Source organism: Miscanthus floridulus, chromosome 10 (assembly GCF_019320115.1).
Source record: "Miscanthus floridulus cultivar M001 chromosome 10, ASM1932011v1, whole genome shotgun sequence".
In the NCBI taxonomy this organism is placed as follows: Eukaryota; Viridiplantae; Streptophyta; class Magnoliopsida; order Poales; family Poaceae; genus Miscanthus; species Miscanthus floridulus.
The window spans coordinates 4,838,013-4,971,459 of NC_089589.1; the positions used below are offsets into that span (position 1 = coordinate 4,838,013).

Consider the following 133,447-nt stretch of genomic DNA (forward strand, 5'->3'; position numbering starts at 1 on the left):
GTGGTAAAGACTTTCAGGATGTGGGGACATAGGAGCCCATCTTGATCAAACATGTTGCAAGAGCATGTGTATGTTTTAGACCCCTGATTTGCAGCAACATTGTATGTTTTCAATGTCGCCTCACCTTCCTTGTATACTCATTTCACCACCTGGAACACAAAGGAAATATTGTATGTTTTCAGAATTAGAAACTATAAAATAGGGGTATCATGGAACACAAAGGCACCCAAAATTCTTGTTGCAGTGGACTCTGGATAGTGTTTCAGTAGTAATGTCACACATGTTTTAGTATTGGTAAAACCGAGCATTTAGTCATGGTATACATAGGCACCCAGAATTCTTGTTTCAGTAGTAATGTAGCACATGTTTTAGTAGTAATGTAATGCTTGTTTCAGTAGTAAAACAGAGCATCCACTGCAAAAAGTATGCTACAACAGAGGTGTAGTCTGAAACAAGACAATTCAAGGAAATTGAGGCATGAATGTACACCTTACCTACACTATCATTTGGCTGCCCTCTTTAGCAATCGAACCTATAGTTAATGACGTCGAATCACGTAGGAGCTCTTGGAACTTGAAGAAAACACTTCTGGTGTAGAACTTAGATGCTTGCCTCTCAATTTCAGACCTCCCCCATAGCGGTAGATTTGTCGTTTCACCTTTGGCCGCTTCTTGATACTCCTTCTCAATCCTTGTTTCCATTATGTACTCATACTGGGTAAGGAACTACAACACCGAGTCCTGTGTGTGCACCATTTTCTTGAATAATGCATTCATACTCTCAGATCTCCCTGTTGTGCTTGTGAAGGGAAACAAGCATTTCCTAAAATATGTAGGTGCCCACATAGACTTGGTCAAAGACATCTTCTGGAAGTGTTCGTTGCCATGCATATCATACTTCACCTCTATGTTATGCCACAACATTTCGAACTCTTCAGGTGACTCGGTGAAGTTGATGCAATAGTCAAACTTGTCTACAAAATCTAGGTTGTTCCTGATTAACCAACCAAACTTCTCACAAGCTTTGCTTACCACATGAAACTTGCAGCACCTGTGTGTTGCACAAGGGAATACCTGTGCTATTGCAGCTTTCATGGCCCTGTCCTAGTCAGTCATGATGTTGGTTGGTGCCATCCCGCCCATTGTAGCCTTGAGTGTTTGCAGCACCCACACAAAGGTTTTAGTAGTCTCATCTGGAAGCAAAGGACAACCCAGTAGGATGCTTTGGGTGTGATTGTTGATCCCAACAATCGACGCAAAGGGCATGTTGTACCTGTTAGTGTAGAATGTCGTGTCAAAGAATATGTAATCCCTAAAGCACTTGTACAACTCCCTTGATCTACCATCAACCCAAAACAACCCCTCACAACATTCTCAGCATCTAGCTTGACAGCATAGAAGAAGCTAGGGCTCTCGGCTTGCAACTTCTGGAAGTACTCTAGGACAGCATCCATGTCTCCATACCGTCATCCTACCCTCAAGTTTGTCCTCATGTTGGAGACATCTTTACTATTGAATGTTAGGTTTCCCACACCTCCATGAAAGTCTCCTAGCACTAACATGATCTGCATGGTGGATATGTTTCAATGGTGCAGTGTCTTCAACAGCTCATAATCTACCCATGATATCCGTCTGTGGGACCGCAACTGCTTTACCCTACCCTTTATCTTTACTATAGGGTGTTTGTACTCTGCTTGAAACACCATGACCCTCCACCTTCCCTTACACAGACCCACATCCATGTGTGCCTTACAATCTGCCTTCTTCAGTGTGCTCTGCTTCCTTGTTGAAGTAGTCATCATGGCTATTGCACTTTTCTTCTTGGATGCGGTCATTGCTGATGATGATGATGCATTACTTGATGCATTGTCTTCCTTCTCACCAGGTGTAATCCTTGCATGCGAACACTCAAACTCCTTCCTTATCAACTGCTTACTCACACGACTATTTCTCAACGAGCCTACCCTGATACTGAATCCCATCTTGAATGCATAAGCATTGCACACCCTCCTCGCTTCATCTAGTGTATCAAACTCCATTCCTTCAAATGGAACCACCGTCTGGGAGCTTACAACGTCCTCTTCTTCTTCATACACCACATCGTCATCAGTTATATCCACCTCAACAACCTCAAATGGCTGATTTTCTGCCCCATGAGAAAGACTAATCAAGATTAGGGCCAACGGAACCCTGCGTTACAAATGTGTTGTCAAATTACACATGCAATCAACAGTAAATAATTATTTTGAACGAAATAAACAAATTCAGTTAGAGTGTGCCTAGAAACATACTTCTGAAACATAGGTAGCCATGTTAGTGCTTGAAGTTGCAGCAATCTGATGATGTCCAGTGACGGTATTTCTCCCATCAATCATGCCCTCCTACACGTTTCAAAGTGTTGCAAATTTGGTTTAGTTCACATTTTGTTACAGATGTGATACACATTATCAAAAACTACAAAATAGTGGTATCATAGAACACACAGGCACCTAGAATTCTTGTTGTAGTTCAATCTAGTTTAGTGTTTTAGGAGTAATGTAACACATGTTTTAGTAGTGGTAAAATAGAGCATCTAGTCATGGTGTACACATGCACCCATAATTCTTGTTGTAGTGGACTCTGGCAAGTGTTTCAGTAGTATTGTAACACACATTTCAGTACTAAAATAGAGAATCTAGGCATGGTGTACACAGGCACCCAAAATTCTTGTTGTAGCTCAATCTGGTTTAGTGTTTTAGGAGTAATGTAACACAAGTTTCAGTAGTGGTAAAACAGAGCATCTAGTCATGGTGTACATACGCACCCATAATTTTTGTTGTAGAGGACTCTAGTAAGTGTTTCAGTAGTATTGTAACACATGTTTCAGTACTAAAACAAAGCATCTACTGCAAAAGTATGGTTCCAAATTGCCAATGTTCAGAGATTTGTAGTCTGAAACAACACAACTCAAGCAAATTGCGACATGGGGTCATAGATGTACATCTTACATGCTATTTTGAAGAAGAAGGGTTCGTCTCCACCACCTCCTTGCCCCTATCAATTGCAACATGAGACTCCAATCCACCATAGACGAAGCTTGAGCCCTCCTTGCGTCCCTCTAACCATAGACCTGCCTCATGGCCCTCAACAATTAGCGAGGGATGACACCCCATGGGGAACTCCACGTTGGAGAAGAGATGAGACATCTAGGCATAGTGACTATTGTGGAGAGGAACAGGGCAATGAGGATGGTGGCGCGGATAGGAGCGTGGTGAGGATGAGGGCACGATGGGATGGCTAGGGGACAGGCAGCGTGGTAGGGGACCGACCATCCACGAGCGTGGGATGCCATGACTGGCGAGTGAAGCTCTATTCAGATTGGTGGGATCAACCCGAATTGAAACGTTATTTGGTGCTTCCGACTCGAATCGAAATGGGACAATCGGTCGGACCCGAGGTGCATCCGGATGCCGCATTGAAGCTGGGCGTCCAAGCACTAGGTGCTCTGAAACACCTATGATCCCTATGATCGCTATCACTAGATCTCGTGATCTGATTGGCGCTCATGAAGAAGCGCAACACGTAGTATGACCAAAGGTTAACTTCGAGTGTACGAAAGAAAAAAAAACCTCATGGTGGAGCAACGCTGAACATCGAGCAAAGGCGCTGCCGAGACATGCATGATCATAGATGGAGCATGCGAATGAAGGGGGAGTCATAAGAGAGAAGCACCAGTTCTTTTAGAAATCTATGTAGTGTCTCTGTATTCATTTGTTTCTTGCACTAGCAGCTCATTTGAAAATTTTATGTTTTTTGGGGTTATTCATAAGGGCGTTATTAGCATCCAGACACCCACGGCTGTTTGTTTCCCGCGCATAGCGAGCTTATGGCATGGACCTCAGCTTGCTTCAGGGCCACTACGCAAGCATCTCGCCACTGTCGGTCCACCCAGGGCTGCCACCTCCATAGTCGTTTTTGTGCTCGTCGGGCTGGGTTTCCCACCGAGCTCGAACTACTGCGGTGAAATGGAGGGAAAGAAAGAGAGGGGAGGGAGAGGAGAGGGCGAGGCACGCCATGCGAGGTAGGAGCCGAAGCGCTGCGGCAAGCTATTGTACGTCTGCCAGCCACCGACGCAATTGTAACATGTGCAACACATGATCTACTTTTGAAACATCCAGATGCAACATTTGCATCATACGTCTAAAGACAGATGAAACATTTGAAACATGCGTCTGAAACACTTGCAAAAAACACATGAAACACTTAAAAACCTTTGCAACACGTACGCAATATCCAGATAAAACATTTGCAACATATGCGTGAAACATATGCAACTTTTAGATAAACACACTTACAACATACGTTTGAAAAATAGATGAAACATTAGCGACAGATGTTTGTAACATAAAGTGTGCAACCATTGCAACATATGCAACATCCCAATCTACTTTTGTAGCATCCATACGAAACCCTTGCAACATACCTCCAAAACAACTGAAACACTCAAAACATACTGTCGACATGGAAATTCATCTCGTGCCGGGCACACGAGCAAGCCAGAAGGGTCTGCTCGATGGAGCTAGAGATCTGCCTAGCTTCAACGCAGGGATGGTCGATCCTGCGTACTCCTCCCAAGACGTGCCAGTTAATTTGACCCTGCAATTGACAAGGAGAGAAAATTTATCAGTAATTTAAGGTGGAACATACTGGTTTATGCCCAGATAGTTCCAAGTGTGCCGCTTTGGGAGCAGCCAGACGCAAAAGGCTACTAAATAGTCGATTCGCACAAAAATTGTCTGTTACGGACTATAAAGCTTATGAGTAGCAATTAATTTCAAATTGACAGGTACAGTACACATATATGTAAATAAGATCATCAGCTATGAAGGGACCGTGACGCCTAAGAGGGGGGGTGAATTAGGCAACTTAAAATTCTAACTCTAAACTATGGCCTCTTTTTTTAAGTCTAGCAAAACCTATGCAATAGATGAACTATCTAAATGTGCAACTACGGTTTTGCTAGTGAGTTGCTATCTCTACCGCAAAACAAGTAATGTAAACAATGTAAATGCGGAAGCTAAAGAGTAGGGTAGAGATATGCAAACTCCCATCGACGACTCTGGTATTTTTATCGAGGTATCAAGAAGCGCGCAAGCTTCCCCCTAGTCCTCGTTAGAGCCCCTTGCAAGGAATCCCTCGCAAGGGCCAAGCTCCCAGTTGGGTAACTCCGTGGATAGCCTCGGGCCTTCCCCACGCACAAGTGGGTCTCTGATGTGCCTCTTGGCAAGCCTCTCCCGGATGCTCCTCGCCGTCTTCACTATCAAGCTTCCGGCCGAAACGCCACGGGCCTTGTTCCCTCCGGTACACGGTGGCGGCCACACCACAAACGCGGTTAGTGTGATCTCATAAGACTTCAAGCCCCTCCGATGTACATCACTTGTGCTCGCAAGCACAGGGTGGCAAGAGGTATGCAAACCTCACTAAACACTAGGCATAAACCTAGAGCAAGCGCATAAGCGGTGGTCTAATCAACCTAAGCACTTCGCAAAGCACTTATGCTAATCACCTGATGAATCACTAAGCACTATGCAAGTGGAGATCACTAAAATGATGTATCAACACCCTTGGTATGATTCCTCAGCTCCACTCCTCTCAAATGGCCGGTTGGGGGGGTCTATTTATAAGCCCCATTGAGAAAGTAGCCCTTGGGGTCGAATTCCCATGAAACTGCTACTGATCGGACGCTAAATCGTCCTGACTGGACGCGTCCGGTCGTCCCGACCGTTGAACCGGCAAAACACTGATCGGACGCTGTCTAGCATCCGGTCGCCTACCACCGAACACGTCCGGTCGCAGATATGCCGCTCTGGAACCTTTCTATACTCAATCAGACGCTGTGTTCCTACGTCCGGTTGGTTGCCGCCAGCGTCTGGTCCTTGCGTCCGGTCGCCTGTCTGCCGAGCCATCGGTTCAGCGTCCGGTCCTTGCGTCCGGTCGCATTTGCAAGCTCATTTCTTCGTGATCTTGCATACGGCTTGGTTCCTATCTTCATGCTTGGACTTTGTCTGATATCTTGGGTCTTTTATTGTGCTCCTAAGGTCTTGCTTAAGGTGTTGATCATCGGATCATCATGTCGTCTTCATCCAAGTCACGTCTTGCACCCTATTGGACTACAAAACGAACACTTGCAAATTCATTAGTCCAATTTGGTTGTGTTAGTCATCAAACACCAAAATCCAAAGTAAATGGGCTTAGGGTCCATTTTCCTTACAATCTCCCCCTTTTTGGTGATTGACGACAACACGACCAAAGCAAGCAAAAGATAGAGATTTTGAAATTTAAAAACTACCTTACTTGCTAGGATGCAATGCAAAGGGCAAGGTTATATGATGCTAGAAAATCCTACTTAGATACCACTTGAAGACCATCTTGCCCTTACAGAAGTCCCTTTGTGTCATTATGGATTCCTACAAATTTTACCATTACTTAGTCTAATCCATAATTCACTTTCCTCCCTTTCTTGGACCATTACCACTTGTAGACATCAACTTGATGCTTGCCTTTGGTCCTTCAAATTCTCCTCCTTTGGCATCAAACACCGAAAAGGAAGACATTAGTAGCACAAGGGAGGGTCAAATTTCATGATCCTTTGTGTAGAGAGTGAAATGGATCACAAAATTTGACTCTCATATTATATAGACTAAGCTCCCCCTAAATGTATACATATGGTAGAAAGCAAAGCATATGCATAATTAGCAATTTATTGCACAAGAGAGTTTAATCTATATAATGCATGGAGAAAGCATATAAATATGAAAAGAAATCAATCATGATGATGCCAATTGAAGAATGATGCTTAACTTCGGGGACTTCAATTTCCTTACAATGAGACTACTACACATGTGATAAGTTTGAAAAAAAGATACCATTTGAAAAAGTGTTAGTCTCAAAGCATCCAAGTTGTAGAGATACTCCCCCTACATATGTGCACACAAATGTAGAATACTTTATAGAAATCATGCACATTGATTTTAGAATAAAAAATACCACTTGAAAGATGACATCTCATGAATGTGAGAATCATTTTCAAAATAGATATTCGGGAGAGATTATCTACAATTTGGACTTTGGCACATATTAGATGAACAATAGTAAGACAAGCTATGTGTCGTGCTTCTAAACAATTTTAAACCATGTAGGATCGCTCCAAGGAATACGAATGTAACCGAGCAAACCTACCATATGAAATACCTAGTGTATGCATGACAAAAGATATAAGCATGCAAATGCAAACCTAGGCATGAAGAGTAACTAGATGCTTAAAGATACCAATTGTAGGAAAAACCAATTGCAAGATGTACCAATTAAAAAGTAATAACATCTAGTTACCTAACATGGGAAGGGGAATTTAGGTCCATAGTATTCACTAACCCACTTGGCAATGATTTTGTCCATCATGATGCACCCATACTTTGCCAAGTCTCCAAATTTCCCGAAGTCCGACGAACTTCTCACTTCCCTTTCAGGATCCAAACCTTCTTAGTGCTCTTCATGTTGGAAATGATTTCCTTTAGCACCCAAAAGCGTTTGACCCCATTGTTGGCTTGCTTGTTCACCTTGATGGCCACCACCTTGTCATTTTTCTTCTTCTTCAAGAGATAAGGTGTGGAGGCCTTCTTGTCCACCTTGTTGGTGTAGATGTTGGAGAGCTTGCTTGTTTGCTTTTTCTCCTTCTTCTTTGCTCCTCCCCCATTCTTCACCTTGCACTCATAGGACTTGTGACCTTCCTTGTGGCACACGTAACAAACCACGGTTTGTCCTTCATCAAGCTTCTTCACTCCCTTGACGGTGTTATCTTGATGAAGTTGGATTTGCTTTGCCTTGCCTTTTACTTGAGTCAAGTCCTTGGTGAGGCAAGCTACTTCTTGCTTGAGTTGCTCATTCTCCTTTGCAACCTCTTGTGTGCATGTATCTACAATAACTTTCTCAACACAAACTTGGTTGCACAAAGGTGAGTCTAAACATAAATCATTACAAGAAGTAGAGGCATCCTTTTTAGACATGTTAAAGATAGAACTTTTCCTTTTAGATGCCTTGGTGGGAGTTGTGCTAACGGCTTCAAGATTAGCAACTTTATTAGTTAGCTCATCACAATGTTTGCACATGATTTCCATTTTAGCAAGCAAACTATTATAAGCTTCTTGTGAGCTAGCTAACTTTTCTTTTAATTCTTCGTTTTTCTTTAAAAGTTGCTCATCATTGATTGTGCATGCATTTGTTGTTGCACTAGTCTCAAGTTTCTCAATTTTAGTAGATAGTTCAACATTAAGATTTGCAAAGTTTTCATATTGTTCAAGCAAATTTTTGTATGCTTCTTGTGAACTACCTAGCTCTTCTTTTAAATTTTTGAGCTTATTTTGTTGACTAGTGCAAACTTTAGCATATTTAAGATTTTGTTGCGCAATTTTATCATAAGAAGGTAAATCATCATCACTATCACTCTCACTTGAGGATGAGCTTTTGTTACCTCGTGCCATAAGGCACACACGTGAAGAGCTTGATGATGAGTGCTTGCGGCCTCGCCTCTTGTGATGATGTTCTTCTTCACTTGAAGAATCATCCCATGACCTTATTGATGTGAGGGCTTGGTTCTTGCACGCCTTCTTCTTTGTCTTGGGTGTGGGCTTGTTTGGACAAACTTCCACAAAGTGTCTCGACTCACCGCATCCGTAGCATCCTCTCTTTCTTTGCTCATTTCTTTGATTGGTGAAAATGAGATCTTGAATTTGGATGGGCACACCCTTGACATTGAGCCTTTGGATCATCTTCTCCACTTTGTTAATTAATTTGATTGATTCTTCATCAAGGTCAGAGGTGGAGAAGGAAGATTGATCATCATCACTTGAATCTTCATCATCATCATCATCATCCTCATCTTCTTCTTCACTTGAGGAGCTTGAGCTTGAGCTTGACTCAACTTTCTTGCCCTTCATCTTTTTCTTCTCGCTACAAGCGAGAGCTTTGCCTTTGCTTGATGAAGATGCTTCTCCTTGACCCATCTTACGTGACATTTCAAATGCCACTAGCTTTCCAATGACAATGTCCGGGGTCATGGTGCTCAAGTTCTCCATGTTGTAAAGGATGGTGATGATGCTTGCATATTTCTTTTGTGGTAGAACGGAGATGATCTTCCTCACGATGTCCGCATCATCTAGCTTTAATAATCCTATTGAATGGAGCTCATTGATGATTAGATTTAATCGAGACTACATATCACGAACAAGCTCATCATCATTCATAGCAAAGGAATCATAATTTTGCTTGGCTAGACAATGTTTTTGCTCACGGACATTACTTGTGCCGTCATGGAGCTCTTGGAGTTTTAACCAAATTTCATGTGCCGTATTTAAGGTGAACACTTGGTTAAACACATCCATGCTAAAGGATTCAAACAAGCAATTCTTAGCTCTAGCATTGAAATGCATTTCTTTTTCGTCACTCTTTGTGGGTTTTTCGGGATTCTTGATGGGTTTCATCCTGTCATAAGTGACTCTCTATACACCCAAATCAACAGCCTCAAGGTGGCAAGCCATTCTAGCTTTATAGTATGGGAAGTTAGTGCCATCAAATTTTGGAGACCTAGCGGTATCTATCCCAACCACTCTACAATAGCGTCGGCTCAATGGCGGTTAAGCCAAAGGTCCAAATATGAGCCAACCGGCTCTGATACCAATTGAAGGGACCATGACGCCTAAGAGGGGGGGTGAATTAGGCAACTTAAAATTCTAACTCTAAACTATGGCCTCTTTTTTTTAAGTCTAGCAAAACCTATGCAATAGATGAACTATCTAAATGTGCAACTACGGTTTTGCTAATGAGTTGCTATCTCTACCGCAAAACAAGTAATGTAAACAATGTAAATGCGGAAGCTAAAGAGCAGGGTAGAGATATGCAAACTCCCGTCGATGACTCCGGTATTTTTACCGAGGTATCGAGAAGCGCGTAAGCTTCCCCCTAGTCCTCGTTGGAGCCCCTTGCAAGGAATCCCTCACAAGGGCCAAGCTCCCGGTCGGGTAACTCCGTGGATAGCCTCGGGCCTTTCCCACACGCAAGTGGGTCTCCGATGTGCCTCTCGGCAAGCCTCTCCCGGATGCTCCCCGCTGTCTTCACTATCAAGCTTCCGGCCAAAACGCCACGGGCCTTGTTCCCTCTGGTACACGGTGGCGGCCACACCACAAACGCGGTTGGTGTGATCTCGCAAGACTTTAAGACCCTCCGATGTAAATCACTTGTGCTCGCAAGCACGGGGTGGCAAGAGGTATGCAAACCTCACTAAACACTAGGCATAAACCTAGAGCAAGCGCATAAGCGGTGGTCTAATCAACCTAAGCACTTCGCAAAGCACTTATGCTAATCACCTGATGAATCACTAAGCACTATGCAAGTGGAGATCACTAAAATGATGTATCAACACCCTTGGTATGTTTTCTCAGCTCCACTCCTCTCAAATGGCCGGTTGGGGGTCTATTTATAAGCCCCACTGAGAAAGTAGCCGTTGGGGTTGAATTCCCACGAAACTGCTACTGATCGGACGCTGAATCGTCCTGACCGGACGCGTCTGGTTGTCTCGACCGTTGAGCCGGCAAAACACTGATTGGACGCTGTCTAGCGTCTGATCGCCTGCCACCAGACGTGTTCGGTCGCAGATATGCTGCTCTGGAACCTTTCTGTACTCGATCGGACGCTGTGTTCCTACGTCCGGTCAGTTGCCGCCAGCGTCCGGTCCTTGTGTCTGGTCGCCTATCTACCGAGCCACCGGTTCAACGTACGATCATGCTTCCAGCGTCCGGTCCTTGCGTCCGGTCGCATCTGCAAGCTCGTTTCTTTGTGATCTTGCGTATGGCTTGGTTCCTATCTTCATGCTTAGACTTTGCTTGATATCTTGGGTCTTTTATTGTGCTCCTAAGGTCTTGCTTAAGGTGTTGATCATCAGATCATCACGTCGCCTTTGTACAAGTCTCGTCTTGCACCCTATTGGACTACAAAACAAACACTTGCAAATTCATTAGTCCAATTTGGTTGTGTTAGTCATCAAACACCAAAATCCAAAGTAAATGGGCTTAGGGTCCATTTTCCTTACAAGCTAGATAGATATTACTAGTGTAAACCATTAGGCCGATGAATCTAATTAGGAAAAGATATAGCACATGAACGAATCGACTATCTGATACGAACGAATCTATAAACGCTCTAAATCTAATATGTTACCACCAACAGTGAGGTTCGACCGGATCGATGGTAGCTATGATAATAGTAACAAACTAAAACCGAGGAATCCATAAACACATCCATACTTCGACAGGCTTTCCGAAAGACATGCTATACGTGAAGGCTCGGATGAATCAGCTAAAATAGCTGATTCAGGTGAAAAGGACTACGGCATGTGAATAATCGACTATTTTACACGAACAAACCCATGGACTCCTTAGACTCAACCCGCTATCACTAACAGTGGGGTTCGACCAGATCGATGTAGCTGTGAAAAAGACGACAAATCGAGCCCTCAAAGCACACAAATCTATTCACGCTTAACAGAATCATGGACTCACACCATAGGCGTTAATGCATAGGCGATCGGCTATTTAGCTGATGCGTGCATAGCAAACAGCTAAGGTCACGCCTAACCAGGAACAGATCTACTAACTAGCATCCCTCAATCTACAGTGCCATCTAAAGCGACCTAATTTCCACGATGGGAAATCCACAGAGTCAAAGTGTAATAAGACCGTTGTAGATCATATTACCCAAATTCTAGTCGAATACCACATCCATACAACAATAATATCAGAGTACAAATAGTGCAGAATTACATAATTTATTACATCGCCGCATTGGCGGAATAAAAAAGTAGCAGTCATTCAGAACAGCTTGAAGATAAGATCGCCAAACTCGAGCGTAGGCACAAACCCCTCAACCGTCAAACTCCTCGGAGCTATACTCCTCAGCAGAACCTGTGTGCCAAAATTTATTAGTACAATTTGTACTGGCCACTCCCACCCTATGAGCATTGCTTTGTGGAAATTAGATGCAAGTTGGATATAATCAAAAGGAATCTATAAGGCTAGGGTTTCCTAAGCAATAGCATATCGAGTATATAATAATAGTTGGTCAAGTTTTAACACCATTCCCACACACATTCCACCCCATTCCCTTCCCAGAGCCAGGTTTTGATCCTAGGATCGATTTACCACCATCCACACCATCACCATACCATCTCTTAGTCAACAGGCCAACTCCCTCTCGGCACTGTCTCAAGGCCCGTAGCCCCTGGCTACGTCCGACTCTCTCTCACGGGGGAAGAAGAGAAGGACTCATCTCACTATCTAGTTTAAACAAAACCCAGGAAAGGTCCATAGCCGACAAGTCGGCACATGTATCGATCGATCAACCATACACTCTACAGAGGTTTTACATAACCACAAGATCTGCCTTCCTTGCTGACCGTCGTCAACTAGGCTGATTCCGGTCGCTTGCTAGCCTAGGATAATGCCACTATACCATTCAGCCCTGGTACACCCCAATTCTCGTCTGGGGTGGCTGAAACTGTGAGTCATAAGCCGAGTCCACAAGGTCTCCATGAAGTCTCAAAAGGGTGTGGGGGAAATCCTCCGTGCCCCGTACCTCCTTACACTATCCGCTATCAACCTAGCAGTAGTGGCAATATCCTACCAAGTAGTTTGGCCATCCCGCACCATATAGGGCGAGTGGTACGTAAGGCTTCCTGGTGAATCTAAGTACTAGTAAGTCCTTAGGGATGACCAAGCCAGAATGTCTTCATTAGAGTTTCCATTTATCGTGCCACCATAGCACCTCCACCCCGGGCTCCTCCCATCACAGGTTCACACCCAGGGCCACCTCATATACCGTTTACCCACCATAGGTATCCATCCCAGGGGTGCTCAGGTAGCACCACGTGGCATGACTTGCCCCAAGCTTGTCGTATACTCTAACTTGGTCGACACAACCCTTACCATCCACGCACCCAAGTCACACACGCAGCACTCTCCCCATAGTCCAGTTAACACCAATTTCCACCACGCATCAATGTAGTACAAGCGTAGTAGAAGTAATAAGCAATATAGCAGCAAGCATGTGTCTAGCCTAATAGCAGGGTGAGCAGGGGTAGGGTTGCGTCAAGGTAAAGGCCATCAAGAAAACATACTACCATACAAGTCCTATCACAGTGTGATTACAACAACAAAGTAAAGCAATAGTAGTTCTATATTAGCCATGCATAATAGGTGCTACGAGATTGGGTGGGATGTGGCACCTTTAGTGTAGTCATCTTCGTACTCCTCATGGTACTCACGATCCTTGTCTATCTGATTCTCCTCTAAGTCTGCAAACGATCGCATTACAGTCACGTTAGCGACGTCTATAGAGCAGCACAAAGAAGCAATAGAAATTCAAAAGAGCCAAATGCACACAAACATGGGTTCATAGCATAGAGCTCGATTTTAGATGAATTTTGGTTCTGGTTTCATATTTTTCTGAGGTCGTATGAATTAGTTATGAATTTCTGAAGTTTAAATTATTTCTGAAATGGAAAAGGCCGAATTAATCCTGGGCTGACACGTGTCACGTTGTGACTGGTCCATGTGGCATGCTTACATCAGCATGACGTCAGCATGACATCATCAACGTCATCAGTTCCGACAGGTGGGACCAGGGGCTCTTGGGTCACTAACATGTTGGTCCGGTCAAAGTCGACGTCAAGTCAATGGTCAACGGGTAGGGTCACTGCTGTGTGGGGCCAGTGCTGCTGACGTTAGCAGCTGACATCATTATGACATTAGCATGATGTCACCTTGGCTGTGTTGATACTGATAGGTGGGACCCGCGTGACGTCGTCATGACATCAGCATGATGTCATTCACCGACGAGTGGGTCCGAAGTCTTTGTGACACTGACATGTGGGGCCAGGTCAACTGTCAATGTTGACCGGTCAATGGTCAACCAGATTGGGCCTCGATCGGGTTTTGGTGGGGCTGGACTGGGCTAGTTTTGGGCCGGGCCGGCCCGAATACGTGGCAAGCTATGGCGCTGCCATGTCGTAGCCGTGGGCCTCCACTGGGCTTGGTTCATAGGCATGGTCCACGGTGGGCGCAAGCGCTGGTCTACGGTGGACTGCGTCTCCTTCTGGTGAACCACATCACCCTTCCTTTCTCCTCTCTGTGGTCTTCGTGTACCAGGTGTAGGCGCGTGCGGCCGGCGAGGGGAGGACTCTGCTTCCGTCCCTGGCACGCTCCCACCGGTGATGTGCTCACCGGTGTGGTCCTACGGCGGCCCTAGCATCCAATTAAGGTGGGGGGAAGCTTCCCCAGGCCATGGTGGACACGTTGGCGGTGTCTAGGTGGCGGTCGGGGCTTTCCAGGGTGCTGGCCACGGCGGTCGGCAGCTCGGCGGTGCTCGCCGGTGGTGAGGTCGCGCGTGTAGGCTCCCTGGTGGCTTGGATGGGTGGATAAGGCTTCTGTGGGTCCATGGGAGCACGGCAAGGGTGTCTAGGGCTCAAGGCGGGGCTTCGGGTCCTCTTGTGGCCGGTAGGGGCTCCATGGCGTCCATGGCGGCATGGTGGCGACGGCGAGGCACGTAGGAGCACTATGGGGCGCTAGTGGGGTGGTCACGGCATGGTCGTGGACGTGCACGTGAGTGTGTGTGTACCCAGAGGCCGGAGACGGCCTTGACCTATGTGCTCCCAGTGTGGAGCGCCATGGCCGACACAGCGAGGTCCGGCGGCGAGCAGGGGAAGACTAGGGCTCACCTTTGGTGTCGTGGAAGATAGGATGGTGACGCAGTGGCGGGTTGCGGCCATGTAGCTCTAGAAGTAGTGTAGTGCAGTGCAGTGTAGCGTAGTGTCGACGTGCTTAATCGGGGTGACGTCCTCTGCTCCGGCGACACCGGCGATGTCGCGTGGCTTCGGCGCTCTCCCTTCTTCCTCCTCTTCTCCCTCTTCTCTCTTGGCTTGGGTGTGCTGTGGATGGCCACAAAGTGGCGGTGAGGCGATGGGAGAGCTCTAGGGCACCTAGGGCCAGGGCTTTTATAGCTGAAGCTTGGCCATGGAGCTTGGTGAACGGCGGATGGAGACCGAGGGGCGATCGGAGGCGCGTGCATTGCATCCAACGGCCCACGCGTGGTTGCGTGGGTGTGGCGCCAAGGGGACAGGGCCATGCCCCGGGCATGAACCCCTGGCCCGCTCCTGCCAGTGTTGTCGGTCTCCAGTTGCACGGCAGTTGAGGCGTGGGCGGAGAAGATGAACAGGAAGGCTGACGGGTGGGGTCTAGCGGCAGCGGTAGCAAGGGGAGCGGGGAGGCGTGCGGGCGTGGGCGATGCGCTGGGCCACAAGCTGGGCCGCGCGCATGCGCTGGGTGGATGGCGGGCGCTGTTGGGCTGGCTGGGCCGCGAAGCCGAGCAGGCCGAGGCGATTTGCAAGGCCTCCCTCTTCTTTTTCTTATTCTATTTTATTTCTCTTCTCCTTTGTTTGAATTCAAATTTGGTTTGAAATTTGAATTCCAAATTGGTGCACCTTATTCATTGGAGTTTTAGATATGAGGCCCACAACATTCTTTTATAAATATTAGGAATTTATTTTGCTATTTTGTATAACAAAAATAGGTGTGGATTTTGTTATACAAAAATAGAATTAGTTTTCTCTTTAAACCTTTATTCTTTGGTTTGAGTAATAATTACTTTATGGTGTATTTCTTTAAAGGAGTTGTTAAGCATAACATAAAGCAAATGGAAATCCAAATCACAATTTTGAGTTAACAATGTATGCAACACTTTATTTGTTAGAAATTAAATAAACATAATTAACAAATGGCATGCCATGCTTATGTGTTGACTTGGGTTGGGGTTATACCTAATGCATCTCTTAGGTTGGGTTTCTATACATGACACTGATCAACACATGGGAGTTTTAGGAAAAATTTTGTAGTTGGTATTTTTAGTGTATGGATTTTTGGGTTGTTACACCATCAGTGTGGATCGACCGGATCGTTACAGCCATAATGGTGAACTATAAATCAGATTCAACTAGCCAGCAAACCTCTTCAATATTATTCGTGCCTCAACCACATACTATGCACGATCAAGATCAAAGTAAAAATAGCCGATGAAGCATAACTCGTCGTTAAGAGTAAGAAATATCGTGTTGTAACAAAGCAAATGACAAACTAAAAGGATATAAGGCTGATCTAATTCGATCTCGACCGGGTGGATTAATATTGCTGTAAACTAATAATAATGAAAAGCATCAGCAAGATCGGTAACTTAATGAATCAACCCGAAGGACGCCACCCTTAGATAGAGCCCATAACTTGACCTTAATCTAGTTCGAGTAGTGGAGGTCGACCGGATCGATGCAGCCATACTTGAACTAGACAAGAGTCGATAACTAGCTTATACCAGAGTCACAGTGTAGGTCGACCGGATCGATGCAGCCATACGAACAGAAGTATAAGCCATGATGGTACTTATAGACAAGTCAGAGGTCGGTCGAACTGATGCAGCCCTGCTCACTGAAGAACTCCCCGAGATCTACTCTACTCCTACTCCTAAGGGGCGGCCAGAGCCAAAAAAGGAAGTAACTTGTATTTGATTGATTGTGTGTCCTTTACAATTGCCGAGGTCCAATATTTATACCCAGAGCCTAAACATGAATCCTATTCGAGTACAACTCATTACAATCTTTGGTATAAAAGAGAACATTCCTAATCTTAAGATAACTTGGCCCCTAATCTTTTCCTTTTTGTAGAGTCTGATATGCTTCTCCTGACACCAACCGTAGCCCATTATTGTTACTTGCTGACGTCATTCAAAGAGAGCTGGTTCTTGTGTCTCCTCTGAATCAGTTGATATCAATCTTCATGTAATCGAGTCCTTGATCGATAACATTTTGGAAGCTTTGAGTTTCCACGTTCGTCTCTCCAAATTTTGGTGTAAACACATGCTCCCCAATTTTGGGATAAAAATAATTTTATTCCAAAATTCCTATTTACCTGTTTACCACGCCACAACCATTTTGCTCTAAGATATACGCGCGACTCCTGACTTCCCGGACTGAGTCTTATATAATGTCCCAGTAGTATCTTTTCTGACTCACTCGGACTCTTTGCTTTCCCCTTCTTTCTCGAGCAAATCTTAACAGTAGACGCCGCCATCGCAAAAGCCTCAACCCTAGCAAATCTTCCGCCTCGTCAAGCTTTTATTCAAGCGGTCTTCCTCAGATTCAAATCTGTCTCGGCAGTAATGGTGACCTACAACAATGTGCTTGAGGTATGCTTTTAAGTTCTCATTCTCAAAGTGTTGGTCGCTACCCTGTATTTCATTTGTCCTCAAATTTATTTTATCCGATTTCTAGGAAATGAGGAACAAAATCTTGATTCCATCAGCTATTTCTTCCAATGTTTATTTTCTTGGGCCTATGGGTGATCCTCATCCATCTGATTTCATCCATCAAGAAACCAACCAAATCCCCTTCAAACAGTATGTAGTGGATTTATCCTCTTGGAATACCAAAACTTCCTTTAGAAATTGACCCAAAATGCCTAAGGGATGGAGAAATTGGTTCCGTAGGGTGTCTAAGAAAAAGAGTGGAGATTGAGAGCTTTATGATTTGAATCAATGCTTAACACTCTCGTTGTCTGGGATGGAGAGGAATGATTCACTCCTGATTTCTGTATCTTATTTCTTGTCTAATGCCCTGAATACCTTTGTATTTGGTCACGGGCCAATGACCATCACTCTGGCCGATGTTTACATGTTGACCGGCCTTAGAATTACTGGATCAATGCAGCCTTATGAGTACTTGAGTGTTGGATCCAAGAAATTAGCCAAGATATCATACTGCACAAGATGGGCCAGTTACATTCTGAACCATATTAGAAACGAATCAAATGTTAGTGAAAGAGAATATGTAGCCTTTCTAAACATGTGGCTTGAGAGATTCATCTTCTATGGGTCATCTTATGGTCTGACTTACAATCATAAACTCATGGCAGAACATCTAGCAGTAGGCAAGGATATCCCTCTTGGAAAGTATCTGCTAGGAGCCACTTATGATCTAATGTACTAGGTAGCTGCCCAATTACTGAAGAATGAACCAGTGCATACTATCAGTGGCCCCTGGTGGTTGATACAACTATGACTTAACCTATACATGCACAAGATTGTAAGGCTTGATCTCAGAAACTTGAGTTTTCCTTCCTCCAACTTTAATGAGGAATATAGAGGCGAAGAAGAAAGAACCCATTAGTGTACAAGCTATGGTGAGGCTGCATCGACCATAACAATCGATATTGACATTGGCCATCTTTTCAAAAAGTTTTATAGAGGGTTTGATGCAGACATCCTAACTTGGCTGCCATATGATGAGGATGAAAACAATGAGCTAATCTTCCCATTCAAATTTTGATTTGAATCAGGTTGTTCTGATGAGACGACAGCTGCAATCTTCAATTCCTTTATCAAGCCCTGTGTCCTTCCAGCTGAATTTCATCATGGTCGTGGTAAAATGACTATAGGTTCCTTCCTCTCAGGCAACCTTCCAACCTATGAATTTTACAACCCCTCTTTTGTTGCTCGTCAGTTTGGTCTTGGTCAATTGCCTCCTCAACTTTTCTTCAAGGATATACTGATGCCAAGAGAGGATATTAGTGAATTACTGGAAGTCTCTAGAGTTTTCCAACTAGGATTAGATCTTCCTTCCCTTTGCTTGCATGACTGGATCAGAGTCAGCTTATCTTCTACTCTCTTTGACTCCTGGTGGCAAGAATGACACTCTTATCTTTTCTGTGGGTTGGTTCACCCTTTGTGTATAGCTCTGGATGGGAAATTTGCTTCTGACAGAGAGGTAACTTGCCATTTCTTTTCAAGAAAACTGCTCGACGAATTCCTCTACCAACTATTCTAATCAACCTTTTCAGGATACTGAATTTGATCCTCCGAGCTTGGATAGGAAGGGGCATCCTATAGATTACCAGCCACCATGACCAGTTTTAAGAATGGGATCGGCTACGCCTTCACTGAAGAAATTGATGAAAACTCATGCTGCCTCCACCATTGTAACATATCAATCTTCAAAGCGCAAGGCGGCTCAAGGGACAACCTAGAAAACCACTACTGGGAAGAGGCTCCATAAAATGAGACCATCAGCTGCTCAGGTAAACAATTCATTTCCTTCTCAAAATGACATTCAATTTCTGACCCCTTCCTTCACAGTTATCAACCATTGCATCCCAATCGGTTCTGGGTGCAGAGCTATTGTCCCAGGCGTTTGGTTTGGCATCAACTAGACCTTCATCAACCGATCCCCAAGAAGAGCCAATTTTGGTTGAAACAACAGATGGTTCAAAAACGGCAGAAGATGTGAGCCCTCCCATCTCATCCTTGATGTTGTCGAAGTATTTCCTCAAAAATTATTGATTCTATTCAACTTTTATTCCTCATCTGACTTCTTACCATGCTAGGTACTTCCTGAGGAAACACCAACGCAATAGCAGGAATCTGACAATCCCCTCATTGAAAATGATCCTGCCATCGCTGACGTTCAAACTGTCTATTCCCCAATCCAGCACACAACTGATGGTAGGAAAGTCACATGCTCAATTTATTTCTCTACAATAAATATGAACTAAAAATTTTCTCTGATGTTTGCAGATGTCAATGTTGAGAGTCCACAACTAATTTAACCAGATATTACTGGTGCATCATCAGTTGTCCCTCCTCTTCAAACAGAGGCTGCTATAGAAAAGGTACTATATCTTCTTCTTCATCTATTTTGTTATAAACTGATTCAAACCTCCTAACCAAGATTTCCTTATACATAGGCACTCGATCTTGCAGCCCTGAGCTACTCTTTCAATCTTGAAGAGTATCTTGATGAAGATGAAATCAGCTCATCAGCCACCTCCTCTAAGGAAGCTTTGTCAGAAGAGACCAGAAATCAGCTAAGAGATATATTGTCAATGTTTGAGAAGAATATAGCCGATTTGGTCCAAGAAACTAATTCAATCCAGAGAGTCTCCCTGGCTATTAAGGGTAATTCATCCCTAGTTCTCTCTAGAGTCTTGTCACCTTTATCTATTTTCAAAGATCAGGCCCTGAAGGTGAAAAAGGCTTAGAGGAATCTATCCGACCATGCAACTTTATTGGCCAAGGGGAACTCCAACAGGCAAGAGGCCAAAGAGCTGACACAGTTGATTGATCATTTGAAGAACACCTCCCTCAGTATCGACCTAGAGTTGTCTCAACTGGAAGTCAGGCGTGCAGAACTTGAGAAGGAGCTAGAAAACATGAAGGCTACCACTGATCGTCATAAGTCCACCCTAGCTCAAATACTTGATGCCATTAAACAAAAGAAACAGGAACTGCTGGCCAAAGTTAGAGAAGGCAGAGCCATCCGAAGTAGCTTCGAGGGCATTCCTGGATCAGCCGAAGAAGATAAGCAACAAATCATAGAAGTTGATGCTATCTGGCTAGAAGTGTTGAAAGCAATCTAGGATGTTCTAGACTTGTAATTTGTGTATCATATATCTTGTGTGGAATCAATGGTAATCATACTTTCTATTGCCTAATTGTACTTCTTATTTTTTGCTAAAGAGCCAATTTGAAAATAGTCGATTCCAGACTTCCAACCTTAATCCAATTAAGTCTGAAAACACATCATTTATTATTAAGAGAGCCCCTCGATCTTTTGTCCTTAGTCACCCGGTGCCGTATTCTCTTTGGTATTAGTGAGGTGGCGCTTCGCCTTCTATTAATTGCGGTTGCCCTTTGCACGTCCTGAGGCGTCCACCTCTTCGCTCCATGGCTTCAAATACCAGCCAAGGGATCTAGCCTCAAACACATCTACACTTGCAACTGCTCCTATTCCTTTGCACCTCTCCACCCTTACAAACTCTGTTGCAGTTTTCTCCCCTCTTCTTGTAGACCCAAACAAACCCTATGGCCGGTGAGGACAACCGTGGCAAACGTGCAGCGAAGGAGATTCCAGAGGAAGCCATGCCGATGAACCAGCGCCTGCGACGCATGAGGTGAGATTGATATCTTCTATTTGTGATGATGAACTATTCTAATTTGTCTATAGATTTGTTTTGAATGACAGTCTTTGTCCTCTTCCCAGGGCCGGCGAGCCCTTCGATGCTGCATCTTCTACGCCGGCCTCATCATTGGATTCTTCTGACTCCTACAACGGCGATGACGCCCGGTGTTTTCTTCGAGAGTGGAGGGCGGCTTAGAACCACTATTCTGAGGTGACTCGGGAAAATGGCCAGCTCGAGATCCGCCTTGGGGTCTCTCAGGCTGCCCTTCATATCGCTGAAGAAGAAGCAGTACCGTCCGGGCATAGCTGGCCGAGTCCGACACCATGGTGGCAGGTAAGATGAATTCTAGGAATGCTTTTATTCTGATTTCCATTGCTTTTACATTGATAGCTTTCCTATTTCTATGATCGCCAGCGCTGATGGTGCAGTTGGAGTCCCTTCGACTGGTGGCGAACGTGGCCGTGGATGCCGTTAATGCTCGAGGCCCCCTTATCAACACACGCCTCCACGACGTCCTGACCCATGTCTAGGAGATCACTCTCCACGGTGTTCGTCATGGCGCATCGGTGGCGCTGGCCACGGTGCAAGTCCAAACCAGGTATTCACTCCACGCCATGGAGACTGGATTCCCGATGGGTGATGGCCCTGAGGATCTTGAAGATTTGATCGAAGAATTCATCGACACAGCTGAGGCTATTATGGACATCAGATCTACTCAGGATGTAGTGAACAAGGTCTTTGATTAGTTTGTACTTAGGGTGAACTAATGAACAAAATCTCTTGCTCTTCCATGACCGTGTCTCAGTGTAATGCCTTTGTATATGTTATGACTGTCTTTGTTTTTGCTTTTGCTCTATAGGCGATACATATCGTATCGGCTCTTACATCTTCAAGTTTATTTTGAACTAAAGGCGATACCTTTTTGGTACTGGCTATTAGAGCCAATGACTAAATGAATCAGCGGTCAAGTGTTGATCAAACGCTAGGATAATATCCCTTCAAATATTTTTCATCGATCACTATTGATAGGTTGCACCAGAACTTTTCAGACCAAAGGTTAAACGATCGATCGATCCAGTCCAAGCATCTCATTGATCGAAACAAAACTTCCTTTAATAGATCTATTAACTCTAAATTGCACTTATGATTCGACTTAGCGTTGACATACATCAACCTAAGCCTATCTCAAGGACCAATGCTTATTCTTCGTTAATCCAATGGCCGACGTGAAGCCGTGACTATTTACTAAAACAAACTCTCAGAGCCGATTGCTTGGACTAGCTGTTGGCCTCCATTACTGATCTTAATGAAGCCTCCTTTCCATAACTTGCTAGAAAAACACTCAAAGTCTTCTAGCTCCCAAAAGACTAGATAGGTTGTTGCGATACTCATAGATACATCAACACGAACTAGCTCAATATCATCTCTATGCCATTGAATCAAACACTAATGCATGGTCTATGGCACACAACAGTTCGCATGAATCCAATCACGACCAAGGAGTAAACTGTATGACCCTTTTCCATCGATGACGAAGAACGTGGTGTGTAGAGTCTTAATCCCAATTGTTAGTTCAACGTTCATTGCCCCCTGGGTCTTAGACGCATTACCCCTAAAGTCCTTAAGCATCATATCGGTCTCAATCAGATCTCCTGGTCCCTTGCCAAGTTTACGAAAAATGGTGTAAGGCATAAGATTGACAGAAACACCTCCATCCACCAACATCTTGTTCATCGGCTTCCCATCAACAAAACCTTTTACATATAATGCCTTTAAGTGCTGATGCTTAACTGGTTTATCAAATATAGCCTGCTGTATAACTATTAACTTGACAACTATTTCTTCGTACTCTGATTCATCGAAATTTGAATAAACTTCTTGATCCACTAGAGCCCTAAACTCTGATGTCAACAGAAAAGCCATTTGAATATTAGCTGATGGCTGCCTTTTTATCGGCTGTTTGCTTAGCACGCCACACTTGAGGTTTGTCAAATATTTGAGCCTGTTCTAGTTCTCTATTCCTTAGGCGTTGCACTCTTCGTTTCTAGCTTCTCGTCAGACCTCTTGGACACCGTTGACCTTCCTGGCAAACATATTCTTCTTCATTACTTTCATAATCAGCCCAGTTTTGATCGACAACTCGTTTTCCAAGCCGATCATGAACACTTCCATTTTTTAAGCACCGATCCATGTTATTATGATACGCATCTTGAGCATGGATAGACCAGTGGTTGGCTTGAGATTGCCTAAACTCCCAATATTGTTCGCTACACTCTGGACAGTTATTTTTGGTAGGCAATTTCAAACCTTCATTCTAGCAATGTCTAAAGAAAGGATAATTCCAATGTGATTCAGCTTGCTTTCTTTTATACCTCTCTTTTTCCTGTTGACGCTGGAATTCTTGCTCTTCTAACCAACGCTACTAATCCTTTTCTTTCTACCGCTGCCATTTATTCAACAAAATTTGAGATGTAACCCGCGGCTTTGTTGCCCCATCTTTTGACGTTTCTCCCTGCCAGTGTTATGCTAAACGCTAAACGGTAAATAGTCGGTATGGTATGGACATGGGTGTGGGCGTGTGGTCAAGCCAAGCTTCTTGACCAAATCAGAACTCACCAAATTGTTGCAGCTACCTCCATCAATAATGACACGTGCTCGATGGTCGCTGATGACAAAGAAAATCTAGAACAAGTTATAGCGTTGTAGCTTCTTAGGTTGCTAGACTTGTGAGCTGAGCACCCACTGTACAATGATGCTTCTATAGGACGCTATGGCCTCGTCACCAAGGACTTCGCCGTCCTCCTCATCTGCATCTTGGTCTTCTTCATCCTCAATGTCAAAGGTGCTGATGTAACTATCTTCTGTAGCAATATATGCCTGCTGACTTGGGCAGTCCTTCTGTACATGGCCAATGCCATGGCAGCGGTGGCACTGAATACCCGAAGTGTGTCCCGTCGATGCAACGGATGAGAAACTCTTGGTAGGCACCTGCAAAGAATTTTTACCTGAATCTAAAGGTCGTGCAAGAGGTGCCTTAGGTGTAGTGAAAACTCCAGAGGCTGCTAGTCGCTTGCTCGCTGGTGGAGGCGCCCGAAAAGTGGTTGGCTTGGTCAGCCCCGAAGATGGTGCTGAGTGTGGCGTGTATGTGCTGGTGCTGACCTTGCTCTTGCCCTGTTGTTCACGCCCCTGCAATTCCTTTTCTACAAACATAGCAAACCGAAACAACTGGTTGACAGTGTTAAATTCTTTATAATCAACAATGTCCTAAATCTCATGCCTCAAACCCGAATAAAAACGATAAATGGCATCTTTGTTTCCGTCCATAACACTACAGCGCATCAATCCCTTTTGGAGCTCACCATAGTAATCCTGTACAGATTTATCTCCTTGTTCTAAATGCATCAATTTCTTACGCAAGTCTCTATGATAAGGAGGAACAAAACGATCACGCATAGCTACCTTAAGTTCTTCCCACGTACCAGGTAAAGCATTCTGTGCAGCTAGCCCATTCCACCAAATAATAGCAAAATCCTTAAACTCACTAGTAGCTTGTCTAACTCTATGCTGCTTAGGTACAAGGTGGGCACTAAACTTTTGTTCTACCATCATCTCCTAATCAAGATATCCCTCAGCATCATAATGACCTGAAAAAGATGGTATTGTGAACTTAATTTTAGCATAAGGATCATCGGGCACACAATGATTGTTACCTTGACGGTGGTGGTGGACACCACCCATACCTGTCGTGTTGCGGCGAAGACGTTGTCGTAATCTCTCTTGTCAGAAAGCTACTCAACCTATGTTCCCATTGGCATCATACACCCTGTCTTGACCATCGGTGTTGCTACTAGAGACATCGCTGTTGCCTGCCACAAAGGTTTCCAACTCAGTAACCTTGTCGGTTAGCGTGGAAATTCGCTTGTCCAATCTCTCCATGCTATTGCCAATATTGAGTTCAATGAGTGCGTCATTGATGGCCTCATTCATCCTTTTTGGGCATCCTCTACAATAGCTTGTAGTTGCTCTTAGCTGACACACTCGTTGAAACCCTTAGGATTGGTATCTTCAGTCTGATCACCTCCTACCATTGTAAACACAAAAACAGGAACAAACGATGAAAGTTATCCCTACCAAATGACTACGTGGTTGTAGTGGTGTCACTTTTCACAGCAAGTGGAAATGTCTTACCAAGCTCTTACAAAGTTCTTACCAACGCAAGTAGTGGACGGTACAACCGGTGGCTGGTTCGTGATACCTGTGAGGTAGTGGTACCGAGATTGCAAGGCCCTTTTTCTGTACTGATCTGAAGAATTTGTGGAGCTTGAAAGGCAAACAAAGAGTAATATGTATATCTGGCACACAAGTCAGTAACAGAAAGTAATGCTGAATTATAGTCCAAAGTACTTGTTCTCATTGTTGGTCTAAAATGCTCCAAGTACCAGGTGTGTAACAAACAAGCAAGTATGGTGGATAGCAAGGTGATAGGTGTGTGAAAAACAAGTATAGTGGATGGAAACAGCAACACAAACAAGGAACCAGATGGCACACGCAAACACAGCTCACCTTGGTCTTGTCTATGTGCTCCTCTAGATATTGTTCCTCTTTTGTCCCTCTCTTTTTTTCTATTTTTTGGGTTGTTTTTTTTGGGAAATTTCGACTTTTTTATTTTATTTTTTTGTTATTTTTCCTTTACTTAGGAGCACAAAAGAAGTAACCACAGAAAATATGAGCTGAAACAAGTGAAAGACGTGGCCTGTGGAATTTTTAGAAAACTTGCTCAAAATCGACAAAAACCTTGTGACCACGAAAAGAGGATCTTGTGACCACTTTTTGACCAATCTAAAAATTTCCAACCCTAGCAATGTAGGGATGGATGGATCCAAATTTTTTTTCTAATCGATTTTGATATATGGAATGTCAAAATCGGAGTCCGTATGCGAAAATAGACCAGTTTTAAGAATTGGCTCCGAATTAGAGGTCAAAACGGGAACAATATGCGTAAAATTGGTCACAACAGCAAAGATTTGATGAAAACGATGGAGGAAAACACACGAACTAGACTCTAACACAACCTAACCAACAATAAGACCTCGACCAGGACACAAACTCAACATGATGGACTCTGAAACTAAAATATGCAAAGGCTATGGCGCGGAAGGTTCTAGGACAGGAAAAACGAGTATGGCACTGGACTATGGGACGAATGCAAAACACTCAAACTAGGGAATAAATGTGAACCTAACGGTATACCTTAGCTCTGATTACCACTTAATGGAGACGGGGATCCTGATCTTCCGTCAGGTGATGGTATCTATCGTTGTGGCGAAGAATAACACACCGATCTGACTTCAGATCGAAAGATCGAACCCTGCAATCTTAGCACCATAGCTCCTCTGGTTATCAACCAAGTCATAGACCAGGTTGACCTCGTCAAGAAGGCTAATCCCTGCCTATGCAATGAAGAACACAAGCAAGAACAAGAAAGAACGCAATCAAATTGTAGATGAATGATTATCTCACGAAGTTAGGGTCTCACAAACCGATGAACGGCGAAACTGTTCTTGACAGAATAATCTATGCAAAACCCAAACCCTAATGGAGGGGCGGCGGCTGTTTATGAAGACTCTAGGGTCGTGCAATACCCGTAGATGCGCCCCTAATGGGCCCAAACTCAATACATGGTCCAACGGACCAAAAGACGGTGTCGCAGCACCCTAGCAGATTCTGGATGCTGACTTATTTTGATGATTCTTGTTGATTTCGAATAGCTTTTAACGTGAAACCACTTGGATTGGCTTCCTTATCAAATTAGCTTTCCATCCATATGTGGATCATCGAAAACGGAGTCCGGATGTATCCTGGGTGACCAGTTTAAGGTAGACTGGTCCTAGAGGCCGAGGCAGACTCGAATTCTTGTTGGACTAGGACTCCGGCTTGTGTTGGACGTCCTTGCTGGTCATCATCACCTCCACCACTTCCTCTGAGTCCTTCATGACCCTCTCCAATGTTCCTAAGCAAGATAACATCATTAGGTAGTAGTCTATTCTCAAAAGTATGAAAAGTATCGCTTAAGAACGAGCTCACCTCTAAATTGAGTTGTCGCTTTCGAGCCTGGGTCATTGGACCTTGCATGACGGTTGGAGGATCAGTGGTTACCTCTAAAGAAGTGATGTCCTCATCAGGTCCCCTCCTGTTTATCCCATTATTCAGGCAAAACAGGAAAAATAGCCGTTTAAACGGTTAAAATAATCGATTAAACGGAAACGGTGTACCACCGTGTAGCATTTAAACGGTGTGTAAACGGGCTAAATGGTCGTTTAGGTGAACAGTGCTCCCTGCTCATATCGTCTCTTTTGCTTGTCGTGGCATCTTTTAATTTCTCTGTATTCGTTAGCCGATATTTGCATCTTGAGATCAACTGTTCTAGTTTCTCTTGATTTGGTTGATGTCAGGATCTTAGTTTTTACTTTGAACAGCCTAGCATTGACCATGTTTTGATCTCTTAGGAAAGGATTATCATCAAATTTCATCTTCCAAGGCATAACCAATTTGAGCCTCCCTTGCTGAATAGCCCTCTGTATATGCTGCCGAAAAACTCTGCATTCATTAGTAGAATGAGATGTAGCATTGTGAAACTTGTAGAATATCTTATTTTTCAATTGATCAGGGGGCAACATAACATGATTATCAGGCAACTTGATCTGTCCCTTCTTGAGCAAGAAATCGAAGAGCTTGTCTGATTTTGTGACGTCAAAGTCATAGCTCTCCTTGACCCCTCTTTCCCATGGATTTGGCACCATTACTGTTTTCTTACCCCACTTCCATTCGGCCGCGGCAACCTCTTCTTCATCGTCTTCATAGTCGTCATTGACTGAATATGGATTATAAGCTTCGGCCATTGTGGTACTTTTCTAGAATCGGGTATCTCTACGCATATTCTGGAATTGGCTATTGAGTGCTGCCACTCGTTGAGCCAATTGACCCAAGTTATCAAACTCTTATCCCAGCAGCTTCTCTCTCCATGTTGGCAACATTCTCTGAACGACCAAAGCAGCTAGCTGATCATCAGTCAAGTTTAGTGAGAAGCACAGATTTCTAGTCTCTCGGAACCTCTGAAGAAACTCAGTGCCTAATTCATTAGTTCTCTGTCTTATAGTTGTCAAATCGGCAATCTTCTTTTCTCATATCCTAGTGTAAAAATATGTATGAAACTTCTTCTCTAGGTCAACCCAATTGGCAATGGAATTGACTGGCAGTGATGAAAACCAAGTGAAGGCTGGCCCTAAAAGTGATAGGGAGAAGAAACGAACTCGATGGGCCTCTTCAACGGATGCCTCGCCCATTGTGTAAGATATCGACTGATATATTCTATTGTGCTTGTGCTGTCTTGGCCAGTGAACTTGGCAAACTCTAGGACCCTGTAATTTGTAGGAAGAGCGACCAAATCATAGCATTCTAGATATGGGCGTTTGTACGAGAAGGTTAGCCCTTTTGGCTTCAGACCGAACTGATTCTTCATCATCTTGGTCACTCTCAGCAGCAACTCGTCAGCATTTGAATTTGGATTTCTCTGCACCTGCTGACCCATTTGTGGATTAAAATTCTGGGTACCTTGGTATCCTAGATTCAGAATCATGTGAAGGGTATTGTAATCTGTGCCATAATGATATCCTTGTGGAATCTCTATCTGCTGGATCCTCTACTGGTTTGCTGCTTGAAGTCTCTGGTTATAGATATTAGGATCTATATCTCTACGGATCCTTTGAATTGATGGCGTTATTTTTTGAGCTAACGACGGTATGTGGCCTGATGTGCCAAAATTAATCATCTGGTTCTGACCTTGCCCCATCGGCTGTTGCACATGCTGCACTAACGATCCAGGATTATATTGTATCTGATTTGTAGTAGAGCCTTGAACTTGCTCAGATGAACTCTGAACTGCATGGACATCATCATTACCAGCTGGTGCTGTGTCTTGATAGCTGGTACCGGCTTGATTGGTCCCTTTAGTCGATGGATGTGGAATGTTGTAATAAGCCGGTCCAACCGATCAACTGGAAACCCATGAAACACATCTTTCATGGTGTTGTGGAATATGTTCAAGAAAACTTCATTATGGTTTGATATGGCATCAAGAACATATTTGTTTACAACTTCCACGAAGAAACGCCTATCTTTAGCTTCATCTACATCTGTCTGCCCATGCAACAGAACTCTTGGTAGTGAATATTTCTGAACAATTGTATTGTCACATGTCTTGAAGTAGGACAACAAACACTTGTTCTAAAATTCTTCTATAGCTTTGCTGATGACATCTTTATCTCCATCAGGTAGGTCTTCATAAGGTACCATAAGGATGTCGTTGTTGTTGTGAGCCACCATGATAATTGTGGGGTCCCATCGGGCATGCCAAAACGTGTGTTGGCACGGAAATTCATCTCGTGTTGGGAAAACGAGCAAGCTGGAAGGGTCTGCTTGATGGAGCTAGAGATCGGCCTGGCTTCAATGCAGGGATGGTCGATCCTGTGTATTCCTCCCGAGACGTGCTAGTCAATTTGACCCTACAATTGACAAGGAGAGAAAGTTTATCAGTAATTTAAGGTGAAACATGCTGGTTTGTGCCCAGACAGTTCCAAGTGTGCTGCTTCGGGAGCAGCCAGACATGAAATGCGACTAAATAGCCGATCCGCATAGAAATTGGTTGTTACGGACTGTAAAGCTTATGAGTAGCAATTAATTTCATATTGACAGGTACAGTACACATATATGTAAATAAGATCATCAGCTAGACAGATATTACTAGTGTAAACCATTAGGTCAATGAATCTAATCAGGAAAAGACACATGAACAAATCGACTATCTGATACGAATGGATCTACAAACGCTCTGAATATAATTTGTTACCACCAACAGTGAGGTTCGACTGGATCAATGGCAGCTATGATGATAGTAACAAACTAAAACCGAGGAATCTGCAAACACATCCGTACTTCGACAGGTTTTCCGAAAGACATGCTATACGTGAAGGCTCGGATGAATCGGCTAAAATAGCCGATTTAGGTGAAAAGGACTACGGCATGTGAATAATCGACTATTTTACACGAACAAACCCATGGACTCCTTAGACTCAACCCGCTATCACTAACAGTGGGGTTCGATCGGATCGATGCAGTCGTGAAAAAGATGACGAATCGAGCCCTCAAAGCACACAAATCTATTCACGCTTAACAGAATCATGGACTCACACCGTAGGCGTTAATGCACAAGCGATCGGCTATTTAGCTGATGCGTGCATAGCAAATAGCTAAGGTCACACCTAACTAGGAATAGATCTACTAACTAGCATCCCTCAATCTACAGTGACATCAGTAGGGATCGACCGGATCGTTACAGCCATAATGGTGAACTATAAACCAGATTCAACTAGCCAACAAACCTCTTCAATATTATTCGTGCCTCAACCACGTACTATGCATGATCAAGATCAAAGTATAAACAACCGATGAAGCATAACCCGTCGTTAAGAGTAAGAAATATCATGTTGTAACAAAGCAAATAACAGACTAAAAGGATATAAGGCTGATCTAATTCGATCTCGACCGGGTGGATTGATATTGCTGTAAACTAATAATAATAAAAAGCATCAGCAAGATCGGTAACTTAATGAATCTACTCGAAGGACGCCACCCTTAGATAGAGCCGATAACTTGACCTTAATCTAGTTCGAGTAGTGGAGGTCGTCCGGATCGATGCAGCCGTACTTGAACTAGACAAGAGTCGATAACTAGCTTATACCAGAGTCGCAGTGTAGGTCGACCGGATCGATGCAATTAATTTCAAATTGACTGGTACAGTACACGTATATGTAAATAAGATCATCAGCTAGATAGATATTACTAGTGTAAACCATTAGCCCGATGAATCTAATCAGGAAAAGATATAGCACACGAACGAATTGACTATCTGATACAAACGGATCTATAAACGCTCTGAATCTAATCTGTTACCACCAACAGTGAGGTTTGACCGGATCGATGGCAGCTATGATGATAGTAACAAACTAAAACTAAAGAATCCACAAACACATCCGTACTTCGACAGGCTTTCCAAAAGACATGCTATACGTGAAGGCTCGGATGAATCGACTAAAATAGCCGATTCAGGTGAAAAGGACTACGGCATGTAAACAATCGACTATTTCACACGAACAAACCCATGAACTCCTTAGACTCGACCCGCTATCCCTAACAGTGGGGTTCGACCGGATCGATGCAGCCATGAAAAAGACAACGAATCAAGCCCTCAAATCACATAGATCTATTCACTCTTAACAGAATCATGGACGCACACCGTAGGCGTTAATGCACAGGCGATCGGCTATTTAGCCGATGCATGCATAGCAAACAGTTAAGGTCACGCCTAACTAGGAACAGATCTACTAACTAGCATCCCCCAATCTACAGTGCCATCAATAGGGATCGACCAGATCGTTACAGCCATAATGGTAAACTATAAACCAGATTCAACTAGCCAACAAACCTCTTCAATATTATTTGTGCCTCAACCGCGTACTATGTACGATCAAGATCGAAGTAAAAACAGCCGATGAAGCATAGCCCGTCGTTCAGAGTAAGAAATATCTTGTTGTAACAAAGTGAACGACGGACTGAAAGGATATAAGGCCGATCTAATTCGATCTCGACCGGGCGGATTGATATTGCTATAAACTAATAATAATGAAAAGCATCAGCAAGATCGGTAACTTAATGAACCTACCTGAAGGATGCCACCCTTAGATAGAGCCGATAACTTGATCTTAATCTAGTTCGAGCAGTGGAGGTCGACCGGATCCATGCAGCCGTACTTGAACTAGATAAGAGTCGATAACTAGCTTATACCAGAGTCACAGTGGAGGTCGACCAGATCGATGCAGCCGGACGAACAGAAGTATAAGCCATGATGGTACTTACAGACAAGCTGGAGGTCGGTCGGACCAATGCAGCCCCGCTCGCTGAAGAACTCACCGAGATCTACTCTACTCCTACTTCTAAGGGGCGGCCGGAGCCGAAAAAGTAAGTAACTTGTATTTGATTGATTGTGTGTCCTTTATAATAGCCGAAGTCCAATATTTATACCCGGAGCCTAAACATTAATCCTATTTGAGTACAACTTATTACAATCTTTGGTATAAAATAGAACATTCCTAATCTTAAGATAACTTGGACCCTAATCTTTCTCTTTTTGTAGAGTCCGATATGCTTCTCCCGACGCCAACCGTAGCCCATTATCATTACTTGCTAATGTCATTCAAAGAGAGCCGATTCCAGTGTCTCATCTGAATCTTCTGATATCAATCTTCATGCAATCGAGTCCTTGATTGACACAATTTTAGAAGCTTCGAGTTTCCGTGTTCTTCTCTCCAAATTTTGATGTAAACACATACACTTGCAACACGTACTTTCAACACAATGTCACCTTGATGCTTGGATGAATGGAGCTCGTCCTTGTGGAGCTCGACGCCGACACGGAGCTCGATGCCACGGAGTGTTCGGAGGTCGCCGGTGCAGAGCTCGTTGGCGGCACGGACCTTGGAAGTGGCCGCAGCGGGCGGATGGAGCATAGCCACGATGGAAGGCGTGAGTCCGAACGGCAGGGGAGGGGGTGCAGGCAGAGTCCATCCTGCGAGCGGGGGCAGCGCCGACGAGCAGAGTCCGTCCCGCGATGGCGGGCGTCGCGGGCGGGGCAGCGCCGAGCGGAGTCCATCCGAGCGGAGGTGGCATGGGCGAGCGGAATCGTCCTACGAGCGGGGGCGCGCGTTGCAAAGCGGGCGTGCGACACGGGCTAGGTCCGTGAATGAGTGGATAAGGTTCGTCCGGACGGAGTCACGGTACGGACGCACGGATACAAGCATTACAGTATTCATAACCCCACGTGGAGCAATGTGAGGTTATTCATTAGCAATCCATTACAAGTTAGTTCGGAACAATAATTTTGATTAAATAAATATATATATATATATATATATATATATATGTTTTTTGGGTACATTACATAATGTTCCTCTTTGATAAGGCAATGTCAGGTGCTTTCTGCATCACTCAAACCAGTCGAGTTTGTGCATAACACATATTTCGCAGAAGATTATTTTGTACCAGTAGTGACAGTTCTTCATGACACTGTGCTGATAACAATCCAGCGTTCGGCTGGCCCCAAACCCGGCTTAATCCGCTTATTTTTTTTCATTCGGAACAGTGTTTTTCTCAAACAAATTCTAAAAGCGTAAAAGTCTGAAAGCGTAAAAGGTTGACCACAAACCAGTAGTAACTTTTCCGGTCGCTACAGTGTTTTTTATGTCGCTACAGTCGCTACCTGCATACGCTTTGAAGTATTCTGCTAGGTTGCGTTTGACGTTTATATATATGATGAAAGCGTAAAAGTCTGAAATAACAACTCCCTGGTGTAGTGCTGTGGGTGAGTTCTCTAAGGACATTTTTAGAAAGGTGTCCTGTGGAAACGGGATAGGTTACCATTTTTTCCCAAGCTACTTTTTTTTTAACAAATCAGGCAGGAGAGCTGCCGATTATATTAAAAAAAACTAAAAGAAGTCCAGACTAGGCAAAAAATAAACAGATATAACTCCGGTCAGTTGGATTGTGATCTCAACACGCACGGAAACCCCAACTCAAAGAAGGAAAAAACAACTCTGGTCGGTCGCAATGTGACATCAACACGAGCCGCAACTCAACAAAGACACACACCTCACCGTCACCAAACCACCACGAACTGGACACTACACTACACTACACCGCCACCCCCAAAAAACAAAGCCATCAAGATGAAATCGCCCTCATCACCGCTTGCGCCGTCGTTACCGACGATGTCCCACACTAAGTAACCCGCTGCTAAGTAGGGCTAGCCATTGTGTTCCGCTGGAAGCCGTGTAGCCCATCCACAATCAGATCCGCTTGCGCCATCTCTGAAGACGATGTCCCACACCTGAGTTGCCACTATAAAGCTAGCTACTGTTTTTTAGTTGATGTGGGCTTCTTACTATTTGTTTCCCTTAACCTCCTTCAGCCAAACGTAGATTTGTTTAGTATGATACATGAAAACTCTACAGCAAGATCTTCCAAGTGTTGTTTCTTTGTGCTGACGCATTTCAGGTTCTGAGTCAAGTGCTGTTTTGCTTTAATTCTCCATTCAGTTTCTTGTCCATATAACACATTATATTTATCTAGGCAATGAAAAAGGTACGGGGTTCAACCCTCGCTTCTCCAATCGTTATTTTTTTTTATTCTATTCCAAGATTAAATCAATTATAAAATAATATGTAGTGGCAACATGAACAAAATTGGTGATGTAGCTCAACTGATAGAGCGTTTATCTATACATGAAAAAAGCTTTGAGATTCAACTCCTTGCATCTCTAATTATTACTTTTTATTAACCTATCTCCCAAGATTAAATCAAATTTAAAATAATCTGTAGTGGCTAAATGAATAAAATTGGGGATGTAGCTCAATTGGTAGAGCATTTTTTTATCTATGCAGGAAAAGGTATGGGTTCAACACCTTGTATCTCCAATTATTATTTTATTATTAACCTATCTTCCAAGATCAAATAAATTTAAAATAATTTGTAGGGGCAACTTGAACAAAATCGGGGATGTAGCTTAACTGGTAGAGCTTTTGTCTGTGCATGAGAAAAAAAAAGGTATGGGGTTCAACTCTTGGCATCTCTAATTATTTTTTATTAATCTATTTTCCAAGATCAAATAAAATTTAAAATGACCTATAGTGGCAAATAGAACAAAATTGGGGATGTAGCTCAATTGGTAGAGCATTTGTCTATGCATGAAAAAGGTATGGGGTTCAACTTTTTGGGGATGTAGCTCAACTTGTAGAGCATTTCTCTATGCATGAAAAAGGAATGGGGTTCAACTTCTCGATTCTCTAATTATTACTATTTTTATCAATCTATCTTCCAAAATTAAATAAAATTTAAAATAATTTGAAGTGGCAAACTGAACAAATTTGGGGATGTAGCTCAACTGGTCAAGCGTTTGTTTATGCTTGAAAAAGTTATGGGGTTCAACTCCCCACATCTCCAATTGTTATATTTTATTAATCTATCTTACAAGATCAAATAAAATTTAAAATAGGGATGTAGCTCAACTATTCAACTCCTCGCATCTCCAATTTTATTCTTTTATTAATCTATCTTCCAAGATTAAATAAAACTGAAAGTAATTTGTAGTGGCAAATTGAATAAAATTGGGGATGTAGCTCAACTGCTAGAGCGTCTGTCTATGCATGAAAAAGGTACAAGGTCCAACTCCACGCATCTCCAATTATTATTTTTTATTAATTTATCTTCCAAGATCAAATAAAATTTAAAATAATTTGTAGTGGAAATCGATCAAAATTGGGGATGTAGCTCAACTGCTCAAATCCTCGCATCTCCAATTATTTTTTTATTAATCTATCTTCCAAGATCAAATAAAATTTAAAACAATTTGTAGTGGAAACTGATCAAAGTTGGGGATGTAGCTCAACTGGTAGAGCATTTATCTATGCATGAAAAAGGTACGGGGTTCAACTCCTCGCATCTTCAATTATTATCTTTTTTATTATTCTATCTTCCAAGATCAAATAAAATTTAAAATATTTTGTACTGGAAATTGATCAAAGTTGGGCTTGTAGCTCAACTGGTAGAGCGTTTATCTATGCATGAAAAAGGTTCGGGGTTCAACTCCTCGCATCTTCAATTTTTAATTTTTATTAACCTATCTTCCAAGAATAGATAAATTTAAAATAATTTGTAGTGGAAAATTGAACACAAATGGAGATGTAGCTCAACTGGTAGAGCGTTTGTCTATGCATGAAAAAGGTACGGGGTTCAACTCCTCACATCTCTAATTGTTATTTTTATTAATCTATCTTCAAAGATCAAATAAAATTTAAAATAATTTGTAGTGGAAATCGATCAAAATTGTTATTTTTATTAATCTATCTTCAAAGATCAAATAAAATTTAAAATAATTTGTAGTGGAAATCGATCAAAATTGGGGATGTGGCTCAACTGCTCAAATCCTCGCATCTCCAATTTTTTTTATTAATCTATCTTCCAAGATCAAATAAAATTTAAAACAATTTATAGTAGAAATTAAACAAAGCGGGGATGTAGCTCAACTGGTAGAGCGTTTGCCTATGCATGAAAAAGGTAAGGGGTTCAACTCCTCGCATCTCCAATTATTATTTTTTATTAACCTATCTTCCAAGATCAAATAAAATTTAAAATAATTTGTAGTGGAAATCGATCAAAATTGGGGATGTAGCTCAACTGCTCAAATCCTCGCATCTCCAATTTTTTTATTAATCTATCTTCCAAGATCAAATTAAATTTAAAACAATTTGTAGTGGAAATCGATCAAAATTGGGGATGTAGCTCAACTGCTCAAATCCTCGCATTTCCAATTTTTTTATTAATCTATCTTCGAAGATTAAATGTAATTTAAAATAATTTGTAGTAACAAATTGAACAAAATTGGGGTTAAAATAATTTGTAGTGGAAAATTGAACAAAATTGGGATGTATCTCAACTAGTAGTGTTCTCCTGGCATCTCCAATCATTGTATTTTATTAATCTATCTTCGAAGATTAAATCTAATTGAAAATAATTTGTAGTGACAAATTGAACAAAATTGGGGATGTAGCTCCACTAGCTCTGGTAGAGTGTTTGTCTATGCATGAAAATGGTACATGGTTTCAACTCCTCATATCTCTAATTGTTATTATTTTTATTAATCTATCTTCAAGATTAAATAAAATTTAAAACAATTTGTAGTGGCAAAAATGAACAAAATTAGGGATGTAGCTCAACTGGTAGAGCGTTTATTTATGCATAGACAATTGAAAGCCTGGGTGACCTGCCTAGGCCAAGCGTGGTTTCCAGGCTTGTAGCTAATTAAACAAGCCCTTAGTTTGAGATCAGGGTCCATGAAAAATGATGCTCATCGAATTTGAACAAAAATTTAAAATATCCAGATCCTTGAATCTTAAAACTACAACATTGTAACTTTGTAGGGCCTAGCATTCTAGTTTAGAATTTTGGCATGTTATGATATAGAATTATAAGATAATAGGCTCTAAAAGTAGCGTATTAGCTATCATTTGGAACCTTAAACTATTTTTTTTTCTGAGTGTTGATTTAAAGTGTGACCTATAACTGTTTTGTAAATTTATTCTGAAGCTTCAATACTCGTTTTCCCACAACTACAACCTGTTCCAATGAAAGAATATAATATGTCTCAAGCTTCATCTTCCTACATCTCCATTACGTCACATACATGATAGACAACGCCACACTTGCAGCTGCTCTCAGGCACAACGACTGGACAAGAATCCTAGACACTGGACGCTATGGCCCATGATTGCCAACTTCTCCAAACAACACGGGCAACAAGACCTCTCAGTCATGAAGATCCATGATCAAGCAATGGACATGCCAGTCACTTGGCTTGACTTGTCAAAGCAACACAGGCAGCAAGACTTCTGGGTCATCAAGATCCATGATCAACCAATCGACATGCCAATCATTAGCCAAACAGCTAGCCCAACATATACTTGCACGCATTTTCTAGAATTTTGTTGTACAATTTGCTATTTTTGTTTGTTTTTTCCTGGATTGAGTTTGCTTCCTAGCTTTTGAGATAATGTCCATTTTATGAATCCACTAGTGCCTCGTTTCAAATTTTGTGGAAATCTTTTAAGGGTCTGTTTGCATAGCTTTTCTAGAAGTGATTCTCCGAGTAGAAGTGATTACATGGTTAGAAGTGATTATATAGTAATTCTCTAAGATAAGCTATTTTTTCATAACATAGTGATTCTCTAAGTAGAAGTGGGTTACATGGCTAGAAGTGATTCTCTCTAGTAATTCTATAAGACAAACTACTTTTTTTCATAACAGAGAGTCACTTCTCATAATGAAGAAGCTATTTTTTTTAGCTCCCAACTCCTACTCAAGAATCAGGATATAATGAATTAGGAGATTCCTTAAAAAAATTTGCACATTCTCGCCCTTGGAGCCCCACAAGAGGAAAATCTCTCTCATTGGTGGGACCATTCGTAAATGGGCCATTAGATCAGTGAAATGAGCATAAGCATGTATGGATTATGGACCCGATACTGGGCTTTAGTGGACCAGATTTTGGCAAAGGCAAAAGTCCATTTTTCCTCCCTCATCTCTTGCAGTCGTCTGAATTTCCTCCCTGAACCATAAAACCAGGAATCTTTCCTCCTCCATCTATGAAAACCGGTTATTTTTGCACCTTGGTTGGTTTCGCAGACTGTTTGTGCCTACGTGGACTGCCGACACGGCAACCACGCTGACGCCGTTTCAAAGGATGCGGCCAGCGGCCGAGTGAAACCCTAGGCCATTCCCGTCGCTCCTTTCCTCTCTCTCTCTCTCTCTCTCCGCTCTAGTAAGACGGTGACGACAACGGAGAAGAAAGATTCCCAGTAGAGCAGGCGGCACTGAGGTTCCCTGCCGCGGCGACACTGGATCCCGTCAGTGGGCAGGCCACGACGCTGGGATCTAAAGACAGCGGAGAGGTTAAGCCAACTAATCCCCAAATCTTTAGATTTTATATTCTGATACTTTGGAATTGGTGTGTACTGTAAGGTTAAGAATATGTTGGGGGCTTAGTTAGGGGTTTGTTTATTCGATTGCCTAGGGCACACGGTTGATTTGGAGGCTAGTTTATTCAACACAGTTGCTTAGTTTATTACTTGTGCTGCATAGTTGAGATCCAAGTGATTTGAGTGTAGGATGTACTTATGCATCGGGAGTTGGTTATGTCAATGAGTTTTTAAATAAGTAGATGCATGTTCTAAGCACCTGATTGAAGTGCATTCTACTTGCAGTGTGGACATGGATGTTTTAAGCACCCTTGTTGTGAGGTTCCATTTCAATGGTCAATTTGTCGGAATTGGTAACAGATTGGACTATTTTGGTGGATTGGAGGCAATGTCCTACATTGAGAGGGATAAAGTGTCTTTGCCAGAGGTTGTTGGTCATCTAAAAGATCACTGCACTATATCAGAGGGGGCTTTGCTGCACTGGTTATTCCCTGGTAAAGAACTTGATAGTGGACTTCGTGTTCTATTGGACGACAATGCTTGCATTCAAATGTCAGATGCTATCGAAGAAGGAGTGGTGGCTGATATATATGTTGAGGATCCACAGCAAGATGAGGCTGCAAATGAAGAGTACTACTCAGAAAAAGCTAAGAACAAGGCGCATGAGGAAGAAGAGTCAAGTGCAGACAGTGACTACATGCATGGAGACTCCTGCTCTTCTAAAGATGATGATGAAGCTACAGAAAATATCAAAAAGATCAGGGATTTAAAAAAGAAGATGAAGGAGGGACAAAGTGCAACACTAGATGATGTGGTGCTGAAAGGCTCAACTGGTATGCTTGCCGGATTTGAAATTATTGAAGATGGGTATAGTACTCCATATGTAAAGAGCAGTGAAGAAGAAGCCTCTGAAGTGGAAGCTCATAGTGAGGGAGAATTAATAAGAAACAATGATGGCCTACCAAGGTTTAAGAAGAGCCCAGATACTCCAATTTTCTCCTTGGGCATGAAGTTCAGAAGCAAACAACAATTTAAGAAGGCAATAATTAGATATGGCCTTGCTTAGAGGAAATGTATCAAATTCGTAAAGGATGAGCCAACAAGAGTGAGGGCAAAGTGTGAATGGAAGCACTGTCCATGGGTCATTTTGTTATCAACCAACACTAGGACTGAGAGCTAGTAGATTGTCACATTTAATGAATTCCACACATGTCCTCCTAGGAGGGACAACAGGTTGGTTACTGCTAGAAGGATTGCAGAGAGGTATGAGAAGTTCATAATGGCCAATCCTACATGGAATTATGGAAGCATGAAGCAGACTGTGCAAGAAGAGATGTTTGCAGATGTTAACATTGCTAAGCTCAAGAGAGCAAAGGCCATGGTCATGCAGAAGGTACTAGACTCCACAAAAAGACAGTACCAGAGACTGTATGACTACTAGGATGAGCTACTGAGAAGTAATCCTGGCAGCACTGTCATAGTGGTAAAAGAACCACATGTGGAGCCTCCAACTTTTCAAAGAATGTTCATTTGCCTAGATGCCTTGAAGAAAGGTTTCATTGCAGGTTGTAGGAGAGTTGTGGGACTAGATGGATGCTTTTTTAAAGGTGCAACTAATGGTGAATTGTTGTGTGCTATAGGGAGGGATGCCAACAACCAGATGTACCCTATTGCATGGGTTGTGGTTGAAAAAGAAACAAATGAAACTTGGGATTGGTTTTGTGGTCTGTTGTTTAAGGACTTGGGTGTTGGTGATGGCTCTGATTGGGTGTTTATTTCAGATCAGCAAAAGGTATGTGTGCTGCCTTCATCATATTGAGCTTTACTGCATTACATGTGTTACGAAAAAGTATGTAACTCTAGGTTGGTTTATTGTAGGGAATTTTAAATGCAGTGCAAAACTGGGCTCCAAATGCAGAACACAGAAATTGTGCAAGGCATATATATGCTAATTGGAAGAAACATTTCACTGAAAAGGAGTGGCAGAAGAAGTTTTGGGCTTGTGCCAAGGCCCCTTGTCTGATGTTGTTCAACTTGGCTAGAGCAAGGTTAGCTAGGGCAACAGTTCAAGGAGCTCAAGCTATTCTTAACACTCATCCACAACACTGGAGCAGGGCATGGTTCAGGTTAGGATCAAATTGTGATAGTGTGGATAACAATTTGTGTGAGTCATTTAACAAGTGGATTGTCGAAGCTAGATATTTTCCAATAATCACTATGTTAGAAACAATAAGAAGGAAAGTGATGGTTAGGATCCATGACAATGTTACTAAATCACATAGGTGGTCTACCTTCATATGCCCTAACATTTTGAAGAAGTTGAATTCTTACATCACAATGTCAGGCCACTGTCATGCAATATGTAATGGGGCAGAAAAATTTGAAGTGGTGCACTGGGAGAATAGATTTACAGTTGACTTGGATAAAAAGAGTGCTCATGTAGATACTGGCAGCTATCAGGATTGCCATGCCCACATGCCATATCCTGCATATATTTTAAGACTAGCAGCTTAGAGGAGTACATTGCCAACTGCTACTCAGTTGATGATTTTCGGAAGACATATGCCTACTGCCTTAACCCAGTTGAAGGCATGACCAATTGGCCTGTATCAGATAGACCCCCACTTAGAGCTCCAGGATATGTGAGGATGCCAGGTAGGCCCAAAACCGAGAGAAGGAGGGACCCAACTGAGCCACCCAAACATACAAAAATGTCAAAAGTTGGGACTGTCATTAGGTGCTCCAAATGCAAGGTTGTGGGGCATAACAAATCTTCCTGTGACAAAAAACAGCTGCAAGTTCTTCCAATCCTGGGCATACAGGAATAGGTACTGCTGCTTCTTCCAATGATGGCTATGCACAGTCGATGGCTCCTATTCATGGTGCTTCCAAAGCCATTGTGATGATGTAAAACACTGATGAAACCTGCTCCACCTCAAAAAAAAGGAAGAATCCTACAGTGACTACATGCCAAGGCTCCAAATCGAACGTAACAGATGTCTTCCTTTATATTGTTTCTAAATATCTTGCATACTATGTTGCCTAACACTCTTCCTGGTTTCTTGCATTCCAAAAGATGGTCACCAGTAAAGCAAGTGCAAAGGTAACAACTACAACCGGTGGTTCTGCTACTATGCAGCTTTCAGCAAATGCACCAAGACCTCATGCAAGTGCAAGTGTTAGCATCAACATCACCTCTGGGACAGCATCTGCACAAGTATCTGCCACAGCTCCACGTTTGGGGAAGGCTAAAAAAAGTAACCCACGCCCAGGACCTATGCTCATGCTTCCACCATGGGAATCAGCAAATCTGTGATGCTCTAGTTCATGTGCAAGCAGACTTATGTATGGATGTGTGCTATTTGTACCTAAACTTATGTATGTGCAACCAGACATGCACGTGTTTGTGTAACCAGACTTGTGATATTTGTGCTTCAGACATTTGCAGACTTATGTATGGATGTGTGCTTCAGACATTTGGAGACATTTCTTGCTGCCATGTTTTACCGTCTTTTGGTTAAAATTACCATATTTCAGTAAAACACAAACACCATATTCTCTTCACAGATTATAATGTGCCAAATAATACATCAGTACTACACATTACATTAGAGATTAACATTACATTATGGGGTACCCAATCTAGACAGCATTTCTCTTCCTTCTACACTAACCTCATACCAACTACTACCATGACTAGTCCCAATAACACCAGAAACAACACAAGCCTCTGCATCTCTATCTTCACTTTAGCAAGGGAGGCGACAAGTTCTTCGTCCTTGGCTAATAAGCGTGCATTCTCTGTTTTCGCTTGCTCAAGCTGCTTCCCGACAGCAGCAAGTAAGCGTGCATTCTCTATTTTCTCTTGCTCAAGCTAGTTCCCGACAGCAGCAAGATCTTGCTGTAAATTGCCCCTCTCCCTTTTTAGATTCCACACGGCATCACGCAAATCGACTAGAAGATCTCGTACAAAATCATCATGCGGAGGTTCATACCACCCACGGAAGGAACATCCACCACTCTGTGTAGAAAAGTTTCCCCAAATTACCATCCAAAACCAGAAATTGGCAACCAAAATCAAGGATTCAGAACACCATTAATTCAACATTCACTCACCCGAGCACGATAGCACTTGAAATACCTACGGCCTGGATTATCGTCGCTCCATGAGATCCAGCGAGCAGCCTTCTGCCCGCAGTAGCACAGCACCGCTGGCTCGTAGGCGAGAGGACCGACCCGGTAGGGTATCGGCGACTGCCGTACGCCTCCATCGCCGGCCCAGGATGCGCGCGATGAGCTCGTACTGGCCGAGGCCGACATCAATGGTAATGGTGGAGCTTTGGTTACGGTTTAGTGGAGAATAACGGGGGAGAGAGGAAGCGGAGAGAGAGAGAGAGAGAGAGAGAGAGAGAGAGAGAGAGAGAGGAAAGGAGCGACAGGAATGGCCTAGGGTTTCGCTCGGCCGCTGGCCGCATCCTTTGAAACGACGTCAACGTGGTTGCCGTGTCGGCGGTCCACCTAGGCACAAACAGCCTGCGAAACCAACCAAGGTGCAAAAATAACCGGTTTTCATAGATGGAGGAGGAAAGATTCCTGGTTTTATGGTTCAGGGAGGAAATTCAGACGACCGCAAGAGATGAGGGAGGAAAAATGGACTTTTGCCTTTGCCAAAATAGCTTGTGATCTTCGATGGGAAGAAGCCCTATTTTTCTGCCTCAATTATTGGCACTGTTTGCCTAAACGGTCGTTTAGCCCGTTGAAACACCGTGTAAACGCTACACAGTGGTGTGCCGTTTCCGTTTAATCACCCGTTTACCCCGTTTAATTGGTCGTTTAGCCCGTTTAATGGGACGTTTTGCCCGAATAATGGCTAAATGGTAGGTGACCGACTGTTTACCGTTTAGCGTTTAGGAAAACACTGATTATTGGCATAATCTGATTTTCCCCCTCAACTTCCAATACCATTTATTTTACCTCCCTAGCCGATCCAAAGTGGTTTCATCCTACGTGGCGACACGTCATCGATCTACTGTGTCATTACGGCTGACCGTGGCGCCTCTTCATCTCTCATCTCTATCAGCTCCCAAACCGAGTGCATCGGCTGCTGTTCCCGGTGATGGCAGCGGCGGCGGTGCTGGTTGGAGCGACGCGGGCGTCCGGTAGCTTCGGGGACTCGCTAGCGGACACTGGCAACGTGCGCTTCGTCTACGGCGAAGACTGCGGCAACCCAACGCCACAACTTTAACCCACTGCTCATCCATCGATCAATTAGCTAGATAGAAGTAGGAGCTAGCGGCTCTGATTTTGAGATTTAGAATCTGCAGCGCGCGCTGGGGCTCCCGTTTTTGCGGCTGTACTTCGGCGGGCGGCGCGTCGCGAGCTTCGTGCACGGGGCCAACTTCTCTCTAAGGGCGGAGGCTGCGGGCGGGTGAGGGCGGAGGCGCCGACTGCGGGCGAGTGGAGGCGAAGGAGACTGCGTCAGGGCCCGGCAGTGGCGCCCGCCAGGAGGGAGAGCGATGGAGATGCGGAGTGACTGGGCGTCACTCCTCCCGGACCTGACGCAACTCATCGCCGCCCGCGTACGGGCGGCGGACGTGGTGGATTACATGTCCTTGCGCGCCGTGTGCGCGAGCTGGCGTGCTTCCAAGCCCAGTCCGCGCGACCCTAGCCTCCGTGACGCGCGTCTTCGACCGCGCGGCTGGATCGCGCTATGCGACGGCGACGGCGTGCGCCTGGCCGACGCATGCGAGGTCGCCTTCCTCTGCACCGCCACCGGCAGGTGCGTCCGCGTCCGCGTCCGCCTGCCGGAGCTCCGCGGCCACTGCATCGTCGGCTTCACCGACGGCCTCCTCATCCTGCTCAACAAGGGAACCACCGCCGTCCGCGTCCTGCATCCCTTCACCCGCGTTGCCGTCGACCTCCCGCCCATCGCCCCCATCTTGGACTACATGGTCAAGGACCAGCTGTCCCGCGCCTGGGTGAGAGCCGCCGTGTGAATGTCCCAGAACTCCCCCGACTCCATCGCCGTCGTCGCCTGGTTCCTCAACGCAGCGGGGGTAGTCGTCGCCGAGCCTGGCTCCCCGTGCTGGTATACCGTGCACCACAGCCTCCAGCTTGCCTCAGCGCGCCGACTCCTTCCAAGGCCGGCTCTATGGCGTCGTCAGAAACAAGATGGCGGTTCTGCAGATCTATCCTCAATGCCTGGGCCCTTGCATTGCTCTTATCCCAAGATTCGACATGCCTCAAGACTATTCCTTCTTCCTCCTGGCTGGTGCTTGTTATCCGCCACTTTTCCCATGACAATCCCACTAAGGCCTCGTTCGTTTTAGTCGGATTGGATCTCAGCCAGGATTACTTCCAGCCCCGGTTTGAGTGATTCCACCCGTGTCACTCAATCCGGCAAGGATTTAATCCTGCCAATCCACTCAAAACGAACAGGTCGAAAATTGATTCGCACCCCAGATACAAGATGTGTCCGTGCACTAAGAAAAACAAAATCGAAGCACGGGAAACATATTGCCGCCATGCATCAACCGCGAGACGGAATGCTAGCCGCTTGTGGCTACACGGTCGTCGCCGCGCAAGAGAATATCAGTGCTCATCATCATAGAGGAAACACTCCAGCTATGCGCTCTGCGCCTCCAAGAAGGCGTTGAACTCCGCCCTGGCCCTCGCCAGGTGCGGCGTGATGCACGGCGACGTCGGGCACGACGCCGACGCGTCCGCCGCCACCGCCGTCGAGAACCTCACGTGCCGGGCCGAGTCCAGCCGCAACGACGAAGAGTTCTTCAGTATCCCCCTCGTCGCCGACGCGGGCGGCTCGCCGTCGAACACGAACGCCATCTTGACCGGCGCCTCCGCGTCGTCCGCGGTGCAGCTGGTCTTGGCCACCTCCATCGCGAGGCAGTCGGCCGCGTCGTGCCCGCAGCGGCGATGGCGGCGGGCTTCTTCCTGGAGAAGCCCGGGATGAACATGTACAGCGCGCCGCACGTGAAGCCATCCTCGGCCGCGAGCAGCTTGGGATCTCGGTCGGGATCCTCGTCGTCGTGCGGGGACACGGTCCTCCACTCGGCGCGCGACACGGACCTCGACAGCGCGGACGGCGGCGCGGCGACGAGCCTGGCGAGCGCGGCGGAGTGCTGCCGGGCGAGGGAGCGCAGCGCGGAGGTCGGGCTGTGGGTGGTGGCCGGCTGGTCCTGCTCCTCCCACTTCGCGCCGATGCCCAGGCCGGCGCCGTGCACCGGGGAGGAGGCGGCGGCGCACGGCAGGCTGGCGCCGACGAACGTGGGGCGGCGGAGCGGCGGCAGGATCGGGGACGACCGCGCCACCACCTCCGTGAGTACGGACGGCGCCAAGAGCGGCGAGTCCTCGTCCGCCACCATGCCCAGGCGCTTGCTTCGCCATTTTCTTTTCTCCCCGCGCGCCTTCGCGAGAGCGTGGCGCCGGCGGAGCCTTGGCGCGCGCGGCCTGGGGCTCTCCCGCGTGGCCGGGAAGGAGAGGGCGAGGCCGTGGCGGAGCTCGCGCCGGCGAGGTCGTGGGACGGCACCGACGGGAGGTCTCGGTTGAGGGGGCCGCCGGAGAGGGCTGCACGGCGGCGAGAGGGAGGACCGAGAGGAGACCGAGCGAGTGGCCAGGCTCCGTTCCGGAGGGGACGAGGTGGGGAATGAATCCGGCCCGTGAGCAGAGGGGGGAAAACAGAACCGGACCTGTTTCCATTCCGGACCAGATCTAACCGAACAGCGAATCCAAGCCATGCCAGACTCCATTCCGGGCCGTTCCAATCCGCCCGGATTGGGCTGCATTCCGGGCTAAACCGGCCGAACCGAACAAGCCCTAAGGGCCCGTTCGGCAGCAGCCGGACCAGGTTTCGTTCCTGGCCAGTTATACCACCAGTTTTCAATACGGACGGCCCCGTTCCACCCGGAACGACCGCCGGAAACGGCCCGTTCCCAAAGAAACGAACGGAGCCTAAGGGATATCGACCTCGCCGGTTTGCGTTGTTTGAGGTTGGCACGGCTGAGCAGAGGGGGCTTGCTCCGTTGAGCAGCCTTGGTGATCGAGCTCTGTTTCTCGGCCTTGACCGCTGCCTCTGTGTCTGCAAACAACCTGCCTTCCATCAGCGGTGATGCCATTTACTTCTACTCTGAAGATCTCTATCCTCTTCTTATGTACTCTGTCAGCAGCAGCACATGCGAGAAATTATCAACGCTATCCATCATCCATGACGGCAGAAAGAGGATCCGACCCTCTGTGCGGTCCTTCACACTAGCAGATCATATGTTCACCTTTTGCAGCCATTGTTGTTGGTAGGTTCTTGAGCGGTTGAGCCTCAGTAACTGTCACATGAATTGTTTGGGACACTCTAATGTGCTAACTGATCTGTGCTTTCTCATTGTTTATATAACTTTAATGTTCTAATTTCTCTTGCTGTAGGTCAAGGGGACTCATGTTTCATGAATACCACTACATACCTACATCTTGGAAGTATTTGTCCAAGAAACACAAAGCCCAAGACTGCGAAGTTCAGTTTCCAAGCTCAAGAGGTTCTTTCACCGAGAATAACTGCCCTAGCCTGGCACTACCTAGATCTTTGAATAAGTTGTCCAAGAAACAGAAAGCCCAAGACTACGAAGTTCAGGGTCAGGTTCCAAGCTGCATAAGTTTTAGCTGCAGGATTAGGTCTGTTACAAATAAGGGCTCCTTTTGCCGAGAATAACTGCCCTGCCCTTCTGCAGTTGGCACAACTCGGTGATGAATAAAATCCACACTGAAAATGTGGCCTCAGCCCCGCCTCTTCGATTTGTTAGTTCTTTTTCATGTTTATTTATTACTACAATTTATATAAAGATTGAATATAAACAATGATGCACTGATTTCCTCCTGAAGTAGGTTTCAAGCTACTGATGCAATGACATTCTGGCTTTCTGCTATATCTATCTATCAGTTTTAGTCCTTTCAATCATTCAGTTTCAATTATTTGATTTTCTTTAATTCACTTGCTAGTTCTTATATAGTTTCAAGATGTTTCTTAATTTTTTGAGAAACTGTTGTCTTCTCTTACCTGATTTTTCCTTCCCCGTCGATAAAGAGCGGAAGAAATAATTGCGGACCTTCATGGATTCGAAGCTATTAGGCTAAAGAAGATAGGATTTGCGTTTATACGCCACCCAGGTCTTTCCTTATAAGTAAATGTTGTGAATCCCATGAGTTCATTTTGGGGACTGTGTTTTTAGTTTGGTTGTATATGTTCTGTGCGTCCACAGTTATCTTACATGACTCAATCGTATCCACGAAGATATGTGGAGACAGAAAAATCAGGTATGGAGAAATTAGGGCGGAAGAATTGATGATTCATAAAAATTGCTGCTGGTGAAATTTAAACTAGACTTTCACTTTCCATGTTGTTTTGATCCTAGAAATTTAAACTAGATTTTCAAGTCTTCATGGTTTCTCTTCTTTACATTGGCTTTGGGAGATTGATCTGTGTCATGGAAAAAGTTGATGTGCCCAAGGAGTTGGTCACAGCTCATAATGGCAAGATGATGACAGCTTTCTAGAAGGCCTGATGTTGTGTTGCTTTGCCAGTGTACCTTTGTTACAGGTTTACAGCATTTTTTTTTCCTGATGATTTTACGCATGTAGGAGGCTCTTGTACCAAGCTGCTTCGAAATGAACTAGCGGTTTGCCCCTTGAACTGGAGATGCCCTCCAAATTTTGCAGCACAGTTGTGCCGATGCAGTTTCTTGGAGCAATACAAACGGACAAAACAGAGAACGCGTCGGTGTGTCGCACGCACGCGCGTTAGCGGCTTCACGGACGTGGTAATCAGTGTGTCATGTTCCCCAAATATTTGCATGTTGCTATGGAGTACTTGTATCCAAATCTTGAGGGTTTAGTTCCGCAAAACAGAGTAATCCGGCTTGTCTAAATAAAGGGTGAGTTCATGTTAGATTTGTATTGAGCACTTTAAGGCCCTGTTTGGATTCAAGGGTTAAAGATTAGCCCTCCATTTTTAGCAATCTTTTAGCCCTAGGGATCCAAACAGAAGGGCTAAATGGAGGGGCTTATCTTTAGCCCTTCATTAGCCCTTGCAAGGTAGATTAAAGAGGGCTAAAAGTGCTAACATGAGATTTTACTCTCTTTCTTTCTCCTCTCTCTTTCACCTTTTAGGCATCTTTTAGTCATGTATCCAAACAGGTCAAGGGGCTAAACTTTCAAGGGCTAATCTTTAGTCCTAGACTAAAGTTTAGCCTAGGGGATCAAACAGGGCTAAGTAACCACCCAAACAGCCATACGAAGAAGCACCGTTTGTCAAGGACAATTAGGGCTCGGAGAACCTTACTCCCTGCCTGACAAAGACATGCAAAACGCACTACCGAAATCCAAAGCATCAACTGGGGAGGAATCCCACGAATCTTTACACTCAGTTACATTGATACTGACCTGTCTCTGTCTGCGGCGCTGCAAGATGCTAATTGCCCAAGCCATAATGTACTTAGAATGGTAGCAGGAAACCAGCAGCACGCAGTAGAAAAAGCTGACAATTATGAACCATCAATAATAGTTCAATACCAAGTGTTAATGGCCACGGCTAACAAGAGGATGCTAATAGTACATTTCATGAAAGGCTAATAGTACATTTCATGAAAGATCCTTCGCTTACTGAAAACATTGCAGAAGTATCGTCATCATCTTCATCAGTTAGAGTTGATCAGTGCGTGTCTCAACAAGAGAGCCATTAACTGAACATAAAAGGTAAATGAATGTTATGAATAAAACCGCGCCTCTGCCCCACCTGGCGGCAGGGGTCGACGCCACCGCACCTCTACCCCGCCCCCGACGGTAGGGGTCACCGTCACAGATCAATTTTCCTGCCTGGCGGCCGCCGGCCGGGTCACCGTCGCCACACCATTGCCCTGTCCAGCGGAGGACGACTCCCCACGCCCTTTAGGGCAATCTATATTCCAAGATTAAATCAAATTTAAAATAATTTGTAGTGGCAAATTGAATAAAATTGGGGATGTAGTTCAACTAGTAGAGCGTTTGTCTACTACGTATGAAAAAGCTACGGGTTCAACTCCTTGAATCTCCCATTTTTGTTTTTTATTAATCTATCTTTCAAGATTAAATCAAATTTAAAATAACTTGTAGTGGCAATTTGAACAAAATTGGGGATGTAGCTCAACTAGTAGAGCGTTTGTCTATGCATAAAAAGGTACAGGGCTCAAACTCCTTACATCTCTAATTATTTTTTTTTATTAATCTATCTTCCAATTTTAAATAAAATTTAAAATAATTATAGTGGTAAATTGAACAAAATTGGGGATTTAGCCCAACTAGTAGAGTGTTTATCTATGCATGAAAAAGGTATGGGGTTCAACTCCTCTTGTCTCCGATTATTATTATTCTTTACTAATCTATCTTCCAAGATTAAATAAAATTGAAAATAATTTGTAGTGGAAAATTGAATAAAATTAGGGATGTAGTTCAACTAGATAGTACAGCGTTTGTCTATCTCCAATTCTCCAGGTCTGACTGTAATAGGCCCTTTTTTCTCTACTCTAAGCCCATTAAAATCTAGAGACACAAAGTTAATTTTTTTTTTGGATGTTACACAATCTTCTTGCCTGAGCACTATCCACTGACTTTCGTCCGTCGCCGAGCTTTTGACTCTAGCGCTCAAAGGACCCGACTTCTTGAGGGATGGCAACGAATCCTTCGAGTTGGCGCCTTTGTCGTGCAGAAGGATCCCCGCTAGCCTAGAGGGAGGTGAATAGGCCTAGAAAAATCTTCAACAATAACTCAACACGGCAGTTCAGTAACTGTCGGTAGTGTTGACATTAATCGGTAGTACCGATGCCAAGCGTCGGTAGTATTGACCCCAGTAGGAGAGCTACGAAAATTGATATCAATCAACTTCAAATTTAGATCTACGAATTACCCCACTTCCTTATGGATAGATGAAGCTGTCCATGTACCCCCTTGACCTTGGAGCGCCACCAATTTGTAGATCGGGACCAAAACCTAAGAAATAGCTTGAGAAAGAGACAACAAAAAAACAAGTAATTTCAAGTAATCACAACAACCAGCACGCGGAACACAAGGATTTATTCCGAGGTTTAGCTCGCCACTAAGTCTTGCCTATGTCCTCATTATTGAGGTGACCACTAAGGTTGGAGTCTATTTCACCTCATTGCCTCTCTCAAGCAACCACAATGGTAAACTTGAGTTCTTCACTAGAAAATCGAGGGTGATACAAACTTCCCAAGGTTCTCCCATAGATCGAGAGCTCTTGGGCAATGCCTAGCCGGCTAGGGGCAAAGCTCCAAGAGTAACAAACGCAAATCCAACCGGCTTGACGAAGAAATCAAGTGCTCAAGCTTTGAATCGATGTTTCTCTCACCAAATCCCTTCTCTCAACTCAATCTCTTCCAAGATTTGAAGCTAGGAGCAAAGGGGAGAGAAGAGGAGAGCTTTAGGTTGGTCGAGTAGAATGAGTGGAGTAACGGTTAGAATGGGTGCGGGTTGATATTTATACCCCAAGGAAAAATGACCATTCAGAGCAACGTCGGTACTACCGGTTAGCCCTGGTACTACCGATGCTAGCCGTGGCTAAGAACCAAAGTCTGTCGGCACCGGTAGTACCGATGGTGGGCGAGGCTTAGAAACAGGGCTCGTCGTGTAACACCATCAGTGTTACACCGTAAAGCATCTACTAAAACATGCCATGAGCATCATATTTGTGTGTTAATGCATGTGGTGAAATGAGTAGATGAAGTGTCGTAACGTAGAAGGATCAATAGAATGTTAATCGGAAAGTTGTTCCATGATTCGTGTAATTATCAAGTAGGGTTGTAAACCAATTTTTATTGAGCAAAAATATTATAAAACATATGTGTGGCACCTTAATAAAGTTTGAGGTACAAACTTTGTAGATGATAATGCAACTCTTGCTTTAGAAAAATAATACTTCTAGCTAGTATTGGTAATAGTTTGGAAATTGAATTCGAAATTAAATCTAGCTTCAAACTCTAGAATTTCTCTATGTCGAGTAATGTAAAGGCAATGCTATCATTGAGAGTTAATTCATGTTAATTTGGCTAAAAGAGGGTACCATGTTTTGGCATTAGTTGATAGCCCTATAGATCACCTATGTCAGGGTTTGGATGGGGGAAACCTAAATTGAGTTAGGTTAGTTTTTATACACGCTTTAAATTTCATGCGTAGTAGCTTTGGGCCTGCTTGGCTTGGCTTTGGCTGACCTCGGCCAGCTGCTGCCGCTGGCTAGCCGGCCACAGCTGCTAGCTGCTGGCCGGGCTAGCCCTAGTCGCCGCTGCCCTATGCACGCCCCGTCGCCCTCTTCCCTTACTGCGATGCTGCTGCTGCCTCTGCCTTCGCGCCGCCCCCACCGCTGCAGCTCTGGCCGCTGTTGCGCGCATGGCTGCTCACTGCCATCGCGTCCGCCAGTCTATGGGCATTGCTGTGCACGCATGTGCGCATGTGCACTGCAATGGCACATGGCCGTGTTGGTCGCTATTGCGCTTTCGCGTGCACCGTGTCGTCGCCTGGTCATAGCTCCCCCAACCACCTGCCTTAACTCGCATCGTGCCGAGACGAGCTGCCCCCCTCCTTTCCTGTTCCTTTGTCGCACTCACCGTCATGATGCCACGGCCATTCGGTAGGGCGAGGTCACCTTCGCCTATTGCCTGGCGCCTCTGACCCCGCCTTGAAGTCCTCTGTCTGCCCAGTCGCATCTCGCCTTGATTCGGGAAGCCGCCAAGCCGAATTAGAGCTTTCCCTTCGTCGACCATCTTACGGCCAATTTGGGGTCACCCCGAATTACTCCTTCCACGCAACCTCCTTGGTTCTTCTAGTTACGCCACTAGCATCGCCTTAGCATCCCCTTCGCAACGCGCACTCCACCTTAACCCGCGTTGTGCCGAGACGAGCCACCACCACCTTTCCTGTTCCTTTGTCGCACTCGCCGTCGTGACGCCACGGCCATTCAGCAGGGTGAGGTCACCTCCGCCTATTGCTTGGCACCTCTGACCCTGCCTTAAAGTCCTCTATCCACCCAGTCACGTCTCGCCTTGATTTAGGAAGCCGCCAAGCCGAATCAGAGCTTTCCCCTTCGCCGACCATCTTATGGCCGATTTGGGGTCGCCCCGAATTACTCCTTCCATGCAACCTCCTTGGTTCTTCAAGTTACGCCACTAGCACTGCCGTAGCATCCCCTTTGTAGCGCGCATTACCACTCAGCCGCTGCTGCTGCCCCGCGCCACCGTCGCGGGCGTGCTCGTACAGAGCGCCACCATGACTGTCCGGTCATTCATGGTTGTCCTGTCACTGCCTTCTTGCATTTCAACCAACCCTATGGCCAGGTCTATAGTAAGTTCCTGGTGCTCATGCGCCGGACGGTTGATCCCGCAGTGGTCTTGTGTCGCCGGAGTGGTTGCGTCGCCCTCACGGCCGGCTGCATGCCGTGGCTCCACTCGCCTATGAGTCCCACTGCTCCTGTGGCCGCTTAGTGTTGCCGATTAGGTCTAGGGTGGTGGTCGGCCCGCTGGATGGAACGGCGTGCGTCTCTGGTGGTCGGCGTGGCCGCCTGTGCCGCCGTGCACCACGTCACCGCGTGCTCAGTCCCTTTGGACGTGTGCGTGGAAATTCGATTAAGTGTAGGGGGGGTAAGTGAAGAGTGTTAGTGAGGGTAGGGAATAGTGCTAGGACCTGGGTGTGGTTTTGGGAAAATGTAGGGTCTTTTTTGTAAGATTATTGGCGAGCGCGAGCTCCTTCACCGTGGGCCGCTTTCACACACGGGCCGAGCCCGTGTTGGGCCGCACTGGGCTCTTTTGCCCTTTTCTTTTTATGAAAAGAACTAGTTAGTGTTTTTCTAATTTAGATTATGAGCTGAACTTTGAGAAATTATAGTAAATTCTATAGATGTCCAAAAATAGTGAAACAAAATTTGTTAGGTTCATAAAAATGTGATCTATCTATTGATGTAGTTAGTTTACATTTATATGTGAGAATGTTAGGTCCATTAATTTATTTAGGAAAGGTTAGCATTATTTAGATTAATATTTGTAGGAATTTTTATGGTAAATTGGTAATAGCTTTGACCATGAAATTTTTACAGTAGGTTTATTGTATTATTATGAACTCACTATAATTTTTGTAGCCTTAGAATATGTTGAGAAATATGGTAGCTAAGTACTCCTTATTGTAGTATATAGGAAATTATTAATAAGAGTAAGAATATATTTTAGTTGCTAAGTAGCACTTATAGACGAAACTCTGCTGGTTTGATGGGAATGGTGATTAGCTCGGTATCTTAGTCATTAGAGCTAGCTTAGTGGCTTAGTAGATGTATTCTTACTTTAAGAACTGTTGTTGCCTTAATATTGAGTGTTGCATCATTATTGCATGCATGTAGAGAACGCGTTGGTGGAGTTCATGACCGCGGGCAAGCAGGAGTATGAGGAGGTGATTGAAGAGTATGAGGAGGAGATCCTCATGCAGGAGGAGATCCTAGAGCCGCCACTGACTGACTGAGCTGACACCGTGCCTACCTAAGGCAAGCCTCGGTGCATAACCCTTATTTTGAATAATCACTGGAAATATATATATGATGTGTATTTATGTTATAGGAGTTATATTGAAACTACATGCATAGATATATCTACCTATGAGTCCTACTAGCTTAGGTCAAGTAGCTGTTATGCTTAGGTTTTTCGATAGCATGAGTAACCTGTCGTTACTCATAATAGGTGATTATTATTATCACTCTCATGATAAAATGGTGAAAGGAAAAATGGAGACCGGGTAGGGATATGGTACGGGTATTAGTGGGTGTAAGGGGTTTGTCCCGTGGCCAACGGGGCATAGCTTGGTTACACTATTTTTCCTATCTGTGTCGGTTAAGAACCGACCATTGCATTGTGTTCTAGACAAGTCACAGACTTATTATCCTGAGCACGTACTTGTTTATGGTAGCAGGAAATGCTCGTTGCTCTCTTGTCATGGGTTTTGGCTCTTTTCCAGACTGACTGATTGGAGGTGGGGATGGTGGAGGTCTAAGTACCACACTGAGTCTAGAACTTAGGTGTGGGGGCTTGGAGTCCAAGTTTGGACAGGGACCTAGACCCCTTGACCGGAGAGTGGTGGGTTGGTCCTACTTGTGCCTAGGGTATAAGTGGGGCATGTGTTTTGGGGTACCCAGCTAGGCATATTGATTCGTGAATCATCAGGTAATCCGGTATGGCTTGTCTATAGTCTAGCACTATAGTAAGAACTGAAAGATAAAAGATGGTGAAATGGATCTGTTTGCTCAACTCTTGCTTGAAAGTAGAACAGGTGCTTACATAGAATGGCTAGATAATGAACTAACCATGATTGCTAATAAGAAACATACATAAGGATCCACTAGTAGTAATGCTTTTTGCGAAAAGTAAACCCAGCAACCCATAAAGCTTATCATATCCTTTGGAGTCGGAAAATTATTCCCACTAGTCAGATAAGTCTTACGAGCATATCGTGTACTCAGGGTTTATTTACCCCTGTTGCAGGTGCAGTTTGAAGAGTAGCTGTTGTGTGGAGGATTCTTCTTGTGGGCACAGACGGATTCTTGTATTCTATCGTTAGATGTTTATTGTAATTCCGCTGTTTAAATTCCGCACTCTGAACTTAGTACTGTAATAAGGTATTTATAAGAACTTTGGTTGTATAAAATAGACTAAGTATTGTAAACTCGTTCTCATTATTGGATCCTAGAGGAAAAACATGGATTATTCGAGTTCTCCCTTGGGGTGTGCTCGGCGGAATCTGCCCGATGTATCTTGCTTTCGGGATGCTTAGTGTCTGGTGGAAGACGAGCGCCTCCGAAGGTATGTTAATTCAGGCGGTTCTGCCACACGTCAGTACTATCGGTTAGTGCCAGTACTACTGACAATGGGCGCGCTAATCAGAAGACGGCACCGGGTACCGGTACTACCGACTCGAGTCGATACTACCGACAGAGAGGAAAAACTAAGCCCTATTCCTAAATGCTCGTGAGTGATAGAGTGTCTCTCAATTGATTTTAATTTTATACTTGAATACTCTATCTTCTTTAGACTACCTAGATTTGCATCCCTCTTTATAGTGCAGCATATCCTAAACTCAATATCAAATATGAGAGAATTTGAACGCTTTTGAGTCGGTTGCCACGTCCTTTTGTAATTGGGGACTCCACCATCATATGTATTATCCTCCTTTTTATTTTACTTGTTTATCAACTCGATAAATCTCATTAGTTCTCTAATCGTGTGGTCATTATCACCAAAACCCATAATTAAGGCTTGATTGCACTTACACCGTGCCCGGTGGGGGTCCATGCCACCATGCCTCTTCCCCACACGGCGGTAGGGGTCGACGTTACTGCACCTCTTGTAGGGTCGAGATGGCGGACTAGAGGGGGTGAATAGTCTTTCTAAAATTAATCGCGCCGGCTAACCGAAACAAATGCGGAATTAAAACTATCGGTCTAGCCAAGACTACACCCCTCTTTCTATGTTCACAAGCATCTTACAAAGATCCTAATTAGGCAACAAAGGTGCCGGGCTAGCTAGAGCTCACCTAATCAATTTTAGAGTAAGGTCACACAAACATATGCACTAGTACTTTGGTAACCGGGGAGCTCCTACACAAACTAGGGAAGCAAAAGCACAAAGCCACCTAAGCTCACTAGCAATGCTCAATAACAAGGCTACACAAGACAAATTATAGAGCACAAATTACTTAGCTACACAAACTAAGCAATGTGACTAACAATGTTACTCAAACCGAATTAGTCACGCAAGGAAGCTACTTCTATGCTACACAAGCAAGAAGGTAACTAGCAAGCTACACAAGTCAACTAGTTACAAGAGCAACTACACAAGCACAATGTATATGAAAGCAATTGCAAGCTTGTGTAAGGGGATTGCAAACCAACAGGAAGACAAGGATGACACGATGATTTTTATCTCGAGGTTCACATGCTTGCCAACACGCTAGTCCCCGTTGAGACAAGCTCCAAGGTTGCCGTCGGTCCTCTTGCTAGCGGTGACCAGCAAGTCACACTCTCCCATGAGGAGTGCTTACCACAAGCTCTAGCACTTGACCTAGCCGGACCACTTGTCACCCTTCGCGTCTCACTCTACTAGAGTTGCTCTTCGTGGAACCCGCAGGTGAGCACAATACCCCTCACAACCACTTCTCCGGAGCACCGCACAATCTTCTTTACGTGCTTTGACGAAGACCACCACCAAGCCATCTAGGAGGTGGCAACCTCTAAGAGTAACAAGCACCACCGACTTGCAACTCGATCACCTAGTGCCACTCGATGCAACCTCACGATGCAATCGCACTAGAATCATACTCACTCGCAATCGGATGCAACCACTATGTGCACAAGTGAGTTAGAGGCTCTCCTAGCACTCCCCAAGCATGGACACTAAGTCCCAAGGGTGCTAAGCATGTGTCAATGATGGCCACACACTCCTTTTATAGACCCAAGGGCTAAAATAGCCGTTACCCCCTTCACTGTGCACTTTTCGCACTGATCGGACTCGTAGATCACAGTGACCGAACGCGCAGGTCACAGAGTTCGGTCGCTCCTCGTGTACCACGTGTACTAGCCATTCGAAGATGACCGTTGCTCACCAACGGCTAGCTCCTGCATGCGCATACTCCTAACCGGACGTGCCTAGGTCCATCAACCAGACGCGCCAAGGCCGAGACCAGTTACCAAAGCGTTTCTACACAATTGACCGGACTCACCTTTCTCCTATGACCGGACTCGACTCTCACAGAGTCCGGTCACTTCCAGAGAGGTTCCAGAGAGCTATTTTGATGATCGGATGCGTCAGGTCATCACTGACTAGAATCTCCGTGTGTCCGGTCACTCTTCCTCACGTTAAAAACACTGACCGGACTCGCAGGTGCTGACCCGACGCGCAGGTCGCAGAGTCCGGTCGTAGATCTTTCATCGCTAAAATGGCTATAACTCTTAGCTTTGAACTCTGAATTCGATGATCTTAGACATTTTGGAAAGCTTACTCATAGGGCTACACAACCCACTAGTAAATTTGATCTAAAGTAAAATGGGTCATCGTAGAATTCCAATCCAATAGCCATCGCATAGTTCGGAGCACACCGAAAAACCTTTCTCTCTTCTCCAAGTTGATCTAATTCAACTCCAACAACTTCTCCTTAGCAAATGTGCACCACTATGTGCATGTGTGTTAGCATTTTCACAATCATTTTTAAAGGATTAGCCACTCAACTTGTCATGCCACTCGATCCTAGCAACGATGCAAAGTTAGATCACTCGAGTGGCACTAGATGACCGATATGCAAACAAGTTTGACCCTCTTGATAGTATGGCCATCTATCCTAAACCCAGTCATAAACTTATCTACACACCTATGACCGGTGAAATCAAATGCCCTATAGGTTACACCTTTGCCTTGCGCATTCTATTCCATCTTCTCCAATGTCGACGCAACACATGCACCAACACGATCAACAATGATATGATCCACTTCATATCATCATATGACCTTATTGGTTCATCAATCTTGACCTCACTTGCTCTTCACCGTTGCATCAATCCATCGGCGCCAAGTCTTTGCTCAAGCATCCCACCACGTGGTCTAGTGCTTTAAAGCCTCTAACTTGCCCTTCACTCTTGCAACCGGTCCATCAAGCCAAGCCTCATCTTGATCTTCTCCACCTTAGTCACATGACTCCATGTCATGTCTCATATATAATGAGCTCCTTCATCACATGTGTGAGCCTTGCAATATATCCAAGCCATTTCACCTCCATGGCATAGGTTGCTCACACATGATGTACTTGTAGACTAATCACCTGTGTATCTCACTCAAACACATATTAGTCCACCTAAGGTTGTCACTCAATTACTAAAACTAAACAAGGACCTTTCACCTCTTCCCTGCCCGACGGTAGGGGTCGCCATCGCAGATCCGTTGCCCCGCCTGGCAGCACGGATCACCGCCAATGCACCATTGTCCTGTCCAGCAGAGGACGACTCCCCCGAGCCCTCTAGGGCATTCTATCTTCCAAGATTAAATCAAATTTAAAATTTATAGTGGCAAATTGAACAAAATTGGGGATGTAGCTAGACTGGTAGAGCATTTGTCTGTGCATGAAAAAGGTACGAGGTTCAACTCCTCGCATCTCCAATTACTATTTTTTTATTAATCTATCTTCCAAGATTAAATCAAATTTAAATAACTTGTAGTGGCAATTTGAAAAAATTGGGGATGTAGCTCAAGTGGTAGAGTGTTTGTTTATGCATGAAAAAGGTATGAGTTCAACTCCTCGCATCTCCAATTATTATTTTTTATTAATCCATCTTCTAAGATTAAATAAAATTTAAAATAATTTGTAGTGGCAAATTGAACCAAATTGGGGATGTAGCTCAACTGGCATCTCCAATTATTATTTTTTATTAATACATCTTTCAAGATTAAATAAAATTTAAAATAATTTGTAGTGGCAAATTGAACAAAATTGGGGATGTAGCTCAACTGGTAGAGCTTTTGTCTATCTCCAATTCTCTAGGTCCGACCCTAATTATGCCCTTTTTTCTCTACTCTAAGCCCACTAAGACCAAGAGACACTAAGTTAATTATTTTTTCAGATGTTACACTATCTTCTTACCTGAGCACCGTCCATCGGCTTTCATCGCCGTCGGGCGTCGGTGACCTTTTGACTCCAACGCTCAAAGGACGCTTCTTGAGAGACAACAACAAATCCTTCGAGTTGGCGCCTTTGCCGTGCACAGCGGGGGTCCGCGCCACCACGCCTCTGCCCTACCTTGTGGCAGGGGTCGACGCCACCGCACCTCTGCCCTGCACGACGGTAGGGGTCGCCATCATAGATCCATTGCCCCGCCCGGCGGTGCGGTTCGCCGCAACCGCACCATTGCCTCGTCCAGCGGAGGACGCATGACGGACGGCTTGCCTTAGAGTCGATAAGGTAGAACACCTTACCATGCACCACAATCCAGCCGTTGCCGTTGGCGCCACCGCCTGAGGGGGAAAACCGCCCTTTGGTGTTGCGTGCCTGTGTCTTTGCGTTCCAGCCGTGGCAGCCGGACATTGCCACACACGCGAGGGGAGATGGAGGCGACGATGGGGTTTAGAGAGGAGGAGGCGAGGGTTTGGAGGAGAGGAGGAGGCGGAGTGGGTGACGGTTTGGGAGAGGAGGATGCAGAGTGAGCGAGGGTCATATTACATATAGCAGAACTAGAGGCGGCCGCTATCCAACCGTCTCTATAACTAGCTCTATAGAGGCGGCTAGAGTTACCAGCGGTCTCTGAAAATGATAGTATTTTCAGCGGCGGTTGATAACTCTAGCTGCCTCTATCGAGCCTATTGTAGAGACGGTTGGATATCGAGCCGCTTCCGAAGATGCATCTACAGAGGCGGATTATATCACAAGACATTACAGAAGCGGCTCAATCAAGAGCCACCTCTGTCGTAAAAATGGTCATGTTCCTAAAAAAGTTTTTATAGTAGTGTTAGAATACGTATCATATCTATGGCATCATTTTCATCTTATATATCCTACATATATATAGGATATTATTATTGTTGTTGTCGGAGAAATCAATGATAGAAAGCAGCTGGAAACTTGTGATGATGATTCCCTGGACTGTTATTATGCTTTAGTTATCAACGACAATTACAAATTATCTGATTTATTAGTGCAGTGCAAAACGAACACGAAAGAAATGTATTATTATCGTGCAAAACTAACAAGAGTTGGGACGTCTTTTTGTTTAGATATATATAGCCCAATTGGTTGTTTGTTAATCAACGCATTGTATATATACAGGGTTCGGTTCCTCAAATCTTTAACTACAACAACTTTATTCTTCGTATTTCAGTTCCATTATATAGTAAAATAATTTATAGGAAACCACAAAATAGAAGATAGATATGTATGTAGCTCAATTTGCAAAATTTAAACTAGAGTTGGCCATGTATCTCAATTAGTTGGCAACGCCAACAAAATTAAACTATTTTCTTTTGTTTCTCTTCCAGGACAAATAAAATCATCAAATATTTTATAGTAGCTCAACTTGTAGTCTGTGTAGTCTATGCATGACGAAGTTGTATTCAAATATTCCATGACTAAATTTAAACGGTACAAAGTGATTTGTAGTGGAAAACATAAATGGAAATTGTCCCTTGCTCTTACGGTTTATATTCCTTCTTATCTCTACTCCATGAAAATCATAAAATCAATTCATAATTGCAAAACCAAATTACAACTGGGCATGCATGTGCTCATTTAGAGTGTTAACCTATGTGTCCCATCCCCAATTAATGTTTGGTACTTTTAACGGTGAAAATCTAAAGGAACTCAGGGATGTATTTGAACTGGTAGACTGTTAATCTATGCATGATGTAAAGATACCGCTTTGAATTTTGCTTCCTAAAGCGGTTTCCTGAAATGTTATATTGTTTTATTAATTCATATATATTTTGTGTACACGAAATTACGTCCCGGGGATGTAGCTCAAATGGTAGAGCGCTCGCTTTGCATGCGAGAGGCACGGGGTTCGATCCCCCGCATCTCCATCCATTTCTATATTTTTTTTTTGTTCCTTGTTGTTGTCATCGTTTTTAGCCCTTTTTTTTGCCCTTCCTCTCCCCTGCCGCCGTCGGTGACCTGGCCCACAGGTCATCCTCAGCCAGGCACACGACACGGCACCCACCCCTGGCCCCCGCCATTATCAGCAGCGCAGCAGCTTCGCCTTCGACTTCTCCCGCCGCTCCGTTCTTTTCGCATTTCCCTCCATCTCCATCCTCGCCGCTTCGTTTGTCGCTTCCTCCCCCTCCCCCTGCCCCCGCCGCCAGCCGTGCCGATTCGGACAACCGCCGGCGCGCGCGGATGGCGTCGGCGGCGTTCAAGTCCACCACGCGCCGCGCCCTCCACGCCACCACTACCACCACCACCTCCTCCCGCTCCGACCCCCCGCCGTGCCCGCGCCGCACCCGCTCGCGCTCCGTCAGCGCGGCGCCCCGGCCCCGCGCCGCCCACGAGGACTACGCCAACACGCGCACCAACCCGCTCTTCGACTCCGCGGCCTCCCCGTCCGCCTCGCCACCTCCGCCGCCCCCCGGCGCGGCTGCTAGTGGTGCTGGTGCTAGCTCCTCCCGCGGGGATGTGGCGGGGCGGGAGAGAGGGCGTGAGCCGCGGCTCAAGGGCGGGGAGCGCGGCGGCGGAGGGAGGGCGCGGTCGGCCTCCGTCGCGCCGCCGCAGCGGCGGCACACCGCCTCGGTGTCGTCGGTGGCGGACTCTGCTGGCGATATCGGCGGGAGGAGGGCTTCGCGGGCGCGGTCGGTGGCCGACGACGCACGCACCTACCGGGGCTCTGATGTCAGTCTACTCTCTGCTTCACGTTTCACCCGGAAATTGCGTGTCAAGAAAAGCTCCCGCTTTTCGATATAAACTTTCCATGTTTTCCCCTTTCTATTTATGGTCCAAGCAGTACTAAAGTGTGGACATATAGACTAATCTGACACTCAATCTGCACTATCTCCTGACTGACATCAGGGAATGCCAATTAATCTGAAGTTTTTGTCTTTCTTACATCTGACAGACCGATGCAGAAACCAGGGATGTCGCAAGGAAATTGCAGTCATGGAGGAGCTGGCATTCAGTTCCAGAGGTATCTCTACTCTGGTTTTGAATGTTAGATGGTTTATGTGTGTATATGCTGCGTGACATAACTATTTGTACTTCAAAGGAACTTGTATTCTCATAAATTTACACACCTCGCAGGGCAAGCATCGGGGAACTGATGCAAGTTGTTCATCCCAGGTGTCAACAACCGTAGCGGTAGGTGAAAATAGTTCGTGGGGATTTACTGGCAACATGAATATGTGAGTGACTACTAGTGTTTATTGTACACAGGGGTGCCGGCAAATGGATGAAGCTACCCATTCAGAGTCTAGCACTGTTGTTTCTTCACCTGGCCATCTCCAGCATGTAAGAACTAGTGAATTTCTCGTGTAAAAGCTATTGTTGTTGCAATTTATTGGTGTAGCTATGAACTCTTAAAAAAGATTACTTTTGAACATTTATGTGTGCTTATGCAATTTTCCTTTTCTAGCGTTATTGCAATGCATATGCCATTATGCTGCCCACTTGTGTTTGTCTGAGTTCACAGCATGGTCTCTTTCAATATAATATAAAATATTGTCAGGTTGAAAATGTGTTTTTAGAAATATTTGGCTAGTCCTGCTTTCCCTTTGTAAAGGAGAAAAGGTAGCCTTTATTTCCAGCTTTTGCTTTGAATTTTACTTTACTGTTTTTTGATCTTTGAGGAAAAAACTTTCCTGTTTTTCTCTACTATATTCTGTCTGGAGCTTTCATTCATATTTTATTCCCTTATGCTAAGTTGTTAGTGATGCTACTATTCTTCTTTGACCATAGACCATTTGGCAGCAGAACCATTCAACTGTACCAGTGGATCCAGTTCTGGAAATTCCTCCTGAGTTCGATCCAGATTCTGCTGAGTTTATCTCTGACATAAGTGATTATGTGACAGAATATGGAAAGAAAAATATTGTGGAAATCCCTATTGATTTTGACACAGATGCTGCTGAGCTGGTTTCTGAGTCCAGGAACAGTGCAGCAAAACAGCACTGGGAGCAAATGGAAATTTCTCTTGAGTTTGATACAGATGCTTCTGAGCTGGTTTCAGACATATGGCACCATGGAGCAAACCTGCAAAGGGGGGAATTGGAAGCTTCTCTTGAGTTTGATCCTGACACCTCTGAGCTGGCTCCTGACATAACAGAATATACATTAAAACTCAAACAGGTCTGATAACTATTGTGCCAACTGTGTCATGCCTTTAGTTAAATGTAGTCATCAATTATAACCTTTTACTGCTGGATTGCAGTCACATGAACGTGCTCGAAAGCTTAGGGCAGATTTGGCAGTTGAAGAACAGCGGGAACAAGAACTGAGCAGAATGCTGAAGGGCATAGTAACAGTTCCAAATTTTACCGAGACACATAAAAAACGGCCAAGAAGAAAGGTAAAGATCTACTATTCCAGACAGCAGTAGAACCCATTTATATATTCCATCTAGAGATTGATTTGTTTTGATAATATTCAATAAATCAATCTTGAGCTGACCTGTTATGTCTGCTTTAACAGAGTAGCATAGAAAGACTGAAAGTGTCAAGGCATTTAGCTGAAGAGGCAATGAATTATTTTGAGGAATGTGTTTCAATTTCAACAATGGATAGCACTGATTTCTCATCACCTGAGGACCCTCAACCAAATTCAGTTGTGAATGTGCCACCAAAGAGCAATAGTAGATTCTTCCACAAAGGGAGATCAATCTTTCAAGAACCCCACACTCCGGCTGATCAACATGCCCATCATGAGGTTAGTGAATTGATTTTTCTCTGTGTTTGGTGTTTTTTTTTTTGAAACAAAGGCAGGAGCTCTGCCGCTCAATTAAGACGAAAGAATTTATGTACAAGAGGGCTAGCCAACGTGATTTCAAAAAGGGCACCCGATAGGCTAACCAACCCACACGACGCAGCTGAGCACTAACACGGCACACTACCATGGGTCATCGTTGCTGAGCATGGCTGAAGACGCCAGCAGCTCCGACTTCTCATGGCAGTCCACACACAAGCCACCCACCAACGAGCCTGAAGCAAGTGGCCGCAACCGGTCATTGTTGCCAAGCTCAAGCACCCCGCAAAGAGCAGCTCTAACTTCCAATCACAGCCACACGCCTCACCTCCAGCGCTTGCCGACCCCTAGCAGACCCTAGCCTATGATGAAGGTGGGGGGCTCGCCGCATGTCATCGTTGTCGAGCCACGTCCCTGACACAGCAGCTTCGACTTCTCGCAGCAAGACCCGCCTCCACGCGTCATCGAGGCGCCAAGAAGCGAAGAACAATCACCGAGGAGACATCGAGGCCACGACGAAATCCAAACGCGATGCCTTCAGGAAGGTAGCGACGCCGATGGCGCCACCGTCGCATGTCCAAAGTGGACCGGGTTTTCACCCTTGGATCATAGTGCTAGAGGGGATACATGACGCCCCCAACAGGGAAAGCGGCACCCACAGGTGTCGCCATCGCTAGGCTTTCGCCCAAGGAGTCCTCTAGCACGAACGTCGGGCCAAGAAGCAAGGCCCCTTGCCATCCATCACTGCCTTCGCCGTTGTCCTACCGCTCCACAGTAACCCCTTCAGAGGGGCATCGACGCGCCGGCTGCACGCAGCAGCCGCATAGCTGCGTCGGCCGTCACCCCCTCCGGCCGGGCAATGCGGAGTCGGATCTGACTCCGCTGCTCGCGAAACACCGCCGCGCGACCAACGCCTCAGCCGTCCGCTGTCGCCGGCTCTTGGCACGTGCTGCCGACGCTGCGACCCGACGTCAGCCACCACCAGACATGTGCCCCACCCCCGTGGGCGCCGCTCTCTGCCCAGTGGTGTCAGAACCGGTAGTAGAGCACCGGTGCCGACACCCTTTGCTGTCGCCGCCGCCTCCGCCTTGGCCAGCCACCGCCATCGCTAGCCCTCCGAGTGCCGGATCCAGGCGCCGGAGCTCCAAATCCGGCCGCGTGGACACCGGATCCAGACGCCCAGGACTCGATCCAGCGATCCGGGCCAATGCCGCCGCCGCCGCCAAGTCTGGAGGAAGGGACGGGCGAGGGAGAAGGGGATCCGCTGGGCTCCACGCAGCCCGTGTGGAAGGAGAGCCGCCGGCTCGCTGTCACCTGTGCCTCCAAATCACGAGGAGAGGAGGATCCCCGCCACCGCCATCCCGGCGAGCCGCGTGGCCATGCCGGCGGCCAGCTCCGGCGGCGGCGTGGCAGGGGGAGGGGAGGGAAGGGGCGGCTGCTAGGGTTTGGGAGGGAGCGGCCGCCCGTGTCACCCGCGGGGGAGCAACGCGGGGGCGAGAGAGAAAAGAACTAGGGTCGTTTTGTAGTTATAGTCAGAAGTTTTCTTGGGATATGTTGTGCATCCTTATTTCTTGATATGATCTCCAGCAAATGAAGTGTTCTGGATCACGGGGAGCACCACAAAATCTCAATATTATATTCATAAGTTCTATATATTTTCTCCTTTTTTTTGGGAAAAAAATTTGAACACCTCTTTAGTTGATTTTGGATATAAACATGCTGTTTCTTACCTAGCTTACAGTGGTCCCATGAGATAGAAATAGTACCTGAGCTGTGGATCATCCTGAAAACCATATTTACTAACATACTATGTTATATATCGATTGGTTGTCATAAATCAAAATATCATCCTTCATAGTTCATAGTTGTCACCCTTCTCTTGTTTTCATGTTGTAGGGTTATCTATATTAGTTCTTTCTGTATGATGTATAGATTTATAGGATACCGTCACCCTAAATCATCCTTGGCATCTTGTTAGAATGCAATTTTGATTCCCCCCTTCCCCTTCTCCCAGGAATCTGACAAGCAAACTCAGTGCTCAATTAGCGCAACTGGATCTGATGTGTCTGACAGTGTTATCTTTAGTCACACAAATGGCGCTGGTTTGAAAATTAGGAGCATCTCCAGTGATGATCCTGATGGCTTTGACACTCCACGGAGCAGAAGTTCTTGTTTCTCTTTCACCCATGAGCCAGTAAAAAGGGTTGAAAACTGTGATGTTCGGCAATACCTTGGGAATTTTGGAAGGGGAAACAGTAGCCGAGAGCTAAAAGAGACAAGGTCAAGTTATTTTGCTGATGACTATGCCTCACAGAAAGTTAACCCGGACTTACTAAAGGATATGGTGACCTTTCAGAATCGAATAGAATATGGAGGGCTTGTTATATGTAACATTAGAACATTCTGACAATGAACAGAGCCACGTCCAAAGAAGTTAAGTACTCCGTATATCATGATGTAATTATAAAGAGACTAGCATTGTGCAAGTATTTGTGTAGTGGGCATAGTAGTCCATCTGCTTGTTTTTTTTTTCTTGGCAAATGTGATTTTTTTTGCTGACTGCTATAACCTTTTATCATGTTTCTGTACTGATCCTGCATGTTTTTTTTTGTGGGAATAATTTACACCATGTACCACTATAGGACGAAGAACTGATCATGATGTTTGAGCAGTTGATGCAAGAATTGTTAAGGGACGAGACTGCCACTTATTTTTGTTTATTAAATCTCTGTCGCTAGTGTTTGTTAATTGTTATCAACATTGCGAGTCATTACGTGCTATTACCGATGTTTTGTCTGTAGTGATAGGCTGATAGCATGTGCCACCTATTAAGAACAAACAAAGGGGAAAAAAAAGACCACAGATCAAGCCTCACTAATCCCCATCTGGCACTAAAGCGAGGAGGTGATTGAGTCCTCGAGCTCCAGCCAGACCCCAGGGAAAACTTTCATCACTAACCGACAGCAAAGCTCTAGCGACACTGGGAGAGGCTTCATCAAACACACATCGATTACGATGGTTCCACAGCGTCCAAGCACCCAGGACGATCAGAGAATTCAGCCCTTTTCGAATGAGATCAGGAACACAGCTGCCGCTAAGATCCCACCATTCCTCAAAAGAATTTGCCTCTGGCTGTGGGGTGAGAGATTGCAACCCAACCCTTGGTAGAATGTTGAACCAAAACTTCCGGGCAAAGACGCACTCTAGTAAAAGGTGATTGATGTTTTCAGGAGCTTGATCACAGTGTGGGCAGCTTGTAGGATGAGGTAGATTCCTCCTTGCTAAGCAATCGGCTGTCCAACACCTATCTCTGATTACCAACCACATGAAGAATCGGCACTTGCCAGGCGCCCAATTCTTTCGGATCCTCTCCCATGAGCTAAAGACCACCATTCCATGAAACTGGTTTTCGCAAGCTGACTTTGCTGAGTATTTGCCATCACTAGAGAACCTCCAAATATGAAATATGAGTATCATCAATCTCTGGCTGCAGGCCCACTTCAGAGAGTAAATCCCATAAGGTCAGATATTCATCCATGACTTTCCCAGCCAGAGCCCCCTGGATATATCTCGCCCACGCATTATTAGTGAGTGCCTCCTGAACAGTTCTTTTCTTGGCTCTTCTGTTGGATACTATTGCAAAGACTCGTGGTGCTAAATATTATTATGGACATGTAACACATAAGCTAGCAGCAGTCAGCAACACATTACTGTAGATCTGTTGTACACATAAGCTAGCTTCGGCCATGTAACCATCTGTCTAACCAGAACAGAGTTGAAGCCCATTACCCACTTTGTCCTCATAGCTATGGAGAAAAGGTCCTGAGCACATCTATGGACTGAAAAATTGAAGGAAGCCCAGGGTAGGTTTTTTTCCCCTTTCTATGTTCTTAATAGATAATAGGTGTTCTTTTCCTGTACTAGAGTGTTGGTTTGGATGCTGTAAGGGTTTTTACCTTTTTTATCTTAATATAATGATGGGCCCTATAATGATACATAACTCTTCTACGTGTTCGAGAAAAAAAAAATGATACATGATAGCATGTACCGTGTTATCACTTTTCTTCAGTGCGGACATGCCACGTTGTCTGTTGAGGTGTAGACTTCATATAGGAGTAGCGTCGAGTCGATTTCCAATGTCAATTCTAGAATTGAGTTCTGGTCAAGAAACGATGTGGAGGGAAATAGAAAAGGTGAAGTTGCAGATGCAAGGTGTGAGCAGCTGCTGTTCCGAGCTTTAACTTATCAGTCAAGGTACAGTGTTTTTATCTCATAACAAAACAACTTTAGTCGGTTTATCTGCAGAAACTCAGTCGAACAGCTAAGAATCATGTAGTACAATAATCTTCCTAGTAATATGTATTCCTTCGACCTTTCTTGTTTGGTCATTACTCATTGATATACATGACGTGCAAAAAGAGGACATGATGTAATATAAACATATATAAAGGTACAGGTTCAATTCCTCACATCTCCAAAAATTTATCGTTTTCTTTTATCATAATGATAACTCCTCGCATCTCCAAAAAGAATCATTCTGTCGGTGCAGAATATGACCAACTAGTAAATATTTATAGTTTTGCCGTACGTTGTGATCGGAGGTGGCATAGCACTCAATGACACAGGGTTTATACTGGTTTAGACAACGTGTCCTACGTTCAGTTTGGGTCGATCAGTGACTTTATTCCTGAGCCCAGGTGCTTGAAGTTTGCAGTGGGGTTACAAACGAGAAGGAGAAAGATGGGGTGTACAAGAGGTCCGGTCGGCTCCGGTCGGAAGGGCCAAGAGCGACAGGAGCTACGCTATGAGCTAAGTGTTCAAGCGTGTGCTTGGGGTACGAACCCGGCGGTTCTGTGGTTGTGAGCTGACGGACTCGATCGATGTTGGTTTTCTCAAAAGGACTAGAGAAGCTCTCCTTTGTTGGAGGGAGCGCATCCCCTTTTATAGATAAAAGGGATGGCTTTACAAGTGAGAGGGTGAGGGTACGTATGCTACTGGGCTCTATCGCCCATGCCGACGGATACAAGATAATGGTAGACGCCTACAACACTGTTGGTCGTCACTGTAGAGTGTCAGATGCACGTGGGAGGTTGCGTTGCCTTCTTCAGAAATGGTAGATGTCGGTACCTGCAAACACTGTTGATGCCTAGAGGCATGTGAGGAGTTTCACCACGTTCACCTAGTACGGTAAATCCCGACGCCCACAACACTATCGATGCCCAGAGGCATGTGGGGGGCCTTACCGTATGGGAGTTAACGACGCCTACACTACTGTAGAAGGAAATGTCGGCGCCTACAATACTGTTCGTGTCACGGTGGTTGCAGAGTATGATACTAGGGGATAGTCCCTGGTATCGTGGTATACCAGTGAGAGGGTGAGAGTTTGTGTTTTTCCTTCGTTGATTGGGTCCTTCGGAGTATGAGATTGCCGACTTCGAGTGTCCTCCCTCTGATCTTCCTTTCGTGGTACCTGCGGAGGGTTTGTTGGTAGTGGGAGGAGCGGATGATGGTCGTCTCACGGGCCTCTTCGAGCAAGTCGACCGCGTCTTGCTGAGCCTCCGCGGCCTGGTCGTGGTCAAAGGCCTTGACCCTTGGACACCGTGGTCGAGGTCGGAGGGCAGCACTGCCTCAGCTCTGTAGGCCAGGAAGAAGGGTGTGAACCCTATGGATCGGTTTGGGGTCGTTCTTAGGCTCCATAGGATCACTGGAACCTCTGTAACCCATCGCCCGACGTATTTGTTGAGTCGGTTGAAGATGCGTGACTTAAGTCCCTGGAGGACCATGCCATTGGCACGTTCGACCTGACCGTTAGTTCGTGGCTGTCCGACCGAAGCCCAGTCGATCCTGATGCCATATCCATCGCTGAAGTCTAGGAACTTCTTTTCGGTGAAGTTGGTCCCATGGTCAGTGATGATACAGTTAGGAACGTCGAACCGGTAGATGATGTCGAGGAAGAACTTGACTGCCTCCTCCGAGCAGATGTTGGTGATGGGATTGGCCTCTATCCACTTGGTGAACTTGTCGATTGCTACGAGTAGGTGAGTGAAACCGCCTAGGCCCTTCTTGAGTGGTCCCACCATATCGAGGCCCTAGACCGCGAATGGCCAGGTGATGGGAATGGTTTGGAGCTCCTGTGCCGGCAAATGAGTTTGCCGAGCATAGAACCGGCATCCTTCACACTTGCGGACGACCTCCTATGCATCTCGTAGCGCAGTGGGCCAGTAAAAACCTTGGCGAAAGGCTTTTCCAACCAGCGACCGTGGGGCCGCGTGATGTCCGCAAATCTCGGCATGGACCTCGAGGAGGAGCTGCCTCCCCCGGTTGGTGGGGATACACTTCATGAGTACCCCTGACGGACTCCGTTTGTAGAGCTCGTCACTGAGCACGATGAAGGTCTTGGTGCATCGAGCGATCCGTCGGGCTTCAGTCCTTTCGGGCGGGAGAACCTCCTCGAGGAGGTAGGCGAGTAGCGGTACTCGCTAGTCGGTTTGATCGAGTGCCAATACGACGATGTTTACGGGTGACGTTGTCATAGAGGTACTGGGATCGGAGCCCTCGAGCGTCGGCTTGGCGTTGGGGTCGGAGCCCCCGAGCGCCGGCTGGGTGTTGGGGTTGGAGCCCCCGAGCGCCGGTTGGGCATCGGGGTGTTTCTAGATCAGACTTTCTGGGATGCGGGCGGATGGCTCGTGGATGTCGTTGATGAAGACCCCGCTCGGGGATGGATCCCGTCTGGCGGCCAATTTTGCAAGGAAATCGGCGGCATCGTTGTCCCTTCGAGGGACATGATGCAGCTCGATCCCTTGGAATTTGTCCTTGAGCTTGGGCACCTCTTGGCAGTATGCTATCATGAGGGGGCTTTTGTAGGAGGACTCCTTCATGACCTGATCCACGACTAGTTTTGAGTCACCGCAAACATAGAGTCGCGTAGCACTGAGCTCGATGGCGATGCGTAGTCCATTGATAAGGGCCTCGTATTCCACGGCATTGTTTGAGGCTAAAAAATGGAGGCGGATGGCGTAGCGGAGCCTACTCCCATCTAGGGAGATCAGAACCACTCCAGCCCCCGAGCTGGGCGCCATTACAGACCCGTCGAAGTACATTGTCCAGTACTCGTGGGTGACATCCGGGGTCGGTAGCTGGACCTCCGTCCATTCAGCGACAAAATCCACGAGAGCCTGAGACTTAATAGCGGTGCGAGGGGTATATCTGATGTCATGGCCCATGAGTTCGAGCGCCCACTTGGAGATTCGTCCCACGGTGTCGCGGTTGCAGATGATGTCTCCGAGTGGGTATGAAGTGACGACCGCAACTTCGTGGTCGGTGAAGTAGTGTAGGAGCTTCCTAGTCACCATTAGCATGGCGTACAGGAGTTTCTACACCTAGGGGTACCAGACATTTGGGTCGGTGAGTACCTCCCCGACGAAGTATACGGGTCGCTGAACTTTGAGCTAGCGTCCTGGTTCCTCCCTTTCGACGACCAGGGCGGCACTCACGACATGGTTGCTTGCCGCGACGTACAAGAGGAGGGGTTCTCCCTATTCGGGAGCGATGAGGATTGGGGCCGACATCAGGGACGCTTTGAGGCTTTCCAGAGCCTACTGGGCTTCCTCAGTCCAAACGAAGGCATCCGTCTTTTTGAGGAGCTTGTAGAGCGGCATCCCCCGTTCGCTGAGCCGGGAGATGAAGCGGCTCAGGGCAGCCAGACAGCCGGTGAGCCTTTGTATGCCCTTGACGTTGCGTATGGGGCCCATGTTGGAAATGGCCGTGATCTTTTTGGGGTTGGCCTAAATGCCGTGCTCGGGCATGATGTATCCAAGCAGCTTCCCCTTCGAAACCCCAAAAACACATTTTTTGGGATCCAGCTTGATGTTGAACCTTTGGAGGTTCGCGAATGTTGCGGCCAAGTTTGCGATTAGATCGTGAGCTTGAGCCGTTTTTACCACGATGTCATCAACGTAGATGGCAATCGTTGGTTTCGGTCGCTTGGCCCGGCTAGGCTGATCGAGCGGGTCGATTTGGTCAGCGAAACAGTGCTGCATGCACCTTTGGTAGGTGGCGCCAGCGTTCTTCAGGCCAAAAGGCATGGTCACATAGCAGTACGAACCATACAGGGTGATGAACGAGGTTGTGAGCTGATTGGATTCTTTCATCGCAATCTGGTGATAGCCTGAGTAGGCATCCAGAAAGGAGAGGATCTCGCAACCTGAGGTGGAGTTGACTATCTGGTCTATGCGTGGCAAAGGAAAGTGATCCTTTGGACACGCTTTGTTGAGGCTAGTATAATCAATGCACATTCTCTACTTCCCGGTCTTCTTTTTAACAAGAATGGGATATGCAAGCCAGTCGGAGTGGAAAACCTCTCTGATGAACCCAGCTGCTAGGAGTTTAGCGATCTCCTCGCCTATGGCCTTGCTTCTCTCATCGTCGAAGTGACGCAGGCGCTGCTTGGCGGGCTTCGAGCCCGAGATGAGGCGCAGAGCATGCTCGACGACCTCCCGCGGTATGCCCGGCATGTCAGAAGGCTGCCATGCGAAGACATCGTCATTGGCGCACAGGAAGTCAACGAGCTCGCATTCCTATTTGGCCGGGAGCTAGGTCCCGATCCGTAGCATTTTGGTTGGGTCGGCGAGGTCGATACCTACCGCCTTGGTTTCCTCAAGCGGGCGGAAGGCCGTCGAGGAAGTCAGTTTGTTGCAGTCTGGGACTACTGGGGTTGACGACTCCCTGAGCCGCGGGAGCTCGGACGAGTTGACGACCGCAGTGGTGAGCTCGTAGTGCCCGCGGTCGCACATGAAGGCTTGCGAGAAGGCGTTACTCATGGTGATGACGCCGTTTGGTCCTGGCATCTTCAGCTTGAGATAGGTGTAGTTGGGGATTGCCATGAATCTTGCATAGCATGGCCGCCCCAAGATGGCGTGGTAGGACCCTGGAAAGTCTACCGCCTCAAAGGTGAGGACCTCTGAGCGGAAGTTGGACCGGCCGCCAAACGTGACGGGCAGATCGATCTGTCTGAGCGGGTATGCCTGTGCTCCCGGGATTACCCCGTGGAAGGGGGAACCTACCGAGCGAAGCTCCGATCGGGGGATATGTATGGCATCGAGGGTGTCGACGTATAGGATGTTGAGGCCGCTGCCTCTGTCCATCAGCACTTTGGTGAGGCGCTTCTTGCGGACGATGGGGTCGACAACGAGCGGGTAGCTTCCTGGCCTTGCGATGTGGGAGGGATGGTCCCTATGATCAAAGGTGATCGGAGATTTTGACCAGCTAAGGAAGGAGGGGACGGCCATCTCGGCGGCGTATGACTCCCTGTAGCGCACCTTGTGCTAGCGTTTCGTCTAGATGGCGTCGGACCCGCCGAAGATCATGATGCACTCCTCAGGTTCAGGGAAGCCATCTTTGTCCTTGCCTGTCGTGCCTCCTTTCTTGGCCACTGCCTCTTTGCCGTCTCCCTCCTTTGGCCCATTGGCCTATCGGAGGAAACATTTGAGGAGCTCGCAGTCCTTGAAGAGGTGCTTGATGGAGTAGGCATGGTTAGTGCACAGACTATCCATGAGCTTGTTGAATTGGTCAGGCAGCCCCTGTTGGGTCTGCTTGCCCGTTCGATCAGCCGCGGCGACCATCGTGGTGTTGTCCGATCGGTGCCGATCCTTTTTGTTCTTCTTGCCCCTTTATGTGGAGGGGACCTCGTCTTGGTCCGCATGCTTGGCCTTGACTTTGTCCTAGCCTCTCCTAAAGACCGCTCTGACTACCTCCTCGCTAGAGGCGTGGTTAGTGGTGATGTTGAGCAGGTCGCGGGTGGTACAGGGCTTCAGGTAGCCAAGCTTGTGGATCAGGGACTCGTAGTTCATCCCGGAGAGGAACGTGCTGATGATGTCTGCATCGATGACATCTGGGAGGGAGTTGCATCATTGGGAGAACCTGTGGATGTAATCCCACAGGGACTCACTGGGCTCCTGCTGGTAGCTCTTAAGGTCCCAGGAGTTTCTAGGATGGACATACGTCCCCTAGAAATTTCCGACGAAGACCCTCTTGAGGTCTGCCCAATCGTGGATGTTGTCATGCGGGAGGAATTCAAGCCATGCCCGAACATGCTCCCCTACGTAAATGGGAAGATACTAAATGATGAAATAGTCATCATCCACTCCTCCGGCCCAACAGGCGAGCCAAAAGTCTTCGAGCCAAATGTCTGGGTTTGTCTCCCCGGAGTATTTGGTGATGTTGGTGGGTGGTCGGAAATGACGTGGGAATGGTGCTCTTCGGATACGTCGGCCGAAGGCCCGTGGTCTCGGGCCCTCAAGGATGGGACTCCGGTCGTCCGATCGGCGACCACGCTTGGGGTGTGTTTCGCCGCTCCCCTCGATGGTCCGGCCAGGACCTATGTTGCCTGCTCCTACCGTCGCCCGACGGGCGTCATCATCGTGCTAGACCTGATGCTAGTTGCTGATGATGCTGCGAGCGTCCTGGTGTGAACCAGTCCATTCGTGCACCGGCGGTCGGTGCGGGGCGGGTACTAGGTCGGACCGTGATGCGGCCGCCGCCCCTTGGGCCGCACCTGGCGGCTGTAGCGGCGAGTGAATGGAGCGATCCATCTGGCGCGTCCCCGTTCCTCGGTGGGGAGGGAGGGCGCGTGTCAGAGTCACGATGCGGAGCTTTCCGTCTATTGAATGGCGACGGCTTCTACTATAACCCAGAGGTTCCGGTAGACCTCTCGCTCCCAAGGGTCGATGGGCTCAGGAACGCCGCACAGAAGCATCATCGCAGCGGCAATGTTCTGGCTGGCCCGAGCAAACTGTGGGGGATCGTTCCCCTCATTCATGATGTCGTGTTGGACCTGGTGGGCGTGGCCCCGGGCACCACCCGTCGGATGATGTGCATGTGGCGCAACATGCTGCACCGAATGTGCTAGCGCAGGCAGCGGATGGTTCTGCCGCCATTGTCGTAATTCCTCGGCGTGCGCTCGCGTAGATGCGAGGGCCCCCGCACGTGGGTCCAAAGGGGTGTGAGTCTACGCAGAGTCCACAACCATCGGCGGCTGTCCCAGAGCATCAGCCATAGCGCACTCCCAGGATAGACAGTGGTAGGGTGCCACGTTGCCGATGCTGGAACCGTCGCTCTTGCCCTCATCATCTGGGAGTTTGTGGAAAATGGCAGGAGTGTAGCCTGCCGTTCCCACGGATACGGTTGTGAGGGGGTATGGCGCTAGCATCCTTCGAAGCCCCCGAGTGTATGCATCTGCGGAGGACACGAGGCCATAGGGGAATCGATCGTACGATGTTTGTGGCGTGGGCGATACAGTCCCTCCGGATGATCGGTGGGGGATAGTAAATGAAGAGTAAATAACAGTACGCATATTACTTACAGTGGGGTTTGAGCAGAGAGTTTGCTCGGAAAGAAGCACAGATGCCGCATCGTCGAAGCTGTACATCCCGGAGTCGATGGAGGGAACCCCTCCGATGGGTGCCGGGACATGAGCCTCCTTGCGGAGGTGCAGTTCGCTGAGCCGGTCGGCGATGAAGTCCAGGCTCCCAGAGAGGAAGGCCTGGGATGGCTCGAAGACGGGTGGGACCCACATCCTAGCCAGTGAGAGTGCGGGAAACTCCAGCGAGCCGAAGCGAATAGTATCGCCCAAACCCGCCACAGCAAGGGTGGCGGAAAAGTGGGTCATCCGATGACCAAAAAGTGTTGAACGTACATCGTCTTCCCCACGGACGGCGCCAACTGTCGGTGCAGAATGTGACCAACTAGTAAATATTTGTAGTTTTGTCGTACGTTGTGATCGGAGGTGGCCTAGCACTCAATGACACAGGGTTTATACTGGTTCAAGCAACATGTCTTACGTCCAGTTTGGGTCGGTCAGTGACTTTATTTCTGAGCCCAAGTGCTCGAAGTTTGCAGTGGGGTTACAAACGAGAAGAAGAAAGATAGGGTGTACAAGAGGTCCGGTCGGCTCTGGTCGGAAGGGCTAAGAGCGACAGGAGCTACGCTATGAGCTAAGTGTTCAAGCGTGTGCTTGGGGTATGAACCTGGCGGTTCTGTGGTTGTGAGCTGACGAACTCGATCGATGTTGGTTTTCTCAAAAGGACTAAAGAAGCTCTCCTTTGTTGGAGGGAGCGCATCTCCTTTTATAGATAAAAGGGATAGTTTTACAAGTGAGAGGGTGAGGGTACGTATGCTACTGGGCTCTGTCGCCCTTGCCGGCGGGTACAAGATAATGGTAGGCGCCTACAACACTGTTGGTCGTCACTATAGAGTGTCAGATGCACGTGGGAGGTTGCGTTGCTATGACAGAACCGACCAATTATATGAAATTAAGTAAGAAAATCATCCACTAGAGCAGACGATTGAACAAACTTAAGCCCGTATAACCCGGTAGTCCGTGAAATCATGAAGGATTTCAAACCAACTCATGTCCCAGCCATGATCGTAATAAGTTTAGCGGTCACCATCACAAATTACATAAAAGTTCACATCACAGATACATCAGGGTTTAAACATAGTTATTACAACCAGTTCGAATAAAAGTAGCGGAAGTCATTTGTTCAAACCACACACACTCACGCGGAGTTTAAATATAGTGCCAGCGAATGATCATCTCCAACAAAAGCATCAGGTGAGACGTAAGGAATGACCATGCCCATGGTCCTAAGCATCACCCATCGCAGGATAAAGGCAGTTGATATAGTAGCCGTAATACATCTGCCCATCTGCAACAAGTGGGAATAAAACCCTGAGTACAAGAAGGTACTCAGCTAGACTTACCCGACATAACCAAAAATAAATGACACCAAGGATTATGAAGGGCTTTATAGTAGGGTAGCTAACTCATTTGCAAAAAAAAAGCATTTTTAGCATTTCAAGAACCTTTCTAAAAGCATTATTGCCAAGTTAATTATTATTAACCTGTCGACTAGATTTGCACCTATACTAGAGTAAACATGTGATTAAGCAGATAATGATAACCAATGATCATTAAACAACTTCCATACTGTCATATTCATTATAACTGTCCAAGTGTTCCATAAACATTTACTACGATGAAGTAACTCAAGTCAAGTGCTCACTATCTAGGAGCGATGGCGATTCGAATCGATTCCTAACCAGCTGGTGATTTATTCCTTACACAAACCTCACTCACCCGCTAAAGTGAGATATTGATCACCGAGTCAACTTTCTAGGAATCTCGAGTTTGTCAGGAACCACATGTACCCGGGGGCTGACCGACTGCACTTTGGTCTTATCATCCCGCCCCCGTGTCCTACCACACCTGCTCCGGCATAGTGCGTTGCGGGCAATCTACTCGGCCCGAAAAATCTCCCAGCTTCATGGTCGGAAGGTAGTTTATCCGGCCAGCTAAATGTAAGGCATGCGTTCAACATGACTTGAGGCCCAACAACGGTCGGTCCTTAATCGACACAGACGGAAAACACTACAGTCCAAAACTCTGCAAGTCTTCGTCCGGTCTCAACTTCATTTAACACTTAGTTATACCATGACTTCATAGTCATCCAAGCAGATCCAGGTAACCACCTATAGCTCGCAGGTGACAGGAAATCACCTGACTTCTACCGGTCTAAGCCAGCTAAGCATTGACTTGACTACGGATACCAGGGTAACAAGGATATAGTATAACAAAGGTAGACAAGGTATAATGCAGCAACAGTTGCAAACAACTCCTAAACGTAATGCATCAATTAAAGTAAAGCATTTAATTAAATAATCGCAAACCGGGAGAAAAATGCTCCGGGGCTTGCCTCTCTCGAAAGAGCTCGGACGGTGATCGGGGCACTCCAGAAGTTCTTCAACGTCCTCCTCGTCGGCTTCTGGCACTTCCTGCTGCTGCACCTCGAGCTACTCCTCAGGCTCCTCGGGTATGACGACTGGGTTCTCGGTTTGCGATCCTGTATGATGCAATGCGCGTAAGTGATTATGCAAACGGTGCATCTAAGGAGATGAATGCAATGGATATGTTTAAATGCAAGGTAGTCAACATCATCCAAGAAACTATACTACAAGCACATGTCATCTACTGCATTCTCTTCTACTACTAATATGTTAAGTCAACATATCTTATGAAATGCTTCAAAGATACACCAAAGCTTTACTAATTTCTTAATCACACTTAAAGCAACACTTGCTTAAACCCTAATTAATAATAGGTTTGAATAGCAACATATATTTCTGATGCTCCTAAAAATTTGAGAAAATTACAGTAGCATAATACTATCCTAAACAAACTACCATAAAAATTTCATGGCATTTGGATAAGTAAACTATCCTACACAAAAATGACAAGCTATAGCATAAAAATGAGCATGAAATTGCTTTGTACTATGAAAAGTGTCAAACAACAGAATTAATATTTTTCCTAGGTTCTTCATAGGATATAATGACTGTCCAAAAATTATCACATGCATGTTTTATACAAAGTTTGCTCTCTAGCAAAAATAACAAAAATCAGCCATTAAAGGTACTTGAACTACACCTAAAACTTTTCCCACAGTACATGCATGAAACATATTTTTCCTAGGAAGTAAATGACATAAGAAGATTAACAAACTTGAAATCATATTTTTCTGAAGCCTATAGATTTTTCTACACATTTTTCAAGTTATCAGTAATATACATGATTAAATAAAATCCTACGGAAAAGTATCCAAAAAATGACATGCAATAATTTTCCCAAGTAGATCTGATGATAAAGAACCTAGCAAAATTTGTTCCAACAGATTTGGAGCCAAGATGAGTACACAACCATTTTCTAAAGCACTTAAACAGAATTCTGAAAATAATTTCTTAAACCCTTTTAAAAATTAACTAACAAAACTGCTGGGTGCACCCGGTGCTGCACACCCAGAGGGGCTGCCATGCGGGACCCGCGGTCAAGCCGGACCCACGTGTCAGCCGGAGCCAAGGCAGGGCCGCCGTTGACCGGCCGGCTCTCGCCGACGGCGAGGTCCCCGGCGAAACGGAGGGCACCAACGTGCTCTCCATGGTAAACCGCGTCAGCTAGGGGTGAACAGGGAGGGGCGGTGCAGGGGAGAGAGGCTCGGCGATGGCAATGGCGGAGCGGCGGCGTGGGTCGTCGTCGGTGGAGCATCTCCGGCCACGGCATGGTGAAAGGAGGCGCTCGGGAGACTCAACGTCGCCGTGCGGTGCTTGTGCGCACGAAGTAAAGGCGGGAAGAGGAGCGGAAAGGGGGAATCCACGGAAGCGGAGCCCACCAGCAAGCTCAGTCGTGCTCCGGCGAGCAATTACTAAGGACGGGATGTTTACCACGGCGAAGTAGCGAGAGCACGGGGTGCGCAGGGTGACGGCGGAGCTTTAGGCGAGACGGAGTGGTCACCGGCGAGCTGTGATGGCCAGGCGAGCGAGCTCCGGCAAGGTGCGGCGCGCGGTGGCGATGGCGGGCGTGTGCGTTGCTGCTGTCCGAGAGAGAGACGAAGGGAGGAGCAGGAAATGCGATGCCGGGCGAGCTCTGCGGTAGCTTAAGTAGTGGCCAGCAGTGCCAGAGCTGCCGCGGCGCGTGGACGCGGTGTCAGGCCGCCATCGACGGGTGGCGCCATGCGGCGGGCAAGCCCTGACGTGGTCGAGGGCGTGGCGCGGTGACGGGCGCGGCGCACGCGAAGCAGGCCGGACGAGCGGGCCAGCGCGGGAGCTGGGCCGAGGCGGGACACGCGCGGCAGGCGGGGACGCGTGGGCCGGCGCGTGAGGTGGGCTGGCGCGCGCGGGCGGGTTCGCTGGCGCGCTGGGCCGGCTTCGGCCGTGGGCCAGAAGCGAGGCGGCGGCCCACGAAGGAGAAAAAGTCCTTTTTCAATTATATTTTCAAGAAATTTTTAAATGCCCTCTTTCAAATATTATTTTGAGCAAGAAAATGACCTCTTTTGAAAATGTACCAAAAATGAAAGTTGTTTAGAATTTAATTCTCTACAACTTTGCTTTTATGACCAAAGCCAAATTCTTTCTAGATTTTGAATTGTAAATTCAAAGTCCAAATCTAACTCAAAACCCTAATTTTTGGGAATTTATTTTGAAGCCAAATTTTGAATTAATTTAAATACAGACCTTGCTCCAAAAATTGAACTAAACATCTTTAGATGATTTACCATGATATCCAAACATGTTTTACTAACCGAGCAAACAAAATCAGGGCAAAACAATTCTAACAAAGGTATGCAACATTCAGGTTTCACAACACGTTTCATATGTTTCGAAACATTGTTTCAATTGTTATTTACATGATTAGGCATGTATGATTAATATGCTTTATGATGCATGCTATGCATGATTTGTAGTGCCTAAATGTAGGCTTAACACCGGGGTGTTACAGTTGCCTTCTTCAGAAATGCAAGATGTCGGTACCTGCAAACATTGTTGATGCCTAGAGGCATGTGAGGAGTTTCACCACGTTCACCTGGTACGGTAAATCCCGGCGCCCACAACACTATCGATGGCCAGAGGCATATGGGGGGGCCTTACCGTATGGGAGTTAACGGCGCCTACAATACTGTAGAAGAAAATGTCGGCGCCTACAATATTGTTCGTGTCAGGGTGGTTGCAGAGTACGATACCAGGGGATGGTCCCTGGTATCGTGGTTTGACTCTGTGCGCCCTGGCTTGCTTTTTCCGTTCGTCGCCTGGTTTCTTCCGAGCGGGCATTCCTGGTCGGATGGCCCCAGTCGGTCCTGGTTGCGCCAGTCGGAGAAGGGTGATGAGCAGGGTTTCTGCGAACCCCGGTCGGAGACGCGGGGTCGGAGTCGGAAGTAGCACTTTGGGCCAGCCTTCCGATCGGAGAGGCCGTCCGGAGGCGGCTGAAGTCCGAAGCGAGCGCTCCAGTCGGAGAGGTGGGCCGAAGTAGTCGATGAGAGGGCGATGTTCCTCTTCGGCCAGACCTTTCGGTTGATGACTGGACCGCTCTTTCGGCCTATTATTTTAGATCCTTGGGCCGGCCCATGAGTTGTGTGCTGCCCGCTTGGGCCGAGCCTTGGCGTGGAAGCCGGTCCCCGAGGGACCCCAGATTTATGAATCCGACACATTCTCTTTTATCATAATGAAAGATAAAACTAGAAATATTTTATAGTAGAAACTAAACAAAAGTTGAGTTCAATTCCTCGCATCTCAAAAAAAAGTCATTTTTTTATTGATAGATAAAACTAGATAAATTTATAGTACAAAAAAAAGTTGGGGATGTAGCTATGGGGTTGATTCTTTCGTATCTCAAATAAACTATTTATTATCATTTTGATAGACTAAACTATAAATAACTTATAGTACAGAACTAAACAAAAGTTGGGGATGTAGCTCAATGTTTAGAGCGCTAATATATACATGATAACTGTGTGGGCTCGTATCTCAAAAAAAATCTTTTATCATATTGATAGATAAAACTACAAAATAACTTGTACAAAACTGAACAAAAGTTGGGTGTGTAACTCAATTGGCAATCTAAACATGATAAGGGTACGGGTTCGATTCGTCTCTCATAAAATGGTTCTCTCTATTCCAATCAACACAAACAATAAATTTTATATGGTGCAAAAGTAAACTAAAGTTAGGGACGTAGTGCTGTGTTGGGCCATGGAGTAAGACTGGGCCATACCGGCCTCTACTTAGGTTTAGGGCTTCCCCTCTTAGGCCCTGTTCGCTTATCTTATAATCCGTATTTTTTAGCTTATTTTTTCAGCTGGAATAGTATTTTTCTCTCACAACAAATCAGCCGAAACAGTGTTTCGGCTTTTTTTTTCAGCGAAGCAAACGGGGCCTTAATAAAACACGGGCCAGCAATGGGCCTGTTCAAGGAAAAAAAGGTTTAGGGCTTCCTCTACTTGTTAAATCCCTAGTTTTGACCAACCTCTACATTTGAGCTCTCAAATTAATTTCATTAATTATACACTAACACGTGCGATCCATCATCACAAATTATACAGTACTTATAGGCCGCTGCATTAAGCCATTATTAACGGACGGGTTTGGAGTTCCATTGCCTTGAATGGTTCGGACGTGGCAACATTAGACATTTTTACTTTGTCAACTCAATGGTAGGCCAAAAGTAGATGAGAAACGAGGTTAACTAACTAAACCAAACACGGAACATGCATTCCCCTGATTAACTGCACTATAAGCAACGTGCTTATGATTTTGAGTAGAATATTTGTGTAGGGTATTAGTATTAGGGATACCTGAAGAAGGGATCTGAGGACCGCGGACGACAACTCGTCTAGATAATTAAGAACGTATTTCAGTCTCGACCGACCTCGAAGGGACGGTTTCCGCCTCGCCAGACCCCTCGGGCACAGGCCCCGTGTCGCCCGACCCCGAGGGTACGGGAGCCGTCTCGCCCGACCCTGAGGGCACGGGCTCCGTCTCGTCCGACCCCTCGGACGCGGGCTCCGCCTCGCCCGGCGAGGTCCGTACCGCGCCCAACCACTACGGGTCCAAGCGTGTGGGCCTAGGTCAAGCCTCTGACATCAGAAGGGGCGCGGGCACGCCTTGACGTGCCCCGTGATCACGATAGGCCACGCCCGAGGGTTCGCATCGCCAACAGTGATGGGTGCGTGGGCGCTATGCTGCCTAATCCCCGTACGGCCGCTAACAAGCACGTCGGTTCACCACGCCATCCACCGGGATGGGATGGAACGCCACGACCAGCTGATGACGTCGAGGCATAGCACCAGTGGTGAACAGGAGCCCGACGTGGAGTCGTCCCCATCACCATCTACAACGTCGGTGGGACCCGCATGAAGGAGAAGAAGGACGCGGCGGTCCCAGAGGTCTTCTTCTCCTGGATTTTCTCCCTCTCTCTCTCTCTTCTCTTTTTCTGGTGTAACCTGTATCTTCCCCTTCTTCTATAAAAGGGGTATCTCCTCTTCTCGATGCTGGTGATGTTCGGGCGACGTGGGCCCGCGTGGGGACTGGCGGCGTAAGTGGGGCGAGTCGTTCGAGCGGCATAAATTCCAAGAGGGTGGGGGCGTGCGGAACGGAGTAGGTGCGGGGTGTGGGGAGTGGCGTTCGGACGGGAGCCTCGCACCGGACCTCCGAGCACTAGTCGTTCGATCGGATGGGACAAACCCCTGTATTGTCACATCGTTTCAGGGTTTTTACTAGCTGCTGTTAGCTCAGGTGTCCACGACGAGGGAGTGCAATCCACGACCTGCTGCTGCTGTGTTTGGACATTCGAAACTACGAACACATGGTTGATATGTGTCCATATATGTTGAGTTGTGATGAGTGATTGTCAGAAGGTGACCAGCCTTCGGTTGAGTTTGAGATTAACTCAAGTGTGAGTATGTGTGCAACATGTCTCTTAGCTGTGTTGGTGTCTAGGTGTGGAGCAAATAGACGGTCGGCGGCCATGGAGAAGACGTGCCATGCCGATGGACTGAGAGCGGTGAAGGACGGACGTGATGATTGGACCGAGGGACCGAGGTGGCTGGAAGACTGACCGTGAGTGGCTGACACTTTGGGACATAAAAACAAGTGTACATGTGGAGGAGTAAACCGTGTTGACCTAGTCAAGACGATAGTTGACTAAGTCAAGCGGAGGCGCTGGAGGACTTGGTGGTCAGGTGGTCGAGGACGACGGTGCCATGTGTTGAGATCTTGTACGTAAAGGATGGCAGTGATGGGTAATTTTCACCGACTATGAAATTAGAGTTTTTAGAGCTCTACCAAACACCCCCTGCCAATGCAAACCTGGTGATGGTGTAATTTTCATGGAGAGAGCCAACATGAATGTTCGTCAAGAAAATAATTTTCCTAGCCTCATCTGTGTGGGTTTATGCGTCACGGTAGGTCGATCATGATGCATCTTATGCCTCACGGTAGGTCGATCGTGAATTCGTGATGCATCTTTTTTATGAGGGTAAAATAGAATATAATATCACACTCAAAATATTAGTTTTTTTTATAATAGTACAACACATATTCAAATATATTTAAACTATAATATATTACTTTGTTTCCGTTGCAAACGCACGAGCATGCATGATCTTATAAAGTGAAGAATTTGCAGAAGGAAGGATCTATATACTAGTATTGCTTACTAGCTGATTGGCTTACGATGGGAAGAGATGGCGAGCGAGTGGGTTCCATATAACAGTATGTACGGGACTGCAAGGAGATTAGATTAATGGCTCGTGCCTCGCGCATTGCGATTATCTATGATATATATCAACTTTTGCGTTTAAATTTACTCCAGCTGCTATACACACGTACATGATTTGATTTATCAAACAATCCCTGAGTTGCCCACAGCTTGCTGCAAATTGTTCACATTCCTTATTCAGATCCCGTAGGGTTTCCAAGACAGTATGAGATTGATCATCACACAATCATCAATGCAAGGACAAGGAGCGGAGTTTTAAGTTTTAATTTATTAGTGAAAGTGATCAGATCGTGCACCACGAATAATCAGATCGACCAGAGGCCGGCTGATCTGGTGAACAGAAAATATACCAACGTGTGAGCCTTTCACGTAATAATAATGGGAAGAAATCGATGTGCCATGCCATATCATGCATGTGTGCTTAGTTTGGCATGCAATAACTAGACAGAAGTGAAAGTGATGTTTTGTCTTTATATTCCGCAATTAGGATTATGCTCGTGCATCGCAACGGGAACAGAAAATAACAACATGATAACTGAAGTTTCAACATACGTCGTGTTGTTACGAAAACTTGGTGTTTTGTATCATGGATACAACGATGGTTTTGCATTATTTCTCATTTTCTCCGGCTTTTCCAAATTTCTTGCGCTAAAGAATCCTAGCTCGTCCATCTTCCACGAGCGAATGTATTTCTATCTCTATCTCTATATCTATCTCTACAACTAAAAAGCGTCAAAAGTAGTCGTTCATCTAGCAGACCCATTCCCTTCTTGATAAGAAAAATCTTCCGGCCATGGAAACACCCAATAAAAAAAATCCCGCACCTAGGAGACCCATCCCCTTCCTCGATAAAAAAGTTGCCGGCTGTGGAAATAACCGATAAAAAAAACTCCCCTAAGCGTGGAAATAGTCACTCAAACCCCTACAAGGCCCATCCAACGAACCGCCCTGCCCACGCCGTCGGGTGCCACAACACCGCACCGGCCTCCTCGACCTACCCTGCCACCTCCACGTCCTCCAACTATCAACAACCCATGGCATTCTCGTGGCATTGTTTTTTTCTATCGCAATGCACGGGCATGATCCTAGTCTATAGAAAAATTTACTGGAGTTAGCCGTATGAACTAATTAATGTGGGCATCGGATTGACAATACGTGTCTATGTGCTCAATCAACGAATGCATGAGATGGCTGTAGAGAATTCGTTGAAAAACTACATCTCTCTTATCCATTGGATGATTGTGTATGGACACGTGTCGTCAATCCATAGCAAGTGTCCACAGCTGCTCCATAGGAACAACCTCCACATGTATGTTCTAAATCTAGATGTTATAGCATTCAAAATTTCTACCAAATGCTCAACACATAACCCTCTATAAATAGCAAAGTAAACTCTAAAGTAGATGTCTCTTATAATATGAAATCTTGCTTATTCAATTTATATTGATTTCACACTATGAATTTGCTTTTGCTCTCCAAATATTGTATTTTGTGATGGGGAGTGGTCGTGGGAAAAAATTCCCTGCGTGGGGACGGGATGGGAGGAAAAGCTCCCCCACGAGCGTTCGCGAGGACGGAGAATTTCTTTCCTCGGCGAGGACATGAATGAGGAGCTATTCCCCGACGACGGGGAATTCCCCATTGACATCTCTAGTGACAATGGAAGTTCCGGCGGGACGCATGAAACACTGGTGGACATGTAATACTAAAAGCCAATTGTTAGCAAGGTAAAAATTAGCCCTAGACGATTCAAACAGGAGGGCTAATATGCGCTAATTTTTTTTAGTAAGCGTCTAACTAGTTGGTGGTCAACTGTAGCTAATTAGCTAATTTTAGCCCCAACTAGTAACTAGCCCTAGCTTATCCAAACAGCCCGGCCTCAACACCACACCATGTGTCATGATTACTGTTTCAGGGGTAATCATGCCATTTTAAACCATCCTTAATGTGTGCTAGGCATCCTACAACATCCAACTTTATGAAATCGAGAGGGTTAAACATTATTGATTGTATTGCGGTTGTCCTATGACTTCCTGATGTGCAAGTGAACAAAGGTAGTTAAATATTAATTGATATTATAGTGCAAAATGGAACATAATGTGGGGACGTAGCTCATTTGGTAGAGCACTATTCAATGCATGAGTAGAGGAATGGGGTTCAACTCCTCGCATCTTCAAAGTTTTTGGCAAAATAGGGACCTAGAGCATCTTATAGAGTACCATATTTTTTCTTTCCAAAAACATGTTTTTTAACTCCCATAAAAGCGCCATGGCAAAATAGGGACGTAGAGCATCTTAAGAGTACTCTATTTTTTTTCTTTCCAAAACATGTTTTTTTAACTCCCAAAAAAGTATTCAGAGAAATAAACGAGGCATATCCCGAAGTGTTTGCAATAGTCCTCTCCCAAAACATCAAAAATCCGGCCCCACACACAATTTGGTTGCCGAAAGTTTTTTTCCCACCGCGTGGAGTTGCATCTCCGTCGCCGCCGCCTCCCTGCGATCGTCAACCTTCCCCTGCCGTCGGAAGCCAGGCTAGTGACCTCGTTGAGTAGGGCGGAGGCAGGCAATACAAAAAATTAATACACCAGCAGAGACAGGCAATCGGCCACGGCCTGGCACGAGATGCAGCAGCAAAGCTGATCCTGGCGGCGGCGGCTGCCTTGCCAATCCAGCGGCGTGCGTTGGTGCGAAGGAGAGTCGCGGCAAAAAGTATCGCGCCAGCGAGGGAGACCGCACGGGCAGCATGTTCACTCGATGGTTTCAGCTAGGACTCAACAGTGTTTTACTCTCGCAATAAATAAACATTAGCCAGGTTTATTAGCCTAAAAATCAATCAACGAACAGGGCAGGGGAAAGAAATACGCGCAATCAAAACGCGCAGGGGTTATACGCGCAATCAGAACGCGCAGGGGGTTTTCCCGAGTGAAAAAATTTTGGAGGGATTGATCGGTAGTTGTCAGAGAGGGATTTTTTTCAATCTTTTAAAAAAAATCAAAGATTAGGAAGGATTATAGGGTATTCTTGGAGATGCTTAAGCTCAACTATATTATTGCAAGTACACTGTTCTATTGGATTATAGAAGTGCCGGTTTTGATTCCTCGTATCTCCAACCATTGCGTGTCTTTCCTAAATAAATAATTGAATAAAACTGGAGATGTAGCTTAAATGGTAGTAGAGCACGTTCTATCTATTATATAGTTATTTATAGTACAAAATTGAATAAAACTGGGAGATGTAGCTTAATTGAGAGTAGAGCAGCACTATCCTATCTAGTAGTACTATTATATAGAGATAGGTCGTACGGTTTTGAATTCCTCGGATCTCCTAGTAATGACTTATATAGATAGAAATAGAGGCACATGCATGCATGGTTATATTCCTTGCATTGCATCTCCAAATAAAGTTTTTTTTTGAAGAAAATCTCCAAATAATATTGTTTTCTATTCTGCGTGCCTTTGCTGAAAATAAATAGTTGTATAAAATACTAAAATCAATTGTAGTGCAAAACTGAGTAAAAAAACTTAACTTGGAATGTAGTGGCTCAGTTGGTAACGCATTATTATAGAAGGTCAGCCTGTCAGGTGTTTGATTCTCGATCGCATCTCCAAATATTTTTTTTCCTTTTTTCGCGTGTGTCTTTGCTAAATCGTCCAGCTTGAAGATTGTTACAACTAAATAATTGTAAAACTAGTGACAATGCAAAACTAAATAAAGACACACGTCGTGGTAGATCGATCAGCTAGAGCACTATTCAAATTTCAACGCATGATAGTGACATGGGGTTCGATTTCCAGCACACGTCCTGGTGCTGTCGACACGTACTGCAACTGAAACAGTATATATGCTGGTACATATTACCGAGGATAGATTAAATTTTCAGAGCGAGCATTTCATGTTGTTACCCCTCTCTGCTAGCTAGCTTATTCAAGTGTAGAAACATTTGAGTGATGACTGATGAGTACGTGCTCCAATGCCAATTAATCCTCAAAAAAATTCTGCTGGTGTATTAATTTTTGTATGCCTGCCTCCGCCCTACTCAACGAGGTCACTAGCCTGGCTTCCGACGGCAGGGGAAGGTTGACGATCGCAGGGAGGCGGCGGCGACGGAGAGGCAACTCCACGCGGTGGGAAAAAAACTTTCGGCAACCAAATTGCGTGTGGGACCGGATTTTTGATGTTTTGGGAGAGAACTATTGCAAACACTTCGAGATGACCTTATTTATTTCTCCGAATATTTTTTTGGAGTTAAAAAAACAACATGTTTTTGGAAAGAAAAAATATGGTACTCTTTGGATACTCTACGTCCCTATTTTGCCATGGCGCTTTAATGGGAGTTAAAAAACATGTTTTTGAGATACTCTAGGTCCCTATATATATATATATATATATATATATATATATATATATATATATATATATATATATATATATATATATATATATATATATATATATATATATATATATATATATATATATATATATATATATATATATATATATATATATATATAGACACACACACACACCACTTCCATCTCAGTCAGGAGGTAGGGTTATGGAACCATTGGTGCATGGTGAGAAATTTCTTTTAATTTAGTACACCCCCCATGCCGCAGCTGAGGTAACTTGCAAGCAAGCAATGCACACATGTTGCTGCATATATAACTGTGGAGACTGGCCTGGCATTGGAGAGGTGGTTAGGTTAATTATTAGATAGAAAGGTTTGGAATTTCCTTGTCGTGGCTGCAGAATCCGGCGACCTAATCACACCGTTACGTTTAGTTTTCACTTGACCAACTCCATCAAGCAAACGACGATCGATAGATCCAGCAGAAGGAAACTAAAGTAGCTGGGAAACCAGGCATTACGGTTAGCTACTAAACCAAACACACGCACTCGCTTGCATGTTTTTACAAGCAACGCGGTGTGATTAGAGCCTGCTTGTCTGAATAATTCAGAGCCGATCCCCAATGCAAGCTGCTGCTGCACAGGAGTCAGCAGCGAGCGTCTCTGCTGCGTGCGCCCGGTCGGCGTCATGGTAATTTTCACGGGGTCGGACGGAGAGCTAGCCTAGTCGCCTTCGGTTTGGTTTGGAAAATCTTTTTCCCCCATTCCCATGCCATGCGTGCGCGGTCATATGATACACATGATAATTGATCCGAGGCCGTCAGGCTTAGTGGCTGTCAGTTTTCTGAATTCGGCAGAACACGTTTTGTGCTGTGCCAACCGTTACCTTCGGTGGCTGCAAATCCTCCACAAATCACAGTTGCTCTCATTAATTCGTGGTGAATTTGCTCCAGCGGCCACACATGTGCATCCGCCTCGCTTTAGTCTTAGTTTTTTTTTCCAAGGGAACGTGGACTTATATTAAATCTTGGTGGCACAGTAAATCCCTAGATTACACATCAAAATCTGAAATAAAAAATACATAAAATTCTTTCCAGATTCTTCCATCTTCCTACCCAATGGCATCCCTTGAATGCCCAGTGTAGTCCTTATGTCGAACCCAACGACCAACCTCAAAACATTGGACATGCCGCAAGATCCAACGCTTCGGAACCAGTCTAAAACGCATCTAAATCGCCGAAAGAATATTGGTAGTTGCATCTCCGGTACGACATAGGCTGCAGATCACCTCAAGACCTTGAAATCCTCTCCGCGACCATCGATGATGAGATCGATAACCTGGAGTCGCTGTCCTCGTAGGGGCTCCCAGAAGCACCCCTCCCTTGCAGATAGAGGTCACAAATGGACCGTCTGCCGATGAAATCGACATCTGCAATAGCGATCTCGTCGTGACAATCACCGAAGTCATCACACAACACACGATCCTAACCGAAAATCATCTTATTTTCACCGAACATTTATTTGTACTAAACCCTAAACAAATTGGAACTAAAAATTGTGAAAAAGAGAGATGGGTCCCCTCTCCTTCTTACCTCCCGCAGACAAACTAGAGAGGAACCCTAAGTGGAGGCATGACGACGACGAGGCCCTAGCTAGGAGCAAGGCAGCGGCGGCGTTTTTTTGAAGACACTAAAACACGCTTTAGTCTTAGGTTGTTTTAATTTAGTACTTATCGTTCAAAGATTAATTTTAGGGGTCTTTTTGGGAGAGCTTTAGCTCTAGCTTCTCTCAAGAGAATCACTCCTAATCAACAAAACGCTCAAAATGCCAACCGGTCAGGTGGAGATCAGGAGAGAATTACTTCTCCATTTACACTAAGAGCTGGGAGCTAAAAAAACCTGCTTCACCCTATTCCATGTTATATTTTGGTGGGGATCAGCAGAGAATCAATTCTCATTGGCTCCCCCACCTTGCTCCCTTATAGGAATCTAATAGAATCACTCCATCGAAGAATCAAGAAACAGAGCTAAAGAATCAGGAGCAGAGTTCTCTTAAACGGGGCCTTAGTTGTCATAAGTTAAACTCCTCTAATTTCGAGTAATTAAGATTTATATACTACATAATATTAAACGCGATGAATTTCTTTTGCCCGCGCCTCGCTCTCTTTCTCGCACGCCTATCTTATGATCCATCGTCACTTACTCTCGCTTCTCGTTTTCGCTCGCCGTGCTAGCAACCGGACTGCTTCTGACCTCACCGCTCGCATGACGGGCTTTGTTTAGGCATACGTCCAGTTCGCTTCTCTTATAATCCGTCTTTTCAGCTTTTTTTTTTAGCTGGAACAGTATTTTTCTCCCACAATAAATTAGCCGAAACACAGTGTTCCGGCTTGTTTTTTTAGCAAAACGAACAGGACCATAATAGACAAGGATCCCAGGCCTAGACGTCTGAAATCAGATACCGTGTGAGACGCTCTGCTCGTCGGACAAAAATGCCGAGGAGCAAAACAAACAATGAACCCAAAATGTGAGAGGTGAACTTGGAACTGATGAACTTTACGCTCGTTGAGAAGGCTCGTGCATTTTTGTGAATAGCTAGGTACTCCCTCCATATTAAAAAATGAAGTCGTTTTGGACAACGACACGGTCTCTAAAACATAACTTTAACTACTTTTTTTATAAATATATTTATCAAAAAGTGATATATGTAAATTTTTGTGAAAGTATTTTTAAGACAAATCTATACATATGGTTTTCACATTTCCAAACTCAACAACTTAAAAGTCATTTATGATTTATATTCCCAATGTTTAACCTAAGCCTTGTTTAAAACGACTTTATTTTTTAGCATGGAGGGAGTATTTAATACTAGCTCATAGCTAATATTAGCTAGCTAGCTATTATGAGTAACTGCTATTAGTTGGTTTGGTCCAACCAGTAAGATAATTGTTAGTTAAGTATTTAGCTAATATTTAGTTAGACTATTAGCTGGATCATCTAGACCAATCTAACAAGGTAATTACTAATAGCTAACTATTAGCTCTATGAATCAAACGTAACCTTAGTTTCCAAGTTTAAGCCGAGTGACACGACACACTGCTGAGTACAAACAAGTACATCGATCAATGCTTCAAAGACGTTATAAGGTTTGTTTGGAGCTTAGGAATTTCACACGAGAAAGCTATAATTCTGTTCTAAGGTTTGTTCGCATCGTAGGAATTTCAAATAAGTCAGGCCTCGTTTAGTTCGACGAAATTTGGGAATTTGGCTATCGTAGCATTTTCGTTTTTATTTGTCAATTAGTGTTCAATCATGGACTAATTAGGCTCAAAACGTTCGTCTCGCGATTTCCAACCAAACTGTGTAATTAGTTTTTTTTTCGTCTACATTTAATGCTCCATGCACATATTGCAAGATTCGATGTGATGACTACTGTAGCACTTTATGGGAAAAGTTTTTGGAACTGAACATGGCCTCGGTTTAGTTTTTCGAAGAAAAACTCAAGGATAAGACAAAATCGTGTTCCAACCAATGCTTTACAGATCGTTTACCGAAGCAGCTGGCCAGCACAGTCAGTCAAGCAGCCATGGTCCATTCATTCTCCCTCCGGTGAAACCGTGAAAGCCAACAAGACGGGGTGATTCAATGTTGATGATTGATCTTGGCGACTTGTTGCTTGCAGTCCCATACTAGCACTCCTGTACTCTGCTCTCTCTCCTCTGCTCTGCCTCCACAGGTGTCGCCGGCGGCGTCGGAGAGAGCAGAGAAGACAACCTGCCTGCCTGCCTGCCTTGGGACTGCAAGCGTGGCGCCGCCATCAGGACACGGCGCGTCCAACATGTGTTCGCCGCTGACGCAACCACGCTGCCACGCCATTGCAACGCTACTCCCGGTCCCAGAGGTAGTAGAGGTTGGCAGGTGGGGAGGCTCGTCCGTGTCCGTCCACCTGTCACCTGCCTCCTCACGGCGGCATGCCACGTAGGCGGCGGCACAGCGAGACCTGCTGCACCTGCGCACCACCACACCGAGATGGCGAAATGCCAGGCGAGCATGAGCAGAGCACAACGGGAGGCCGTCCCGGGCCAGCCGGACGGACGGGAAGCACGCACGCACGCGCCACGCAACAACAGCAATGGCAGTTGGCAGAGCAAAACCCCCCGCCCCCACAGCCACCGCTCTATAAAAACCCTCCTCTCCCGTGGCCCCGTCTCGCCTTGCCGCCAGATTCACCACCGCCGCGTCTCCCCTGCACCGCGCCACCACCACTGTTCATCGAGGAGGGGGGACGACGGGACGGAGACCACCATGGACATGGAGAGATCTCAGCAGCAGCAGTCTCCGAAGCCGCCGCCACCACCGTCGCCGTCGTCCTCCTCGTCCTCCGTCTCCGCGGACACCGTCCTCCTCCCTCCGGGAAAGAGGCGGAGGGCGGCGGCGGCGGCCAAGGCCAAGACCGGCGCCAAGCCTAAGAGGGCCCGCAAGGACCCCGCCGCGGCTGATCCTCCTCCTCCCGCCACCGCCGCCGCCGGGAAGAGGAGCTCCGTCTACAGGGGAGTCACCAGGTACGCGTCTCTCGCCTGCATCCCTTCCCTTCCCGCCGCTTCGATTCCGGCCGCCCGCGGCCCACGGCTCCCTCCTCCCGATCCCAGCCACCCCACACCCGCCGCCCGCGGATCCTGCATTGCCGCAAAGTTCGCTTCTTTCTTTCTTCCTCCACCCTGCGATCGCCTTGGAGCGCCAAACCTTCAGTTGCACACATGCATGTCACATCCGCCGCCGCCGCCAGTCCCTGCTCGTTCCACCGCTCGTCGATCGAACATGCCGCGGCTGGCGCGGCTCCTCTGCTGTGCTCCCTGTGTGCCGAGCCCAGCCCATGCCGTCTCTTTCGTCGCTGCTGCTCCCGCCGGCTCCATTTCCACACATCGCTTTCAGTAAGTCAGAGGACAAAAAAAAGTCGTTTTCTGATCGCTAGTAGAGAGTAGTAGAGTAGGAAAAGTTTTTTTTTTTTGACAACATAGAGTAGGAAAAGTTGGTTCATCTGCATTGCTGCCATCCATCTTGTTGGTGCTCGATTAATTTCTCCCTTCAGCTTCCATCTTTCTTTCTTTTCTGTACTTATTGCTTGGGCGAGCGCCGTAAGAAAGAAGAAAAAAAATTGGAAATTTTAATGCCTCTGCTGCTCACCGACATTCATTCATATATACGCGTCGCGCTGCATGTCAACACTCAACAGGCACAGGTGGACGGGCAGGTTCGAGGCACATCTCTGGGACAAGCACTGCCTCGCCGCGCTCCACAACAAGAAGAAAGGCAGGCAAGGTGTGTAACTGTGCTGCTGCTTCTTTGCTGTTACTCCTACAGTATCATCCAGAATTCATCCACACACACACATATTTACATGGAAATGGTCTTCAAGCAGTGTTTTTGTCGTAATACTGTATTCTTGCTGATGAAAAATTGCCCTTTTTCATCTTGTTTAGTGTATGTTCTCAAAAGAGGAACAAATAAAATCTTACTAATACGAGGATTAAGCAGTAATAATGGTGTTGATAGTAGTACCATAACAAAACCAATACTAGGAACCCAACTGTGCAAGGATCCTGATGCATAGCGATCCGTTTTTTCAAAAGTGCACCGAATTTCTTAAGGCTGACATTCTGATCAGGCTTTGTTTATCTCCTTTTTTTTCTTCTTCTGCCATCTTTGTGGGGGGTCCCCTTTGCGTTGCGCCGGTGATCTGCATGTGGCTGTGATCTACTGCTGCTGGCTGCATCCCTCAATAGTCTATCTGGGTAAGTCCCACAGCAAGCCCCCCACCTCCCTCCTAAATATATCTACGTCGTGCTTGGACTCTTGGTCATGCTTGCCAGATTTCTATTTCATGTTACTTGTCGCCAGATCGTGCTGCGATCTGCGTCCTTGTCTTAACTCGGGCGGAACCGGGATTAATTTGGTCAATTATATATACATGCATGATCTGCAGGGGCGTATGACAGCGAGGAGGCAGCTGCTCGTGCCTATGACCTTGCAGCTCTCAAGTACTGGGGTCCTGAGACTCTGCTCAACTTCCCTGTAAGTTCCTCCTGCACTGCTGCTCGTCTGCTCTTATCCTAGGAACACAAAACTGTCGGCCCTGCTTCCTTGTACTCTGTCTCTGAAGAATTGTCTGTTCCTTATATTTACATAAAAGGCAAGAATTGGCATTGTTTGCACCAAAAATAAGTTTGTGTTCTGTTCCCCATTTAATTAGCAAGAGACAGCCAGGATGTTATGTATCCTGGTCATGCATGGCAACAAAAGCATTGTGCATGGCCAAAGAACCCAGAGGAAGGGGCTGAAGGAGAAATGGATTTTTTAAAAAAGAAAAAATTGCTGAAATATTTATGAACTAGACAGGCAGCTGCTAGTAGTAACAAATGAAGGTGACACTGAGCAATGAGCTCACAACCCCTGTCGGCTTCTTGCAACTACTCCTACTTAGGAAGCATGGCATTATACAAACGCGGACAAGACTAGCCTTCATTAATGTGTGGTCGTAAGCAAGCAGAGCGGCAGTAGTAACTGGCCGTCAAAGTTTGTTTGCGGTTCTATGCGTGTTAACAGTAGGAGTACTACTGGTATATTTAGCATGTTCGCTTGTTGGTTTCAGCCAGGGCTTATCAGTCAGCCAACAGTGTTTTTCTCTCACAACAAACCAGCACCAGCCGGGCTTATCAGCCCAGAAACCCACCGGCGAACAGGCTCATTAGATGAAATCTGTCGGCTAATTAAGCACGGTGATTTGACTGATGCAGGTGGAGGATTACTCCAGCGAGATGCCGGAGATGGAGGGCGTGTCCCGGGAGGAGTACCTGGCCTCCCTCCGCCGCAGGAGCAGCGGCTTCTCCAGGGGCGTCTCCAAGTACAGAGGCGTTGCCAGGTGCTTACTCCCTAGTATTAATCTACTGCATTATACTAATCTTGATTTGAACACCTACATCGTGACTTGATCACCTATTGTTAATCTAAACCCTCTCACTAGACACTACTCCCCCTGTCCTGATCACCTATTGTTAGTTTAAACCCTCTCACTAGTCACTACTCTTCCCGTCCCATAAAAAATATCATTATCGTCGCTTGCTGAGAAATCAAACATTGAACTTTGTCCAAGTATATACAAGAAAGTTTTAATATTTATGGTATATAATTAGTATCATTAGATAGATCATTGAACAAATTTTTATAAAAAAAATATTTACAAATAAAAATATTACTAATGTTTTCAACAAACCTGCCAAACTTAAAGATTGACCGACACCAAACCCGTAATTGTCATTTTTTGGGGGGAACGTAGGAGTAGTTGCTAGTAGGATCTATCATTCCTGTAGAGTGTGTAGTACACTAGTACTCTGCTAGCTCAGCACATGCACTGACCATGGAACACACCTGGCAGCAAGAAGCTGTGCAGCTCCAAGTGCCAAAAATGGATGGCACTGATGAATGTGAAATGGGGTCCAGGTTGCCCACTGACTCACGTTGGTGTTCTTTAGTTGGGTGACACGGCACAAGATGAGGTCCACCTGTAACGTCAGAGCCACGCATCATGTATGCATGACTCATAACTCGTCAGGCATTGTGTTGTGCACCTAGAAAAATGCCAGCTCTGAACTGCATGCATCACAGACTACTTATTTTCTTCAGAGATGCATGCCTTGAATTCCTTCGGTTTATATAAGCTAAAAGAATGAATTTTTTGATGTTCTTGATGTTTTCAATGATGTTCTAGGCATCACCATAACGGGAGATGGGAGGCACGGATTGGGCGAGTCTTTGGGAACAAGTACCTCTACCTGGGAACATTTGGTATGGATGGACAAGCAGTGTACTATGTTCCTCAATGATATATCTATAGTTTCATGCTCTTTGCACTTCTTTTGACAAATCAGTTTATTCCAGCATTTAAGTGCAACTCTTGTTTGTTGTGGAATTGTCCTACTTACTGCAAGGACCACCTAACTTTAACCAGTTTTTATGAAGGTTGATCAACCTAACTCCTACACAATTGAATGGCTCCTATTTCTTAGTTTCCCTTCAATGCAGGCTTGGCAATTCCCTTACTATGCCTCTTTTTAAAAAAAAACAAAGAAAAGCACTGGATCTGACCATCCATCAAATCAGATCATACTACAGGAGCATAATACTGATGCACCTTTCCTGCCCAAAAATATTGTCCCTTTCTTGACTGTCAAGATCAAGACCATGAGACCAAGATACTACTGTCCTGTGAGCAATCCCCAGATGGCTCATCCTCAACAGTCCAACTTGCCCTAAAAATTAGTCGCATAAAACAGGCAAACTGTTGGCTAATTACCAGCCAAAACTGCATGACCCTCCAAGCTCATGTGATAAGCACGTGATGGGAGTAGTCGCCACTCACCTGCCATCCACTGCTAGCGGTGCCTAGGGATCTTCAATTCCTCAGCACTGCCGACCTTTTCTCTCTTTTTTCACTTGTCTACGTGACTCAGCATTAGCAGCCAGTGATCTCTTCACGTGCATCAAGCAATGCCCTGTGTCAAAACTAGATCAAGATTCAAGATCCAGACCACAGATTTGCTTTCACCTCTATTACCATCATAAAAGGCTAGTGACAGAGGAAAACACAAAGGTTAACTAGTTGCACTGAGATTGGACATGTCCAGTGACGGGCACATGTGCAAGTAAGCAGCCACCACCGTCCATTCAGATTAGTGAACAGCCATTGTCTGCAATTCAGTATCTCCCATTAAGCATAATCTATGTGAATGTTGTTTTCTCTAAACCAACAAAAACATATATTTACCAGAATCTGTCACCAAATATTGTGTCTTACTTTCTAGAGGCACTGTGTACTCTAAGAACAATGGCACTTGAACAAATTTTGCATTGTGGAGTGTCTCAAGATATTAGCTTTTTTTGCGAGCGGGATTACACCCGTATTTCATTAAGAGGGAAGGAGTTTAAAACACAACAACAGTCGGCTCGGGCGGCGAGAAGCTACCCAGAACCGAGCAGACGGGCCCTAAGCTACTGGATACGCTAAGAGTTGTTACATTGTTCCTAGATGTTGCGACCAGAGCTCGGTCAAGGCTACAAACGGCCTGAAACCTCCAAGAGCCCACTCCTCCCCTTCATGCAGGACAGCTCAGACGACAGCGAGCACGTTTGAAGCAGGTCTGCCAAATACCCTTCCGTTCCTCTGCTTCCACAGGGACCAAGCGACAAGCAGCAGCAAGGAGTCGAACAGCGGCCTGTCCGACGAGTCGACCCTAGAGCGCTGGCGCAGCCACCACGATGCGACGTCGACGTCGTGCTCCGGCATTAGAGTGTCGAGCTGCAATGGCTGAAGTAGCGTGAACCACACCTGTTTGGCGAACGCACAGCCGAGTAGGAGGTGTTCCACCGTCTCAGGCTCCTGGCCACATAGAGCGCACGCATCGTCGTCCTGGAGGCCATGGCGTTTGCGCCTGACCGAAGTCCACAGTCGTTTGTGAAGCGCGAGCCTCTCAAGATATTAGCAAAGCATCATGTCTAAATTTCCGTTTTTATCCACTCATTCAGACAAACTTACCATTCGTTCTGTTTCTGCAGACACTCAAGAAGAGGCAGCCAAGGCCTATGATCTTGCAGCCATTGAATACCGAGGTGTCAATGCTGTAACCAACTTCGACATTAGCTGCTACCTGGACCACCCACTGTTCCTGGCGCAGCTCCAACAGGAACCACAGGTGGTGCCGGCACTCAACCAAGAAGCTCAACCTGATCAGAGTGAAACTGAAACTACAGCCCAAGAGTCTGTGTCAAGCGAAGCGAAGACACCCGATGACAATGCAGAACCTGATGAGAATGCAGAGCCTGATGACATCGCGGAGCCCCTCATCACAGTCGACGACAGCATCGAAGAGAGCTTATGGAGCCCTTGCATGGATTATGAGCTAGACACCATGTCAAGATCTAACTTTGGCAGCTCAATCAATCTGAGCGAGTGGTTCACTGATGCAGACTTCGACAGCAACATTGGATGCCTGTTCGATGGGTGTCCTGCAGTTGATGAAGGTAGCAAGGATGGTGTAGGTCTGGCAGATTTCAGTCTGTTGGCAGCAGATTTCAGTCTGTTTGAAGCAGGTGATGGTCAGATGAAGGATGTTCTTTCAGATATGGAAGAGGGAATACAACCTCCAACAATGATCAGTGTGTGCAATTGATTCTGAAACCCATGCGTGGCGTGCGTGCCTATGTGAGATATCCAAGGAGGTTCACTTTTCAGGTGTCCTGTCTTGGGTATACTTGATTTGTCCAATGCCACAGAGCCACTGCTGCAAAGCAGCTGAACTTTCTTGTAGAAAGCCCATGGCAGCTTGGCATTAGACAAGTGTGTTGATGTTCCTTAATTCTTTGAATTTGTTCCAGGCTGCTTGACTAACCTTAAGGTTTGTCATTGTCTCGCTTAGCCTAGATTCAACTAATCACATCCTGAATCTGAAGTAGTTGTGCAGTATCAAAGTTTTACATGGCATGATCATGGCAATGCTGCCAATGCAGCATAGATTTGTTCGTTTGAACAGTTTACAAGGCTGTGACCCTAGTAGCTCCAGATTAAGGAACACTTTTTTACCTTCTATATTTAGTCTTCAAAAAAAAATGTGTAATTTTTTTCCATACATATGACATGCTTTCAGAAGCAGAAGCAGACAATTTACCCTGAGACACTCGGAAATAATCTGTCACTAGTTGCCCAGAGAATAAAATGATATCTGAAAGTCGTAGTTTTTTTTTCAATATATCATAAATGATCTGTAGCTTTAAACTAGGCCGGTAGGGCCAATATACACCAGCATCACATCTTGATGTCAGGAGTTGCAGAGAAGTCGTTTCTTTTCAAGGCATCATGCATGGACATACACAACATCACATCTTCAACATCCAGTGAAAGAATGGACAACAAATTTAAACAACCTATTGACATCTAAAATGTATCTCTTTTCCTGTGAAGTATAAACAGGGCTAGCTTTTCAGCATTCTGAATGATGGCATGTCTTGAATGCGAGAAATGCCTCGGATAGTAAGCTCTTGCTCTAACTGAACCCGTGTAGACTTCAGAACCTCCTGATAATATGGACATAGAGATAATCAACTCAAACTGGATGATGACATAGGAAACCATTAGCATGCATAAATTGTTGTCCTAGTAAAGAATGCTCACATTGAATTCCATATAACTAGCTCGCCTTGCAAGCCATTGAGAATCAAGCACCTGAAATGCTACACAGAAAAGGTTATCGAAAGCCACATCGTCATCTTCGAGTAGTTGAACAAAGTGAACACCAGCTTTTGTTCTCATTTTTCCTACAAAGAGGTATAAAAAATAAGACCTCATTCTCCATAGATTGTCTGCTTATGAACCAAAATCTGAAGGCACTGCGAAGGGAAAATGAATCTGAATGATACTGAAATATTTTAGTAGTTATTGTATTCAATCACCTGACTGTAAATCCAGCATTTGAACTAACATATAGGATATGTTTACGCCGCCTATTGCAAAAGGATACTCCCATTCAGCTCTCTTACCATCCGACTTATGCAGTAGCCTGTGAAAGGAATCCTGCATGTAAAATCAACTACAGAGCATTAAACACAACTGACTCACCCACTGATGGACGATTTATAGAGTAAGTGCCAAGGATGAATAGAAACATACTGGGTAATTTCTGGCAAAGTATATTAGATTCTCCAAGGACATGAATCCACCTGCCCTGCAAGCATAGGATAGTTTAAAATACAAATCATACGGCTCAAGTCATGTCAACATAATGCATGATAATTTTTCAAGAAACATCATCACTGAGGAACTGCACCTAAAATCTGTTGATGGATCCGAGTTCTGCCAGCCCATCTCCTTCCAGAGATCTGACTTCAGAGGAGGAAGTTGTCTGTTAGGGTAAGCCAACCTCCAAAGTTCTTTCAGGGCATCCTGTAACAGAAAAGGATATTATTTCTTCTGAATCACAATGCCTTTATCGGTCACGAATATCACATACCAAATTCAATTACATTTGTCCCATTCTTCCCAGGGATAAAATTGGCATTCATTTGATAAGAAAAGAGATGCCATAAAAGTAAACTATATACAGAATGAGAACCTGATGCTTGACAGAGGAGCAGTCATATGGCACATCTATCCTTTGTCTCAACAATCTTAACCTTTCTTCCTATAAAGTGAAACTGTCAAGTGTCAGATAACAGAACGCAGTCTCATAACAAAGTTGCGCAATGTAAACAGAACTTTGGCAACCCAGAAGAAAACCAAGAATATATAAAGCTGCTCTCCAGAAAGGTTAAACTAAGGGAAGAAGGATTCATTGGATTTCCTTTATAAACACACATGTCAGCAAGGAGAAAATCAACTGAAAAGAAATTAACAACACGTGACATGGATACACTGACAGTTGTCTTCACGGCTGATGTAAACAAACATGAACATCTGTTATCTGTTTCTGCTCGCATCTAAAAAGAGACATGCAGATGCAGAGGTAGCCAGAGGTGTTTACTTTAAGCACCAATCAACCAATCCAAGATCTTAAGCTTATATAGGCTATAAGGGGAATACGATAATTTAGTCTTATACTAATATCACATTTCTACTAACACTAAGAACAAAATCTCAATGATAAGAAACTCATGCTTCCAATGAAACAACTCCCTTCCCTTATTGTTGTATAGTAATTCAAATGAAACTAGGACCTTTGCAAGCACCACCGTACCTGTAATGGACTGAGATTAACTGGAACTGTCTGTCCATTTTGTGAACTTTTGGAAGCAGAACCACCAAAGAGTCTTGCTAGCCAAGATCCAAATTCAGAAAGAACATTTACTGCAAGTGAAAAGTGGGGCCTTTTTAGAACACTGGAACATCAGAATGGCAGTGATAACAGTAGTAAGTGCAGCTGCAGCATGTAACTCAGAAAAGAATGACAGAGGTGAATTTCAACACAAACAATACATAATTGTTGTAGTAGAGGATTTTCTATACAGAATCCAACATACATTTTCTTATCAATACCTAACCTGTAAGATGATGTCCAAATCACTAAAGAAAAAAATGTGAGACAAGTAGATGTTTCTAGAAACAGAATTATCAGCAACACCCAAATGATAACCCAGAAATAGTTGGCCAAAGATGACGAATTAATCAACTAGGACTGTAGGAGTAGGTTATTTGATATACATAGGAAAACAACATAGCATCTAGCTCTTCGTGGATTAAGGTTTCATGAAAAGTACCTATGTTTCTTGCAGATTGAGCAACAAAAGTTGCTAGAAGATGTGCCCAACGAAGACACTCCTGTCTCGTCCCATCCAAGAAACCTGACCGTGTAATAGGCTCATATATCTACAAAAAAGACAAATAAAAGAAAGTGCTTGTTCAGAAGGCATGAACCAAAAGTTGGTCGACGACCCTAACTTTCCAGGAGAAGCTACGAACCTTGGATTTCACTTCCTGAGGAGTATTTCCTAGAAGAGGTTCTGTTATAGGATCTGACAGTGTTGTATCCATATCTTTTTCAGCTGTTTTATCAGTCTCAGTGCTGCAAGGCCTTCTTTTTATAGCTTTTGAGGCCATACTAGCCGGCTGTATGATTCATGCCTGCTGTGAGAGGAAGATATCACAAAGTCTCACTAGAAGAATATACACTGAAAACAGGTGACCAATAGATAAAGAACAAGACCAAACTAACTACCGAATATGCTCTTGATCCACAACGATCCCAGGAATAGCTTTAGAAGTTAAAACACGAATCAAAGCCCACAGAGAATGATGACATACAAAACTGGACGGTTCCCAGTAAAGGACAAACCGAATAAACAAAATCCGTAGAGAAATTTCCTAAGTGAAATACAGTGAAGCAAGTCAATGACCAGCAAAATTAACCCAGCGTGCTGCACAAACTGGAACACGCAAAACGCAACTGATTCTACGCCCAACTAATCAAAACGCTGGAAGCAATTTTCACTGACTCGCAGCTACTTGCCCAACCCCAACAACGAGCTCACAGCCTACATGGAAACAAAATCCAAAATTTAAGCGCTTTTCTTCATATGGAAGTTAGTTTCTGTTTCTGCGGGAGGAATCTTGGGAAAGGTCGCGTCCACCAACATATCCAGCCCAGTCCGCACGAAATTCCTCCAAGAAAAGAAAGAAAAGAGGGGGCAAGCAGCGGCATTGCATCACACCGCGATTCGCTCACCTCGCCGATCGAGAGACCGAAGCAGGCATTCGCCGCCCGATTGGGCCCCGATTCCAGTCTCCGCGCTTCCTCTTCCCCCTCCCTCCGCGAGGTGGCGAGATCCGAGGAGACGAACCTGCTTGGGCGTCAGAGATTCAGAGATCCCGCACCTGCACGGCACGGCACGGCATCTGCTGCACAGACGGTATTTTCCTTTTGCTTCAGGGGTGTTCGTGCAAATATGTTGCGAGACACGCTACCACTACGGGCCCACCTGGAAAAGGACTTTTGGCTTCGAGCCTTCGACCGGGACCCACTTGTCAGTTGGCAGCACCATTCCATTTCGACCTCGCCGCGAACGCCAGCTACCGGTTCGCGCCACAACACCGCACGCATGGCGCTCCTCCTCCTCCTCTTCGTCCTGCTCCGCTTCACCACCGGCGCGGGCGCGGGCGCCGAACCGCCTCGCTCCCCGGCCACCGCGCTCTTCGTCCTGGGCGACTCCACGGTCGGCTGCGCGGCGACGGCGAGCAGCATTCTGCCGCTGAACCTGACCACCACCGCCGCGCTGCCGTCCTCGCTCTCCGGCGGCCCGTGCCTCTTCTTCCCCGCGGCACGGCGCCGCATCCCGGACCTCCTATCAGCCAGGATGGGCCTACCTTCGCCGCCACCGATCTCCGCGCTCAACGGCACCTCGTCCGAAGCCGCGCGGGGCGTCAACTTCGGCGGCGGCGGCGGGCAGCTGTTTTCGTCGGTGTTCCGCATGGGCGCCGTCGGGCAGCAGGTCCGCCTCGCCTCCGAGACGCTGCAGCTTCTGCATCTCGAGGCCTCCGGGCCGGGGGAGTGGGAGTCCTCCGCGGTGTTCGTCCTGTCCTTCGGCGCCGACGCCTACGCGCGCCTGCTCGCGCGCGGGCCCGCCGAGGCCGACGCCGCCGCGCCCAAGCACGGCCGCCGCGGGTTCGCCCGCCTCCTCGCCGACCGCGTCGCGCGCGCCGTCTCGGTGCGTACGGTCTTCTCCTTCGCAGCTGCACGCGGTACTCGGTTTAATTTTGAGTTTTGACGCGCGTCATGTCGTCGTCGTCGTGTGCGTGCGTGCAGGAGCTGTACGAGGCCGGCGTGCGGAGGGTGGCAGTGATGGGGGTGCCGCCGCTGGGGTGCGCGCCGCGCGTCATGTGGGAGCGGATCCCCACCCGCGACGGCGGCTGCGTGGAGGAGGCGAACGAGCTGATCGAAGCGTACAACGCCAAGCTCGCGGCGAGGCTGGACGACCTGCGGCCGCAGCTGGCCGGCGCCGACATTGTGTTCTGCGACGTGTACAAGGGGATGATGGAGATCATCTCCAATCCCAGCACGTACGGTAACCGTCTAATCTTTCACTCACTTATTCTTCCTTCGGTTGTTTTCTAAGAAAAGGATATACAGCATCTAAAACGGAAGTATACTTATCAATGTGCTATCATGATGCACAATGGCAACTAATGTTGTGCAGAACACTGCATTTTGGTCTCTTGCTGGCCAATAATCATCTGCTCTACTGTAAGACTATAACTATGTTTTTGAGGAACATACAAAACATTTTCCTCAGAAGGTAGCCACAAAAGCGTACTTCCCTCGTGAAAACTTTTCCTTTTTTTTCTTCCCTTTGAAACTCCTGGAACTAGGTGAATAATACTCCGCGCGTTGCTGCGAGAATAGAGATGTTATAGAAAGAACTTTATATGAAGCGGGAAGAATTTATAGTTACCGGCCCTTTGGAACGTGTGAATGTAAAAAAAAACACAGAAACATAAAAAAATATAGAAATATATAATAGAAATATTGGTAAAAAAACAAAAGATTAGAAAACATATAAATTTCTTAGGGACGGGTGTTCTAACGATCATGAAAATATATAGAAAACAGTAGCACATGTCAAGATGATATGATCTATACCTAAAGAACAAATTATTATACAAAAATAAAGAACAGCATATTGAAGAGTAAATAACCATGAGCTTATACGTTCCTTTTTTAGTGCCTGTTTTTCTCTCCTCGCCGCCTCTCGTCCCACACAGTCTGTCCTGCCGCCCGTGTCTCAGACGCTGTCTAGGTGGTAGAGATGTAGCGGCAGCACCTGTGCATCAGGGGTCGCCGCATACGCTGCTGCAACTCGCTGCCACCGGGAGACGGAGTTGCGTGGGTATAGCTGGTGGACTCCATCGATCTCGCAGCTCGCCGCTGCCGAAGGAGATGGAGCTAGCCGCATGGGGCCGACGAAGCTGGACTCGAGTTGCCGTTGCCGGAGGAGACAGAGCCGCGTAGGGCCAACGGGGGTAGACACCGGAGCGATCCTGCAGCTTGCCGCCGGGTGTCTTCAATCTGCGATGGCGTTGGTATTGACTACGACGCACGAAGCTCCCGCTACGGTGATATGGATGGTACTGATTATGCTTGCGATGGGATAAATAAACACCCCGTTCACGCGCGTGTCCCTGAACCCGGCTTGATTCACTTGTTTTTTCATCTAGAATAGTATTTTTCTCTCACAACATTTCATCCGGAACCGTATTTTTCATCCACTTTACTCCAAAAACCCTCGAGACGAACGGGACCAAAGAGACCAGAGCCCTCTAAATAGATAGATAGGGGCCACAAGAGAAGTAACTATCAATAATGACAGAAGGGCAAGTGAAAAGATCATGGCAGAGGGAGGCTGCGAGGCGTCATGGAAGTGAAGAGATACATTAATATTTTTTGGAAACTGTTGGTCCACTCGGTCACCCATAAACGGGGAGCTGGAGGTGGACGTGGCCGAGGGAACGACGAATTGGAGGGCTGTGGATTGAGAAAAAATAGACTACAGGGTTTTGTTTTACAAGAGTTTAAGATAAGGCATGGTTTAGAACATCTCATAGTTTGAATTGACTTTGAAACTATCCTCATCGATCAATATGTATTGTATAAGTATCCTCATCGATCAACTGTGAAAGGGATGCTGCCTTTTTCGATGGTCAGAAATTAATCTGTTACCAACATTTGCTTAATCAAAGAATAAAGAAGTAATAACAGGTCTTATGTGATGTCATTGCGGAAATCTTAACTGTTCTATACTCCTGTGCAGTTTCTTTTTAGGATTTTAGGGCAGAAATCCTAGTCTTTTAACTGAAAGCCAAAAGACGATATAAACCGTTACAGCATAGCGGAATGGCATCCTATCTGAAAAGTCCCATGCAGTTTCTTCTCTAGACTATCATGTTTAATCAAGTCATAGTCAAGTATTAAATCTAATTATTTAACATTCCTGAACGGCTGAACCCATCTAGCGCGCATATGAAAAGTATGGTCTTGTTTAGTTCCAGAGCGTAAAGTTTTACGGTGTCATATCGGGTGTCGCATGGGGTGTTCGGATACTAATAAAAAAACAAATTACAGAATCCGTCAGTAAACTACGAGACAAATTTATTAAGCTTAATTAATCCATCATTAGCACATGTATTACTGTAGCACCACGTTATCAAATCATGGCCTAATTAGGCTTAAAAGATTCGTCTAGCAAAGTATTCGCAATCTGTGCAATTAGTTATTTTTTAGTCTATATTTAATACTCCATGCATATGTCCAAACATTCGATAATATAGGGTGTAAACTTTTGGGGAGGAACTAAATAAAGCCTATGTCTTCAGAGTTCAGACTTGAGGACTAAAATAAATCATTACACTTACTAGAGGTCTAGAGCTATCTTCAGAAAGTAGTAATCTTGGTTTTTGTTCCTTCAAAAAAATTAAATCATTGAACATATATTACAAAAAAAAGGTAGTAACAACTAACAAGTACCAAAATTTCCAACAACTACCCTGATGAACACTGAAAATTAAACCTGATAACAAAAATAGATAAAGGGTTACTAAGCTGTGAAACAGCAGGTGGGCCTCGGCCCATTACCACCCTAAGCAGGGTGTAAGCCCACAACCCAACCTGACTGCTGACTGCTGAGGTTTAATAATATAAGATTTCCTTCTACTGCTGCAAAACGTGCTAAAAACTCTGTGCCACTACTAGGACTTTATCACAAAAAAATTGCTCTTTTATTCTCAGAACAAAAATTGCTCTTTTCCTCTTGTGGTCACCATGGCCACTTTGTCAACCAAATGGTGTTCCTATCGTGTGTGTGTGTGTGTATAACTATTGTAGCTTGCTACGAAATAACTTAATCTGTAGCAACTTTGAGTTACGATAATTACTATATTAATTTACGAGATTATAGTAACTCCTTACTAAGTGGTTTACTATAACGTTATGGTAAATATCATCATGTATTATAGTAACCCAACTACCGTAAATATGTATTAACATTATCGTAAATGGAGGTTGCTACAGAATAACTTATTTTGTAGTTGTCTACTGAATACTCTCTCTCTCTCTCTCTCTCTCTCTCTCTCTCTCTCTATATATATATATATATATATATATATATATATATATATATTATGTGTGTGTGTGTGGACATACAGAGCAATACAAATCGCATGCTCCCCGGAGAAAACGAGAGGCATACAAATCACATGCTACGCGCCTTGTCCAAGGACCGTGGTTTTGTTTGTCATCGAAAAAAATAGACACAACGTGAGAGTGATGGATCTTAGTGACTTGAAACAAAACAAATCTTCCATGCCACTAGTAATAATTCACCACAATTATGCTCTTTTTTCTCTTTTTTGAGGCATACTGATTACTGAGCATTGTAAAAAGGGAAAAAAAAACACAACGTCGTCGGAGTACCCACTTGCATCCTTGGACGACCTGACCTGCCCGCCCTGTCCAACGACTGTGGACTGTGGCTGTGCTCGTGTGTCACTGAAAAGGAATTAAGCGACGTGACGTAGCAGCTAGCAAATTAAAGGACGAGATCGATGGCCCTTGCTCATCAATCAGGGGAAACTACCTGCAGTGTTCTTGCGTTTGTTCCATGCATGTGTGATACTCACGGGCGGTGTGTGTCTACGGCGAGATAACGAAGGGATCGGAGTGCAGCGATTCCCTCGCATCGCTTGCGTTGCGCTGAAAATGACGTGATGAGGAGATGCAGATGCTTAACGCTGGCTCTGGTTGTCGATTACAGTATTCTCCAACTGTCTTCTTCAATCAGGAAAGCAACGGATGTCCATCTGATCTTCTTTGCATCTGAGATCCATGCATTAATATATGCTAATATATTACTATATATGTGTAATCGTCGTGAAGAATGGCTATGTTTTAGGTGATTGAATGTTTAGGCAAAAAAACTTACACCAACTAGCCAGTACAATTAGGGCATGTTTGGATACCAGAGCTAATTACTAGCCGGCTAAAAATTAGCTCCGTTGCATCAAACAGGAGGGATAATCTAGCTAGTTTTTTTAACTAAGCCTTCAACTATTCGTCAGCCGACTAGTTACCCAACCTCATCAAATTTGAGCTAATTTTTAGCACAACTATTAAGTAGCTCTAGCTTATCTAAACATGCCCTAAGGACAAACTCATATACACGAGACAAGTTTTTTTTTCCTATAACCAAATAATGACAAAATTGCACATTGTTACCAGAACAATAATAAAAATTCAGACCCTCATGTCTGACAATGACATGTAGGAGAACACTAAAGCTTACCTCATGTGTATGTGTGTGATCACTAAAGTCGAATGATTGGCAAATTGGAGTCAATAGCTTATTAGGTACGTACTTACTTTAATACTTTGTGCCATGATGCTGATGCGATATGATGATATGTATAGGATTGGAGGAGACGATGGAGGCGTGCTGCGGGCTGGGCCCCTTGAGGGCGACGGTGGGGTGCGTCAGCAAGGAGATGGCGTGCGCCACGCCGGAGCGCCACGTGTGGTGGGACCTCTACAGCCCCACGGAGGCCGCCGACGCCCTCGTCGCCAACTGGTCCTGGACGTCGTCGTCGGACTCCGGCGCCGCCGGCGCCGCCGGCGCCACGAGCATCTGCGGCCCCATCTCTCTGCAGCAGCTGGCTGGCCGGTCGCCGCCGCCGGCGGAGGTGTAGGAAGCACTCGTACGCAAGCAAAGCGTGCGTATGGCGTGCTACACGCAACGGCTACCTAGCTACAGTAGATGCCACCAGCATGCAGGTGCTGTCACTTTTTTTTTTTTGGGTGAAAAGAGGTGCTGTCACTTTGTAATGCAGGTAGGATGCATGCATGTGTGCCGAGACGGCCGGCGACTGTTGGGGGTAAAGTGATAATATGCACACACGGCACGGCACACGACCACACACGTGCTGTATCGGGGTGTTGGTTGGAGGAATTTGAATGGTTTGGAGAAATGTTGGAGGAATTTGTGAGAGAAAAATACTGTTTTGGATGAAAAAAGAAACGGATCAAGTTGGGTTTAAGGGCACGCGAATGGGGTCCCTTGTTAAGTAGTACTCCCTCAGTTACATTTTTTGCCATGTTCGCTCCTCTTATAATCCGTCTTTTTCAGTCGGAACAGTATTTTTCTCTCACAACAAATCAGCCGCAACAATGTTTCGGCTTGTTTTTTCAGCGAAGCAAACAGGACCGTGTTCGTCTTATTCAAAAAATTTATATAAATAATAAAATAAATAAATCATTATTTAAATATATCTAATGATAAAATAAGTCATAACAAAATAAATAATATTTATACAAAATTTTTAAATAAGAAGAACGGTCAAACAAGAAGTCAAAAAAATCAAAAACGACACTTTCAATGGAACGGAAGGAGTACTCCGTAGTGCACTGCAGAGAAATGGACCAATGGTGCAATGCATCCCTTAACAAGTTTAGAGAACTAAAAATACATTCTTAAAATTTATAGACCTAAATAGCATTCCTTAACAAGCTAGCACTACACCACAGCTCTAAAGCAGCGGCTGCATTGGAGTCGCTAAAACTCACTATGGCGATGGACGGTCAAGGTCGCTAAAACATTATACCGACCGACTCCTGTAGTCGCTATAAAAGACGTCGTTTAGCTAGAGACCGGTCCTGCATTTAACTCCGAGGTTTTGAAGGCACTTCACAGTTTGTTCTGAGTTCAGTAATAAATTGGCAGTCCCGACGGATCCATTTGTTTTTCTTGTGAAATCGGGGCAAATTCAAGGGTCTTTGTTGCCCGTGATGCTGACAAAACAAGTCATCGATCCATCGATCATTAGGTTGGTGTTAATGGAAGTTTTATGTCCCTGCTTTCAAGACTTTCTGGTGTTTGTAACAGTATAAACAAGTTTTATCTCAATAATATGTGTTCGTATTTTCCTGGTTTTGTTCCAGGATTTAACTGTGTTTTTTTCCAGCGGTAGGCTACGTTTCCATCGACAGCGAGGCTTCTGTGGTGACTTCACCAATCTCAAGATTTGTCAGTCCAGCTCAGTTCTTCGGATGTCCTCATAGAGGTAGGTGTGGGTGGATGCGTTCATATGAGTGAGTGTGCGCTCATGTATGTGTCTGTAAGTGGGTCTAGCAAAAAAAAAAAAAAGTCGTTTCATTTCGTGAAACTTTTTTTTATCTCTGTCTTTATTTATATTATACCATGTCGGATGGTAGATGGAGTTTGATTATTATTGGTCCCTCGTCGTCGCTGTCGCCGACCAGTCATGCGGAGTATCACGTACGCCATCGTGTATCCGTAATTTCGTACCGGCGGCGTCCATGTGCTGGCTGTCAGAAAGCCGGAGAGAGAGAACTGTACGGACTGAAATGAAAATAAGGGCGCGTTTAGTTTCTAAATTTTTTTTTTGGGTTTGGCTACTGTTTCACTATTGTAGCACGTTCGTTTGTATTTGGTAATTAATATCTAATTATGGACTAATTAGGTTCGAAAGTTTCGTCTCGCGATTTCTCACCTAACTGTGCAATTGGTTTTGTTTTTCGTCTACATTTAGTACTTCATGCATATGCCGCAAGATTCGATGTGACATTTTAGGTTGAAAATTTTTGGAATCTAAACAGGACCTAAAGTGATGTAGGATGCCATCACCGCTGGGTACGATGGATTAGCCATAATACATAATGTTCATGTGTATATATATCAAAATAAGGCTCCTCAATAACTATAGATAGTAGCTTTTTTGGGTAGAGATATATAGATAAAGTAATAATAATTAAGAATCGAGAGACTCTAATCTCGATCCAATAATCGGCCTGTTTGTTCGGAGAAATTTGGAAAAATCCGAATGATTCTAAAGAAATATGTGAGATCATGAATAGTGAATTTCAGCTGTAAACCTTGAATTCTGGCAGAAATTTCCACCCGCCAGCCAATACTCTCGGCATCTCCACGTGCTACAGTACAGCATCCAGCACGCAAGAAGCCAAAGCGTGACCGACGGCGACGTACGGGGGCAGTCGTCGTGGTGTCGTGTTACACGGATCCATCGGATGCCGGCACGGACGGGGCACAGCCAAGTTGGCTTGTTGCGTGCTGTTCCCTCGTCATGGGCAGGCAAGGCCATGTACATTAAAAAAAATATAATCATCTTATCCACGTCTGATCTTTTTTTTATATAAAAATGTCTGATCTCTTCTGTACAAGAGTTAAATGTACTAGAGATTCAATATCTTATAAGTGGGTTGTAGTTAGCTCCATCAATTCTAAAAGTTGATTTTTCGATATTCATTCGTTTGGCTCTTAGATTGAACTTCTAGCGCCCGTTCGTTTAGGCTAGTTTGATTTATAAGCCATAGCTGAAAGTATTGTTGACTGATTTTATATGAGAGAAAAATATTGTTCATTGATTTATAAGTCAAATACGATCGAGCGAACAGACAGTACGTATAGATGAATGGGACGAGAGCAGGTTCGTGAGCTTCCGTGACCGTCCGATAATGCCTTAATGGGCGATAGATCCGCGAAGATCCCGATCAATCGGTTGATATTGCGAGTCCGTCGGCTCCTACGGTTAATGATGGGTTAATTAACGAGCTATGTGGGTGGATCCGCTGGCCTGCTTTTGGTTCAAGTTTCATCATATTATTATATTATAGGGATTATATGAGTTGGCGTTGTAGGATTAGTTTACAGTAGGCCCCATTCGCTTGAGGAATTTTGAAGGAATCTGAATGAGTTTGGAGGAATTTGTGAGAGAAAAACACTGTTTTGAATGAAAAAAAGCTGATCAAACCAGATTTAAGGACACGCGAACATGGCCGGTAACGGGAAACCCTGCTACTTACCTGCGTGTGGGCCGAGGTGGCAGCATGAAAACGCCAAGTCACCCGAGTTATATAAGTCAAATACGATCGAGCGAACAGACAGTACGTATAGATGAATGGGACGAGAGCAGGTTCGTGAGCTTCCGTGACCGTCCGATAATGCCTTAATGGCTTAATGGGCGATAGATCCGCGAAGATCCCGATCAATCGGTTGATATTGCGAGTCCGTCGGCTCCTACGGTTAATGATGGGTTAATTAACGAGCTATGTGGGTGGATCCGCTGGCCTGCTTTTGGTTCAAGTTTCATCATATTATTATATTATAGGGATTATATGAGTTGGCGTTGTAGGATTAGTTGTAGGCCCCATTCACTTGAGGAATTTTGAAGGAATCTGAATGAATTTGGAGGAATCTGTGAGAGAAAAACACTGTTTTGGATGGAAAAAGAAGCTGATCAAGCCGAATTTAAGGGCACGCGAACACGGCCAGTAACGGGAAACCCTGCTACTTACCTGCGTGTGGGCCGAGGTGGCAGCATGAAAACGCCAAGTCGCTCGAGTTATAACTGTTGAAATGAAAATCAGACAACTACTACTGCTCTGTTCAAGAAAATATGCAACTATGGGTTACGTGTCGTCAAAAGTAGTCTATGTTTTACTAAATTTCTAGTGAATACTATTTATATTTATAACTCCAAATTAATTTATTAAGAAAATAAATTTTGTAATTAATCTAATAGTATGTATTTGATATCATAAATATTGACATTTTTTATCTATAATTAATTAAACTTAAGATACTAAATCATACTGCTATGCTAAAATTGTATGTTTTTCCGGAGGAAGGGAGTAGTTCCTAGCCATTCATGCATGTCTAGCATAATTAGCTCCGTTTAAGACTGGGTGAATGATGATAACTGATTGTAACAAGTAATAATTACATAAACAATCTATCTGGGACGACGAGAAAGTACTCTCCATCTCCAAATAAATCAATTCATAGAATCCATGTTGATCAAACTTTTTTCAAATTTAATAAATTTTATAGAAAAGAGCAACAACATTTATGATATAAAATGAACATCTTATAAGAATGTATTCTATTCTATGATAAATTTAATAATACTAATTTTATACTATAAATCTTAACGTTTTTTAGAAATTCAGTTAAAATTTAAAAAGTTTAATTTAAAATAATTTAGGAATCTGTTTATTCTGGGAAGCGTACGATCTGTCTGATGTAATAATATGAAGACGAATTGACAGGCACGGACAAATGGCTAAGCGTGTCACGTCTAGTCTAGGTACTAGTACTACTGGAAGCGGCCGGACCGGGCCAGGGCCGGTGCAGATACATTAGCTAGACAGGTTGTTTTAGACCCAGGAGTCCACCACTCTGAACGTATCTCCTACCTGTCCCAATAGTGCTCATGTATCTCAATGTCCACTAATGGCTGCATTACAATCAGTAGCCATAAACTCTGTAACAATCTTCAGCCTTTTCGTTTCGTCGTAAACGATGGTAGATTATTTACTGCTGACTAGATTGATATGAGAGAAAAATACTATTCTAGCTTATAATCCACGATCATATACGAGTAAGTGAAGAGGCTGCTTAACAGCTAGACGCTGTTGAAATAAAATTTGTTAGTTGTAAAAAAAAAGTGAGAAGAGGAGACAAGCGCCCATCTGTCTCCATGTGCGTGGTACCTGCAACCTGCATGATTTGGATCTAGCGGGAGGAATAATTCTCCCCAGCCGCCGGCGTGTTCCACGGGCCGCCAGCCGGGCGCCAGACGCCGGGGCGACGAATCGAGTGCATGCATAGGTGCAGGCATGATTGGTTGGGTGCCTATCTCCTGGTCTGGCTCTTTGAGCTAAGATAGGCTTGTTTACAGCCGGTTCGTTTCGACTTATTCGTTCGTATCTGGCTTATAATCCATGACTTGAACTGTGTTTTTCTTTCACATCAAACCAGCCAGCAGTGCTTTCAGTCATGGCTTATAAGCTAATTCAGCCGAAACGAACAAGCTGTTAGTTGGTCGTAAATGACTGTAGCCTTGCTTTGGGGAGCCACCTTAGGCCTCTTAGCCTGGCTTGGAAAGAACGCGGGGAGTGATCGTTTTTCTGGAGCCAGGCCCTGGCTAGCGCTCCTGTCTGGTCGCCTCACCTCACGTGACTTTGAGCGCGTAACTCCTCCACGTCTGTGCGCCGGTGCGGCGGCGGGAAGGCCGGTGCAGCTCCGACCACCACCACCACCAAACCCCCGTGAGCCCCCACTCCTCTCCACCGCCGTCCGCACCGCCACCTCGGGTGGGTTAAAAGCACAGCCCGACCCCATCGTCGCCGTCGTCGTTGACTTCTTCTACGGAGCCATCGCACACCTTCACCTTCCCGTCATCTATGTCCCCGGATCCAATTCCAGTCCCAATCTCAACCCCAAGCAGCACAAAGCAGCAGGAGGAACCCGAGGCCGACTGCCTGCTCCACCTCCATGCCGTCGTCACCAACTTCCTCCACAATCCCCTCAAGTCATTCACCAGGTGCTTCAAGCCCAAGCGATGGGGAGGCAAACACCCCCCGTCGCTCCACTGGGATCACAGCAATGGCGCCAACCCGCAGCAACGGCTGGAGCTCCTTCTCTGCATTGCGTTCAACGCCTTTGCCCACAACCATGCTAGAGGATGCTTGCAGGTAGAAAGGTAAAGAATTTGGTATGGCTACCCGACAGTTCGCGCAATTTATGGTTCTTAGGAAGATAATCAATGGGAAGAGGGCCGATTTCGATGGGTTCCTTTCCAACTTGGGCTTTGCAAAGGTTGGGGCACCGCCACCACAAGCAAGATGCCGAGGCGCTGGAGTGCAGCACTGTGCCGTTCATGTGAGTTGTGTTCGGCGTTGTGGTCCCAGACGGATTTGGGCCACCTCACCGGTGAGCCCCCACTCGCCTCCCTCTCCCTCGGTAAGCACGAGGTTCGTCCCCTGCTTCGATTCGCGTCGGGCATCTCCCCTGCTCTGATTCACAGAGATGTGGCACTCACCATGTGTTTTAGACGAATTGCCCAGTACCTGCGCAAAGAAGAGGTGACTCTACCAAAGCCCATCTAGCCAACCAAACACAACTAGATGCTAGCCAGGCTTAGATAGGGAGTGATTGTTGCACACACAAGGTTGTCCCGAGCCTCATCCCAACACCGCTCGGTGCATTTGACCGTGTTTGATGCCTGCCTCGCATCTTTTCCTTACTCCATCTCATTCACCTACACCCCTCCATCTCGCGTGGCTCCGTCTTCTCGATTCCCACTTTCCTTGTGATACAGGATGGCGTGATGCACTCATGGTACAGAGGCTCATGTGTCATACACTCAAAACTCTCATCCATGCATGCAACAAAACAAGATCTCTTCTCGTTATGGACCAACAACAAAAAACAACCAAACACGACTGGGTGCATGGTTGGAGCATGCATCTGGACCGGCTCTCTATCCTGGCTCCTCATCACCAAAGCAACCAATCACGCCCATAGTACTGGCCCCATTCGCTTAGAGTAATTTTGGAGGAATCTGGATGAATCTGGAGGAATTTATGAGAGGAAAATATTATTTTGGATGAAAAAAAGAAGCGGATCAAGCCGGGTCTAAGGGCACGCGAACGGGTCCAGTGTAGGTAACCAAGTCCATCTTGGGCCCTGTTTAGGGCCTGTTCGGCTGATATTAAAGTCGGCTGATAAGCCGGCTGAAGCTATTTTGTTGTGAGAGAAAAATACTATAGATTCTAGCTGATAAGCTGGCTGATAAGTTCAAGCTGTTTTAGATTGTAGGATTTTTACAGGATTTTTGTAGGGTGTCATTCCTAAGGAAAGGAAGTACGTGGGTGCGTTTGGAACAAGGAAAGGAGATTTCTGTTCTGGAGGAAAGGAAATGAGCTACCTGCGTTTCATAGGGAAAAAAGCATCCGGTCAGAACCAATGCAAATCACGCTAGCTGCATGCGCTCTTCCTGCCTTGTATAGTGAGAGCGGATAAGAAGATAAGAACGTCCAGAAGAGAGAATGGATGTACACCCTGTTCGCTTAGATTGTTTCTGTGACTTATAAGTCAGCTGATACTATTTTGTTGTGAGAGAAAAACACTGTATCATAGCTGATAAGCATGGCTGATACGATCAAACGAACAGGATGGTAGTTAATGAATAGAGAGTACATCTGCTAAAGTAAAAGATCGATGTAGTTAATGAATTAAATAATAATTAGATATGCGAGACAACCTATGTGTTCTGAATAATCACTTTAGAATGCAACAATGGTTAGAACTAATATATTGTTTAGGGACATGTGATGATTCAACCATATTTCTACAATCCAAACAGCTCAAAGTATCAATTCATGTGTTTAAGAATCCTGTAGTTTTTCATTTTTTACTCTACTCTATTTCTGTGATTTTTTCCATTCCTTCGTTTTCCATTCTTCTGTTCCAAACAGGCCGGCAGGCTTAGGCTAGAAGGAAGCGAGGTAACCAAATATATCCAGCTTTTGTAGTTGCATGGCGCGTCGTGCAATTGTATGTGTACCGTGTACGTACGGCCAGGCGACGTTGTACATGCAGTGGCAACGTACGGGGCTACGTATAGGTCGCTAGCTGTCTTGGCTATGTATGTATACGCATACCTCGACGACTGGCGCCTCCGGGCGGCCAGTTGCACGCAACAGACAACTAACCGTACGTACCTGGGTGGTCACCATTCAGTTTCTCCTAGCTCCCTCTGCTAAGGGCATGATTGGTTGCTCCGGGGGAGGAGATCCGGGATGGAGGGCCGGTCCTTGATGAAGTGAGACAGGCTGAAACCATACACCTAGGTGTGTTTTGTTGTAACTTTGAGAATGATACCGGATGACAGTGAGTTTGTTTGGTTGCCTGCTTGCACCAATTTTAAGAATGAGCCGGTCCTCCTCCTTGTGTTTGGTTTGCAGCATGGCACGAGGTGTGATCACCCATGTATCACTTTGGTGAGGTTACTACCATTTTCATCCGAACAAGCATAACAACACAAACATTACCTCAGATCAATTTGTATCATCATCAACTAAGACCTTGGAGCATAAGAGATATTACAAAATAATACAACAGTCCAACCAGCTATTAAACATCAACAAATCGGTCCCAGTACCTCACAAAGGTCGAAGTAAATTGATGAGTACATAGTTATAGGTTAATCATCACAGGTAGTTCTTCCCACGTTTAACAATGTAAAAGATGAGCACCAGCGACATAAAAGACTGAACCATGCAAAGAAGAAATAGCCAAGATGGTTTGGTAACGACAGTGGCAGCAGGCTTCTCAAGAACTTTTTCATCTTCATAAGTGGTTAATAGATTGGCATCAGATAATAATTTTTCCTCGGTTGACCTTGAGCTTGAAGCATAAGAAACACAAAAGGCAACATAGCAATGGTAAGAAACAAACATGAAAACCAATAAGAACTAGAATAGAGTTCCAGTACCTCACAAGCTCAAGGTCATCAGGTTTTTTTAATCCAGTACACATGGCAGTTTAGTTATCATCATAGGCTTAACAAGAATATCAAAGACAATTACAATAAAAATAGTTGGAACCGAGTGTCAGAAAAGCCATGAAGCCTTGGAACACATCCATCCCCTGCAATCAAGCACTCTAGCCGAGGAGCAAGCAAAAATTTAGATAGGGATCATGCATTTGCGGCGTACCACATATTTAGAAAAAAAAAGTTAGCCGTACCACAGATCTGAGCGTGGAACCAGAGGGAAACAACAAGGAACAAGTAGATTAGGAATAGCAGGTCATAGATCTGAGTATGTAAGAACAAGAAGACTAGAATCATGGTACAGCTCAAACAAAATCTACACATAAATCAACAAAAGCACTGCACAGAGAGGAAGAGGGGAGAGGCATAGGTGAGGTCTACTGTCGCGGCACCGGAGGACCACCATGAATCCGCTAGTCAAGGTCAACTTCGGTGGTCAACCGAGATCGAGGGGGAGCAGGAGGAAAGGCGCACCAGAGCAATGGAGGAAGGAGAGGCGCAAAACGGGGGGCGGTAACCCTAGCCGACACCCACGCTCGCTGGGACGGGGGCATCTCCCGTGCTCGCCCGAAGCATTCGCACCAAGCATCGAGTCGTCCTGCATCGAGAGGGAAGTGGAAATCGAGAAGACGGAGGCATGCGAGATGGAAGGGGTAGAGGTATGAGACCGAGCAAGCAAAAGATGCGAGGATGAAAACCAAACACGACGCTGGAATGAGGCCACCCAGGTAAACCGTGCGAGAACGGCCCACTCCATGCTACCGATCAACCCCTAAATGTATTATAAAAAACTATTTTATTTTATTATCAAACATTTTCTGCATAGCTCTATCAATAAAGGTACTACTACTCATGGGAGCCGTGGGAAAATTAAAACTACATTCACATGCATCATGTGTGGTTGCATGAATATGCAGCCTGTTCGGCTGGGATTATTTCCTCATAAACGATCATAAATTTTCAGCTGAAACAATATTTTTTATCATATCAAATCAATCAACCGTACTTATCCAGCAATGAACAAGCTCAGCCAAATGAACAAGCTGATGGAATGCAAACAATGCATGTATACAACGTCTGCTGCTGCGTGTTGTAAAGCAGTATTATTTGCACATTGAATTCGGTCCTGCCCGACCGTCCGTGGTCCGTTGCTTGCATTGTGGGCTACCTCTACCTGTGGCATGGCAGCAGCAACAGCAGGACAGCAGCGTGGGTATTGCCTGTTTGTTGGATTGATAAGCCAGGATAGAAAATACTATTTACTAATTTATCATAAAAAAATATTATTTATTAACTGAAAAGCCAAACGAACAGGATGCACAAAGCCACATGGAGTTGGCCAGGCTGATCAGCTGGGGCAGTTGCAGGCCTGCTGCCTGCTGTTCAGTGCCCCCACCGCTCCATTACTGCTCGCCGCTGCCAGCCAGCGAGCGAGAGAGAGAGACGGCGCAAGCTGCTTCCTTCCAGACCATGGCCGCCGCGCCGGCCGGCTACCTTGCCTTCCTTTCCTTCATGCTGGGTAAGGTAATAAGGTCGGCTGCAGACTGCAGTGCTGCAACTGCCGCCCGGGATGCAAGCTCCACTCGATCTCCACTTTTTTTTTCTCAAAGAAATTAATACTCTTTACAGTATATATATATATATATATATATATATATATATATATATATATATATATATATATATATATATATATATATATATATTCGATTTCCACTTTTGCAGCTGTACGAGCTGGAAAAACACTAGCCAGGAAAAGGAGAACCCAAGGCAGACGGTACTACGTGCGTGGCGTCGTGGAGGCCGAATTTTTACATTTTAGTTCTTTTTTTAAAAAAGTTTTTCACAAATAGATCTCTGGCGAAAAGAATTTAGAAAATATATCCTTAGCTCAGCGTCATTGGTGCTAGCGCCGAGCTAACATGCCTCGGCGCCAGCGCTTCTGACGTCGAGCTCCTGGACACGGCAGATGACATGGCAGTGAGCTCGACGCCGTAGATCTTGGCGCCTGTGGGGGATATACCCCCGGGTACCACAAGATGGTACATGGGCCGCACCATCCGAGGTGGCCCGGCCCGTGAGATCAAGGCGTACATGGCAAGATTACAAGTTGTACTAGATATTGTAATAGTACCAAATTGGATACTTTACTTGTAACCTTGTCTCTTCGGAGTATATAAGGAGAGACAAGGGTCCCCTAGAGGATAGATCATACAGTATACATCTCAATACAATACACCAAAGACACAGGACGTAGGGTATTACGTCGACCAGACGGCCCGAACTTGTCTAAATCGTTGTCTCTGCGCCTTGTGTCACCATCTGGTTCCAGATCATGCGCACCTCTACCGATTATCTACCACCACGGGCACCCCCCTCGGTGGACTGCCGACCATATTTCGTCGACAGTGGCGCGCCAGGTAGGGGTCCCCTTTAGGGGATCGTGCGCGCTGATCTACGGCGAACCAGATGGGATCTAAAGATCGACGCTGCTCGTGGCAACCTGACTTCCTACGGCGACGTGCTTCAGAAGCCTGACAGGCTTGATATCACTCGACGACGGAATCAATCTACTACGGCGGCAACCCGTGCTTCACGACGGCAACCCTCCAGCTTGTGTCGGGACTTCACCCAGTAGACCAGCCTGCGCCCAAGTACTAGCTTCCGAGTCAGGCGGCGGCACCAAGTCTCGGCTAGGTTCTCGACGATTCAAGACCCAGATGCGTCCATGAAACTAGAGCTCCGACCCGGCGTATCCACCTACTTCAAACGAGTCAGCCGAACGAACAACAAGCCAATAAGGAAGGAGCAAGATAGAAGGCATGTAAGCTAATCATGCATATACTTGTATATGCATCACGAACAGTCTAATCTCGCTTGCTGTCTTCATCCAAGGACTACGTGATCAACATGGCTACGTACGCAAGCTAATTAAGCCTGCATGTATGTGCGTGAGCCGCATACACGCGTACGGTGGCATGCAAGCTAATTAAGTCTTGAGGCTTGTATACATGTGCACATGCACGGATGCATCTAACATGCATGCAACGCGTATGTCAAGCTTCGATACATGCACGTATGCCAGATGTCACGGCGCAAATTTTGCGAACTCACAACTGCAAGCTTCGATACATGGAAAGCGACGGATCCTCTGATCGGTGCACACGGCTCTGCATCCTCTACTAATCAGGCTGGGCATATCGGCAATAGGACATGGTGCTCCTATTTTCCTTGTCAATCTACGTCCGGCTCTATGCGTCGTCAACCGTAGCCCTAGGCTACGTAGCCCTGGAGTACTGCCGGCACCGCTCGTACACCGACTGACAAGATCTGGAGGCAAATAATCAAGATGTATCTCACGTGAGGTAACGGTGCATGCATATACACGTATGTCATCCATGCATACACGTATATCATCCATGGGGAAATTCTCCACTTGATCATGCGAAGCTTCCGCTCAACCTCGCACAAGCTAAGTCAACTTTTTAATCTTAAAAGTAATATATCATATGACATAGTATGTGTCCAGATATCTACATATACGTATGATTATTTTGTCAGGAATCCAACTATGCTCGTCATCGTTCTGCGGATCTCATCGGCAAACCTCTAGCTCATTCGTGAGGGCATCGAATTTGATGCCAAAGTACAACCTGAACAAGCGCAGTCTAGTACATGGAGGTCTGGCGACGGCCTTGTGCTCCTGCCCGTGCGGAGTAGCCCGTGAAGATCGGAAGCAGAAACAAGGACAAGAACGTGGAACATCGCCAGCACCGTGGCGGCGGTCGTATCCTTCAAGATCCAATCGGCTGGGAGTCACCAGCATGTACATGCATGATACCCTGGTGTCCGATAGCCTCAAGAGTGAAGACTCGATCAATAGAAGACGTGCATGATCTAGGGAAGCCATGCAAAGCTAACAACACATGTAGCTTGTATATATGTATATACATCTACAAGGAAGAAAGCGAGCCGCCAAGCGAGCCGATCGAGCCGTCTAGCGAGCCGTGTCGAATCACGAACAAGTCACGCCCATCCACACAAGCCAACGACGACGACGAATACTCCATCGACGGCAAAGGCTTTTCCTACTGCTCCTACACCATCGCCGATCGCGAGCAATGCCGAGCTACGACCACGTCGACCATGTCCCGAATAGCTTCGCCGAGCTCCGACCACGTCGACTGTGACCACGTGGACCACATCCCGAGTAGCTCGCCGAGCTCCGACCACGTCGACCACGTCCCGAACGGCTCCGCCGAGCTCCGACCACGTCGACCACGGACCACGTCGACCACATCCCGAGCGGCTCCGCCGAGCTCCGACCACATCGACCACCAGACCACGTCGCAATAATGATCGCCGCGAAGAACGGCGCTACGACAATCGCGACCACAGTCATGACGACAAGTCGAAAAGCTCGAGGACCGGATGACTTCATCGCCACCGACCAGATTTCTATCTAAAGATAAGTACACTTCTAATATTTATATTTAATATAATTTTCATTACGACGTTTCTCCACAGCGTCCTCGTCATGATTATTCTTCAAATAATATTTGTCCATGTATACCATCTTAAAGATGACATACATCTATACTTAATGCAAATCCTCGACCAGTCCTGTTGACGCTCGGACGCCTCCAGAGACGGCTCTGTCTCCGGCTCCTCCCTACACGTGCACGAGCGTCTGCCCTCTGCGTTATGGGTGGTCGGCAGTGGCTCTTTAGCGACGCTTTGTTCTTCCTACACGTGCACGGGCTCCGCGCCCCGCGTTATGGTTAACGGGCTAGCTAGGGCTGGAGACTCAGCTACATACTAACTGGTCGGACAGTTTATATTAAGTATAAACACAAACTTCACATTAATACTGATGTTTACAAAGCACCAACTGCTTTATCACATCATGCTCATTTACAAATGACTGCTGAGCGTCATTTTCTCCATAATTTATTACTTTGTACATCATGTACTACCATTCTATATATTTATATTGCAGGGATCTCGAGCTACGCTCGGGGATTTCGCCGCTTGCTCCTCGACATGTGCTCGGGGACTGCCTCGACCACTCTCCGACCACGGCTCGGGGACTTCGTCGCTCACTCCTCAACCCGTGCTCGGGGACTGCATCGACCACTCTCCGACCACGGCTCGGGGACTTCGTCGCTCGCTCCTCGACTTGTGCTCGGGGACTGCCTGCCTCGATCACTCTCCGACCATGGCTCGGGGACTTCGTCGCTCGCTCCTCGACCTATGCTCGGGGACTGCCTCGACCACTCTTCGACCACGGCTCGGGGACTTTGCGTCTCGACTACATGTGACTGGCAACTCGCATACAGTTGGGATATTTTTTTCTCACTTAGACCTTGCTACAAGGCTCGTACCTCGCCTTCCAGCAAGCTCGGGGACTACATCGGTACGATGCACCTGTCGGTGCATCTTGTATCGCCTGTACGACAATTGGGTTCTCAATTTAACTGGGAATTCTTTTTAGACCCTGGCACCACATGCCTAAGTCACCTACTACCAGGCTCGAGGACTAAGTGGGCACACTTCACCTTGCGGTGAATGTGCTTGTTTTTCGACCACTACGCCTCTGATGATCAAAGATGCTACGCTTCAAGATGCACTTACATTTCTTTTCAGAAATACAAGTGGGCACACTTCCCAGGACGGAAATCTTTTTCTTTCTTCTTAAGAGCACCATACATTCTTTGGACAACCTACTTCTTCGATGATAACGGTGGTCGGAGATGTCAAGAACTCAAGCCTCACTATTCGGAGAAGGTTGAAATGGCGTGTCGCGTCAGAATACATGGCGCTCGGGGACTAGCTGTGGGGGATATACCCCCGGGTACCATAAGATGGTACATGGGCCGCACCATCCGAGGTGGCCCGGCCCGTGAGATCAAGGCGTACATGGCAAGATTACAAGTTGTACTAGATATTGTAATAGTACCAAATTGGATACTTTACTTGTAACCTTGTCTCTTCGGAGTATATAAGGAGAGACAAGGGTCCCCTAGAGGACAGATCATACAGTATACATCTCAATACAATACACCAAAGACACAGGATGTAGGGTATTACGTCGACCAGACGGCCCGAACCTGTCTAAATCGTTGTCTCTGCGCCTTATGTCACCATCTGGTTCTAGATCACGCGCACCTCTACCGATTATCTACCACCACGGGCACCCCCCTCGGTGGACTGCCGACCATATTTCGTCGACAGCGCCGAGCTTGACGTCAAAGTGACCAGTGCCGAGCCTTTAATACCTATGGGCCCCGCGCATCTCTTTCTCTTCCTCTCTCGCCCTAGTATAGCCGAGCTTCGCCACTGCCGCCGCCGCGCCCGCGCCCACGCCCGCTCGCGCGCCCCGAGCCCCGTGGCCGCCCTGAGGCCACTCCGTGCCACGCCACGCCGCGGCCAGCGGCCCTCCTCCACCCTACACCGCCGTCCTCGCCTTAGCCTCGCCTTGGCCTCCACCGCCGGCCTCGTCCCGCCTTGCCGCCCTCGGCCACAGACGTCGTGCCTCCCGCGCCCGTCGAGCCGGACTCGCCACGTGGAGCCCCAGGCATCCCGCGCCTGCCACGCACCACCGCTGTCGTCAGTCACGCCACCGCCGACCCCGCCACCTACAGCGGCCGACCGTGCCATCGCCGGCCCGAATCGTCGGCCTGACCCACGCCCTTCGTCCACTGCGACTCCATCGATGTTCGCGGATCAGTCGTTAGAAAGATAAAAATTATGAATATGCAATATACCTACTTAGTTGTCATTTGTTATTTACTAGTTAATGTAATAACTCAGGTAGTTGATTTAGTTAGTGATCTAGTGAGATATATATGTCGATGGATAGAAACATAGATACATAGGTACATAGATATAGTTAGATAGCTACTTAGATATGTAGTTACATATTTAGTTAATTACATATGATCTAGCTATTTAGTGAGTACACTGTATATACGTAGTTATTATCTTATTTACTTAGTTTGTAGTTAGAAAGTACTTGTTAGGTACTATCTATCGTCTAATTTAGACTAAATGACATATGTTTCGTTACGTGTTTGAAATAGATGGACAACCTAGTTACCATATATCATAGAGGCACCGTTGAAAATGATCGCTATGGATATGTTGAGTTTGTTGACATGCAAAGCGTGCCTGTGCTATTCAATGATAGGTCTTTATTTAGTGAGATGGTTGCAAGGGCTCGGGAGGAGCTGCATTGCCTTGGAGATGATGGCATTGCAGTTGATGGTGTACTGCACCTAGGTTCTCCTCCCAACGTGTTCAGGCAAATGATCTCAATTGGTTGTGCGGATCAGTGGGAGAACTATGTGAGATCGGCTATGAAGAGCCAGCTGTAATGTTTGGACGTGGTTGTGCGTCGGATGTTAGTTGATCTCATCCCTCATGGGTTTACCCCAGCAATGGATCATCAGGCACACATCAACCCTCCCATTCCAGAACCTTATCTGCATGTGCAGATTGCACCTATGGTTCCCGATGCTCAATCTGCCCCCAATGTAGTAGTTGGAGATGGTTGTTAGACTCATGTTTTTGTGGTAGATCCTCCTTATGAGATCCCTTTGACACAGAATCATCCGAGTAAGTGTCTTAACTGCATGGTTTTTGGGAGCTTATCCCATTCCTTACATCTATTTCTTTTATTCTTTCCTTATTTCTCTACTGATGTTGCAGGAGACATTCTTGAGAATGTGGATGTGCCCCCTGTTGCTGCGCAAGTGTACTTTGGAGATGGATTCTGTGGCTCCAATAGTGTTGAAATTATGCATGATTCGGAGCCATATGAGATGGCTAGGGCTCTTGATTCTGATGATGATCGCCCTGTTGGAGAGCTGACGGGGAGTGATGTTGAGATGATGAGACGTATCTTTCCTAGCTGCCGTGATCCTACAGTTCTTGAGTTCAGCGATCTTGCTCATTCCGATCAAGCGTTTGCAGAAGGACGTAATGATGAGCTCCTAGAAGCTCCTGAGGCGGGTCCTAACATGGTAATTGAGAATGGGAGGGTGTTCAATGACCTCCCTGCTTTGAAGAGGTGGTTGTAGGCTTTTGTAGTGATACGAAAGAGGCCTTACAGGGTATTGCATTCATATGTGGAGCGCCGTTACATAGTTGTGTGTGATAAGGAACGCTACCCATGGAGGGTTTGTGCAAGGAAGCAACATGTAACCAAAAAATGGAAGATCATAAAAGTTGTCAGGCCACACAATTATGCTGACCATGAGCTGACACTAAGGCATCGGCAGTTGACATCTACTCTCATTGCTAAGTGGTTGATGGGAATTTTGCAGGGAGAACCCAACATGAAGGTGAGGACAATTATCAGGACCGTTGAGGCGTTGTATGTAGGATATGTGATAACTTATGGTAAAGCATAGAGGGCTAAGCAGCGAGCGTGGAAGATGATATATGGGGACTGGGAGGATGGGTATGCGTAGCTGCCAGTTCTTTTCAATGCAATCAAAGCGGTGAATCCAGGCATGCATTATGAGTACATCCCAAAACCTAATGCATGGAAGGATGGGAGCCAGATATTCTTCCGTGCCTTCTAGTGCTTCCCTCAGTGTGTCAAGGCCTTTAGACACTATCATCCCATCTTCTCCATTGATGGTACGTTCTTGATTAGCAAATACCAGGGCACACTTCTTATAGCCATATCCTGTGACGCGAACAACAAGTTGGTTCATTTGGCATTTGCTTTGGTTGAGAAGGAGAACAATGACAGTTGAAGATGGTTCTTGAGGCTAGTCCAGATACACGTGGTTGGGCCTGGCAGGGAGGTTGGCGTCATATCTAATAGGCACCAGGGCATACTTAATACCGTGCGAGAGCAGATAGAGGGGTATGCACCTTTGCACCATCGTTGGTGTACTCGGCACCTTGCCTAGAATCTACTCCGGAAAGATGGTGTTAAGGGTAACTTTGATTTGTTTTAGGAGGCTGCTTGATAGCTTGGGGACAAGTACTTTCAGGAAAAATTGGAGCAGGTCAGAACCGCATCAAATGTAGAAGGTAGACAATGGATCACATGTTTAATGAGGGATTTAGAGAAATGGACGAGTGCTCACGACACCGATGGATGGAGGTACGAGTTTTAGTATAGCAACATGACAGAGTCATTCAATAAGTTGCTATTGGGGATACATGGTATACCCGTGAATGCAATCGTTCAATTCACCTTCTATAAGCTTGTTGCCTGGTTCAACGATAGACACGCTCATGCATTGTAGTTGCGAAGTGATGGAGAGATATGGACTGCGAAATCAAAGGCACACCTAGAGAAGGCAAGAGAAAGGGCTAGCACACATGAGGTTACATGCTTTGATCATGCCACAGGGACTTATCAGGTCGAGCATACGGGTGGTACAACGTTCGACAGCGAGGTCCAAGAGTCAAGGATACATGTGGTTGTCCTCCAAGATTTTAAGTGCACTTGTGGTAAACCAAGGCAGTACCACTTTCTATGTTCTCATTTGGTGGCAGCAGCTAAGCATCGCAACTATAATATCGAGAGGAGGATACCTCATGAGTTCAGTGTTGACACGCTTGTACACACATGGAGCCTCCACTTCGTGCCTTTCTGGGACCCTAGAGAGTGGCCTCCATATGATGGGCCAAAGTACATTACGGATTCAGCTTACCATTGGAACAAATGTGGATCAAGATAAAGGACGAGGCACAGGATGGTTATGGATCAGATACACGGAAGAACGAGGCATGAGAGAGGAACTCCATTTGTTACTGACTCCGAGCAGTACGAGTGCGGCAAGTGCGGTAGACTTGGCCACAATTCATGAAGTTACCATTGGCAGATTAGTGAGGTGGGACTATTGGTTGATTTTATTATTTTATATTTATCGTATTCATTTAATTAATTATGCGTGTCTCAATTTATGTTTGTATTTGTGTCAATTACTTATACATTTCTAAGTTCATGCTTCATTGTATATTAAAATTCTAATTCATTCACTTTTTTCTAGGATGGAGTAATTCCACCTGCTCGACCTGACGTACGAGGCGACCCACCAAGGACGTCTCATAGCACTAGGGCAAGTAATAATCTATAAGTTTTGTTCAAAATTTAGTGAGCGTACATGTGTTCGTGAAGTAACAGGAAACTATGTTTTATTCGATGCAGGACCTTCCGCTCCTTCATCCTAGAACCCACAATGGGTTCTTGGACAGGCGGTACGACGACAGATACACTCCTTTCCTCCAAAGAGCTGGCCTGGGTGTCATCTCTTTTTAGGTCCATCGTGGGTTGCCCAAGTTCAACTCAGTGGCCATAACTACATTGGTTGACAAGTATTAAATTGAATCATTGCCTCCATTCATGGCCATTTGTTAATGCGATTAAATTTTTGACAAATAATCTTACTTTGTCTTTAATATAGGTGGCGGTCGGAGACTCACAGCTTCCACCTACCTTTCGGGGAGATGACAGTCACGCTCCAGGACTGTCAGAAGATGCTAGGCCTAAGGATTCATGGCAACCCAGTCACCAGACAGTGCAGGTCAGAGGGCTAGAGAGCACGAGTGGAGGCCTTCCTTGGGCGTGAGCTTGGCGAGCAAGGGGCTCGCACTTCTAGAGTTCCCATCTCCTGGCTATGGGAAGAGTTCGCACAGTGCCTCGAGGAGGCAGATGAGGAGACAGTTGGGTACTACTACAGGGCATGGATCCTACACATGTTTGCCTACGTTCTCTTCTCCGACGCCATGGGTGACAGTGCATCCTGGATGTGGATCCACTACCTCAGTGACTAGGACTAGGTGGGTCACTATAGCAGGGGCTCTGCAGTCTTGTGTTTTCTATACCGGCAGCTACGCGAGGGGTGTCGTCAGTCTTCGTTCAACCCTGAAAGCATCTAGGCCCCTAATTGAGTTTCGGTGATTAATGACAATACGTGATTACTGTGACTAACGTGTATTTTGCAGAAACAATTGAGTTAGGTCATGGTAATGGAGGTCGATTGGGCAATCATGGTTGTCATGCCCCTACGATGGAAATCGTTTCAGTTTTCAAAGGATGGACGACAAGGTTAAGGATGGACTAGTTCTAAGTGTCGATTGGAGTTGGAGAGACACTTAGAGTAGTTTAGGACTTTGTTTTTCCTTTGGCCATACTATTAAGGGGGGTATAAACGGGTAGCTTGACCTAGGTGAGTCTAGTGAGTTAGGTGTGGTGCACACTTGTTAAAACTAGCACTAGGTAGCTCCAAAACAGCCCTATGATCCAATGGAGCAAACTTCATTCACATATGTTCGAGAGTTGGAAGTGAATGGAGGGTCAAATACTGACCGGACGCTGGCTTAGGGTCTGGTCAGTTCATTTGACCAAGGTGATTGCGTCTGGTTTGACCGGACGCTGCGAGGTCATGGTACCGGACGCTGAGGGCCAGCGTCCGGTCGACTCTAGTAAGGTTCCAGAGAGGGAAAATCATGACCGGACACATCTAGTCACACTGTAAACACTGGAGTTTGGGGTATACTGACCGGAGCGTCTGGTCAACAGGATCGGAGCGTCCGGTCACCCCGCAGAGGCACATAATGGTTCGTTTTTTAGCCGGTATTATAAATACCACCTCCACTTGTGTGGGGGGTACTTTTGCTCATTCCAACAGCTGAGAAACACCATAGAGAGTGCCAAGAAAAGCAAAGTCCTAGTGAGGTGATTGAGATTTGAGAATCCAAAAGAGAGCCGTCATTAGTGAAGATCAAGAGTAGCAAAGTGTGCATCCACCTTTTCATTAGGCTTGTCGTGGTCAAGTGAGAGTTCGTGCTTGTTACTCTTGGTGATCGCCATCACCTAGATGGTTTGATGGTGATTGGGAGTTTGGTGATCACCCAACGGAGCTTATGGGTGACCCAACTCACATTGTGAGCGGTTGTGGGTGATTCACTGCGACAGAGTGTTGAAGAATCAACCCGTAGAGAGCATTTGATCCTTGCGCGGATCAAGGGAGAGCTACACCCTTGCGCGGGTGCTCCAACGAGGACTAGTGGGGAGTGGCGACTCTCCAATACCTCAGCAAAATATCGCCGTGTTCCTTCCTCTCTATTTACTTTGAGCATTTACTTTGAGCAATTCAATTCATGTTTTTACATTCTTAGAATTGCCATGCTAGAGTAGGATTGAAACTTAGGTTGTAAGTCTTTTGTGCGGAAGAACACTTAGGAACACTTTCTAGGCACAAGGGGTTAATTGGGCTAACCATAGGATTTAATTATTGCAAAGAAATTTAGAATTAGCCCAATTCACCCCCCCTCTTGGGCATCTTGATCCTTTCAATTAGTATTAGAGCCTCGTGCTCACATTTTTAGGCTTAACCACCTAGAGCAAGATGTCTCACGGGGATGGACCTCCTCCTATCTTTGAGGGAGATGACTTTCCTTATTAGAAAATTCGCATGGAGGCGTATCTTGAGGCTCTGGATGTTGGTATACTTAGAGCCGCCTCACAAGGCTTCCCAAAACCTCAGGATGCTACTAACCTACAAGGCGATGAGGTAAATTACGAGAAGTGGAATACAAAGGCTCAAAACACCATCTTTAGAGGCCTTTGCAAAGATGTATTCAATCGGGTTAGGAACCGCAAAGACGCCCATGCACTATGGTCGGACGTTTGTGCACTCCATGAGGGAACTAAGAGTGAGCATGAGGAACGCTATCATCTTGTCATAAAAAAGCTCAACTCTTTTGAAATGCTTCCTGAAGAATGTGCTAATGAAATGTATTCACATTTGAATGTTCTTGTAGAGGAAGTCAATGGGCTTGGACTCACTCAAATGCAACCATCCGATGTTGTAAGAAAGATCTTGAGTGTCCTTCCTATTGACAAATATGGGCATATTGTGACCGTGCTACATCAAGGTGATCTTTTCACCGCTACACCGACACAAATCTTAGGAAAGATCAATGCTCATGAGATGTATATGCACATCACACCTCAAGATGGCTCATCCTCTACAAAGAAGAAAGAAAAAGATTTAGCATTCAAGGCTAGCCAAGAGAAGGGCAAAGCAAGACTTGAGTATGAGAGCTCAAGTGAAGATGAAGTTGATGATGAAAGTCTTGCTCTCATGGTAAAGAAGACCGCCAAGATGCTAAAGAAGCTCAACAAGAGTGGCATCAAGTTTGATGGCAAGAAGAAGAAGTTTTTCACAAGCTCTAGAAGGAAGCCAATCTCCGAGATGGATTGCTACAATTGTGGAGAACTTGGTCATCTAGCTCATCAATGCACAAAGCCCAAGAAAGACAAGTTTAAGAACAAGAACAAGGGCAAGAAAGATGACTCAAGCAATGAAGATGAAGATGAGAAGAAAAAGAACAAGCCATACAAGAAGAGAGATGGCAAGAAGGATTTCCACAAGAAGAAGAAGAGTGGAAAGGCTTACATCGTCGGTGATTGGCTTATAGACATTGATTCATCTAGTGAATCATTCGATGATGAAAGTGACAATAAGAAGGTGGCCACCATTGCTATTGACTCATCATCTTCACCACCACTACAGCCATCATCCTCTGCACACCTATGCCTTATGGCCAAGGGTGAACGCAAGGTATCACATGATGATGATAGTAGTAGTGATGATCATGCTCATAATGATGATAGTGATAATGATAGCGATGATGAATATGAGTCACCTACTTATGATGACCTTGCTAAATTACTAAAGAAATACACTAAGATCATTATAAAGACTAGAGCTAAAAATGAAAAGCTTGAGATTAAGAATGATTCTCTTTTAGCTAAATGTGAGATAGCCGAAAAGGCTAGTGTTGAGCTTAGAGAAGAAAATGATGCTATGTCATCCAAACTCAAGGAGCTCAAATCTTCTAAGAAAGAGCTTAAAGATAAACATGATAAACTTGAGTGGGTGCTCAAAGAGCTCATCACTAGCCATAATAAGCTAAAAGATGAATACACTCCTCTTAAGGTTAATCATGATACCCTTGTTATTGCTCAAGAATTCTTATCCAATGAGCCACATGATGCTACTAACGATGTTGTTAAGATTGATATAGCTACATCATGTGATGACTTGATTATTGAGAGCATTGAGCAAAGTTCTAGTAGCAAAGGCAAGCAAGTGGTTGAAGCCGATGACTATGATGAGTTTGTCAAGCTCAAGAATGATAATGCAAAGCTCAAGAAGGATCTTGAAGAACTCAAAACTACCAAGCCTATTGTGCTAGAAACTATTGTTCATGATGATGGTTTGATCCTTGAGAATGAGAAGGTCAAAGATGAGAACAAGAAGCTCAAGGAAGAAAAGAACAATGATGCTCTCAAGGAAGAAAACAAGAAGCTCAAGTTGGAGAAAGAGCATCTTAAGATTGGATTGAGCAAGTTCACTAGAGGCAAATATCTTCAAAGTGAGCTCCTAATGAACACCGTCATGAAGATGGATAGAAGTGGCATTGGGTACGTGGCAAACAAAGAGAAGAAGGCTCAAGCTCAGCAACAACAATCAAAGCCAAAGCCAAAGCCAAAGAGATGCTTTGAGTGTGGACAAGAAGGCCACTTTGCTCATGAGTGCCAAACTCCACCACCATAACCCTTGCCCAAGCATGCTAGACCTTTTGCCTTCAATGCTCACTATATGCTTAGAAAGGATTCTAGTGGAAAGATAAAAGTGATATTCTTAGGACCTCCAAATAAGAATAGGCCTAAGAAAATTTAGGTTACAAAGTCACTTGTTGAGAAGGTGAAGGGCCCTCAACAAGTTTGGGTTCCTAAAGCTTGATCTCTTGTGTGTAGGTGAACTACAAGGCCAGTGGAAGTCATTGGGTTATTGATAGTGGTTGCACACAACATATGACCAGTGATCCTCATATATTCACCTCACTAGATGAAGAAGTAGATGTACAAGAAAGAATCACATTTGGAGATAACTCAAAAGGCAAGGTCAAAGGATTGGACAAAGTGGCAATATCAAAAGACCATTCCATCTCCAATGTGCTATATGTTGCTTCATTGAGTTTCAACTTGCTATTCGTTGGACAATTGTATGATCTTGGCTTCCAATGCTTGTTCACCGAGAAGGAGGTTGTTGTATCCAAGAAGGATGATGATCATGTGATATTCAAAGGATTTAGATACAACAACCTATATCTAGCGGACTTCACCTCCGAAGATGCAAACTTGAAGACATGCATATTCACCAAAACAACACTTGGGTGACTATGGCATAGAAGACTTGCTCATGTTGGGATGAGCTCACTCAAGAAGCTTATGAAGAATGATTTGGTGAGAGGGTTGAAGGATGTGAAGTTTGAGAAGGACAAGCTTTGTAGTGCATGTCAAGCTGGCAAGCAAGTTGCAAATACCTATCCAACCAAAGCTTTCATGTTAGCCGCAAGAGTGCTAGAACTCCTTCACATGGATTTATTTGGACCAACAACATACAAGAGTTTGGGTGGAAATCTTTATTGTCTTGTGATTGTTGATGATTATTCAAGGTATACATGGGTATTCTTCCTACATGACAAATCCGAAGTTGCATCTTGTTTCAAGAAGTTTGCCAAGAGAGCACAAAATGAATTTGAAGTGAAGCTCAAGAAGATAAGAAGTGACAATGGGAAAGAATTTGACAACACAAACATAGAAGCCTATTGTGATGAAGTTGGAATCAAACATGAAGTCTCCGCAACATATACTCCTTAACAAAATGGTGTACTTGAGAGGAACAACCGGACATTGATCACTCTTGCAAGAACAATGCTTGATGAGTACAACTGTAGAAGATTAGAATTGAGGGCAATTGGCCACACACCAAACCAGGTG

General features: G+C 45.7%; 5 protein-coding genes, 1 non-coding gene and 4 pseudogenes across 9 annotated transcripts; 6 read left to right on the forward strand and 4 right to left on the reverse strand.

The window, feature by feature from the left end:
* LOC136487428 (protein FAR1-RELATED SEQUENCE 5-like) overlaps window positions 1-2,038 on the reverse strand; it is a 2,609-nt pseudogene extending 571 nt beyond the window's left edge.
* Window positions 2,039-39,010: 36,972 nt separating this feature from the next.
* LOC136487894 (uncharacterized) lies at window positions 39,011-41,546 on the forward strand (annotated as a pseudogene).
* Window positions 41,547-44,234: 2,688 nt separating this feature from the next.
* On the forward strand, window positions 44,235-45,094 carry LOC136487895 (uncharacterized; annotated as a pseudogene).
* LOC136490108 (uncharacterized) lies at window positions 45,043-46,559 on the reverse strand (annotated as a pseudogene).
* Window positions 46,560-61,279: 14,720 nt separating this feature from the next.
* On the forward strand, window positions 61,280-61,352 carry TRNAA-UGC (transfer RNA alanine (anticodon UGC)). The gene has a single exon. It is a non-coding gene; the product is annotated as a tRNA-Ala (tRNA).
* Window positions 61,353-61,479: 127 nt separating this feature from the next.
* Window positions 61,480-68,111, forward strand: LOC136487541 (uncharacterized). 3 transcript variants are annotated; one of them, XM_066484660.1, is made up of 8 exons: window positions 61,480-62,154; window positions 62,378-62,446; window positions 62,560-62,616; window positions 62,692-62,766; window positions 63,226-63,603; window positions 63,686-63,823; window positions 63,946-64,179; window positions 66,230-68,111. In XM_066484660.1, exons 1-8 carry the CDS (start codon window positions 61,666-61,668, stop codon window positions 66,620-66,622), a joined length of 1,833 nt encoding a protein of 610 aa, XP_066340757.1. In that variant the 5' UTR covers window positions 61,480-61,665; the 3' UTR covers window positions 66,623-68,111. The 3 variants fall into 3 exon arrangements, with proteins under 3 accessions (XP_066340757.1, XP_066340759.1, XP_066340756.1); XM_066484662.1 differs by having other exon boundaries at window positions 63,229-63,603; XM_066484659.1 differs by having other exon boundaries at window positions 61,481-62,154; window positions 63,214-63,603.
* Window positions 68,112-72,512: 4,401 nt separating this feature from the next.
* On the reverse strand, window positions 72,513-73,502 carry LOC136487897 (uncharacterized). The gene is made up of 3 exons (XM_066484991.1): window positions 73,155-73,502; window positions 72,858-73,067; window positions 72,513-72,737 (listed from the first exon to the last, which is right to left on the reverse strand). The coding sequence occupies exons 1-3, from the start codon at window positions 73,500-73,502 to the stop codon at window positions 72,513-72,515; spliced, it is 783 nt and encodes a 260-aa protein (XP_066341088.1).
* An 18,879-nt stretch (window positions 73,503-92,381) lies between these two features.
* Window positions 92,382-99,108, forward strand: LOC136486118 (AP2-like ethylene-responsive transcription factor At1g16060). Its single transcript, XM_066482900.1, has 7 exons — window positions 92,382-93,229; window positions 93,901-93,986; window positions 94,451-94,459; window positions 94,651-94,739; window positions 95,462-95,586; window positions 96,433-96,509; window positions 98,277-99,108. The coding sequence occupies exons 1-7, from the start codon at window positions 92,697-92,699 to the stop codon at window positions 98,888-98,890; spliced, it is 1,533 nt and encodes a 510-aa protein (XP_066338997.1). The 5' UTR covers window positions 92,382-92,696; the 3' UTR covers window positions 98,891-99,108.
* A 325-nt stretch (window positions 99,109-99,433) lies between these two features.
* LOC136486120 (uncharacterized) lies at window positions 99,434-103,099 on the reverse strand. 2 transcript variants are annotated; one of them, XM_066482903.1, is made up of 10 exons: window positions 102,932-103,099; window positions 102,169-102,333; window positions 101,967-102,075; window positions 101,447-101,556; window positions 100,826-100,894; window positions 100,541-100,656; window positions 100,384-100,438; window positions 100,167-100,287; window positions 99,889-100,031; window positions 99,434-99,791 (listed from the first exon to the last, which is right to left on the reverse strand). In XM_066482903.1, the coding sequence occupies exons 2-10, from the start codon at window positions 102,304-102,306 to the stop codon at window positions 99,690-99,692; spliced, it is 963 nt and encodes a 320-aa protein (XP_066339000.1). In that variant the 5' UTR covers window positions 102,307-102,333; window positions 102,932-103,099; the 3' UTR covers window positions 99,434-99,689. The 2 variants fall into 2 exon arrangements, with proteins under 2 accessions (XP_066339000.1, XP_066339001.1); XM_066482904.1 differs by having other exon boundaries at window positions 102,169-102,330; window positions 102,932-103,098.
* Window positions 103,100-103,151: 52 nt separating this feature from the next.
* Window positions 103,152-108,993, forward strand: LOC136486119 (GDSL esterase/lipase At5g55050-like). The gene is made up of 3 exons (XM_066482901.1): window positions 103,152-103,910; window positions 104,009-104,267; window positions 108,662-108,993. The coding sequence occupies exons 1-3, from the start codon at window positions 103,152-103,154 to the stop codon at window positions 108,934-108,936; spliced, it is 1,293 nt and encodes a 430-aa protein (XP_066338998.1). The 3' UTR covers window positions 108,937-108,993.
* Window positions 108,994-133,447: the final 24,454 nt, after the last annotated feature.

Coding starts and splice junctions, on each gene's coding strand:
- LOC136487541 (XM_066484659.1), top strand. CDS start 61,666: ATGGCGTCGGCGGCGTTCAAGTCCACCACGCGCCGCGCCCTCCACGCC. Junction 63,824..63,945: donor AAAAACGGCCAAGAAGAAAG/GTAAAGATCTAC, acceptor CTGCTTTAACAG/AGTAGCATAGAAAGACTGAA. Junction 64,180..66,229: donor ATCAACATGCCCATCATGAG/GTTAGTGAATTG, acceptor CCCTTCTCCCAG/GAATCTGACAAGCAAACTCA.
- LOC136487897 (XM_066484991.1), bottom strand. CDS start 73,502: ATGGCCGTCCCCTCCTTCCTTAGCTGGTCAAAATCTCCGATCACCTTT. Junction 73,068..73,154: donor AGGTCCTCACCTTTGAGGCG/GTAGACTTTCCA, acceptor ACCTATCTCAAG/CTGAAGATGCCAGGACCAAA. Junction 72,738..72,857: donor CGCTTGAGGAAACCAAGGCG/GTAGGTATCGAC, acceptor TTCGCATGGCAG/CCTTCTGACATGCCGGGCAT.
- LOC136486118 (XM_066482900.1), top strand. CDS start 92,697: ATGGCGAAATGCCAGGCGAGCATGAGCAGAGCACAACGGGAGGCCGTC. Junction 93,230..93,900: donor GTCTACAGGGGAGTCACCAG/GTACGCGTCTCT, acceptor AACACTCAACAG/GCACAGGTGGACGGGCAGGT. Junction 94,740..95,461: donor AGACTCTGCTCAACTTCCCT/GTAAGTTCCTCC, acceptor TGACTGATGCAG/GTGGAGGATTACTCCAGCGA.
- LOC136486120 (XM_066482903.1), bottom strand. CDS start 102,306: ATGGCCTCAAAAGCTATAAAAAGAAGGCCTTGCAGCACTGAGACTGAT. Junction 100,288..100,383: donor ACTTTGCCAGAAATTACCCA/GTATGTTTCTAT, acceptor TTTTACATGCAG/GATTCCTTTCACAGGCTACT. Junction 100,032..100,166: donor AATGCTGGATTTACAGTCAG/GTGATTGAATAC, acceptor ACCTCTTTGTAG/GAAAAATGAGAACAAAAGCT.
- LOC136486119 (XM_066482901.1), top strand. CDS start 103,152: ATGTTGCGAGACACGCTACCACTACGGGCCCACCTGGAAAAGGACTTT. Junction 103,911..104,008: donor GCGTCGCGCGCGCCGTCTCG/GTGCGTACGGTC, acceptor GCGTGCGTGCAG/GAGCTGTACGAGGCCGGCGT. Junction 104,268..108,661: donor CTCCAATCCCAGCACGTACG/GTAACCGTCTAA, acceptor TGATATGTATAG/GATTGGAGGAGACGATGGAG.